Source organism: Trifolium pratense, linkage group LG1 (genome assembly GCF_020283565.1).
Source record: "Trifolium pratense cultivar HEN17-A07 linkage group LG1, ARS_RC_1.1, whole genome shotgun sequence".
NCBI classification, from domain to species: domain Eukaryota; kingdom Viridiplantae; phylum Streptophyta; class Magnoliopsida; order Fabales; family Fabaceae; genus Trifolium; species Trifolium pratense.
Window position 1 is genome coordinate 29410100 of NC_060059.1, and position 121896 is coordinate 29531995.

At 32.7% G+C, this 121896-nt stretch overlaps 13 protein-coding genes and 1 long non-coding RNA gene across 23 annotated transcripts in view; 9 read left to right on the forward strand and 5 right to left on the reverse strand.

The window, feature by feature from the left end:
• Positions 1-4826, forward strand: part of LOC123898662 (protein PAM71-homolog, chloroplastic) — a 7622-nt gene extending 2796 nt beyond the window's left edge. Inside the window, exons 4-10 of the mRNA XM_045949710.1 lie at positions 1112-1159; positions 2047-2143; positions 3050-3213; positions 3380-3445; positions 3918-3968; positions 4200-4304; positions 4382-4826. Of these exons, the coding sequence (XP_045805666.1) occupies positions 1112-1159; positions 2047-2143; positions 3050-3213; positions 3380-3445; positions 3918-3968; positions 4200-4304; positions 4382-4447 (597 nt within the window). The 3' untranslated portion in view covers positions 4448-4826. The remainder of the gene's footprint in view (positions 1-1111; positions 1160-2046; positions 2144-3049; positions 3214-3379; positions 3446-3917; positions 3969-4199; positions 4305-4381) is intronic.
• Positions 4827-21224: 16398 nt separating this feature from the next.
• On the reverse strand, positions 21225-25910 carry LOC123898763 (beta-glucuronosyltransferase GlcAT14A). Its single transcript, XM_045949808.1, has 4 exons — positions 25149-25910; positions 24965-25040; positions 24374-24489; positions 21225-22138 (listed from the first exon to the last, which is right to left on the reverse strand). The coding sequence occupies exons 1-4, from the start codon at positions 25759-25761 to the stop codon at positions 21633-21635; spliced, it is 1311 nt and encodes a 436-aa protein (XP_045805764.1). The 5' UTR covers positions 25762-25910; the 3' UTR covers positions 21225-21632.
• Positions 25911-30395: 4485 nt separating this feature from the next.
• On the forward strand, positions 30396-33277 carry LOC123898854 (E3 ubiquitin-protein ligase CIP8-like). The gene is made up of 2 exons (XM_045949913.1): positions 30396-31638; positions 31693-33277. The coding sequence occupies exon 1, from the start codon at positions 30491-30493 to the stop codon at positions 31574-31576; it is 1086 nt and encodes a 361-aa protein (XP_045805869.1). The 5' UTR covers positions 30396-30490; the 3' UTR covers positions 31577-31638; positions 31693-33277.
• Positions 33278-49240: 15963 nt separating this feature from the next.
• LOC123898943 (hydroxyethylthiazole kinase) lies at positions 49241-51615 on the forward strand. The gene is made up of 2 exons (XM_045950027.1): positions 49241-49801; positions 51031-51615. Exons 1-2 carry the CDS (start codon positions 49358-49360, stop codon positions 51418-51420), a joined length of 834 nt encoding a protein of 277 aa, XP_045805983.1. The 5' UTR covers positions 49241-49357; the 3' UTR covers positions 51421-51615.
• Positions 51616-52108: 493 nt separating this feature from the next.
• On the reverse strand, positions 52109-53052 carry LOC123899037 (dirigent protein 16-like). The gene has a single exon (XM_045950123.1). It carries the CDS (start codon positions 53035-53037, stop codon positions 52285-52287), a length of 753 nt encoding a protein of 250 aa, XP_045806079.1. The 5' UTR covers positions 53038-53052; the 3' UTR covers positions 52109-52284.
• Positions 53053-55128: 2076 nt separating this feature from the next.
• LOC123899126 (dirigent protein 16-like) lies at positions 55129-56104 on the reverse strand. The gene has a single exon (XM_045950225.1). The coding sequence runs from the start codon at positions 56045-56047 to the stop codon at positions 55280-55282; it is 768 nt and encodes a 255-aa protein (XP_045806181.1). The 5' UTR covers positions 56048-56104; the 3' UTR covers positions 55129-55279.
• Positions 56105-65521: 9417 nt separating this feature from the next.
• LOC123899223 lies at positions 65522-70152 on the forward strand. 6 transcript variants are annotated; one of them, XR_006805578.1, is made up of 6 exons: positions 66265-66293; positions 67867-67971; positions 68106-68205; positions 68459-68500; positions 68632-68822; positions 69358-70152. XR_006805578.1 is itself a non-coding variant. In XM_045950335.1 (3 exons), exons 1-3 carry the CDS (start codon positions 65579-65581, stop codon positions 68164-68166), a joined length of 375 nt encoding a protein of 124 aa, XP_045806291.1. In that variant the 5' UTR covers positions 65522-65578; the 3' UTR covers positions 68167-68506. The 6 variants fall into 6 exon arrangements, 1 of the variants encoding a protein (XP_045806291.1); XR_006805567.1 differs by having other exon boundaries at positions 66266-66293; positions 67867-68205; positions 69353-70152; XR_006805560.1 differs by having other exon boundaries at positions 66266-66293; positions 67867-68205.
• A 5070-nt stretch (positions 70153-75222) lies between these two features.
• LOC123899453 lies at positions 75223-77559 on the forward strand. Its single transcript, XR_006805640.1, has 2 exons — positions 75223-75506; positions 76873-77559. It is a non-coding gene; the product is annotated as an uncharacterized LOC123899453 (long non-coding RNA).
• Positions 77560-78212: 653 nt separating this feature from the next.
• LOC123891942 (MDIS1-interacting receptor like kinase 2-like) lies at positions 78213-78830 on the reverse strand. The gene is made up of 2 exons (XM_045941806.1): positions 78548-78830; positions 78213-78457 (listed from the first exon to the last, which is right to left on the reverse strand). The coding sequence occupies exons 1-2, from the start codon at positions 78828-78830 to the stop codon at positions 78213-78215; spliced, it is 528 nt and encodes a 175-aa protein (XP_045797762.1).
• A 399-nt stretch (positions 78831-79229) lies between these two features.
• LOC123899496 (probable serine incorporator) lies at positions 79230-85655 on the reverse strand. 4 transcript variants are annotated; one of them, XM_045950820.1, is made up of 14 exons: positions 85429-85504; positions 85119-85170; positions 84662-84955; positions 84010-84086; positions 83453-83612; positions 83278-83302; positions 82476-82565; positions 82049-82220; positions 81521-81594; positions 81353-81422; positions 81033-81104; positions 80827-80960; positions 80667-80740; positions 79230-80579 (listed from the first exon to the last, which is right to left on the reverse strand). In XM_045950820.1, exons 3-14 carry the CDS (start codon positions 84897-84899, stop codon positions 80482-80484), a joined length of 1284 nt encoding a protein of 427 aa, XP_045806776.1. In that variant the 5' UTR covers positions 84900-84955; positions 85119-85170; positions 85429-85504; the 3' UTR covers positions 79230-80481. The 4 variants fall into 4 exon arrangements, with proteins under 4 accessions (XP_045806776.1, XP_045806704.1, XP_045806634.1 ...); XM_045950748.1 differs by lacking the exons at positions 85119-85170; positions 85429-85504 and adding an exon at positions 85585-85655; XM_045950678.1 differs by lacking the exon at positions 85119-85170 and having other exon boundaries at positions 85429-85542.
• A 4869-nt stretch (positions 85656-90524) lies between these two features.
• LOC123899748 (PHD finger protein ING1) lies at positions 90525-95412 on the forward strand. The gene is made up of 7 exons (XM_045950996.1): positions 90525-90861; positions 90990-91061; positions 92556-92743; positions 93024-93087; positions 93222-93318; positions 94636-94822; positions 94919-95412. Exons 1-7 carry the CDS (start codon positions 90834-90836, stop codon positions 95027-95029), a joined length of 747 nt encoding a protein of 248 aa, XP_045806952.1. The 5' UTR covers positions 90525-90833; the 3' UTR covers positions 95030-95412.
• A 1779-nt stretch (positions 95413-97191) lies between these two features.
• LOC123899838 (NADH dehydrogenase [ubiquinone] 1 alpha subcomplex subunit 13-B) lies at positions 97192-100511 on the forward strand. Its single transcript, XM_045951111.1, has 3 exons — positions 97192-97520; positions 99934-100005; positions 100095-100511. The coding sequence occupies exons 1-3, from the start codon at positions 97306-97308 to the stop codon at positions 100237-100239; spliced, it is 432 nt and encodes a 143-aa protein (XP_045807067.1). The 5' UTR covers positions 97192-97305; the 3' UTR covers positions 100240-100511.
• A 1849-nt stretch (positions 100512-102360) lies between these two features.
• LOC123899919 (protein BLISTER) lies at positions 102361-113949 on the forward strand. Its single transcript, XM_045951222.1, has 13 exons — positions 102361-103018; positions 103716-104433; positions 104546-105030; positions 105929-106048; positions 107020-107085; positions 107755-107865; positions 108774-108850; positions 110039-110106; positions 111220-111324; positions 111984-112171; positions 112381-112449; positions 112888-113052; positions 113359-113949. Exons 1-13 carry the CDS (start codon positions 102941-102943, stop codon positions 113437-113439), a joined length of 2331 nt encoding a protein of 776 aa, XP_045807178.1. The 5' UTR covers positions 102361-102940; the 3' UTR covers positions 113440-113949.
• Positions 113950-115520: 1571 nt separating this feature from the next.
• On the forward strand, positions 115521-121328 carry LOC123900004 (kinesin-like protein KIN-12B). Of its 2 annotated transcripts, XM_045951395.1 has the most exons (10): positions 115521-115746; positions 115988-116042; positions 116876-117018; positions 117145-117237; positions 117660-117809; positions 117900-117996; positions 118127-118552; positions 118835-119349; positions 119441-119563; positions 119765-119974. In XM_045951395.1, the coding sequence occupies exons 5-8, from the start codon at positions 117745-117747 to the stop codon at positions 118847-118849; spliced, it is 603 nt and encodes a 200-aa protein (XP_045807351.1). In that variant the 5' UTR covers positions 115521-115746; positions 115988-116042; positions 116876-117018; positions 117145-117237; positions 117660-117744; the 3' UTR covers positions 118850-119349; positions 119441-119563; positions 119765-119974. The 2 variants fall into 2 exon arrangements, with proteins under 2 accessions (XP_045807351.1, XP_045807277.1); XM_045951321.1 differs by lacking the exons at positions 115521-115746; positions 115988-116042; positions 116876-117018; ... (1 more) ...; positions 117660-117809; positions 117900-117996 and having other exon boundaries at positions 118410-119349; positions 119765-121328.
• Positions 121329-121896: the final 568 nt, after the last annotated feature.

Consider the following 121896-nt stretch of genomic DNA (forward strand, 5'->3'; position numbering starts at 1 on the left):
TCCTTCTTTTCCACCAGTTTCTCACTGCTCTCGGTCTCCTTGCTCCGCGTGATCAGCAAAATCAATTGCTATTGTTTTTTGGCTACTTTCATTTGCATATCATTTTGAGATTCTCCATTTTATTTTCCAGAGCTCCTACTTTGGCCACCATCTTCTTTGGTTGCATTTGCTTCTGCTGAAACATTGATCCTTGGAAATCAAAAAGAGATTTTCTCTTTGTGAGATCTGACAAGTTGGACCAATTATTGCAAACCAAATGAAGGTCTAGCTGCGAAAAGTAATAAAATGGATAGTCAGGGAACGATAGCGTTATTGATGATGAAAAGGAAAATGCAGAAGCGAGAACTACACGTAGAGCTCAGAGAATAGACAATCTCTGCCCATAAGAGAAATGATTATCTCATTATGATCCCCTCTCGCCTTACTCGATTCCCTATATAACCAAATTCTCCTCACACACTATTTCCCATTCTCTCTCTATGATAGATCATTCTTATGTATACTCTCCACACTTTGGGCCTATTTGAATGGTGTGCTACCTGATCATCGTAGCCCATGGCCTCATCTATGGTCCTACAAATTAGCTTGTGGTTATTCAACATTTATAATAAATTAACTTGTTAATAAAAATCCGTATCAAGGGAAAAAATATTCTTCCCATGCATTGGTGAGGGACACGAACTTGTGCTCTCCGCCATATTATATGGGTATGATATGTTCCTTGGTGCATCGGAAGCCATTTAAATCCCTTTTCCTCCAATAAAGGGGGTTGCAGATTCTGCAGCAACAAAAGAAATTTAACTAGCAAGTAAGCAACTAAAAAGAATAGTCGCATTCACATTTTCAGTTATCTGGATCAGCAGAACTTTTCATGCTCAAAAAGAATGTTAACTTAGTCATGAAAATCCTACATGGATTATAATTATAATATATTTCTTTTGTTTTTAGCCCTTCTTGGCAAGTATGTTTTGAAATTTGAGTGTTTTTTCATGCAACAAACTTGTACCAAAAGAATCAAATAGGGTTAGAATCGGTAAGGTTTAATTTTCCAATGAACATTGATTATATTATGTATTCATGGAACTAAAATTAGTTTTTATCTTTTAACCAGACATTCTTTATTGCGGCACTCTTGGCAATGCAATATGAGAAGGGATTGGTAAGTTTTCTGACTTATTTTCTCAACAATTATTTTCCTTTGGTCTTCCAGCTATTGCTGCAGTACAATCCCATCATTGATGTGATGATATTTTATTTGTTTGTTTTATTTTGTTGCTTATATACTTCTGCTTTTCATGCTTGAAATCACTCTTCGCTATGGTTCATTCCCTCGTATTAATAAAGGCTTAATGCAAAAAATGACAACAATGCAGCCTCGTAAGTTACCGGGGTGTCACAATTACTAAAACATTTATAGATAGGATATTAATTAGATGTGCTATGTACTAGTGATTACTGATTAGCTCCCTGATTGATTGTAGCTATACTATTAGTTAGAGATTCATATGTAAACCTAGAAAACAACTTCAGTTAAACACTGTCTCTGACTTTCTCTGTATAAACTATGCATGCCCGACTCTACATGTAGGACCTGTTAAGATAGACAGTTAATTAAGTGATTATAGCACTTATAGAATAAACACTCACCATATAAGTGCATATGTATGAATAAGCTATTTCTGTAACAAAAGATAAAGTAAATTCAAACTGTTTTCATATAAGCTATAGCATGCTTTCATAAGCTATACCTTATGGACATATCATACACATTACCAAACTCTCCCAAATAGTCTCACAAGTGTTTATGCTCTCTGGAATAACTTGTGTAGAAATCACCACTTCTCTTTCCTGCATTACCTAACTTGTTAGTGAGTTACAAAGTTCTTATCATGAAATTTTTAGTCAGTTATTTTGCACCATACTCATTAGGGATGTCTTACCTATCAATGGTCATAGTTTTAACCAACTGATTATCATAATTCAGCGTGATTTATATTTTGGAACATAATTTGATATATTTTAAATTATATTTTCAATATTGACCAGGTTTTGTTAGGATCAATGGGTGCTCTTGCTCTCATGTCAATCCTATCGGTTGTAATAGGCCGTATCTTTCAGTCAGTGCCTGCTCAGTTCCAGACAAGTAAGTTGTAATAGGCCGTATCTTTCATTCTAAAAATTTCCTTTATTTTAGTATGTCTTTAAAGTACAGGAATTCAATTCACAATATTATAGATTATGCACAATTCTTAAGTTCTCATTTATTGCAATCTGTTTAATAAACACAAACAAAACATGCTAATGACTTGATATCTTGAGCTTGAGAAACCCTAGCTCTTGGACATCAATGTTACTCCTCTTCTCCTCCACCCATTTCACCTATGCCTAGAACTACGCATCTGAATTCACGGTTGCTACCCAAAGGTCGTTTTTTCTGTTGCAACAGCAGTGGTTAGATGTCTCTTCTCCAGTGAATACTTCATCGTCTAATATTGTGATTCGAATATCAACTCCTATTACCTTCTCATCCACCCTTACTGGTTTGCTCTGCAAAGTACAAGTGTGTTTTCACAAATCAAGAATATGTTTTCATTGTGATAGAAAAGTTCCTTCCTGGAAGTATGCTATCCTATTCCTTTCAACGACACACATAAATCGCTCTTTTGAAATTTATTTTCAATTAATGTAAACGCCGACACAGATCAGTGTACACATTTTCCCTCTATTTGGAAGTTGACTTTAGCATCTCAGAGTGGAATACAAGTTACAGTTTCCCTGTTGAACATTTTTATAAACTAAACTCCTATTTTGGCCCTTCCGAGTTTCACATCAAGAGAGCTTAAAATCGATTCATCTTTAATAAGCAGCTTTGGTTTACAGACAACCAATTTGTCTTCACTATTCACTGTGCTTTTCACATTAGACGGAAATATCTGCAGTTTGTATGCCATAATTTTTGTTCTGTGACTGTGTTTTGTTCGAATTTCATTTAATACATTTTTGTCATGACAATAGCTGATGTTATCTGCTTTGTCTTGTCTACCTACAGCCTTGCCAATTGGAGAATATGCCGCAGTAACTCTTCTTTTGTTTTTTGGCCTAAAATCAATAAAAGACGCATGGGATCTTCCTTCATCTGTGGTTAAAAATGGTGATAACAGCACTCCTGAACTTGATGAACTTGCTTCAGCAGAAGAACTCGTGAAAGAAAAGGTTTGAATCCCATCATATATATCAATGTCTGTAGTCATGAATTTTTTCGGTAAAGTTATATAAGACGCAACAATTCAGTGGTGATATATGGTTGAATTATTACTTTGATATTGGCACTTCAACCGTCATTTATACCTTTAACCAGGCCTTTCCAAAATATATACAGGTATCGCAACGGCTTTCAAATCCACTTGAGATTGTATGGAAATCGTTCAGCCTTGTATTTTTTGCTGTAAGGCTCCTTTTCTCTGATCTTTTGTATTGGTAAACAGCTTAGTATATCCTTCTAAATCTGGTTAAAAATCATCACTATAACAACACGACAAAGCACTCATCGTAGTTATGCACTGAGAATCTCACAATTTGTTGCATTTGCTCAAAGTGTTCAAATCAACACTTCAAATGTTGTTCCCAGCTGAACTCAATGTTGTTAAATAGCGGCTATAGCATAACGGAGTTTGAACAAATACTATTGTTCTGCGATATGCTATTTCGTACAAAATATTGTGAAATATGCGTAGCGAAATTTGAACAAACTGCTGTTTTCCACTATCTGCTATTGACAACACTGGCTGAACTTCAAATATCAAGTTCAAGTTGTTAGTTATTTATGATTAATGTACACATCATATATAGAATCAAGCATTTGTATTGGTTTATGTTATCAGGCATAAATTTTTAATTTGCTGACTGGATTTACCTAGGAATGGGGAGATCGTTCAATGCTTGCAACCATCGCGCTCGCGGCTGCTCAGGTGCACTTTTAAATTATAACATACTCCCTATGTAACACTATATAAGCAAAAATCACATTTTTAGGTTCATTGCATAATTAATGTATTTAGTCTATATTATAGACCAAATACATTAATTATGCACTTAATCTAGAAAGGTGAGTTTTGCTTATATAGTGTTACGGAGGGAGTAGCACATTAACATCTTATGCTTAGTATGTTAACTTGGTAATGATATCTTATTCTTTACAGTCTCCTTGGGGTGTGGCAAGTGGAGCCATTGCTGGACACTTACTAGCAACCTGTATTGCCATTGTTGGAGGATCACTCCTTGCTAACTACATTTCTGAAAAACTGGTATAAGTCATTACCTCTCTGATTAATGCTTTGTATTTTAATCGATATCTAATTTAAGTCACTTTATCTTTCCCCAGGTTGGTTACTTGGGTGGAGGGTTGTTTCTAATATTTGCTATAGCCACCTTTTTTGGAGTTTTCTGATTTCTGCCAAGCTCTACTATTTTTTTGTGTGCAATATATCACTAATGGAAATAAGGATACATAGTCAAATGTGGAACCAATGATGAGTGAACAAAGAAAAAATAAATCATAATTCAAGTTTGTTGATTTCCTTGAGTAGACATTTGGAGCAGATTATTGACATGGATAGATAATAAGAAGCTTGATATCTACCATTAGAGTTAGGCTATGTGGAGAAAGGTGTGTAATTGTTTTCTCTTGAGAATGTGTAATGTGTTTGCTGTATTAATAAAACTATACATTGAAGAATACATTCATTTTGTTAGAAATTAAAACTTGTTTATTGCACATTTATGTGATGTCACTGGTTAGAAAATCAAGGATGTTGGTTTCAATCCTAGTGTTTTGTGATTAGTTGCATTTAGAGGTATCAAAAAAGCCCTATTAGAACAGTGTTCTTTACGCGCCCCAAAAAAAAAAACCAAAATACCCCCTCGCTACCTAGGTAGGGAACTTTGTTCGCTGGTTAGATAGCGAGTGTTGTGAAAATGTGATCATTTTGTCACTCCTTAAAATGCAAACTCCCGTGTTAAGTAGTGAACTATGTATATATAGTTGAATTCAAAGGTAATGTATGTTGCTCTAAAACCTTTCTCATTCGTTTTCTTAAGCTTTTCGTTTCAATCACGTCAACAACTTTTACTGGTGCAGTTCGCTATATAGCCAGCGAACAATTATTGGTAGTCTGCTATGTATCTAGCTTAATGTCCTTACGACTCAACTGTGATACTAGAGTCTGGTCCAACTTGGTGGAAGAGCAAATTAAGAGAGTGGTGAAGGATATCGGACGATGAGAGAGACTCACATTTGATGGGATATGTTGAGATATCAAGTGTGAGCTAAAATCTTCACATTTGTTGAAAGAGTTGATGTTGAGCAACATATAGGTGAGATGATTCATAAATCTAATGTGTTAAGGTTTGAGTGAACTAAACAACAACTTATTAAATGTCCATTAACATTTATTGTGTAGAGTAGATGACAATCATGGTTTTAAATTGCGGTTGCTGCGATGTAATTGCTGCTGTTGCGGCATGAAATCACTTTTAATTTTCACAAAATATATCAAATGACACCACTATTCCACTAAAAAATTTATCCACTATAGCCTAGTCTTAGTTTATTCTCTAAAATCTGATTCAAAGCTACTTCAAATATACTGTTAAGATACTATTAAGGGTAAGATTTTTCATTGGATTTCGTGCAAATTGAGATTTGAGAGTCATAAATTCCAAGTTTTGGTGAAAAGATTTGAACGACTTGAAATCGTCTCATGCGATTCTTGATGTGGTTACGATGCAGCCGTACAAATGATTGAAAATGACACCACAATTGTGGCTCGATGCGGTTGCGGAGGCTACCTCATTAGCAATATTGCAGCTACAATTACGAATGCGCACCGCAATTTAAAACCATGTTCGCAATAAAGGGTATTTAGTGTGAGTGAATGATTAAGGAGAACTGAATCCAAGCATTATATATGAAATGAAAAAGAATACTATAACTAGAAAACATCAACAATTCATGCAACTCCCAACATCCTTCATTTGTTTTGTTTCAGGAGAGAAAGCAGACCAAATAACTCATTTCACTCAGTTTGAGTCACAAAATAATGTTCTCTAATTTCAGAAACATAGTGTGGCTCTGGCTCCGTCCCTGGCCGAGACACAATGCATCTTTGGTGTTTTTGGCAAAACCGTAAGGACAAAGTGTGGAATGATCATACTCTCATGCACTTCATATCGGACAACAATTTTTTAGTGTGTGGCAAGCTTGCTAAGAAGCTCGACAAGTGCACCCTGACAGTAATAATTCCCCATTAGTTCAGCATGGTTCGAGGTGGAAGAGGCCTATTGAAGCATGGATCAAATGTAACGTTGATGCCAATTTTTATCATGATTTCAACACTACGACAATGGTATGTTGCTTTCATGACAGTGAAGAAACTTTATTTTGATCAAACCTCTTGGCAGCAATATATGTTCTCTGTTATTGCATGAGAAGGTGTGGTTCTCCTTGAAGTAAAAACATTAGTAGCACAACGAGGATATGATCAAGTGTTATTTTAGACTTTAGAGTAACTCCCAAACCTTCGTGAATACTATCTATGCAAAGAGAATTGGGACTTTCGAGCTTAGCTCAATTATTTCTAGATTTAGAGCTTTGTTTTTTCTGTTTTTCCTAACTTTGAGGTCAAGTTTATTTATTATGAGACAAAAAAATGTGTTTGCTCAAACTCTTGTCAGGAGGGGTTTGGCTGAGGATATCAAGGAGTTCTGAGAGGAGAATAAGTTTGTTCCACATTTACAACAATTTCCTTGTGATGGAAATTTTGGGGCAAATTACAAGCAACACATTTTGAAGAATTGACAGTTTGTTCAACTTCAGCAAGTAAAACTAACAATCATCAAGTGAATAGCCTCCAATCCTGGAAGCTTGATGTTTTCGACACTCTTTGAATATTTCCTTGAAGTTATTGCTTAAAAAATTAGTAAGGGTTTCTTCTGTACATGTTGCAAATCCCATCAATGGGTGCCAGGGGGGGGGAAGAGTTGTTAAACCTGAAGAAAAGGTTCAGGACTAAGTTCACTCATGAATAAAAGGAGAAGATGGTTGATTTTGCTGTGAAATTGGGTTGAAAGATTCGCTTATGAATCTTCCAACCCAATTTCACAGCAAAACCAAACTTCATCTCCTATTGTTCATGAGTGAGCATAGTCGTGAACCTCTTCTTCAGGTTTAAAAACCCTTCACCCCCACCATTGATGCATTTTGCAAAATGAACAGAAGAAAATATTTCGAATTTTCGAAGTAATAAATTCAAGGAAACATTTAAAGAGTGTCGAAAAAATCACGCTTCCAGGATTGGAGGCTATGTTAGCTCTTGATGGTTTGTAGTTTTACTTGCTGGAACTGTTGATTCTTCAACATGTGCTGCTTATTATTTGCCGCAGAATTTCCATCACAAAGGAAGTCCCCCCCTAGAGAGGCGGGCCGAGTATGAGCGAGTCGAGATAATGGATACAACCTTCTCAGTAGATCACCAAGGTGAGGAGCAAGCGATGAGAGACGAGGTTGCCTTGGTCAACGGATCGAAGTAAGAATTTAACGTTCCCACCAGCAACTACGAACTAGGCTAGCTGACCTAGCAGTGAAAGACGAGAGAGCTGCACACTCCAGGAACTTCCATAACATTGGTGTGATTCAGTTTGAGCAACGGCTCCTGACGTGATACATCTTCGTAATGAAAATAAAATAGGTGACCTAACGGCCGTGGCTCGACTAAACATACCAATAGTCATCAAATTCAGTAAAAAAAAGAGGTTCTTCGAAGCTGTGTTATTGGTTGTCAAGGATAAGGTACTAGCTTCAATGGGATAATAGTACCGTAAAATTTATTTCTCACATAAAAGCTAAATTTTATCGTGTAAGCGAAGACTCTTTCTGTGCCTTCGACTTGCTTGTGAAGAGGGCTTTAGCTGAGGACATCAAGGAGTTCTAAGAGGAAAATAAGTTTGTTCCGCATTAACAACAATTTCTTTGTGATGAAAATTATATGCAAATTACAATTATCAACACACTTTAAAAACTCGACAGGCCCTTCAATTATAGCGAGTAAAAACTCACAACAATCAATAGCATAGCCTCCAATTCTAGAAGCATGATTCTTTCGACACTCTTTGAATGTGTCCTTGAAGTTATTGTTTCAAAAATTCGTAAGAGTTTTCTTCTGTTCATATTGCAAAACCCATCAACGGAGAAGGGTTGTTAAACTCGCAGAAGAGGTTCATGACTAAATTCCCTCATGAACAAAAGGAGAAATGATTGGTTTTGCTACGAAATTGGGTTGGAAGATTCATAAACAAGATGTCAATCTCGTTATGAAAATCATCAACAACATTCTCATGTTGCTTATGAATCTTCCAACCCAATTTCACAGCAAAATCAAGCATTTTCTTCTTTTGTGCATGAGTTAACTTAGTCATGAGTCTCTTCTTTGGGTTTACCAACCCTTCTCCCCCACAATTTATGGGTTTAGCAAGATTAACAAAAGAAAATCTTATAAATTTTGGAAGCAATAGCTTCAAGGAAACATTCAAAGAATGTTGAAAGAACCATGCTTCTAAAATTGGATGCTATGCTCTTGATGGTTGTAAGTGTTTACTCGTAGGAACCGAAAGAACTCATGCCTTTTTTAAATGTATATTACTTGTAATTCCCACAAAAATTTTCATTACAAATAAACTGTTTTTGTTAATGAGAAACAAACTAACATGCAATTACCAAAAAATTGGTAGTTGCTTCTACTAGATTTAGATATATATAGATCCAAAAAAAATTTGCACGAAATTTTGTGTACACTCAAAATATGTATTGGAGGGGAAAATATATTAAGCATAAACATTTGATTTTCATTCACTTTAAAAATAGTAAAATTGTGTAATTGTAATCTAAGTAAAATTGTCAAGACAACCACGATCATTTGATTTTAACCAAATAACTTAAATTTCAAGGGCAATATAAAATATCTGATCTTAATTGGATTATCTAGAAGACTAGATCCACAACACTATAATTGTGTAAATTAAATACACACAATTGTTTTTACAAAATCTATGAAACAATAATTATTTTCATTTGCTCTACCAAAAGAAAGATCGGACACTGATTATCTATTGTCAAGATAACCACTAATTCCCGCATTTATATGATCATAATTATTCAATCTTATTCAAAGATTTGGTATTTTTTATTCAAAAGTGGATCTAAAATACAATGCAGCAATATTACACAATACTATATGATTTTAATCAAAAGATCTAGATACACAACTGTGTAATTGTGTAAGTGCAGACAATTCATTTTCGATAAAACCTACGAAACAATAAAGATTTTTATTTATTATATCTAAAGAAAAATAGAAAAATGGTTTTCTATGATCAAGGTAACCACAAATTCACCCAAATTTCACAATTATTCGATCTTATGAAAACATGTTGTCTTTCGTTTTAAAAAATAGATCTAAATCGCTGAGTAGTAATATACACACATCAGATCTTCATTGAGTGGTCCAGATCCAAAATATAATAATACACATAAACAAAGAGATGATAGTATAAAGCTAAAATGTAAACTTACTTACATAGCAACATACCTCTTTTCTTCATATCCTAATGAAAGTTGAAGTTGGATAGACCTAGAAATGTCACAATTTCTTAGATCTTAATGAATTGATTCAGATCTAGATACATAATAGTATTGTTAAATGTTTTTTTTCTTTTTCGTGGTGGTTTGTTTGATTATTCAAAAACATCATATGTTTGAAAAAGGATGAGATAACTGGAACTGTGTAGAAGAAGGAGAGAAAGCAAAGTATTGAAGTTTGACGGCGTTGTATTGTTGATGGAGGGTTACATTCTTACATATATATATATACCAACAAAAACCCTAATGGGCTTATATTTTTGTTTGAGACTTTGACCGAAGTGGGCCTAAGTTTTAATTGAACAGTGCAATACACATAATAATAACAAAAATAATAGGAGGCTGATAAAATTAAACAAATAGCATAATTAAATAATTGTAAAATAATATATTATTTTAGTAATTATTAAATAAAAATAACTACAAATATATAGTATAAAATTTAAAATATTCAGTTAACCAAAAAAATTTCAGATATATATATATATAGTATTAATTATTATATAGTTATATATTAACTAATTCAAATGGCTGGCTGCTATCCCCTATACGTTATCTTGCTATCCCAATTTTGGTGTTGGCTAGCTCCTCCGCGTTGTTATCCGAGATTGACTACTATGGGTTGTGATTGTAGTATGACAAGTTGATCAGTCTATCGTCGAGTAATAATTTACACTCTAGGTGTCTAGAATGAGTTCGTATCAACAGGGATCGCGCCAAGTCGATCGATCTCTTTTAGGAATTTAGATAGTTTTGCATTCACTTTGGTTTTAAAAAGGGTTTTGAGATAGATTCAGATAATAAAAGATAAAAAGAGTTAGGTTTAAGAGAATAGGTTAGGTACTTTGGATTGACTAGTAGAAAAAAGCTTTTTTACATCTGGCGAAAAACACTTTTTACATCTAAAAAATTTCAGATGTAGGCGCACGAGACTTAGTAAGTATACACGTTTTACATCTGGCGTAGTCAGATGTAAAAAAACACTTTTTACCTCTGACCAAGGCGAAAATCAAATATTATTTTTTTAAATTTAAATTGGACCTTTTACATCTGACTAAGTCCACCAGATGTGAAATCTTAATTTTTTTTTTTGAAAAACCTGCGGCTTTTTTATATATTTTAAATCTTTTTTTTTTATTAAAAAAATCTAACCCACAATGCTAACAATATAACATAACTTGCATCAAGAACATAATACTAAAATTCAACATTCAACATCAATAGCCAAATTCAACATTCAAGATATATATAGTAATAATGTCATTAAAGTACAACCACATTGTAATCCAAAATACAAAACATCATAATAATTAATACTAATCCATCCAAAATACAAATTAAAACATATTCTGATATGCATATCAAAACAGCATTACAATATTCTTGGCAAAGAGGAAGATAAATCAAAACAGTATTACAATATGTTTGGAAAAACAATATAAAGTAGCTCTAGACAGCAATAATGATTCAAGCCTAACCTATAGTGTTGCAACCTTGACTGCAGTGGCATGCCCATCTTACCTTTCTAATCGAGGATTCAAATTGAGCTGGCTTATCTCCCTTCAATGAGTCATATGATACTTGATTGTCTTCTTTCCCCTCGTCAACCTGTGAAGTTTGTGAAAGTTCAGGGCAATATTGCGCAAGTGCAAGCAAACAAGTACATAATTTTCAATCTACATACTTAAATATCATGACACTTAACTCCAAATTAATCATGTTGGCCAGTAACAATAAAAATTCTAAATAAGATGTTCAACTTACATCAAAATAATGTGTGCACACAAGATACTCATGGAGCTTGCCTTTCTCCAGCCAAAACTAGACAAATCATGCTTGTCCTTTGCATAAATTTTTTTTTCCACCTATTATAACAAAACAAATTCCAACACTTATTACTAGATTGTCAAAAGGCTAGCACCAAAATTTATAATGTCAAAATAACTTTGTAAATTGTGTCAAAACTCATGAGAATATCTCAATATTCAATATCCCAAAGGAACTTTATTCATTGTTGTAACATTGGATAACTCCAAGCCTACTGTAAAACACTATGCAATAACATTCTAACTCAAGAGTTTTAGCTTGGTTACTAAATAAAAAGTTTCTAGTTTCATCTCCAAACAAAGCAAATTTAATTGAGTTACTAAATAATTGTTTTCTTCTAAACCATGATCATTCTCTTTTTAAAATAGCATGAAAATTTTGAAAAGAAGCATAATAGATATACTATACATGCCTCGGCCTCTCAATAAAACATGGCTAGTTCAAACATTTCATTCCCAAAACCAATAATCTACTTGTATAAAACAATCATCAAAAGCTTATCTTAACTTAAAAATTTCTTTTCCAAAGTAACTCAAAATTTTAAGCTAAGTAGATTTAAACCCTCACTGTTTTTATTCTTCAAAATTAGACCACATCAATACATGTTTTCAAAAGCTGCAGAGGGTCTAATTTCAAAGCAGCAGAGGGTCTTAATTTCAAAGCAGCAGAGGCAACTCTCATGTTTTTGATAAATTGTAAATTTTCTTTTAAAGAAGACATGACTTACACAAATAAATTAGGGCTTTTCTCTTTAAGTTAAACACAAGAAAAGTGCAAGTACCACAAGTCATAGAATAGTTTTAATTTTAATAAAACCATGACAAACTTCAAGTTCTTGATCAATTGGAATTTTCTCAAATCCCTAGCTACTGACTATTGTGAAAGCCATGGTTTCAACCATGAAAATCCATCTAACTACCCTTAACACACTAGTTTCATAATAGCTACTACAAGACTTCCATTAGGAGTTAACTAAATCATAAATATGAAAAAGACATAAAACCATTCTTCAAGCTCTAAGAGCTTGACCTGCTATGGAGAAGAAAAGAAATTCTAGTTACCTTAGAAGAGGAAGCTCACAACTCCTAGCTTTCAAACAAGCTTCCAAAGGATGAAAATGGTTGACTGTGTGGTTCGGCCAAGGAAGAAAGATGAGTGAGTTTCCAATTTATCCTAAACCTTCTACTTAATAGCTAAGCTAAGGATCATGGCCATTGTTCATAATTCAGAACAAATTAAATTCTAATAATCATAATAAAGGCATAAAAATCAACCATAAAGAGGAACCTTGTTAAGTGTTAACCATCAAACACAAAGATAAATTATGTTTCAAATACATAAAAATTGAGATGAAATCAAGTCACCCTTTTCAAAGTAGTCTTCTTACTAAGCAGTTCTGGCACAACAGAGGCCTCGGCTGTATGAACCAGCAAATCAGTAGGTTCTTGACCATCCACTGTCTTCTCCCGGAACTTCAATGTATAAAGTCAAGCAAACAAACGCGTTAGCATCAAAATGAACATTATTAAAACTGTAAATCAGTCATACACAGTTTCATAAACCTCAAAATATCTATGTTGTGAAATTAAGTTAAAACATTGTAACACCAATTAAAGTATTGGTTTCGTACCCGATGGGAAACCAATCACTTAAATGAATCACTTAAACTTTACCACTAAACTTTAAATGAAATAAATCACTATATACCAACATTATGAATTCACTGAAACTTTAAATGAATCATATTTCAAATTAATCACTTAAACTTTACCACTATATACCAGACAAAAAACTTCAAATTAAAATCAGATAAATCACTGAAACTTATTTCAAATGAAATCATATTTCAAATGAATCATATTTCAAATTAAAATCACTGAAACTTCAAATGAAATAAACATTATACCAGATAAATTATAAACAACAACAGATTTCCACCATATATACCAGACAAAAAATCATTGAAACTTTAAATGAAATTTAAAAAATGTGAAAATAACAGTAACAAAAAATAATACAAGCAGAAAAGGAAATCACGAAACACAAAGAGCTAAAACCAAGTAGAACACAAAGAAATCAGGGAAAGGAATCACGAAAAGGAAAAAATTTAAAAACGATTAAAAAAGAAAGAAGAGTACCTGAATCGATGTGAGAGGGAAAGACAAGGTTCCGTTCGTGAGAGTAGAGGCCGGAGAAAGCTTCGATTTGGAGTTCGATTTGGGGTTCGATTTGGAGAAAGCTTCGATTTGGAGTTCGATTTGACGAGTGAGAGAGAGGACGACGGCGCTTAGGACGACTGCGAGCGAGTGAGAGAGAGAAGACGAATGAGATAAAGGTCGACGGCGCCGGTAGAGGTCGACGGCGCTAGGGTTGCATCGCGAGAGAGATGGGTCGTTCTTAGCGTTTTGGTTCTTTTAGTCTTGTGAGAGAGATACTCCATCAGCTGATTGGTTCCAAAAAATATTATTATTTTTTTTTATTCAACTTGACTTGTTACATCTGAGCCTAAATATGGCCAGATATATATATATTTTAGATAATTGTCGCCATAATTACAAGATTGCCACCGCGTTTAGTTATGCTTCTGGTATATTGAAGGCAGATGTAAAAAGTTTTGTCTATATATTTTTTACATCTGTGGATATTGAGACCAGATGAAAAGACTACTCCATATAGCATTTTACATCTGACATATGTTGGTCAGATGTAAAATTCTTAAGTAATATGTCATATTTGTACTAGTGACTCCTACTTCTGCTTAGTAACTTGGTGTTATAACTCTTACTATCATCCCTTTTGTTAGCCGGCGAATTAATTTCTATTAGATAATGTGTGCTCTCACATTCTAGTATTATCCTATTGCAAGTGAAGACGCTATTGTTAATCCTAGTAAGAAAACCCTTGCTAATGTCACATTTTACCCGTTTTAACAAGTTCTCAACGTTTGTCTTACTCCAATTAAATAACTGTAAACATGCAGAATTTAACTAAGTGCAACTCTTAATCCTAATAACCCCTAGCCTTGAGTACTTGTACCACAGTTCCTAGTTCCAACTATAGTTATATATTACTTTTGCATGTGTCGGGATTAGTCATGCTGTCACGTTATCAGCTAGCCCGCTAAGTTCATTCAACAATATGGCCATTATTATGAATAAAGTGTGTAAAACAAGATAATAATGATTAACAAAGTGAATAGTAATTGAAATAAACTTTGAGTGAACCAACTTACATAGTCTCAAGCATACATAGAGGAATTCATCTACTTGACATAACCTAAAGGTACTTAGCTACTAAAAGACATATTGAACAATAAAGAAAATATGCATAAAGAATAACCTCGTAGCCTTGCAGAGGAAGTTTCCTCTCCCTCGGATGAGGGAGACTTGCCTTCCCTTGAGAGTCGTTAGCTCTCCCTGCTTCCCCTCCTTGTTGCTCCTTAGAGTCTTTTACTTTTGTAAATTTTTGAATGAATAATTGTGAAGGAGGAGAGCTCTATTTATAGTTTTTTTAGACTAAACGGGTTTTTCCATCATGAACCATCGCAGGCCATCGCGCCACGATAGCTTCAGAAAAAGCCATCGTGATATGATGTGCACTTCGTGGCGTGATATAGTTGTTGCTTGCCTAACAAGTACGCAGAGTTGATCCGTTTTTATCCTCGTGTCCATCGTGTTGCGATAGCTCATTGTGGCGCGATGATTCACTTGTTTTCTTCATTTTTCGCTCATTTTTATGTAATTTTTTCTTTTCTTGCTTCTTGGCCAAGTAACTTCGTAACTTTAGGTATTTTGCTTGATTTTGGTCTTCAAAAGCTAATTAACTACTAAAAACTATCCTAAATAATAGCTAAAAAATCATATAATTGATTGTCATCAGGTTGAACTTGGATGGACTTAAAAATGTCGCTATCTGAAATTGTTCGATCTTATCAAGATAACCACAAATTCACCCAAATCACATTTGTTTGATCATATATATCAAAACACCTTGTATATCTATTTCAGAAATGAATCCAAAACACAAAGAAGCTACTTCTATTTTAATTTATATACACTATCAATATAAAATTATGGTTATACTTAGTTCTACTATTTTTGTATTTATAAAAAAATTGAACCTATTTAATTTTTTTACTACTATTATACTACTTATTTCCCCTTTTTTTTTTTTTGTATGATTATACTTATTTTCCTTTACCTCATTTTTTATTTGAAAACCATCACACCACAACCTACCTCACTCTCTCTTCTTGTTTTCTTTGACACTGCAACTTAAAAACTGCAATCTCTCTTGCTCCTAATTCAAACTTTACTATGCTTAATCAAATTTTTCATAATTTTTCTACTTTATTTCTCTTCTTCTTTATGTTCTTCTCGAATCTTAAGAAAAATGATGTTTTTATTTAAAGTTTTTGTTTTTTGTGGTTCACTCAATCCAAAGATACTATTAATCACTTAATTCAATTCCTCTAAAACAAATATTGAATTTTTATTTTGATTATGGTTCTGATTTTTATTCAATGTTTTTGCATAGACCCAATTATATGATGACCTAGAAACCTTACTTGATGAAGGCACGCTTTCTTTCAATCTAGGGATTGAAGATGGCAGTGTTGAAGAGGCGCGCTTTATGTTATTTTGGGTCATGTTAAACAGTGTCCTCGGGGTACTTGTTAAGCATATCAAAAGAGGAAATAAAAAATAAAATTAATATTAAAAAAATAACTTTTTATACTTTTGAGGTATTGAATGCACGTATTTCGAAACATGATTTTTATTTTACCTGCACCACCAGTTTAATCTGGTTCGGATGTCAGTTCTAGAATCAAGTGGTTTTAATCCCCTCCCGATTGCGGTTGTGGGGTTCGAACCATGATCATCCCTACCAAGTTTAGCGTCAATCACCAGTGAAACAACTAATGATCGATAATTCGAACCAATATTTTTACTTATTAAAAGTTCCAACTAATACTTCAAATGTAATTAACTGCACTTTTTTAATGCACATTTGATACCAATAGGTGGAGCATTGATGCTGGCTGTATAAGTACATGGGTGAAGGTTGGTTTGGTGCAACAATTAACCTTGATTTCCCTTGGTTTCATAAATTTAGTTGTGTTTCCCTTGATTTCAATAGCTTTGACCTGGATCTTGTTGGAAATAATAAGAAATTCTTTATGCTTGAGGTGCAACAAATTATTGTCAATTAGGGACAATATAATTACGCCACTTGGTCTAATAAGGTGGTGTTATATATGGACTAAAAACATTCATTTTTTAATTTACATGAACTGAACTCAAACAAAAAATTAACATGGAATAACACCAAAAAATTAAATGTTATATTTGTAGAGACTAATATCATGTTTAAGGGACTGATAGAGTAATTAAATTAAAATTATACAGTTTATAATTTTAATTATTATGGTTCACCCACTTCTAACTCATTTTCATTGCTTTGTTTATATGCTTAATTTAAACAGTTTGGATGTTGGAGATACTTATATGTTTAAATAATTAATTTTTTAGCACACTTATAATAAGTAAAAAAAATAAAAAATAAAAAAATAAAAATGATGGATAATACTACAACTGTGCAGGACACAACTCACTCTCACTCAGTTGATGCATGATTGACGGTGGAAGAGTCATCAATATTTTACTTCTTTTAATTTTTTGCTTTTCTTTTTACGGGTAATTAATTTTTTGCTATTCATTAAAATTAATTTATGTTTCAAATACGCTTTATTTTGGTGGTTTGATGAAAAGAAAAACTCATTATTGGTAAGTGTAGTGCCTTTGTCGCTGAGCTTTGAGGTGTTGTTCTTGAATGGTTGCAACTTGCAATTGGTTGAGCTACATATTGACTTATTAACAGTAGTGCAAGTTATTAGAGCAAGAACCAGGAAGATCAAGGAGTTGCATATGTGTTAGAAATAATATAAAACAATTTATATGACTCTATCCTGACAGCTTAAGCTTTTGAGATAATCGATTATTTGACAATATGAGTTATACTTTGGTGAAGAGTATTAATAGGCTTTTGAATATGGATTGGGAGTTGGACATCTCTAAGTTAATCAATGTGCGGATATTTTGGCTAACATGGGCTGTAAATTGAATTGCATTATTGTTTATTTTGATGTTTGTCTGAGTAAAATTAAGCATTTATTTGTTTTTTATGGTTTGGGGCATAGTACCCCTTTTGATTGATTCCATTGTAATTTTTTTTAGCGTTAAGCCGTCTTTGATATAAAAAAAATGATGATTATTTTTTGTTAATTTGGATAACAGATTTACTGAAATATATTTTTAACACTAGCATTGATTAGTTGCATACGTGACATGAAGTCATTGTCCAGTGTAAATTGATTTTGTCAAAATTAGTGGGGGACAACCTTTTGCAAAAGATGATAAAGTTAGGGATCAAAATTGCTATTATAAAAGTTAGTAGGCAAAATTGCAATTTAAACCTATATTTTATTCATTACTAGTATTTATGTAGCATAAATATCTAAATAAACTAAATATATTATTTTTTTATTTTCTTTTTTTGTTATAACTTATCATTAGAACCAAATTTTAAAAATTGTTTAAATTATTTGTTACTTCCTTATTTTTTAGCGTCATATTCTAAAAAAATAACAAAACAACTCAAGTATATTGACCAAAAAAAAAATTCAAGTGTTGTTCAAATTAGAGATCAAACTTAAATATTCTTGATTGAGACTTCTACTTTTTAATTTAAAAATTGCAAATTTTAATTTAAAAAATGATGAAAATACAAATAATATACCATAGCGTTTTTTTTTGTTTTTTTAATATTAGATAAATAATACATAATTTTTTCCCGTCATGTGTTAAATATTATTCTTGAAGTCACACACGCGCGCGCATACACACACGCACACATATCAAGAACACCATCAACCAATTACATGCATGACACCACAAATCAATTATGAAATTTAAATTTAAAATTTTAATATTAATAAATCATACATAATTCCTTCATTCTCGTATATTAAATATGACTCTTTGAGTCATGCATATCGATCACCAAAAATACCCACAACCCATTATTACATATATAAGAGTATCAATATATTAAAATTCATTCTCCCTAATTCTTTTATGTAATACTACATGCACAATTATTTATGATCTCTTATTTCTTTTCATATTTTATTTTGTATTTTTCACTTTTCTTACCTTTCATCTATTTTGCATACATTCGTAAAAATAAATTACAATTATGCAAAACTTACAGAATACATTGCTACTACAAATATAAAAATATATATCCTCTAACTATTTATAATATTATTCGAATAATTTTATGTTCATCCAATATTTATACATGTTATATGTATTACTAAAAAATATTTTCTGCCTCTTTAATTTTATGCATATATTAATTATGGGTATTCAAATCCAAACCAATCAAAATTAAAATCGCAATCCGATAAAAAAACCGATTGAAAAAACCTCATAAATTTTGTATGTGTTTGAATGTCATTTTGTAAAACCGCTATATTTGATTGAATTTTGGAATAATTTTTCGAATGAGAACAAAACCGCATACATATATTTTAGGCTTAATTGAATATTTAGTTCCTTATGTTTATTTTAGGTTTCAATTTGTCCATTTACGTTTAAAAAGTTCATGTTGGTCTCTTATGTTATTATTAATTAAAAATAAAAATAAATATAAGAGACCAAATATACAATTAAGCCTGTATTTTAATAGCTATTTATCTCTTTTTATTAGCATAATATATCACATAACCTAAGATTTGTTTTTATTAGTACACTTATTACAATATTAACAAACTTTTCTTTTTCTTGTATAGCCGATGTTTGTCTCAATTGTCCTTCTTATCCTCTTGTACGACACAAATGGCAAATAACACAAATAGTGGGCAACCAGAATATATAAACGATGTTGTTGGAAATTAAGATTGCTCAACAAGTGATGATCGAAGTAAGTTGCTCCAAAAGACTAATCTTGGTAACAACATCGTTCATATATTCTTGTCCTATCCAAATTGTTAAAGCCAGTTGAAAAAAAATCTCGATCAATGAAAATTTATTAAGGAGGCTAAAAAAGATATATTATGTTTCCGGAAGGATATAAGGAAGACCAATGCTAGCCGGAAGAATATAAGGAAAATCAATGCTAGAGACAAAAAATACATTAATCATCGGTTGAAAATTTTACTAAATGGAAACTTTGTCAAGGTGAAAAGGGTTACATTTGATGTCAAGATAATTTAAAGAGATGAGATATAACTTTTCAGTTTTCAAAATTAAGATTTTAAGATGATTAAATGATTATGTTGATACATTAATTTAAGTAATTAATCGTGTAAACTATATTTATTGTCATTCGAGTATTTATTGTTTTGATGTTGTTCATTTCACGTCCCGTTCATTGTTTTTGTTAGTAGAAAACTTTTTTTTTTTTTTTATGCATTGGAGTATTCTTAACTAGCCATATAAAATCTATATATTGCTTAAAAAAAAAAAGAATAACATATCAACCAAGGAGGATTCTAGGGTGGGAGAACTTAATACATGTCTCTCACCGTGCACCATATATATGTTTTATGCATTGTATTAAATGAGTACATGATATTATGGTGTATTATTGGTATTATATTACTCCCTCCGATCCTTTTTATAAGAAACACTTTGAAAAAATTACACATACCAAGGAAACACATTTAACATAGTTATTTTCATTTAATACTCTTATAAATTTAAATTTATTCCATGTATACCATTATTTAATTACATTTTATTCAACTAACTTACTTATTTTTAAATTCTCACTCATAATAAATAAGGGCATAAGTGAAATTGAACATTTAAACCATTTGAAAATTGGTCAAAGTTTCTTATAAAAAAGACCAAATTTTTTTTTCAAAGTGTTCCTTATAAAAAGGACCGGAGGGAGTATTTCTTTTTCTTTTTTATTTTTCACTCTTTTTTATTAGATATACTATATATTTATTTAATCTTTTAATTTTCAGGGGAAGGGTCTTTAATAATTTAGAGTTCGGCCAACAAGAAATAAAATTTGGCCAATAATTACTTTTTTTTTTTGTTGTGAAAGGCCAATAATTACTTTTATTCTTACTTTTTTTTAATATGAATTTTTATTTTGTTAAAGATTTACTGTTATCCTACTTTTTTACATCATTAGAGTAAAATTAATTCTTGACCAAACCTTAATTCCTCGTGGTTGAAAATTATAAGGAACTCCCCCCTTGAGAACTAAAAGGTTAAAAAAAATAGATGTATTGCTGATTTAAAAGAGTGAAAAAATAAATAATATAATGCTAACAGTACATTATAATATCATATACTGCATTTGATCCATTGTATAAAATATGTGGTGCACAGTGAGAGACCTATTAAGGTCTCCCACCCTAGAATCCGCCACCAACCAAACATAAATTTGAGTATGAAATTTAGACCGTTTGATCTTGATTAAACGACTTAAAGGTGGCCGACTGCAGTGTTGTCAGAGAGAATCAACTGCACTCAACTAGCTCTTAGTCGGCATGTTCAACTATCCACGATTTTCTGCTATAATTGTTTTATATTCTCTGAACTTGTGAGGCTACTAGCTCTTAGTCAGCATGTTCAACTATAAATATACAAAATAAAGCAGAATAAGATCTACAGTGCTATAAATATGAAAAGTAAAAGCTTCATTCAGACCAGAAAACATCATACTATAGGCAAACACTTACTAGTTTTCTTTTGTTTTCAATGTTAAGAAAGAATAATACATCAACATATTTGCACATTAAGATAAACACATATTTGCATGATGATTAAGAAAGAATAATACATCAACCAAATCTTAACATACATGCTATATATGGATGGCCATCCACATTAAATTATAAAATAAAAACATCAGAATTACAAAATTTTAATTGGGCTAACACAAATAAATAATACTCATACCTAACTTGATAGATTCCTCGCTAGATAAACTAAACACAACGTAGTTGATTCCTATAGTTCTTACCAATCCTTTTGAGTTTCTTTTTCTATTCTGTTACATTGTGTGACATGAGGCTGGAGAAAGATCATTCTTATATACACTGTCGAGATCGAAAAGTTCCATTCGACAGCAATTCAACAATCGCCTTCTCAAGCCGTTGAGAGCCTGTACCAGGTCTTAAGATACTGGCATCACCCCATGTTAAACAGGTGCTGTTCCCGGGCTCACCTAAACACCATCCACCAGGAACAACTGATCCAGGACTTCGGCCCAAAATTTTTTGGTCGATGAGATCAAGCACAGGATCATCTTGCTGGAATTTTTTAGCGAAGGCGACTCCACTATGAATCATGTCATCATAATCCGTCGAATTCAGTGGTCGAAGATCGTTTCTATGGCTATCATAAATAGCATATAACAAGTCTTTATTTATGACTGTTTTGTTGAATTGTCGAGAATTGCAGAGAACTGTAGGGAAATAATTGGACAGCGATGACGGTGTGTTTGAGAAATACATCAGTAGAATCCGAGGGAGGTTGTCTACTCCTAAAAGGCAAAACTCCATAAAATTACGACTTAAAATCGAGAAAGATGAACCTGCACAATAAAAGAATAAGTCAGTTAAAATAAACTTGAATTCCCCTCTTGTCATGTTCACTACTTATACCTATGTTTCCTCTTCTAAAAAACTGTCCACATCAGAAATTGTAACCAATTCTCTTATGCAACACATTTGCTAGTATGGCTCGAACTCGATGCCTAACAGACTAAATAAGTAACAGGATGGATAAGCTCAGGACCAGACCAACCACGAGCTTTATGAAGAAAGTTGGAGTGGTTCTCATAGAGTAAAATGATGAAAGTTTACATAAGTTTGTTTTGGATAATTAAACAACCAGTATACATTACAACAATGCCCCTTCAAAGATAGTAGAATTCCAGTCAACATGATACAGTGGAAGACTATTAATAAGAGTTAAGGGCATGCGGCTCTATGAATCTATGATAAGTATAATTATTATAATGGCCAACTAGAACCCAGGTAACCAACTCCACTTAATATGAATAACCCTTTGTTTTGTTGTAGTAGTCGTATTATATCGCTTGGATTTCAACGAGTGTGATACTAAACTTGGGAGCATTACACCATTTGTGCCATGTGTTCAAAAATCATTTCAAACTATAATTGTATGTGAAAAGTAGAAACTTTTCTATCATACAATTATACACCACTTTCTTGTTTACTGATAAGTGTAAAATTTTGGTTGTCCATTTGCGGTGGAAACAACAGAATATTTATACTAATTGTTGCTGTTGATAGAATTATTAAATTCCAAAATTTTCTTTGTTGTGCAATCAACAAGAAAACTCAGGGAATCGGTCACTATACTAGGGGGAGAAGACATGACCACACCATATAATTTCCAGTCTGCTGCTGTTGATATTAAAAGAGTCTATTGAGTTTACGTCCTGTTGATAAATAAACCTCTCCATACCTGCATTTATTTTACACCTACTACGTTTCTACTAGTAATTTTTTTCTTTCATCTACCCTCCAAAAGAATAAAATAAAATTTAAGCTACAACAATCTGATAGCATTGTTGTCAACGTTCAAGGCCTAACATAGATTTCACCTTGATCAACTAACAGTTTTGATAACAGCAAGGAACCTCTTATACTTCTAAAAGGGAATAACAGGAAGAGGCAATCAACAGCATACTTAGTCGAGATCTCAACCATTCACCTAAAAGTATTGAGTACACTTTTTGGACAACTGTATAACTAAGCCAGCAACTAGAGTGCAAAAAAGATTTGTTTCTAACTAATCCATGACACATTTTTGGCATTAATATGAACATATGAATGAAGTCCTAGACTCCGAGCATTTACAGGCCTAGCAAACTATTGCGAACCAAAAGAGGTACCATAAACCAGTCTTTCAACATGAGAAAGTTGAAAACCCCAGGGAAAATGATAATGAGTTTCACGCAGCGAAGGTTACCTCACTTACAATATTATCTTCACAACTAAATGATGGTTCAAATTAAAAATAATCACCAATGCCAGTTCTGGTATTCAGAATAGGTCATTCCACTACTACCTATTAGTGTGACGGCACCAACAACATGCCTGGGATCCTAAAGGGCATGTAGTGATCCACCGATTGCATCTAGGTTACTCACTTAAAAGACTTTCAATACACAGGCTGCTCGCTAATAGCCCTTGGACACCACAGGATGACCACTAAGTGGCATTATTGACCAAAATGGAATTTCGATACATGGATTTGAAGGGGAGGTACAGTCAAATCGGATACTCTTGAACAAGTTGAGACAATATAGTTACAATGTAAAATGATTTGGATGGTGTCATTTTCATTAAGACATGGTTTCCTATTCACCGAGAGGGAGGGAGAGATTATATCCGATTCTCCGGTACAGAGCTCTATGATCGTTCAGAGATACTAATAGTTCTAATAGTGATGCCTAGGTTTCATTTATTGTTATGTTCCTTAACCATGTTTCTATTTGTTGAATTTATACCTAGATTTCTTATTTAAGTAGCTAAACCCATTTCCTTCACAAAATCTCGTCAAAGTCAAGACTCTATTTTCATGATCTCAAAATTGTTATATATATCTGATATTTGGATATCACTTGATTTTAATTTTTTCACTTAAGTATCGATTACAAAGTTTTGAATCATGCATACTGAGTTTAATTATGTGTACTGCAATGAAACTATCTATAATCCGATGGCAGTGTCTATAATCAAATAAAAGTGAGAAACAAAAAGTCTGCTAGATGCATTATAAGGAGTGCCAAACACACCTGTAAACAAACGGTAAGCGCTAGGAAGATCCCTTTTCTGAGTAGCATAAAACATTTCAGTCCCTTCAGAAAGATACAGACCGGGATCAACGATAATGGGTTTCAACTTCCTCGACCTAGAGCATCAAAACAAAATGCTTATCATCATCATAGTCAATAAACACTTCACTATTCATATTCCCTATGCAAAACCTTGGAATTAGCTCCTCTAAGTGAGTAGATAATAACGAGAAAATCAAAACTTAATATCCTACCACACCCATAAATAGTTATGCATGTACATGACTACACGTTACATTAACCACTGATACAATGATTGATATATTACTCACTATAGCTAACTATGAAACACCGACACAAACACGTAGACACCGGTAATAATTTGAGAAAATGAAAGTGATCGAAAGTAAACACATCATATGAGGTGTCAGTGTTGGATATCATGCCAGACACCAGACACGCCTTCGATATGAAGTGTCACTACTACACAGTTAGCTAAATTTAGTATCATCATTCATCACCATATGAATGATTGATATTAGACAAATGAAGAAAAATATACACTTGCAGACATGAGAACATTGAACTTACTCTTTCCACCCAATATAGCTTGAATGATTTACAAAGTTCATATCTTTAGGCAGAAACGACATGATGTGGAGAAGATCTAACAAACCCAGAAAAAAAATTCAACATCAAATCACAAAAACACATACTTTTACAAAAAAAGTAAATAAACAAAACAAAACCAAAAAATAAAAGCACCATACCATACCATCTTGAGTAACAAGAGGATAAGAATCAGCACTGAGACTAACAAACCAATCCCATTGAAGAGACAAACGAATCAAAATAGAAGCAGCATGAAGAGTAAAAGAAACAGGAGAAGATCCTTTTGAATAAACAAAATCAGGTTTTCCCATAACATGAACATTCTTTGCAGCTTTAAAAATGGGGTTAGATTGAACAACAAGAGCCAAATTAGCACGATCTGAATGAGGAGCTGAAGGGTCAAGATGAAGAAGATAGTGATTTAGTGGATGATAGGTTGCAGAAAGTAATCTTAGGATCCGAGAAGAATCACCCTTTGAACCGGAAATGAGGTATGCTATTGAAGGAGGTGGAGGGGTGGTTTTGTCTTGGTCGTAGATGATGCGGTGGGTTTGATGGGCCGGGTAGAGAAATGGATCGGGTCGGGTATGGGTTGAAGAAAGTGAAGAAGAAGTGAGAGAGAGGATTAGGATGATTGAGAAGAGAGAGATGAGTAGGAAAGTGTATAAGATTGGTTTTGGGTCTCTGAATAAGGTTGTTGTAAGAAATGATGAAAGTGAAGAACATTGTGATTGTGTTGTTGTTGATGATGTTGTTGTTGTTCCTGGGTTTTGCATTTTGAGGATGTTTTGTGTTTCTTGTTTTGTTTTCTTCTATGACGATTAAGATTACTTTCTATAGCTGGTTTCTGCTGTGATCTCCTCGTTGGTACGGACTACGGAGTACCTGTGGAGTGCTGTCTTGCGTTGCTGTTTGGTTTTGTTGTGACTCTGTCTGTCATTTTCTTTTTCTTTTTAGTTGGTTTAGTGGTGATCGACATTATTTGATTTTTCGCAACTATAATCGGAAAGGAATTCAAATCATTGGTGAAAGTAAAAAACAAAATGTTTTGTAAATGTTTTTTAAAGAGCTTATAACTTATTTTATTAGTTTATAGTTTATTTTCAAACGCGCTTATATTCTTTCTTTTAATTTTACCCTATCGTCTTACTTGAAAAAATTAAATATTAATTAAATATGTTTTTTATGTCATTTCATATTTATAAATTAATTCAACTGCTAATTTTATCAAACACTACAAATTCAATCAGTTAGTTTATTCGCTATAAGTTCATCTACTATAATCTAGTTTATCAGTTATTAGTTATTTTTTATCAAACAGAACCGTAAAAAATTGAGTTAACTTTCAAATTCTCAGACGAACGGATCCCATAATCTATAATTCAGTCGCGAGGTAAGCAAATTCCCATGAAGAATTATTTTTACAAAGAACTAAAATCGAGTTCTCTATAACGATTCATACTAGGAGAGTTCATTAACCAAATGAACTCTTAATATATTAATATATATCCAACTATGCTAAGTCATTAGTTTTAGTCCAATGATTTAAGAGATTTATGTAGTATATATGAGATTCTGAGTTCAATCCTCAACTACATTATTAAAAAAAAATATATCCAACTATGCTCCGTAGAGAGATAATTGCATTTACATATAAATATTTTGACTATATTTAAATTTAAATTTGATTTAAATAATAATAAGTAGTAGATAATTAGATAAATCATTTGGCCAATTTTTGTGTGGGTCATATTAGGACATATTTTTTGTGTGGATCATATTAGGACATATTTAATGAGATAAAAAACTAGCCGATCGCAATTAAAAAAAAAAAAGTTAAGAAAAGAAGATAAAAATGTACCATAGATTTTGTACCGCTTAGTAAGATACTATGTTTGAGAAATTAATAAGATTTGATTTGATTTTTTTTTTAAGCAAAGATTTGATTTGTTAATTGAGAAATCGATAAGATTTTATTTGTTTTAGAAATTTAAACAAACAAGAAGATTCACTCAGCCAATAAAAAAAATCTAATCTTCATGAAACCTATATATAAGTTGAGTAGGAGACATTATATTTTTAATATAGTTATTGCAATTAACAAACTTACAAACTTCCGAAACGACCTCTCACTCTGTTTGCATTGTTTGTAATCACATCATATCCAATCATTCATGGCAACTCACACCAACAACACCTATGTTTCTTCTCCTACTTATTCATCAACCATGAAGACAGTTGGATTCAACTCCAATGCTAGAGATAGAAGGGACTACATTAATCCAGTGTTAAAGCCGATTGAAAATCTCGATCAATGGAGAATCGCTAAGGAGGATAAAAAAGATGATACTATGTTAGCGGGAAGGGATGTGAAGAAGTCCAATGCTAGAGACAGAAAACATCATCTTAATCCCGTATTGAATCCGGTTGAAAATATCGCTCAGTGGAAACTTGTTAAAGTTAAAAGGGTTACTTTTGCCGAACAAGTTTGAAGAATTGAATGAGTGACACATGGTCTTCTCTAGTTTTGAGTTTAGATTTTAAGGGGTTTCAAACTGTTTTTTATTATTTTTTTATTTTTTATGTAATGTGATTGACATATTCTTAACATAGCCAATGTATAATCTCCTATGTTTCAGTATGTATTTATAGTGCATGAATTAATTTCACAGTATTATTAATAATGCATAGTTCGTAGGTACTAATTTATTGCAATCTAATCTGTTTAATAAACACAAAACATGCTAATGAATTGATATATTTTGTGGATGAGTTGAAATTGGGAAGTTATTATATTATATTTTCTGTTGTTCTGAAAAATATTTACAAGTTATTAACGAGGAAATTGCAAGCTCAATATGTAGTAAGTAGGATTTGGAAATTTAAGAGTTAAAATTAAATCCTTAACTTGTTAAATCTCAATAAGTAGTAAGTAGTATTTGGACATTGCAGGCAATTCTCATAACTAACATATAGGGAAGGTAACTAATTGAGCTCAAGTGGTTAAATTAGCTCTCTTTAAAATAAATCGTTCGAAAGATTTTTCTTAACCCGCAGCCACACGCTAGTTTAAATTACTAAACCTCTTTCCCTCAGAACTAAAGAGTTAATATAAAAAAATAACAAGTATGTTGTATGTAACAAACAATCCATTTAAAAAACAGTGTTAAATTATCCAACAAGTAGTACTTACAATGGGATACTTATTTTCCAAATGCATGTTATGTTTTGCCTCCATAGTAAACCAGGTGGGCTATTGGAACACAAATTCTTACACCTAAGCAGATAAACTCTCCAATCTTCTCCAACAAGGCACTATTGATCCTCTTTGAAATCGAACGTGTACTCAACAAGCCCCTTTCGTTGAAATCGAATATTGTGGGTGAGACGAAAAATAGTCAATCTATTTTTATATGTTACAATTTTGGTATCAACAATCTATATTTTTACTCTAAAAATTGCGATTTTTTGTCATAAAGGTGATTTATTGTCTCTAACATTGAATTTAAAGATGAAATATCAAATTTGAAACTAAAATTCACATTTTTTTTGCATTAAAATTTGCTATTTTTACGGCAAAAAAGAAAGAAAAAAACATTGAGATAGGATTAAAATTGCAACAAATGTGAAAATATGGGACTTAAAAAATTAAATATTAATTAAACATATTTTTGTTGTCATTTCATATTTATATATGCTAGTTCAATTGCTAATTTTATCTAGAGTTTAATTGTTGCGCACTGTCGGTGTAAAGATTTTTTACACATACATCCAATGATGTGTTGCAACATCATTTAATGAATGTGACACATCATGTGCTTTTAAATATCATACATGATGTGTCGGTATATTATTGGATGCATGCGTAAAATAATTTTACACTGACGGTGCATATAAATTGAATTCTATACGAGAATTAATATGTGTACCAAGTTACTTATAATTATCAATAATAAACTCTAAATTAATATTTACATTAATATTTGTACAAATATGTATATTGAGTGACTTAAAATCATTAAGAATACATTTAAATTAATACTATAAATATAAAAATAAAAATAAAAATTTGGGATGAGGGTGGGCCATGGGCCACCTCAGCCCATGTCTAGGTCCGGTAATTGAGGCAAAAACTCAAATGTCACAACAACTTCAATATAAGGGAGAGTTTCCTCAATCTAGGCTAAAAAATATCTTTAAAGGACCAAAGAGAAACATTTAATCATTAAAAGATCAATATAAAACCAATTTTTTTAAGGGACCAAAATACTAATTAAGCCTAAATAAAACCTGGTTAAAAATGGTCACAAATCCTAGTTCAACTGATATAAATGCTGAAATCATTAGTGTTGGACGTCGGTACTGGAGTTCGAACCCCCGGTCACTTCACTTTGTGTGTGTGAGTTTTCAATAGCTTTGTCATTTCGTCTATCAACAAAAAAATGGTTATAAATTATTTCTCCCATAAATCGAACTACCGGTTTAATCTATAAATATACCAACTTTTATTTTAGTTCTAACAAAAATTATCTTAATTTTTTTTTTGTTTCACCACCAGTTTAATTTGACATCAAGTGGTTTCGTCCCCGTCCTGATCGCAGTTGCGAGGGATCGAACTGTGGTCCTTCCTACTAAGTTAAGCGCCAATCACCACTGAACCAACTAACGATTGGTAATATTAATAAAATATAAGTAAAACTATTGTGTTATTTCTTGTAAAATTTATTAAATCAATAAATTATCAATGACAAATCTAATAATATTAGAAAATTTAGTTGGTTAAATCTAATAAGCATTTATTAGTAAATTTGATAGTTATCAGTTTTATTATATTAATAATATTAGAAGTAGATTAAGCAAATGAGTATATTAATTGATTAAAAAAAAGAGTTTATAAATGAGTTAATTAAGAAACAACTAGCAATTTTTTTTTGGGTTAAATATATTTTTGATCCCTATAGTTTTACAAAATTTTCGTTTTAGTCCCTAAAATTTGTTTTCACAGATTTTAGTCCCGAAGTTTCTTCAGTCAAGGTTTTTAATCCCTGCCATCAAATGAATTTAAGGGAGGATGACGTGACAATGATATGGCGTGAAATTTATTTTTTAAATTTTTGTTGTTGTTAGGACTAGCAACCCCTGTTTAGTTAAATAAAATAAAAATATATACTCCTCAATATTTGGGATTTATTTAATCTAACAAAATCATCCAACTAGATTGCCCACCTAGAATTTTCCGGAAATTATTCAACAACAGCAATAATAATAATAAAATAATAATAATAATAAAATTATTACTTGATAGTCACGTTTTACCGTTGTACAGAGTAATAATTAAAAACGCTACATTTGTTTTTTTTTTTGACGGAAAAAAAACGCTACATTTGTTATTTGTTGATAGTCACGGAAAACAATACCCTAATTTCTCTCGTTTTTAGTTTTTACATACGCGCCGCAGCGCAGGAATATTCAGTCTCTTTGTTCTACTCAAACAATTATTCATCCATGGAAGAATATTGTTGCAGGGCACGCCCTCATTTCTCTTTGTCACCGTCTTTTCCTTCGGTTGATTCTTCCACCTATGTTAACATACAACCTATTTCGTCCGATATATATTTCAACATCCTAGTTGAATACACACATATGTTTGTTCCAACCGATGGAACTCGATCTTTTGGAAGTACTTGTCGTCACGTTCTTCGTAATGTCTCAATGGAACAACTGATGCAAGAAACTACTTTTGTACCATGGTTTTCAAAAATAAATTTTCCAAACGATGCTTTTAGGTTGGTGTTTGAAGAAATATTGCAATGTGCTAATCATATGGTTTTTGAAGATGAAGAGGACCTAAATGTTTTTAGTATTCGAGTTGATTTAGATGTTACGACGCCTCTTGAAGATGACAGTTGTGATGAAGGTGATTATTATAAAGATGAAGAGAACAACGGTTTGGATGAGGATGAAGAGGAAATAGAGATTGAAGAACAACAAGAAGAAGATAGTGATTTGGTTCCCGCTATTACGAGGGGTACGAAGGGTGAAAGTTATGAAGATTATTATACAGATGAAGAGGAAATGGAAGTTGAAGAAGAAGAAGATAATAGGTTGGTTGCTGCTAGGTCTATTGAAGGTGAAAGCTATGAACTTGATTATGCAGACAATTACGGCTATGATGGCAATGTTGATTTGGAGGAGGATGAAGAGGAAATGGAGGTTGAAGAAGAAGAGGAGGATAATGAGGTTGTTACAAGGGCTAGTGAGGTTGAAGGTTATGAAGTTGATTATGAAGACAGTTACAGCTATGAAGGCTATGATGGTTTGGAAGAGGATGAAGAGGAAATGATCTTTGAAGAAGAACATATTAGGTTTAATCCTGCGGCTAAGTCTTGTATCGAGGAATTGGAGATGGTAGAAGTTGAAGAAGTGGCAAAATGTGTTATTTGTTTTGAAGATCTTAATGCCGGTGTCCGATTGCCGTGTTCACACATCTTTCATGCAAACTGTATCCAAGATTGGTTGGAGGTCGCCAACTCCTGCCCCTTGTGTAGGTTCCAATTTCGAATTGCAGACACTTGTGTAGATTATTTGTAATATCATTTTTATATTAATGAATTTAATTTCCCAGAATTGATTTTCCGCTGCATTTTCTCGAGATTTTTTTTTTTTTTTTTTTTATGTCAAAGCTGCGGGTCTAGTATTTTCTCGAAAAAATTTATTTTTCTCAACTTTCATTTTCTATCGCTCTATCTTTTCTATTTTTCCTGAGAAATTCAATTCTCTAGTACTGTTAATTTTCCATATGAGAAAATCACTTTTCTCATCTTCCGTTTGCGAATTCCGTTTTCTTGATTTCAATTTTGAAACCGTTTTGCGAATTTCATGATTCCAATTCATGTTCTAGATCCGATTTCTTGATTTCTTTTCGATTTGATTCTTGTTCCGTGTTCGATTGCGATTTTGTTTTAATCGCAACTTTAATCTCTTCCTTTTTCCCCAAATTCTAGGGTTTGCGATTCCATTTGCAATCGCATTTCAGTTCACTGAATCATTTATTTCCGCTTTCGATCTGTTTTTGGTAAGTTTAACGAGAACATCTAGATATCGATTTGGAATTTCTCGTTGGGAAAATTTCTGTTTATATTTGATAGTGCTCCCAAGGTGTTTGTGAAAAGTTTTAGATTGGAGACAGAGAAGGATTGCTTTGGTGTTTGATTCAAGTCAAGATTCACTGATTCACGACTTCCCCGCAATGACGTGTATGTTTATAGATTGTGCTTGTTTTACACTAAGGTTTGGCATATTCAGTTTATTTTTAGACTCAATTTTCTGCTACTATGAAGCTTGTGCTTGTTTTATGCACCCGATCAGATTTGTTGTGGCTATCTCCTTTGGTGCATTGGTTATTCAGTTTGGTTGTTTGGCATGCAATATCGTTTCAATATGGTGCTCTGTTATTAGCTTATCACTGAGAACATATTTTTTGAAGATAAATTTGGATCTCATGCCTTGGTTACATTGTTACTGGTTGAACTTTATTTGGATGTTCATAAGAAGCTTGGTAAAGGTCACTGTTGGTGAAAAGTGTTAATTGGTATTACTTGTAGTAAATTGGTCATGCTTGGTTTCATTGAAGACTGATAAACTGATGAGTTGTCATTGCATTGTGCTGTCACTAGTTCTTTTATTTCTTTGGACTCATTCCTTGTGTTAAGATTGAAGAAACACATTTGGTTCATGCTTTATTTGCTGCCATCGTAGAAGGTATTAGTCAACTCAAAGAAGCTCATTTTGGGAGTCTTATCCCACTGATACTCTATGCTTTCAGCAGAATGTAGTTTGGCTGGAGTTTATTGGATGTTTGTGTTGTTCCCCATGAAGACATGATGGCTTAACATTTGTTCTGAGAGCCTCTGTTTGAGGATTTACTTGTTGCTGGTTTATCTCTTCATTGTGAAGATTGAAGACTGGTTTGAGTTCTTTAATCTACTCTTTGTTGCCCTGTTTTAGACAGGTGATTAGCCATATTGGCTTTGTTGCATTTATGCTATATCTTGAGCAGGTTGTATTTGCTTGCTTTCTCGATTGATTAGTTGGTTTTTTTGATGTACTTTTGTATAGCTTATCCCAAGCTAGAAGTGTTGTGAACACCTTCTAGCTTGCGGGAGGGTGTTAAAGATATAGTTAGTTAGTAATTAGGAGGATTAGTTAGTAGTTTCTTGATGCCTATATATAGGCTTTGATGTAATCTTTTACACTCACTTTTCTCATTTTGTAATATTTTTCCTTGATCAATATTATACACTTTTGAGCTATTTTCTCTCTTCTCCCATGGATGCCATGTTTCTTAACAATAAGTAACTACAAAACAACTAAGCGTCTAAATTTTGCAGTGAGATAATCGTCGTATTCATTAAAATGAGGGGTTTTGATTATTACAATGGTTGAATGTTGTTGAGTCTAGTATCGTAGCAGAAGATAAGGAATTAGGAAGTAGCCATTGGTGTTGAAATCGGTTTACCCTTTGAGGAGAATTTGGCAGCAAGTGATTTCTTGAACTGTTGCAAAAATTTCAAGTATTCAACATGAGCAGCAAGTCATCCACATATATTAGAAAATATGCAGTGATGAAACCTAATGTGTCGATGAAGAGCAAAGTGTATACCAGATATCTCTTATGTTGTAGGTATTTCCTTACCTCTATAGTCAATGACTGATCATCTTTTTTTGCGTAACATCTTTGGAAGCGGGCCTTCGGTTTCCTTACGTAATTTCTCCATCATATTTATCAGTAACCCTCTCACAGTGTATGATTGAGAAACTGCGATGCAAGCCTGGCAATCAAACTGTGATGTTACCATTTGGCTGTCAAAAACTTGCTTGGCAAGAGTGGTTTTTCCTAGGGCCCCCATTCCTACACTGAAATCACTGTGCGCTCAGATGCACCCTCCAATAACCAACCAAATAGTTATTCTCTGCAGCTTTCAAATCGTACAATTTCTGTTTCATCAACGAAAAGGGAAGACAGACGACGCCATCTTGCATTTTCTGTCTTATATAATAACTAGTGGATGTTATGTAGGCTTCTTATCTATAAATTTGGGCTTTTTATATATGGGATTGTAGAAGACAAGTTGCAAAACCATGGCAAGGATGGATCACATTGTATGGTAAAAATAGAGTCCTTATATGCTCTCTTTATATCATACTTAGAGTGAATGTGATCTTATTGTAAATTGAGTGAGCCCCCTAGTTTGCATCCATGAGCAAATGTGCTCATTTCATTGACAGTTTTTGTACAAATAACTTCTCTTAGATATATATAAGTCCTACTCAAGTCTTACTATGTCAGTGCTAGTTACAAAACTTTTATATGCAGTATCTGATTGCTGTAAAAAAAGTTTACTATCTGATTCGAATTTTGGTACTTGAATAACTTGAAAATTTATCTTATCAAATGGCTTAAATCTTTATAATGTTGTGGTTAAAATTTCAGGGTATTTATTTGAAGAATGAAGTGATTTAACTTTGATCTTATAAATAAATAGCCGACGAGGAAGTCACATAGAGCTGAAACTAGGTCCAGGGGCCAGTTTAGACCATATCTCTTATATTATAAGTTTGTATACACAAGCAAACCCTACATGATCCGGGTATCGCCACTCCACAGAGTAAAATAAAATGTCCCACCATTGGACACAATACCCCACCGTTGGGTATTAAAGATTCGGTACTCCACCATTGAGTATTATTCCGAAAAGTTTTAGGTTCGATACCCCACCGTTGGGTAATATTTCGAACCATGCCAATGAATGAATGAATGAATACACCCTCTCCGTTAGTCACACCAGGAATTTCCATAATTGAAACCTCTCTAAATCCACCCGATTAAGAGACTAATTTAACACCTTTGGTAACCACCGGTACCAATCGTAAATACTACCTTAATCTATTTACTTAAGATATCACCCTTAATAAATAGCAGTCACATAATCACTCGCAATAAAGATGACCACCGCACCATAACAGCATAAAAGAAATTATATATTGCAAGTAAGAAAAGTGCGTGGAGTCCCTTACCTTCGCAGCAGCAGCTCTTAATTCTTAACACGGCGGTCTTCACTCCACTACCTCTCGATTAACCTTCATAATTAAATATTAACTCACTTAGTTTCAGATCTCAATAACTCTAGATTTTGACTCAAAACTTGGGCTTTACTAGGTTATAGTCTGCTATTAGTCTACTACTTAATATTCCAAATATCCAACCTTGTTAAAATGTCTCTAAACAATATAAGAATACTACTTCTAAAACAGGGCCATATACCTAATCATTTTCCCTCTCTTTTTATTGCAGTTTTATATTCAAAAAAATTAATTTCTCTACAGTGGAAATCGAACCCGCATCATTTGCTTACAAATTACAATAAAGTTTTTTTTTAAAATACCTTTTTAATATTACAAATTTTTTTATTACATATTAGGCTAATTAGACCCGTACACCGCACGGGTCGAAGTTCTACTTAATATAAGGCCTTTCTCAGCTTTCAAAAATTATGAGGAAATGATTGATTGATGAAACTGGCTGGCTGAGACACATACATATTCATTCAAATGAACTTGAAGTGATTTTCATTATTATTACAAGGATTGAAGAAAAGCTCCCAACAATCTTAAACACACTGCAAATTGCAAATGTAGGAAATAAATGCCAAAATGACGCTGAATGGAATCCAGATATATAGGTCTTGATTAACAGGTTTTGAATCAGATTTGTAGATGAAGAGAAAAGCACCTGACATTAAATTTATAAATCCATAGTTGGTGAGGAAATGTTACAAAGATCAGGCACAAATATATGCACTGAGATTTCAACTGGTTTGAGAACCTTACAATCTTTTTTACACTTTGATGTGAAAAGCATATATAGTTAGTTTTAGTGCTTTTTGGATAGCATAGTTACACAAGTATAGTAGTTATATGCTGAAGGGAGAATAAATGTTGAGAAAGAACAAGACAATCCTAATGTGATATGAAGTTTCAACTGAAGCTATCATACGAATTTTTTTATTGTTGATATCAAAATGGAGTCACTGTTAGACATTTCATGCAGCACAAACAACCATGCATCAAATTGGCTCCTTGAATATATATAATATAGTCCACTGTTGCACTCTCCCTGAAGCACTAGATCGATGAATAATCGGTACACACCGAGTCTAGTTGCAGCATTGCTTATGGTTTTTGAATCAACATGCCTCAAATGGTGCCATTGATATGTCAAATAGTACTTAAAATGGGATACTTATGTAGTAAAATTATCAGTTTGTGTATATTTAGCCAATATTGCTTTTGAGTATGAAGGGTGTGCAAAACCAGAGGTGAAATCCAAAGGATGTTCTAACTCTTAAAGCATGTAATTTTAAACTAACGGTTTAGTTGAATTCATTGCACCAACTATAATTTGGACAATTTCCGAGGTATTTGAATTCATCAGTGGATTTTAAGCCACATGGATAGTGATTCTGGAACATATATGCTTTGGCTTGTGGCTATGGTTTCTTTTTCTTAATTGAGCACCAATGACAATCTCAATTGAGACTTTCTGGAGTTGTTCGCTTTGACCTCATTACTGCTCGCTCAACGAGCAACCTAACTCTGAAACTTTGAGACATTCTGATGTGCCTCCCTTTCAGCTCGATGTTACTTCGTTCAGAGGCTAACCTTGTCCAACATTTCATGGACTTTCTGATCTTGGTTGCTTTGCTCTCGCTCAATGACCATCCTGATATGCAAAATTGTGCTTTTGAATTCAACAATCCCTTAAGCTCCACTTTTCTTACAAAATAGTTGCGAATTAGGTATGCGTATTTGTTATCTACACATGCCTATACTGTCATTCATACTTAGAAATCAAGAATAGTCCTATGATGTCAATCAGGAAGTGTCAAAAGGCAGAACAATAGTAAGAATAATGAATGCCATGCCATGCCTATGATTTGAGAATGTAGAGACATCCTTTTTATTCTTTAAGGTGATGCTATCCTGTATATGGCATTTACCACAGTCGAAAAATATCTTTCATTGTCTTGGCCTTTCTTGACACTGAGATCAAATTGAATTAAAAACTTGGTTGGATAAAAATATAACAAACAGATAGGTTTTTTAAAATAAATAAATTGATAAGATTGAAACTAAAAAAATCAAACCGGTACACCTACACACTCGTGCAAGGTGGAGGCAGAACCAATGAATCAAATATTGGTTTTACGGAAGTTATGGAGCTGAGAAGAATGTGGTTTAGACAGGTGACCTGCCGTGAGTTCATCTAATAAGTTTCTTTATGTAGTGTTACTGATGAATAATTTTACCACCTAATAAGTGAGTATATTATGGACTTTGACCCTTTGAGGAGAATTTGTCAGCAAGTGATTTCTTGAATTGTTGCGAAAATTTTGAGTATTCAGCATGAGCAGCAAGTCATCCACATATATTAGAAAATATGCAGTGATTAAACCTAATGTGTCGATGAAAAGCGCAGTGTGTATGACTTCTAAGTTATAAATAAACAGTCAGCGAGGAAGTCACAGAGAGCTGAAACTAGGCACGGGGGCCAGTTTAGACCATATAAGGCCTTTTTCAGCTGAAACTAGGCGAGGAAATGATGTATCCAAGTTTGGATTACTTTGAGGTTATCCAAGTGCTTGATGCCAGAGGGAAGCTCCTTCAGTTGGGGGATTCTGCCCATTGTAAGATATTCAAGAGAGGGAAAAGTTCCTTTGTCTTTAAGGACAAGATTTACTCTAGTCAAGTGACTGAGGTCCAGTCTAAAAACCCTCCATTTTGAAAATGCAAAAATTCACCATCATATAGGCATTGTCCCACAGATCAAACTTCTGCAGATTTGGCAAGTTTTTCACTGATCGTAGCGGATCATCTTTCAATTTAGATAAATCCAGAACCCACTTGGGGTTGGTCTAGTGGTGTTGGCTTGGGTACTTGGAGTATGATGCTCTCAAGGTCTCAGGTTCGCTTCCCCCTGGTGGCAATTTCGGTGAGCTAAGTCCATACAGAGCAAAAAAATCTCTCGCTTTAAATGGGGCCCCCCGCAAGTGGGCGGTGGGATTGGTCCCTTGAATTAGTCGGTCCTAGGGAGGGATACCAAGTTTTCAAAAAAAACTTAGATAAATCCAGCTTTATATCTCAACATGATACTCAAACTTTGGAATCCAATCAGGCAATATATCTAGTCGAGATTTCAAATGAAGCCTCTGAAGTTAGAGTTGCGATGAGACAAAATTCAAGTTAATGGTTTCATCCTCAACTATTGTAGTGATATTAAGATTTTGAAGGTGTTTCATTTCTACTAATGCAGCACGTAAGGCATTCCCATGTTCTCTTCTTAATTACATGCCTTAAACCTATCCTCCTTAACATTTTCATCTCTTTGAATAAGATCGACTCCTCCATGATCTACCTCCACATAATATAGATTTTGTAGGGAAGTCAAGTTCTAAATTTCTTTTTCCATCAAAACACCAGTTGTAAAACTCAAGCTCAAATCTAAATACTTTCTCGCCGAAGAGTTCCCATGTTTTCTCTGGAGACAAAAGTTGCAAGTTGTGAACATGAGCTAGAAAGGTTTTCTTAAAAAAAAAAAATCTGAAACTTGCATCATTCTAGAGGTGATTATGATTCTACTACCATTGTTGTTATAAGGCATAGCAAATTCAACCTGGTCGGAAAAATCTTCTTGCCACACCTATGCTGTCATACTTAGAAGCATTGAAAATTTGAAAAATAGTGACCAATTTGAAATAATTTAGGGTCAATTTGTAATTTTAAAAAGTTTATCCGAGCCAATTTGAAAATTTTGAAACATATGAGAGGAAAAAATTTCAAATTTTTAGTTTTTAAGTGTCATTTAAAATTTCTTAAATTTAACTTGCTCCTTTTATAGCTACTCTTTTATGATTTGGTGGGATAATTTCATTTAATTTGATACAAATTTATGAGCATGAGAATTAATTATGGTGATTTTGTATTTTTTTGTCTTATAATTGGATTAAAATTTAGAATTATTTATACATTTATATTATTATATAAGTATATATATATCATGAATATACTAATATAAATATTGTTAAGAGTCCCACATCGGTTGAGAGATGGCCTGACTAAGTGTTTATATACTAGAAGCAATCCTCACCTTACAAGCCGGTTTTGTAAGGATGAGTTAGGTCCAATACTCATTTCTAAGATTTTTTTTATTTTTTTTTTAGTAAAAATCATAAGGATTTATATTTGATAAAAGATAGTGAAAATGATACAATGGTAGCTCTTATATAGAGCAATTTAGGGGTTAACTAACTAACCACCTAATAACAAACTCTAACAAACTAATATAAACTCTAACTAACTAATGGAAGATACTAGCTAATCACCATTATTCTTAACATCCTCCCTCAAACTCAACATTGGAAAATTTTCCAATTTGAGTTTGAATCACAATGAAAATACAAATGATTAACTATACTATAGTAACTAATGGAGAAATGAGGGTAAACTAGCAACAAAAAAACATAGAATTGGTAGGAAAGTATGAGAGGCCCAGACTGCAGTTCAACAAGGTTTTAGACCCAGGCCCAATAGAACAAAACAATTCTCCATCAGCTACTGGAAGCAAAAAACTTCTAAAATTCAAACGCAGTGTTTTTGCTCAAAACGCAGCTTCTGACGTCGTTTCAAGCTCTTCCAGCAGACCTGTGCATAACGCAATGCTTCGATGTTATTTTCGAATAATCAGATTTGCAGTTGCGACTCAACATCAATTTTCTGCTCACATCCCTTTTGTAACAATGAACGACGCTAGTGAATTCACGGTGAGCGGCGGCGGCGATTTCCACCGGAATCAATACTCTGACACACTCTTCACTGCCACAAGCATCCACCATCAGAATTTGCTTAGACTGGAGAGAAAACGATCCAGGGACAAAACAACTAAGGAATTCAAGCCTTCCCTCTCTTGAAGCATTCTGTTGTTTCTGGAGGGATTGTGACAGTAACAAACTAATTGAACGCATCAAACTGATCAGACGATTTCCACCAGGATCAAAAACAGTGACGGCGAATTCACCGAAAAATTCAACAGCTAAGACGATAATCAAACGAAAAATTAACAGCAGAGAAGATATCAAGGTTATCGTACCACCAAACGTTGCGACAATGAGAATTGTGTTGTTGACGCGGTGAAGCAAGGAGCACATGTATAACGAAACGAGATTGAGATTAAAACGAACCGTATCTTCAAGAGCATGACTAACACATGAGGTGATGGAGCGAATTTTGTTGCAAAAGGAATCAACCTCATGGATGATCTCCATCGATTTCTAGTCCCACATCGGTTGAGAGATGGCCTGACTAAGTGTTTATATACTAGAGGCAATCCTCACCTTACAAGCCGGTTTTGTAAGGATGAGTTAGGCCCAATACTCATTTCTAAGATGGTATCAGAGCCTCTCCACGATCCGTTGGGCCACCTGTTATCAGGTTTCCGTTATCGGGCCACCTACCGTTTATATCCACGCACCAAGCCCAATAGTGTTGGGCGTGAGGGGGTGTGTTAAGAGTCCCACATCGGTTGAGAGATGGCTTGACTAAGTGTTTATATACTAGAGGCAATCATCACCTTACAAGCCGATTTTGTAAGGATGAGTTAAGCCCAATACTCATTTCTAAGAAATATTATTTAAATTTGAGGTAAGCTCCTACTAGTACAAGTTTGCCGGTCAATTCTATCTAGGCAAAATGAGCCGTGTTAAAAACTCTAGGTGGACAACAATGGTTATCTCGATTAGTTCAAACAATTTCAGAGAGCGAACATTGCTATGTCGGTCCAATCCAAGTTGAGATCCTCTCCATTTCTTATTATTTTCATTTCTTTCATTATCAAAGTTTTTAAATATTTTAGGGAGTATAAAAGATATTTGGACTTTTGAAAAGTTTATATTGGAAAATACAACACTTTGACTTTTGAAAAGTGAAATACACAAGTAACACAACTTGAAATACACAACTTTTAAGAAGAATCTTTTTAAATTAAGTTGCTTATCATGTGCCCTTAGGGCACATTTTAGCTTTTGCCTAATAATAATAATAATAACAAAAATGATACGAGACTGATAAAATTAAACAAATAGTGTAAAGTGTAATAAAAATAATTAAAAATTTAATTAAATAATAGGAAAATAATATTTTATTTTAAGTAATTATTAAATAAAAATCATTACTTTTGTCAAAAAAAAAAATCACTACATATATATAGTATAAAAATAAAAATATTCAGATGTATATAATATTAATTATTACATAATTATATATATATATATATATATATATATATATATATATATATATATATATATATATATATATATATATATATATATATATAATCTAATAATTTTATATTAGATAATTCAAATAGCAGCTATCCCATCATGTTATGTCGGTCGAGAGTTAGAATTCTCTCCATTTCCGATTTCTTCCATTATTATATAGGGTTGGGAATATAAATACAAAAGTGTGACATTAAGTGAGTCCAAATATCTTTTATACACCCCAAAATATTTAAAAACTTTGGTAATAGAAAAAATGGAAAAAATAGGAAATGAAGAAAATATCAATTCTCCTTAATATGTGCCCGTACGGCACACATTAGCAAGACCCTTATTATTATTTGTATTGTACTGTTTTGTTAAAATTTAGAGGCCCACATTGGTCAAAGTCTCAAACAAAAATATTAGCCCATTAGGTTATAAGTCCATTAGGTTTTTCTTTTAATATATAAGTATGTAACCCTACATCAATAATACAACGCCGTCAAACTTCAATACTTTGGTTTCTCCCCTTCTTCTACACACTATGCCAATTATCTCCATCCTTTTCAAACAATGATATTTTTGAATAATTAAACAACCCATCACGAATGACCATGTAACAACACTATTATGGATCTAGATCTGGACTACTCCATCCATTAAGATCTAATAATGTGTATTGTTTCTTCGTGTTTTAGATCCACTTTTGAAAAATATAAAATAGAACAATTGTGATATGGGTCAATTCATGGTAATCAAACAATTTTAGTCTTCCTTCGATTCAAATCCACATATCTAAAAGATTGTGACATTGTCAAAAAAAAAAAAAGATTGTGACATTTCTTGGTCCTCCAACTTCAACCTTCATTAGGATCTGAGAAAAAGAGGTATGTTTTAAATCATTCTATTTGTATTTTCTATGTAATTTTATGTTTTGGCTGTATACTATCTTTTTGTTTATATGTGTATTTTGCATCTTCGTATTTGATAGTGTATATTGCTACTTCGTATTTTAGATCTCGTATTTTAGATCTTGACCACTCAACCAAGATTTGATAGTGTATATTGCTACTTCGTATTTTAGATCTATTTTTGAAAATGAAATACAACAGTTTTTCATAAGATTGAATAATTTAAATTTGGCTGAATTTGTTGTTAACTTGACTGTAGAAAATCAGTGTTATATTATTCTTTAAGTAGAATAAATAAAAATGTTAATTGTTTCATAGGTTTTATAAAAAATAAATCGTCTGTACTTACACAATTACACTGTTGTATATCTAGATCTTTCAATTAAGATCATATATTTTACCAATTATTACATTGTATTTTAGATCCACTTTTAAAAAGAAAACAAAAAATGAGATGTTTCAATAACGTTTAATATATAGATAATTAGTGTCTGATTTTTTTTGGTAAAGCAAATAAAAATCTTTATTTTATTTTTTTGGTTTACAATGAAATAAAAATCTTTATTGTTTCATAGGTTTTATAAATAAAAAAATTGATTTTATTTAATTTACGCAATTATATATTTATTGAAATTTAAGATTTTTGGTTAGATCAAATGATTATGGTTGTCTTGACAACAATTTTACTTAGATATTGCAGTTACACTATTTACTATTTTTAAATTGGAATATCCCATTAAGATCGGATTGTGCATATTGTAAGTTCATGTTTAGATACTCTATAGAAATTGAAATAAAATTAGATATGTTTGGCTAAATATTGAAAAATTGCGATGATATTACCCACAGTTATTGATGATTATCTTGGTTCCGAAGAATTTATGTTTGCATATTATTCTTTACATTGCATATTATTCTTTATATTGTTTCAAAGATTTTTTTGTTATTGTCAAAAACCAATTATATTTTTGTTCTTTCTCATATTTTGTTTAAGATACTTACCAAAAAAAAATTTTGTTTAAGATTCTTGGGGAAAGAGATCCAACATCTAGTAAATATGTTTGACTCGAAATGATTATTTAAGGTCTAGACAGAATGTGTTTTTAGATTAGGTTAATTTATGGTTTAAATTAGTTATGAGAAGGGTGACATCCAAGGAGGGGTTAGGGCATAGAGAGGAAAAGAGAAAGAAAAAAAAACTTCACCTTATTAAAGAAAATGAAGATGAAATGCTTATTCTTAATATATTTTTAACTTTTGTGAGTATTATGAAATGATAAAAAGATTTTGAATTTTTTTTCTATATACCCTCCACCCTTTCAAAAAAAAATCCTCCAATATATATTTTGAGTGCCAAATTTATTTAGGAGGATTATTCTTTGATTCATACACTACCGATAATTTTTTTCCATACCCTCCACCCTTTCTTTATTAAAATTTTTCCGGTAATTGCATACACTACCGATTGTTTTTCGGTAATTGCATGTAAGTTTGTTCCTTTTTAACAAAAATAAATTTTTTTGTAATGGAAATTTTTATGACAATCACATGCCGCACATTTTAAAAATTCAAAGGTTTCATTAGTTCCAGCGAATAAAAATTTACAATACCATCAAGAGCATAGCCTCTCATTCTTGAAGCGTGATTTTACCTGCACTCTTTAAAGGTTTCTTTGAGGCTATTGCTTACGAAAGCAATAGCTTCAAAAAAACCTTTAAAGGGTACAGGAAAAATAATGCTTCAAGAATTAGAGACTATGCTTTTGATGTATCGAGTTTTTACTCGCAGGAACTGAAAGAATCATCGAGTTTTTAAAATGTGTTGCTTGTAATTGTCATAAAAATTTCCATCACAAAAGAAATTGTTGTCAATGTGGCACAAACTTATTTTCCTCTCATAAGTCCTTCATATCCTGAGCTGACTCCCTCCTCATAAGTAGGGATGGCAACGGGCGCCCATGGGTGCGGGTTTGACACTTACCAAACCCACACCCGAAATCATCACCCAAGCCCAAAGGCTGTTCGGGTGGCAAAACAACACCCACGCCCACACTCATTGGGTTCGGGTTTTTCCCACCCAAACCCAAACCTGCAACACATTTGAAAATAATTTGCAAATTTAAGAAATTAAATTGCAACATAGACTTTGAATTAAATTACAACTAAAATTAAGGTCTTTCAAGGAAATTCAAACATAGACTTTCAAGAAATTAAATTACAACTAAAATTTAAGGTCTTCCAAGGAAATTGAGGGAGACTATGAGGGTAATTAGGTAATTATAAAAATATTTCGGGTTGATGTATGGGTTTCGGGTGTGGGTTTGACTGATACCAAACTCCCACCCATATTATCGGGTGTCACCCGAACCCAAACCCAAACCTAGTCAAATCGGGTTTCGCCCGTTGACTTGGGTTTGAGTTCGGGTGGGTCTCTCGAGTTTGAGTTTTTTTGTCATCCCTACTCATAAGAGTTTGAACAAACAAATTTGTTTGTCTCGTATAAGTTTGACCTCGAAATTAGGAAACAATATTTTTTTTTTTGTAATGGAAATTTCTATGACAATTGCAAGCCGCACATTATAAAAATTTAAAAGTTTCTTTAGTTCTTGCGAATAAAAATTCGCAATACCATAAAAAGCACAACCTCCCATTCTTGAAGCATGATTTTTCCTGCACTCTTTAAAGGTTTCTTTGAATCTATTGCTTTCCCTTTAAAGAGTGTAGGAAAATCATGCTTCAAGAATTAGAGGCTATGTTTTTTATGGTATCGAGTTTTTAATCGCAGGAACTGAAGGAACTGTCGAGTTTTTAAAATGTGTTGCTTGTAATTGACATAGAAATTTAATTTCCATCACAAAAAAATTGTTGTTAATGTGGCACAAACTTATTTTCCTTTCATAACTCCTTCATGTCCTCAACCGACTCATTCCTCACAAGAATTTGAGCAAACAAATTTGCTTGTCACCTAATAAATTTGAACTCAAATTAGGAAAAACCGAAATAACTCGCTCTCTCTCTCTCTCTCTCTCTCTCTCTCTATATATATATATATATATATATATATATATATATATATATATATATATATATACACCAATTGTTTTTCCAATAATTGTATGTAAGTTTGTTCCTCTTTAACAAAAACATTTTTTTTTGTAATAGAAATTTCTATGACAATTAGAAGCCGCACATTTTAAAAATTCAAAGGTTTCTTTAGTTCATGCGAATAAAAATTTGCAATACCATCAAGAGCATAGCCTCCCATTCTTGAAGTGTGATTTTTCCTACACTTTTTAAAAGGTTTATTTGAAGTTATTGCTTACGAAAGCAATAGCTTAAAAAAAAACTTTAAAGAATACAGGAAAAATTATGCTTCAAGAATTAGAGACTATGCTTTTGATGGTCTTGAGTTTTTACTCGCAGGAACTGAAGGAACTGTCAAGTTTTAAAAATGTGTTGCTTTGCCATATAAATTCCCATCACAGAGAAATTGTTGTTAATGTGGCACAAACAATTTTCCTCTCATAACTGCTTCATGTTCTCAGCCGACTCCTCCCTCACAAGAGTTTGAGCAAACAAATTTCCTTGTCACCTAATAAATTTGAACTCAAATTAGGAAAAAAAAACTCTCTCTCTGTGTATATATATATATTAGAAGAACCTACCAATTGTTTTTCGGTAATTGCATGTAAGTTTGTTCCTCTTTAACAATTTTTTTTTTGTAATGGAAATTTCTATGACAATTGCAAGCCGCACATTTTAAAAATTCAAAAGTTTCTTTATTTCCTACGAATAAAAATTCGCAATACCATTAAGAGCATATGCTCCCATTCTTGAACCGTGATTTTTCTTGCACTCTTTAAAGGTTTTTTTGAAGCTATTGCAGGAAAAATCATGCTTCCTGAATTATAGGGTATTCTTTTGATGGTATCGAGTTTTTACTCACAGGAACCGAAAGAACTGTCGAGTTTTTAAAATTCGTTGCTTGTAATTGTCATAGAAATTTCCATCACAAAGAAATTATTGTTAATGTGGCACAAACTTATTTTCCTCTCATAACTCCTTCATGTCCTAGCCGACTCCATCCTCACAAGAGTCGAACAAACAAATTTGTTTGTCTCCTAATAAGTTTGACCTCGAAATTAGGAAAAACAATATTTTTTTTTGTAATGGAAATTTCTATGACAATTGCAAGCCGCACATTTTCAAAATTCAAAGTTTCCATTAGTTCCTGCGAATAACCTTCAATTCTTGAAGCATGATTTTTTCTACGCTCTTTGAATGTTTCTTTGAAGCTATTGCTTACAAATTTGGGAAGCAATAAATTCAAAGAGTGTGGAAAGAATCATGCTTCCAGTCCCAGAGTTAGAGGACATGGTTCCAGAGTTAGAGGATATGCTTGGCAAGTGAAATGAGTCTCCCACCATGGGAGATCAATATTTTTGAAAGTCCATCGTACTCCTCCCAACATTATATCATTTACTCTTTTTCATTGAAACTCAACTCACTGCTCCCCAGTCCTCTGCGACCATCAAATTCACCCTCTTTTGTGCTCTCAAAATTGTCAAAAAAAAAAATCCTATCCTTCTCCTCTCTCACTCTCACCTTCATCGCTTCTCCGACCTTAAAGTCGCCAACGGTGGCTTCAACAAAGTTATCTTGATTGGTGAGATTGACTTGGCTTCGATTCTGTTTAGAGAGTCACCCTTATGCATCATTATTAATTTGTTATTGCTCCCAAATTGATGTATTTTTTAAGACAACCCAATTGGCTCCAAATTGATGTTATCAAACAACCTAATTGATAAAAATAAAAATTGTTTGTACCAAAAAAAAAATTGGATCATTGAAAATTACTCAATTTTTAGTAGCAACATGATTTGTTGTTGTTGCAACTGGCCATATTATTCTAGGTGGTTCAAATTGGGTGAAGGAGGTGAAATTTCTCTTCTTGATTGATGCAACTCAAATGGTTGTTGTGACAATCTCATTATGAAGTGTATGTTGAACCAATGTTGAACCCAATTGGCTCCAAATTGATGTTGTCAAACAACAGTGAGATAGGACAAATTTTGTTCTATTTACATTTTCTAAAATTTTAGCGATGATAAATCTTTCTTCTCCTTTTCTTCATAGCCGCCGCCCCCTCCTTAACCTAGTTTTTTTTTTTATCTATCAAGGAGGGGTGGTTTTAGGGACAATTTTTGACCCAAAATCACCCCTCATAATTGTTTTTCCTTTTCTTTTTTATTTAAATAAGTGATATTTACATTGATCAATTTTTTTTTTTTTGTGTTTTTTTTTGTGATTTCACCGTCTGAGTGCGACGTTGTGTTGTTCGTCGTCTTGTGAGACGTTTTTGTTGTCCCGTATTGTTGCGGTGTTCATTTGATTTCTATTGAAAAGATCGGCTTCAGTCAATTACAAATTCAACCAATGATTTGGGCTTCAACGCTGCAAATCCGGAGGCATGAATACTTTAGTGACTTTAACTTTATCATATTATTTGTTGTAGGCATTTTGCCGTTGTATGTTATTAACTCGGATGCTGTGAGTTTTGTTCGCAGATTTATCCTTTACGTTTTCAGCGATATTGATTATGTGGTTGTATTTAATGTAATCTATTAATTTGAATGAATGAATATCATTTTGTTATTGTCAACTAAATAAACAAAAAACAGTGAGATAGAGAAGTAACACAGCTTCTTTTTTTTTTTTTTACAAAAGAAACAGTGTTTGAAAATATATGGTGTGAAAATTTAATGATGGCCCAGTGTGAACCTTAATGATCTAATGATAAAAATAAGTCTTTCACAGTAGGAGACCCATTTCAATTGCCTATCCTTGAATGAGCCATGATTGTGTCTCATACGGACCTCTGTGACTGCACGCAGTCAAGAACTTTACAGCCGTATGATTGAAAATGAACGATACTGATTTGATAATTAAAATTTAAAAGTAAATAAAAATTTAAAAATGTTTTTAAACAGAAACCGTCCGATTAAGATCGGACAGTCCTGATGAGTGACTGCAGCTGAATGCACGAGGCAGTGACTGCTCCTAATCCAAATCCGTCTCATGCATATGAAAGGATATAATGTGTTGTTATTAAAAAATACTAACCTTCCACAACTTTTTTTTAAAAAAAATATTAAAAGACATTAATATATGAAATAAGCATTTAAGTAAAATAGGAAGTTACCCCGAAATTTTTTTTATACAACGTCAAACTTTTAAAAATGTCATATTTGAACCTTGAGATATTTACATTTAATAGGCGATATTCAAATTTTAAGAGGCCGAGATCAAATAATTAAAGGGCAAATATCTATGTGTCATACTATTTTTGGTTGAATAAAAATTTATTTAACCGTGAAACAATTCTTGGCCAGATTTTATTTATCTCGCAGCCAAATTTTGGACTACTAGGATCTCTTTCCCCTAGGAACTAGAGGATTATAAACTAAAAAGAATAATTATTTTACCTAAGAAAAATTAACACACAACTCTGAATGTGAACTAGGGATGGAAATGGACGCCCATAGGTGCGGGTTTGACACTTACCAAACTCACACCCGAAATCATCACAAAACTCAAACCCAAAGGCTGTTCGGATGACAAAACAACACCCACGCCCACATCCATTGGGTTCGGGTGTTTTCCACCCAAACCCAAACTCGCAGCAAATTTGAAAATAATTTGAAAATTTAAGAAATTAAATTCCATCATAGACTTTGAATTAAATTACAACTAAAATTAAGGCATTCCAATAAAATTCAAACATAGACTTTCAAAAAATTAAATTACAACATAGACTTTCAAAAAATTAAATTACAACTAAGGGAAACCAAAGATTAATTAGATAATTATAAAATATTTTGGATGAGTATATTATCGGGTGTCACACGAACCCAAACCAAAACTCAGTCATATCGAGTTTCGCCAGTTGACTTGAGTTTGAGTTGGGAGCGAGTGAGAATTGAGAAGAATTTGCGGAGGCAAACAAATTTGTCTGGAGGGACATACAGACACCAATATCTATCTATCTATCTATCAATTCAGTTCCGTCACTCAGTTTGAAATTCAATGGAATCCAACACAGAGCAGTTGAAATGGGGAAAAACAGTATGGAATTTTTTTTCACAAGTTCGACTTCAATCACCGCTAATTCAATGCATAACTAACTTCGTTTCAATGGATCTAATGGCCAATACTCTCTTATCCGCCGGTGCATCACCAGCAATGGTTCATTCCATCCAAGAAATTCCTGACTTCACGCCACGTGTCAGTGCTCTCTGCATCAACGTTGGTACGCTTTCTCCTTCTTCTCTTCCAGCTATGATTACTGCTGCGAAGATTTGCTCTCAGTTGAATATCCCTTGGGTTCTTGATCCTGTTGCTGTTTCTGCTTCTTCTTTTCGGTTTGATGCTTGTGTTCAACTTGTTGGATTGAAACCTACTGTTGTTAGAGGAAATGCTTCTGAAATTATCGCGCTTTCTTCTTCTTCCCTTGAAGCCTCTACTGCCAAGGTGATTCTAAAATCTAGCTTTTTTTTTTAGTCAATTAAGTCAATTTCATAGAATTGAATTAGGACTAACTTAAATTTTAAGAATTTTAGGGTTAAAGTTATGAACAACCCAAATTTTATGATTTTCAATTTATTTATTTTTTAAAATTACTTCAAGTTTAGGGAGTAGAGTTTCAAATAAGTTCTGATCACTACTGATTATGCGTGTCCTGGTGTCCGTGTCGGACACGCGCAGGTGTCAGACACCGACACAACATGATACATATGATTGCATTGAATAATGTCATTTTTTTCAAATTATTGTGTGTCAGTGGTGTCCTGTGTCCGTGCTTCAAGAGTTGATCAGTTTAGGGTATTTTATATTTTTATATGATAAAATGGTACCACTCAAGGTAAAGGGAAAATTTTATTGTATACTTATCGGGATTTAAAAAGGTGATAGGATAGTAAATTCAATATCGTTGAGATGAAAATGGTAGCATTATAGGTGTTTGGATCTTTTGCAAGGCAATTGCAATTGGTTCAAAGACTGAAATTTTTAACTTTGATCTAGTGAAATGTTGAAATGGGTCCAAATTCGATTTTAGATAGTTGAGGTTGTACTAGTTGTAGGGAAGATGATTAAATATCGACTTAGGTTGTTTGGATATGTATGAAACATTTTTGGATTCCTTAAATTTGAATTCCTTGTATTTCAGTGCACCTAGGCCAATTGTGATACAATTTGAAGTGCCTGCTGCTTATACAGGAAAAAGACACTGTAAAGATACACTACCATGAATGCATCACAATTAGCCTAAATTCTGGAAAATTCAGGGACTTCAAATTTAGAGAATCTAAATTTGTATGACGGAGATATGTAGATTCTGCAGTAAAAAAATTATATCATAGGTGGGGCAGCTTAATCACTAGCAGAATAGAAGAACCAAAAAAGATTATAGTTTATAGACAAAAACTGTTGAGAAAAATTTAGAGGCCAATGGTTTTTCTATAGACACGATATATGATAGAATATTATGATGTCGTTTCATTTGTGTAGCTGATCTCACATACTAAGATAAGGTTTGGTGGTTGTGTTTGTTGATTGTTTTCCCTAGGAAAGATAGATGGAAAAAATAGATTTCAGGGTCTCATCCAAAATAAAAACTAAAACCTCTGTTCATTCCCATTCATCGTTGTTCCGAGAAATTTTGGATTTTCACACTGTAATTTAGCTCTATTGTTGTAAAGGGCACAGACAGTACTCACGATTCAATGGACGCAGTTGAAGCAGCAAAGTTGTTGGCTCAAAAAAGTGGTGCCATAGTTGCAGTGTCAGGAGCCACTGACATTGTCACAGACGGAAATCAAGTTGTTGGCGCTCACAATGGGGTGGCACTGATGCAAAAAATAACAGCAACTGGGTGTTCAGTCACGGCACTCATTGCTGCCTTTGTTGCAGTTGACAAAACCAATGCTTTAGATGCGGCAGTATCGGCATTAGCTGTATTCGGCGTTGCTGGTGAGTTGGGAATGAAGATGGCTAAAGGTCCTGCATCACTACGAATGCACTTGATAGATGCGCTCTATGGGCTTGATGAAGCTACCTTGCAATCTCATGTTAATATCACTCGTTTGTGATGAAATCTGAAGATCCGCATGTACGACTTGCAAATTGGTAATTATTACATTTTTATATCTATCATACCTCATAGTTGTCTATCTTTGGTATCCATTAGTTGAAAATGGATAATCAGTGGCTGTGGAGATCCTCTACAATTTTTGTCAATAATCACTAGCTAGTAATAACAAATGGTTACCAATTTAGTTTCACTAGTATTGCCTTGGCTTGAAATAATGTATGGCGTTTTTTTGTCCTACTAATTTAGTTTGGTCAACGTTTCCCATATGGGTTTGATTTTGAAAGTTAATTTCTCATAATAACTCTTTCATGTATAGAAATTGTTTTGGTGAAAGTTGTTCATTAACTGCTGAGGCATTGCTAATTATGTGGATGATCTGTAGAGATGAGTATATGTGGGGGAATATATAACATTTTCTTACATGCCATGCTTCAAATATGCAGTAAACTTTTTATTTGTTTGGATTTTGGTTTCATAGGTTTTTGTGATTTTGTTCCATCATGCTTTTACCTCTTTTTCATTCTGGTTTAAGTGTTATATATTAGGTATTGTTTCACCACTTATGATGGCTTGTTACCTATTTTGATTTTTCATTTTTTGACGTGTAGTCTGCCGCATTTCTAGCTTCTGCTTGCATTCAAAATTCCTATTAAGATTGATCAGATGGCAATAAGTAAGCAGTAGAATACCATTAATACCCGTTTTTTAACAAAAAATAAACACCACCATATGATTTCATAGGCTTACAAATAAGATTTCAAATACAATTTTGCAATCAAACTTGACAACATAAAAGACCAATCTCATTGTCATCTATGATTAAAAATCACTCGGTCGCTTTTTCCATTTCTACAGCATAGTTCTAGTAGTTCAAATGAATACTGATCCTCAGCAATGTCTCAGCACCATCAGTGGCAATCTGTCCTGGTGGGATAAGAGGTCTCAGTTCTGCAAACCCCCTTGCATTCTTAAACTTTCCTGTACCCCCTATTACGGATAATCGCGACATAGTACTTCCAATCTTGTACAAACCATAAAAGTTCAAACTATCTCCATATTCCCCTCCTTCAAACAAGGCTGTGAATACCATCATCTGTCTACTCCCATCAGCTGAACTTGCCACATAAACACCTTGCGCTTTCCCAACCATTTGAGAACCTAATTCAGGTTGAGAGGTTAATATATCATCAATTACAGTAATTGTACCAAATCCTAGTCCAAGTCCATCAGGTCCTAACTGCACCTGAGCATTGTTTTGATTGTTGTTATTTGGTGCAAAGGAAGTACCAGCTAAGCCAGTTCCTAATGGGATACCGGTAACGCCATTGACAGTGGGAATAGCACCGTTGGCATTAGGGATGGGAATCGCACCTTGCGGAGTGTTGAATCCTATCGGTGTTGCAAACGGCACTTGACCACTGTATATGTTGCCCAGTAAACCAGTTACCGGTCGAGCCGTTGGGTTACTGCCACCAAGAATGTCGTGCATGAACAACTCAATGATTGGTTCTTTCCCTGTGGCTGCAATAGGGTCAACTGCTGTTATAGACATTGTCAAATGTGAAAAGACCACCAACATTGCCAAAGGAACTATAGTTAGTAACCCCATAGCCATATTGTTTCAAAGTTTTTTAGATATAGATAGATATTTGTTTTTCTCTGTGGTAATGAATCTTTGTTTAGATGAGTGCAATGTAATGCAAGTTTTGATGTTATATAGGAGGGAATGAAGAGTGTGTTGGAGTGGTTGTGATACATGGATCATACTGAAGTTGTTGAAGTTAACATAAAAGAAAAGTAGATCACTTTTTTTCCAAAATTGTAGTCAATATTTCTGATTAGTGGCGTTGTTGAGATTTAATGGAAGAAACACTTAAATTCATAAGACTTATGCTAAGTCTATTTTTAAAAATATAACTCAAGTATAGCTATGTATATTATTTTTAAAGGAAAAATATATACTCCCTCCGTTCCAAAATATAAGCAAAAATTGGTCAATGAAAATTGATGTATTTGGTTTAAAATTTAGTCCAGATACATTCACTTTTGTTGACCTCCTTTTGCTTATATTTGGAGTAGTATTATATAACTCAATGAGGTTCTTTTGTTTATAAATTCATTGAAAAACAAATTGTTGGCTGTCACAATTACTTTTTTTTTTTCCTTTTTTAAATGCTTTTGTTATGACAAGTCAGAGATTGAGAGGTGTTGCAAGTACAACTAAACCAAAATCTCTAGTCAATATCTAGTTGACCCTAATGAGGGGAGAAAGTGGATGAAATAAGTAGTATTTTCAAACATCATTTAATGTTATTCCAGGTTATCGTTATCTTTGTGTTAAACCATTTGAATTTTGAAGATTTTCAATTCAAGTTTCACTTGTTAAGGCAAATTGTAAAAGAAATCTTAGAATTTTATTAATCTAAAATACTTATCTTATTATTTCAGGTAGACAAAATGTTTATGAAAAGCTATTAAACTATAAAAAACAAACAACAACAATAAAATTCATTCTTAAAACATTATGTGAAGTTGGTTACACAAACAAATTCACGTTAGTGGATCCAATAACCATATTTTTAGAGTAGGCAAAATATATTAACCAGAAACTCATCTGTAGCACAAGAAATTCTATGTGTAGTCACAACCAAATTCTCTGTAAAATTACTTAGAGCTAGTCATTTTTAAATGATTATTCTTTATGTTTTCTTTCTTATTGTTCTATTTCTTTTAAATGGATCATTTCTATTATATTTTTAAATTGTATTTTGCTTAATTTCTTTGTGGTTTTGACAGTAACAAATCAACTTATTCCTCCCCCCCTTTGTAAACCAAACATATATATAATATAATTGAAGTTTCTTGCTCTCCTCAACTTCAATACTTGCCAGTAACATCAAACAAACATTTTAAAATTAATTTGTATTAATTTAAGTATATAAAAATTCTGTACTGTTTAACTTAGATGAAAATAATCTAGGGTATACACTAGTTATCCAAATATGTATTTTAGAGTCTCATACATCAGAGCTTTCAACCTTAGTCCTGTGCCTTAGCTGAGTTGTCCCAAAGCTGTATAATGTAAACATTGACAAATTAAGCATGTAATTTAGTTATTGTCTCCATAAATTACCTGTGCAATATGTAGTATGTACCATAAAAACAAAAAAATTACCTGTGCAATTTCTAAAACTTGATTTGAATGATTTTGTTTTTTCTGTTACACTGGGCTGCATGGTACAAGGTGCTAATTTTTTAGAGGACATGGTGAGTCAAATGAAGATCAATGCTACTAGCATTAAAAAGAGGGGGGGATTCAAACATCTTTCATCCAAAGCAAAACTTTTATATCTGTATATCATTCATATTTTTCCCTTTCTTGCACCGAAACATTACCCGAATTAAAGAACAAATTTTTAAAAATAATATAAAAAATTTAACAGCAGTCGAAGAGATAAAGGGTTGTGACCATTAACTTGTTTGGTGTTCGATGCATGTCAATATCCGACATTCACACCGAATATATGATCACTTTCAATTACTTCCATTTTAAATTAACTTATTACCGAAATCGCTATATGATCTCAGTGTCAGTATTGTATTTGTTTTCCTTGTCTTTGTGAGTGTCTTCCTACATCATTTGTCAATTATCAATCATGCTATCACAATTCATCATTAACCAAGGCCAGATTACCATATAGAAAAATGAAAAACTCAATTTTACATAAGATTACAACTAAGATTTCAAATACATTCTGCAATAAAAATTAAAAAAAAAAAGACCAAACTGAAAAAATCATATCAGTAATCAAACAGTTTCCCACATGCTTTCACACACAATATAACAACAATGTTCATCAGTAATTCAAATGGACAGTAATCCTCAACAAAGTCTCAGCACCATCAGTAGCAACCTGTCCAGGTGGAATAAGAGGTCTCAATTCACCAAACCCTTTTGCATACTTAAACTTCCCTGTCCCTCCTATAACCGACAATCGCGACATAGTACTTCCAATCTTAAACAAACCATAAAAATTCAAACTATCACCATACTCCCCTCCTTCAAAAAGTGCTGTAAACACCATCATTTGTCTACTCCCATCAGCTGAACTTGCTACATACACCCCCTGAGCTTTTCCAACAATTTGTGAACCTAATTCAGGTTGAGATGTTAATACATCATCAATAACAGTAATTGTACCAAATCCTAATCCAAGTCCATCAGGTCCTAATGTTAACTGAGCATTGTTTTGATTGTTATTGTTGTTGTTTGGTGCAAAGGAAGTACCAGATAAACCAGTTCCTAAAGGGATACCACTAAAACCATTGACAGTAGGATTAGCACCATTTGCATTAGGGATTGGGATACTATTACTTGGTATGTTGAAACCTATTGGCATTGCAAAAGGAACTTGACCACTGTATATGTTTCCGAGCAAACCGGTTACTGGTCGCGCTGTAGGGTTACTTCCACCAAGAATGTCATGCATGAATAACTCAATGATTGGTTCTTTTCCTGTGGCTGCAATAGGATCAATAGCTGATATGTTTGTTGCTATTGCCATTATAGCAATGGTAACAAACAATATTGGTTTGGAAAGTTTAGTTTGTGATGGTAAATACATCTTGTTGAGGCTAATTAAGTTCCTTTGTTTGGTAAAGTGAAGAGAATTGTTGTTTAGATAAGTGAAATTAATGAGTGCTTATTTTGGTGTTTTATAGTAGTGATTAGTGCATGCTGCAGTGTGTGTTGGAGTTGTTGATGTTGAGATACATGAGTGGTGTTAATGAAGTTGTTAAAATTGACATAAAATTATTTAGTTGATTAGTTGTGACTTGAGCAATATAGGTGACCCTTTCTTATGCAAAAATAAAAATAAAAATAGATGACCCTTTTTATGAGATAAACTATTGAATGTTATGAATGAGGTTTTTTTTTTATTTTATTGTAGCATTTTTTTCATAAAATTATTATTTATTATTAACGAATGCACTAAAGAAATTTTACAGCTTTACATGTGAGATTTGAATCATATCTCTTAAAAGTTATAAGTAAACAAAAATTGTTGTTTCAAAATATAAGTAAAAAAAGACTAATTTTTTATGACTTTCAAGATTTGTTTTTACTTTTTTCTACGCAGATTTATTTTTACTTATTCTACATTTAATTTACTCTTTTTATTCTTTTTTCCATAATCAATAACCAATAAAAATTATATTGACATTTTTTCATGAAAACTTATTTCAAGAAAAACTTATTGAGAACTAACGGTTTATGTTTTTTTATTGAACACTGCTTATCTTGATGACTCTCAATAACATATCAAATAATTTTAGATTTCTATAAAAATTTACATCAATGATCTATATGATATATACTTTCAATAAAATAGTGAATTTTATAAAATTTGTATTCATTCACATGTTTTTAAACGATGTAACATTACTCAAATATTGCATTGACATAATTTGATCGTTCCCCATATATATCCATCATAAACCCTACGATTCGTGATGTACCTAAAGGTTAAACACCCAAAGCTTTGATCATAACACATTGCTATTGAAGCTCATATAAAAAAAAATACTTAGTAAAAACAATTGACGCCTACCATGAAACCGCGATAAAGAAAATTCTCAATGACACTTTGAACCAAATTGAGAAAGATTGTACGAGCCCCACTTTGAACTGTAAAATTGTATAAGGAACTCTGAAGGACGTTGCACTCCGAGTGGTTCATGAATTTACCCTTGAATTTCATCTAAGGATTTGCAAATTTTTCTCGATAGGTTGATTCACTAGCTAGTTTTATGGAAGCAAACACCAGAGACTAATTGCAATGAGTCTTTTCGACGTTCGTCAAGGTCACTTTTAGACCTTGAAGGAATATCTTGTTTGTTTCAACGAAGACACTATACATGTAGTTAACCCAAATTAGGAGATGTTCATGGGAGAGTTTCAATGAATCCTTGGCGCAAAAGTCGGCCACTAGCATGCAAGAGATCATGAAGCATGAAGAAGAGTGATATCAAAGGGGAAAGTAGTAACATGAAAGGAAGAGCCAAACCATTATTGAAATGAGGAATTTTATTACTCGTCACCCCGCGGATCAAATGGTTACCGACTTGAACTAGCACTTACTGCTATTCACTCAACAGACGATCGAGCGAGATGCTAATTGGAGAGAAGGGGGAAATGATCACATGAACCTAATTAAATTGCACGCAACCTTTCAAAATATGAAGATTGTCTTGTCCTTCTGATCCTAACTTAGATCTCTTGGGATCGAAGCCGTTGAAGGAGATGCTAGAAGTGTGATGACCGAGTTCGAATCTCGTCCTCTGCATATATAATGCAATGTTCCTGCCAACTTAGCTAAGCTCACTGGACTATTCTTTTCATCATCTATTATAATTAATTAAATATAATTATTCTAAAAGAATATTTAATTGGATCTTTATATTTAATATAAGAAATAAAAAATAAAAAAAAAGGAGGATTATACATATAAAGGAAAAATGTGAAAAACAAGACAAACATTATTTACCAATAACACTAGTAATATGACCTTTTTTTTCCTTTTGTCAAGTAGCATAGTGACTAGAAATTCCACCTTTAAGGTAGATAAGTGGGATGATCAGAGTTTGAACATCAACCCTCTGCATATATACTGCAATGTCCCTGACAACTGAGTTAAGCTCACGGGATAATATACCCTTTTTAATATATAAACTTTTTGTCAAATAAAAATACCATGTTAGCAGGGGCGATTTTACCGCCCGGCTTGCCTGGCACGTGCCCAGGCTCGACATATAATTTTTTTTTTAGGGTTCTTACTTTGAAATGAAAGTTCGAATGTTTGAGTAAGAATTAATAAAATTTAAGTGTATATTCATAATCCTCATGAAATTCTGAGCAAAATTATATATTTACATGTCCAATTTGGTGCAAGAATGAAAAAACGATTTTTGAGGTTTTGGTGATGGTGAGCATGGGGTTGAAGACGATGAACAGTAACAAAAGGTAGTTTAATATATTTAATAGTTAAGCTGTACTTGAAACATTAAGTGCGCGTTGGCTTGGTGATCCTGCATATGGTTGAGTATTTAAGAGGGCCTGGGTTCAACTCTCAGATACCCCGTTTTGTTTTTTTTTATTTCATTTTATTTTATTTGTTTATAAACATTATTAAAAATTCTAAAAATATATTTATTTCTTTGTTTTCTTTATCAAAAATACTAAAAAAATCAATTTGGTTTCCTTTTTATATATAGTAAAACTAGTAAAAAAATGTATTATTATTGTTTTTCTTTGATTTTAATTTTTTACTAATGCTTATATATAACACAAAATACTAAAAAAATATGTTTGATTGCTTTTGTATTAATCTCAAATATGTTGTAATTCTACTTTCTTTCATATGTAGGATTGTGGGAAATTTATGACTTTTACTTGTATAGTTATTATGAATCAAATATTTAGATTAAATCTTAAAATTAATTACTTTGATTATAATTTCAGTATATATATATATATATATATATATATATATATATATATATATATATATATATATATATATATATATAGTTAAAAACGGTCTGATCTGCTTGAACTCCGATCCGAAAACCTTAAACCAATAAATATTTGTGTTTTGCGGTTAACATTGTGCTCAAGCTTAATATTATTCCTGGAGTCGCCACTGCATGTTAGTATTAGTTTAATCAAAGTTTGGTCAAAATTTGTGTGGGAGTTATGAAATCAGAAAAAGGGTCGATCAAGAGCCAAAATTTCTCAACGCAATTAGGGATTTAATAGTGCCAATTAAGCCTAGTATTAACTAACTACATTTGAACTATTGGTTGAGTTTTTATTAAGAATAAAATTTTGGTTTGAATTATACAATTGGTTACTCGAACACCGTCAAGTAGAGACTTTGGATCCTAATGTGTTGGCAGCTATTAATAAGCTTTGGAGGAATGATGTTCCATCTAAGGTAATCATTTTTGGATGGAGGTTGTTAATAGAAAGATTACCATCACGGATAGCGCTTCATCGTAGAAGTATTTTGATTAATACGCATGATTTGTCTTGTGCTTTTTGTTTTCTTAACAACGAGGATTGCGCCCATCTTTTCTTCCATTGTCCCTTCAGCTACAGAATATGGGAGGTGGTTTATAGGTGGTTAGGTAAGACTATTCCATCAGACAATGAAGGTTGGAAATATTTTGATGATTTGTTTGGCGATATTGTACAATCGAAGAAGTGTGGGGGTGTTAAAAATTTGTTTTGGTTGGCTACTATGTAGAATATTTGGAGGCTTCGAAACAATGTGATTTTCAACGGCGCTATTCCGAATGCTTCTTCTCTTATGGATGATATTAAATTTAGTTCTTGGGTGTGGTTTAGTAGTAGGTATGGTCGAAATTCTAGTTTTTTTTTTCGGATTGGAGCCATGATCCCTTGGGTTGTATTCACAACTTTTAATATCTTGTTTTGTGTTGTAAGGGATTGAGTACTCCTTATACTCCCTTATAATATATATTTACTTATAAAAAAAATACAATTATAATCCTCTTCTTTTTAGATTTTTTTTTTTGAGCTATTATTAAAATTTGGTTGAGATGAAAAAATTTGATTTTCTTTTATTGAAATTCAATTATTTATGGAGTTTTTTTTAAAGAAATTATTTATGGAGTTTGGCCCCGTTTGGATTAGCTTATTTTTAAGCAGTTAATGCAATTTTTATGTATTATTATGTTATAAATTTGTCAAGATAGTTTATGATAAAATAGCTTATAAAAATACAATTTTCACTAGCGTGAACTTATAAAATAACATAAAACTTAATTTATATTGCATAAGCTCAAAAATAAGTTAATCGAAACGGCACATTTGTCTATCAACAAATTACAATCACTCATATGTGTAACTTTAAATATATTTATGATTTAATTAAGTAAATTATTTTCAAATCGATAATGCAACGCTATGATTGATGACAATATAGAAAATTTTAATACCAATGGTGCATATGATTTATTTTTTATAAAGTAATTTTGGTCAAAAAATATAATGGTCATAAAGTAATTTCCATTTTAACTTTTATATGAACCATCCATATTTATTTCCCACGTAATTTTACTTTTAGAATAATACCCATCAATTTGGTACTAATTAAAATTATTTCATCCGGTACAATAAAATATTGTTTCAAATGGCAATTTAACCTTTTTCGTCAATTCTATAGATCGTAGGGTGCTGCTAAATTTTACGAAGCAGTGACATAAGAAAGTTGAACAAATAAAATTAGAAGTGTTAAGTAAATATATATATTTATTGAAAATCATAGGGAGGTGGTTGTTTAAATCAGCGGCTCATATTTGTTCTTGCATTTCGTCTCCAAAATGATTCGTAGAGACCATCATTTCCCATTCTAATAATTAAGATAGAAAATAAATGTATAGGGGGATAGCTACTATTTGACTTATTTAATATATAACTATATCATAATTAATAGTACTAAATAAATATGAATATTTTTATTTTTATACTATACATATAGTTAGTTTATTTAATAATTACTAGAATAATATATTATTTTACTATTATTTAATTATGTTATTTGTTTAATTTTATCATCCTCGTGTCATTTTTGTTAGTATTGTACTGTTAAATTAAGACTTTGAGGCCCACATTGGTCAAAGTCTCAAACAAAAATATAAGCCCATAAGCTCATTAGGTTTTCTTTTTATATTATATATATATATATATATATATATATATATATATATATATATATATATATATATATATATATATGTACCTATGTATCCCTACATCAACAATACAACGCCGTCAAACTTCAATACTTTGCTTTCTCCCATTCTTCTTGCATAGAGCCAATTATGTCCTTCATTTTCGAACATATATTTTTGAATAATCAAACAGACGATCACGAAAGACTGTGTAACAACACTATTATGGATCTAGATCTGAATCACACATCATTAAGATCTGAAGAAAAGAGGTATGATTAAATTATTCTATTTGTTAATTTTACTATTTGGATTTATACTCTTTGTTTATATTTGTATTTTGGATCTGGACCACTTAATCAAGATCCGATAGTGAATATTGTTGCCATCAGCGGACCTAGGGGGGGGGCTGGGGAGGGCCATGGCCCACCCCCAAAAAATGTGAAATTACTTAAATATCCTTGGGAGCTTTAGAAAATTATACCTATCTACTATATATATATTGGTTGCAGTGCAAATATATTAAATTGGGAGTTTGGCCTAGTGGTCTGTAGCATGGTTTTATGACAAGAGGTTGTGTGTTCAACTCCCTCTTCCCTTATTTTTTGCATTTTTTTCTTTTCTTTTCTTTTAAAAAATTCATGTTTAACACCCATAATTTGAACCCATGGAGAGTTGGAGAACAAAACAATTCCTCAAACCACTTAACCAAACACATTTTTTTCATAAAATGTTAATTTTCATGTATATATATTAATACAAAAAATAGACAATTTTGTTTTTCTTTTATAAAAAAAGCACAACTATTTTCAATTAAAAATAATTATTATCTTTTAAGCAATAAAATATATAATTTTTTTATGATCCAACTTATATAAATATTAATTGAAAATAAATCATGGATAATTTTTCAAGTCAGTTGGAACACGTAGAATATTATTTAGAGCATAAAATTTAATTTTATGGTAAAATTTATATTTATTCTAAATTAAATTTTTTATGAAATATAATTTTTATATTTAATTTAAATATTATAATTTTTTTGCGGCCCACCCAAAAATTATTTTCCAGTTCCGCCACTTTGTTGCTCCGTGTTTTAGATCTATTTTTGAAAATGAAATACACTATGTTTTTATAAGATCAAATAAATGTCATTTTTAGTTGAATTTGTGGTTACCTTGACTATAGAAAATCAATGTTCTATTTTTCTGGTGGTAGAATAAATAAAAATGTTTATTGTTTCATAGGTTTTATCGAAAATGAATTAACTGCACCTACACAATAACATTTATCTGGATCTTCTGATTAGTATTGTGTATTGGTACTTTGTATTTTAGATCTACTTTTAACAAATAAATATGAGATGTTTGAATAAAATTGAATTGAATAATTGTGATCATATATAAATGTATTTGTGGTTAACTTGACTATAGATAATAAGTGTCCGGTTTTTCTTTAGGTAAAGCAAATAAAAATCTTTATTGTTTCATATTTAAAAAAATAAATGAGTGTATTTAATTTACACAATTATAGTGTTGTGGATCTATATGATTCAATTAAAATTAGATAGTGTATATTGTCATTGAACTTTAAGATTTTTGCTTAAAATCAAAAGATTGCGGTAGTCATGACAATTTTACTTAGATTGCAGTTACACAGTTATATTATTTTTAAAGTAGATTTTCCAATTAAGATATGATTTTGTATACATTTTTTATTCATGTTTTGGATACTAAATAAAAACTAGACATGCTTGGCTAAGATTGAAAATATGTGATGGTATCCGCATGCATTCATGGTATCTTTTTTTCTTCATTCTTCACACGTAATTAAAAGTATCTGTTATTTAAGTGAGACCAAGCATCTTTTGCTAAATCTTTTTAAGAATATATATACTATTGAGTTCGGAATTAGAGAAAATTGACCAAAGGCTGATCTTTAAAAATTGTTACTTCTTGAATAGAATATTTTTTGAAACATACTTTTATAGGGTTTTAAAAAGTTAATAAACATTGGTTTAACTAGATAGAACATTCATTTGCATAAGTTTTGAAATAGTATTCTAGATAACATGTTATGTTGTTGATTGATCTATTTGATTTAGGAGAATCAAGATGTAAATTTGGTATGATAAATCTTATTAAATCAAGATGTAGATTTCGTATGATAAATCTTATTAATCTTATTATTTACGCTTGGAAATCTAAATTCTTCTCACTTCTATTGGATTATTGTAACATATTTAAATCTAATAATAATAATAATAATAATAATAATAATAATAATAATAATAATAATATTTACTTGTATATTGTTTGGAGGAATGTAACATCTTTTCCCATGAATTTTCTTCAATGCGACATTGAGTTGGTGATTTGAAATTTCCTCTTCAAGAAGCTTTGAGTTACCTTCCTCAGATTGTTGTGATCATATAGAAAGAGTTGGTAATATGATGAACGGTCTAGCTCGTCATCATTACCAAAGGATGACAAGCTAGACCTTTCATCATATTACCAACTCTTTCTGTATGATCACTACAATTTGAGGAAGGTACCTCAAAGTCTATTGAGGAGAAAACTTCCAAATCCCGAAGAATATTTCCCTGTATAGAAATTTTGTTAATTTTCAATATTTTGTGGGGATCTGTGGGCATGGGAATGGCGAAGAATATTCCCATGTGACGAGGAAGAAGTCTGTAAAAACTATCGGAAATGAAGTTGGTTGGGGAAATCATGGAGTTTTGAGAAGAAACTAAGTTTGTGTTGTCTTAATAACAACAATTTATTTTATGATGGAAATTTCTATGACGGCAACAAATTTTTAAAAACTTGATAGTACCTTCAACTCCAGTGGGTAAAAGCTGACAATATCCTCTTGATGATTATTGTAATTTTTTGCCCACTAGAGCTGAAGGTACTATCTAGTTTTAAAAATGTGTTGTCTGCAATTGTAACAGAAATTTCCATCATAAACAAATTGATTGTTAATGCAGAATAAACTTCTTTTCCTCTTAGGGACTCTGTTGACTGTAATATTTCTATATTATATTTAATTAAGCAGAGCTTTGTAAGAATTTAATGTATTAATGCATTTTGTTAGGCTAAATGTTTATATACTGCGTTAGTGACCGATTTGTTTAAAATTAAATAACTTTGGTCACTAAAATCAGTCAAAAAATGGTCTCGAAAAAATTAGTCACTAATTCAGTCATTAGGATTGATCTCTAATTCGGTCGCTAAAATTTGATCTCTAATTTAGTCGATATGTATTTGCGACTATTTGTTTAACAACTGATTTTATTTCATCTCTAATTTGGTCACTGAATAATTTTTTTTGGTAGATAAAGGGATTAAAGTCCAAAGAAAAAAGAAACTACAATAATTTAATTATTCAAAATCGATATCTAATTCGGTCACTGAAAAATTTAAAATTTAATTCTTCTAAATCGGTGTCTAATTCAGTCACTAATTACAAATTTTCTAATAGTGAAAGTGAATGAGTAATTCCAATTCCTGGTACACCAACTCAACTAAACTATATCGAATTTATGCATATCCGCGAACAAAATAAATGGATATTTCAATTATCCGTATTTAATAGATACAAATGTTGGTTTAATATTATCCGCGCCCGCAGATATCCATACCTGCTAATAATTAGTAAAATTACTTAAATATCCCTACTTAAATATAAATTCTAGTATTTTTCTTGTATAAAGAAAATAGTATTTTTATATTTTATATTTTCTTTTCATATAGAGAGAACTTTTCATATTCCTTTTTCATTTTTAAGAGAAAACTTTTCAGCTTCTTACATATCCCTCCTCTTCTTTTCAATAAAATTTCCTTTTGAAGTTTAAAAAAAGAGAGAGCAAAATATGTGCTAATATTTTGTCTTTAAAAAAATCTAACTTCTTTTTTTCAATGATTAGATTTTTTCTATAAAAAAATGTCATCCATGGATATATGTTAATACCTACGGATACTTCAATATACGTGGATTATCCGCTTAGCGGATATCCGCACAGATATGGAGTAGACACGAATAAAATATTTGTCCAACGAGGCAGACACGAATATCACACTATCCGCGTCCATGAATATCCATTGACATCCCTAAGTATAGGAGAGGATCCAATTTCATAGTTAAAGAAAAAATATGGACTAAAAACCTTGATGGAAAAAACTTCGAGACTAAAAAATGTGAAAAAAAATTTCAAGGACTAAAACGAAAATTCTGAAAAACTATAGGGACAAAAAAAGATATTTAACATTTCTAAAATATACATAAAAGATATTTATCAAATTTTTTTTTATTAAAAAAAAGCTTCGAATATTTTAGTCAATTCATTTCACTCTACACTCTGGCAGCAATGGAAAAACAAAAAACTCTCAAAAATGAAGAAAGCCCTAAACATACAGCAGAACCACGGCCAACGACGGAACCGCAACTCACAATTAGAGGTGGGAATAGGCTAGGCCGAGCTAGGCTTTGCCAAGCCTGAGCCTGGCCTGTCAAAAAATCGAAGGTCTGAGCCTGGCCTGCTGTGGCCTATCATAGGCTTAAATTCTAGGCCTGAGCCTGGCCTTTTGAAAGTCTGATGTGGCCTGTTAGCCTGTTTAAAAGCCTATTTCATATGAACATATTTAAATAAATAATTATATTTATTTTGAAATATACTTATGAACTAATAAAATAATGTTCCATTTGATATTTTAGAGAATTTGACTATATATGTCATCATATTTCAATTCTAGTTTATAATAATACATTTATATATGTTAAAAACTAATGTAGATTAATAAACTTAAATTACTTAAAAAGTTAATAGATTTATAATTTAATCAAAGTATAAATTTTAATATATAAATAATAATCGTAATAAAAATATTATTCATGTTAACTTAAATAGGCCGGCCTAGTAGGCCTCAAAGGCTTTTTTAATGGCCTGCGGCCTGGCCTTTTTAGCTAAATGGGCTTATAAAAAAGCATTGCCCTGCTCTATTTAAAGAAATAGGTTGGCCTGGCCTGAGCCTATGTAGGCTAGGCCTTAAGGCCATGTAGGCCGGCCTGGCCTGTTCCCACCTCTACTCACAATCGCTGCATCATTCGGTAAGTTACTTTTTTGCAATTTCTTACTTACTAATTTGAGCTAAGTGTTAAAGGAGTAAAAGTGATTAAAAAATCTAGAGAATTTTTTTTGTAGAGATTTTGAAGAAAATCTAAAACTACTTTCCATTTGTTTACAATCATATAAATCTATTAACCTCCGTTGACTTCACTTTGCACATGGTTTGTGATTTAAAAAAAAATAGATTTTGAAAAAAAGCTATTGTTGAAAACAGCTTTTCATTTTGAAGGGAAAAAAAATGATATTTTACTGAAATGATTTAAAAAAAAAATCCGAAACAAACACAACTAAAATAAAAAAAGTGAAAAATATATTTTGTTTTTGGTAAAAAATCTGAAACAAACTTGACCTATATCATTATAACTTTTTTAAAATTCAGTATCTAACCGACTAATGTGAGAGACACCAATCCCAATGTCTCTCCTACTAACCCAACACATGAAGTGGCCCGGAAAGATTCAAATGTGGAAATTTGAGAGGAGCATACTTAAAGGTCTCGAGTTTTCACCACGAGCCAATCCATGTGAGTTTATGGGATATATACTTGAATAGTAGGGGGATTGGGTGGCTCAACTGATTTGAGCTAAGTGTTAAAAGAAGTAAAAGGACCATAGTTTAAGTATCGTGAAGAGAAATATTAACAACTAATTACTAATTTGAGCTAAGTTGTTTGTTTGAATTTGGGTTTATTTAGCTTGGTTATGGAGTGAAAATTAGGTGTTTTGAAATTGTTAAGATGACCCACATCGGTTGCGAGATGGTCCGAATATGTGTTTATAAAGTAGAGGCAATCCTCACCTTATAAGTCACTTTTTGTAGGGTTGAGTTAGGCCCAACTCCCAATTCTAAGAGAAATAGTTTTATTTTTGGCGGCCTTTGTTACTGCCTAATGCGAAATATTCAAACGGTTAAGGATTATATCAAGCAATCTTTTGTTTATGATGCATAGTTTGTTCTTGGTCATGTATAAAAAAGTTTATTTCATATATTTCCGTACCTATGTGCCATGGATTTTTATTCAAACAGATTATTATGCATGTCTGGGATTTTGTTTGTGCTCCATATGCGATTGTACTTAGCACCTCCTTGTAAGATTGTATTGTTGGTCAATCATAGGACAAATAAAGCATGTTTTTTGAATCCCTGGCTGTTTGATCTATCATGATATAAAGTTTGGTTTTTCCGTGTGATAAAATTGATCATGGTTATTGAGTCCTCTTTGCTAATTCTTTGTTTGATTTCCTTTTGAAAATTTATATCTATATCTATATGTGTGAACACAAATTGCCTTTGATATAGACCATAAATTTGTATCTTCATTTGTAGGTTTCATTCATTCCTAATGCTATACTTCTTACTTTTTAGTTTTAGGTTCTGGTTCTGGCATATTCAAATAATCATTGAATCTGATACGGTTCAGATTTGATGGTTATAATGGAACTTTTTATTTACTTATTTTGAAATTCAGATACTTATATAAATAATCACTGAAATACCCCTCTTGAACAGAAGCTATTCTTTGATTCTACTTATGATTATTATGATGTTAAATAGGTGAAAACAATACCTTGGATTATGGAATGTGATCCAAAAGCAGAGAGGATGAAACCCGCAGTTGTGGTTATGGGGAACAGATGCAAAAGCTTGTTTCAAACAAAGGTAGATAAGTGCTCTATGGGTTTATCACCAAGTGGTAGTTTTTGTTACGAACTGCATTGCCTATATTTAATTTTGGCGACGAGGAACTATTGGGTTTATCACCTAGTGCCTGTTCTTTTCAATGACACTATCAGAGCCAATATTGCATACGGAAAACGAGATGTATCAGAGGCGGAGATTATAGCTGCAGCATAATCGGCAAATTCTCACAAGTTTTTTAGTAGTTTGCAGAAGGTATATTCCAGTTCCTTTGAACCTTCTATAGTACCATTACAGACAAGCGCTTCACATCTTAGCCCACCCCAATTTTTTTTTTACCTTTTTAATGCTTTTATCTAGTCTAATTATATGCATGAGATTTTGTCATTCGCCTCAAGTTTCACATTTTCTTGATGCGTAAGTGATATATTTTCTTCATATATGAGCTCTATCTAACCTGCACCGTTGCCTGGAAACTTGATATAATTGATTATGTTCAATCATGTAGAACTGATGTATCCATGGGACACACATTGATGAATCTTTACAGGTAATGTTTAATGTAGTAAAGATTGTATAAGCTTGCAATAAAATCTTCTAACAGTGGTTTTACTTTTCTGATATAAGGGTTATAAAAACTTGTATAAATATGTAATGTCAGTGATGTCTTTGAAATTGCAGGAAATGCAAAAAAAGTCTGCCAAAAAATCGTGTCAAACACCTGTACCCAACTTTGGTGAATTTCTGATTCTTGGTGCCATTCTATTCATAGCTAGAAATTGCATGACTTGCAAATTTTGAATATATAAACTCGGTTTCATCAGTGCTTCTTTCCATTGTTTCTGTTGAATGCTGCTTTTGATGCATGACAGGTAATATTTCTAAGTGCTCATTTTCTTGTAGGTTGTTTTGTTAATGATGTGCATGATTATATACTTACTAACTTGTGTTTGGGTCCTCAAAGTTCTAGTTTAACCAATTTTCTCTCCAGCATTTCCCTATGATTCAAATGGTTCTTATAGCCATTTGAAATAGTATACTTTTTCAGTACTTCCAATTAAAGTGCTATTATAAAAGTTTGTAAAAATTAGGAGGCCAAAAATATAATTTAGCCAAAAACTTTTATAATATAAGAACTGAACACAAAATAAGAGGACAAAAAAAAAAATAGTACAAGAAATATTTAAAAATCAGAAGTCAGATGTAAACATGAATACAAAAATAAAAAAATATTTATTTTGTTATGAAGTTTTTAAAATCTATGTTTATGTTATACATGTTATCTCTAAGACATCAATCTGTAGTCTTCTTTGACAAACATTATGTAACAAAATAAAAATTATGTAACAACCACTAAAAATAAGGATCCAATACTAAAAGTTACAATCATTCTTTGTTGAAGCACAGATAGATTATAGCTCCTGCACCAATATCAGCAGCAGCAAAAAAAGGCTAAAGACCGCACGAAGATATCAATTTTCTAAGATCATTGGAAGAGGTTAAATCATTGGAAGGAATTTGGTGAGGGATGATGCCAGGCTAAGAAAACATTCTGAACTTGCGCGTTTGGAAAATGTGCATCAAGAGTATCTATAAAGGCTGGATTGATAATAGAATTTGTCCCAAATCCATTGCAATTCTGCTGCTGGTTTATAGAAGCTGGTGAACTTGTTTCTTCCTCAGAATCAGTTTGATAAAACTTAACTGGAACTGCATTAGGCTGGTGAGGAAAATTGTTGGGCTGATGAGTAAAATTTGTTGGCATGAAATTATTGGGAACAACATGAAGAGTAGAAGCATCATAAGCTTCAAAATCAAACTCTGAAGATTCATTTGAAATTTGCTGATGAGTAAAATTTGTTGGCATGGGAACAACATGAAGAGTAGAAGCATCATAAGCTTCAAAATCAAACTCTGAAGATTCATTTGAAATTTGCTGGTGAGTAAAATTTGTTGGCATGAAATTATTGGGAACAACATGAAGAGTAGAAGCATCATAAGCTTCAAAATCAAACTCTGAAGATTCATTTGAAATTTTTGATTCTGTAGTAGCTTCTGCAGTTTTGTTCTGTTTTCTTTGTTTCTTTGTCTCTCCTCCTCTCTTCAATTTGTTTCTATATTTCTGCAAATCAAACATATGTAACAATATAAATTATAGATCAAAGACACAAATTAAATGCAACTGTATTAAATAGTGTCCAATTTATTGTTTTGGTTTTATAATTAATGGAAACAAGATTGTAATCTATGTTTCAGAATATGTTTCAGAATAAGAGTTGAAGACACTAGTCCATAAATTTAAAGGGTTAGTGTTTGTGAACTATGTAACATGAAAGTGAAAAAAAAAAAATACCTGTAATTTACTAGCTACATGATCTCTTGTCATTCCACGTTCATTCATCATTGCAAGAATTTTTTTGGGTGTTGCCTCTGAAAAAATTAACAAAGAAAGAAATTAATAATTGTCAAAAAAGGGTTAAAAAGAACATATATATCAAAGAAAAAAAAATTGGAAAAGAATCATACTATCAACGTTGAGTTCCACCACAGCACTAACAAACTTTCTTTTCAACTCGGGTGACCATTTAAGACGTTTGTTCTTTGTTGATGATTTAGGTTTGTCATTATTCTTTTCAATACTCCCTTTTTTCACACTAGTGTTGATCACTCCTTCAATCTTTTGATCAATTAACGGCAATTTTTCGCTCATTAATTCTAAGTTTTTATTTTCCTTCCAAAGTTTTCTTGCAACATGTTGTCACATGTTCATAATTAGACTATCGGTCAAAGGTTTGATCCAGTAATCACAAGCTCCATCATCAATAGCCATCAACGCACATCACTAAATAAAAATAACAATATGACATTAATTATTAATTAATCAAGTGATATAATTATTAAAAAAATAAAATAATAAAGTACAATTAATTATAAATATGTACTTACTAATAACAGGAATGTTGATTTGTTGTGTAACATGTCGCAAAAATCCATACGAATCCATGTCGGGCATTTTAGCTTCAATTAGCACCAAATCAAAAATATCTTTTTTTCCCAACAAAAGATTAAAAGCATCCGAAACATTGGAGCATGTTTTGACTGAAAAAGAAATAAAAAATAAAAAATGAGAAGATTGATATACGTACTAATTTAGAAAGAAACAATGTAATATTTTAATAAATAGTAATTGTTTACAAACCTGAATAATTGAATTGATAGCATAGTTTCTCAATAGCATTGAGAAGATTGATATCATGATCAATCACAAGAACCCTAATATTTGTTGGAAGTGCCATTGCAATTGCGGCCGTTAGTGAACTGTGTAAGAATGAATGTTTGTATCTCAAGAAAGTAAATCTTGAGAGCACAATCACAGTAGCGGCGCCCGTTAGTGAACTATCTCAAGAATGTAATTGTAAGTAAGATTGAGAGAGCACAATCACATATATATGTATTGTTTGTGTCTCACGCAAGTAATTAAGTAAATCTTGAAAGATTAGATCACAATCATATATATAGATAGATAGATAGTATTAATTACGCCAGCTATTTCAAGAAAATAAATAAACCCTAATCATTTATTACTTACGCCAGCTGTTTATTAATGTATGTATTAACGGTATTTTTTTTGTTAGGATAAAATATTTTGTAAGAGATATTTTTAAAGAAAATAATAATCACATCTAAAATAATAAAAATCAAATCTTTTTTTTTCATTCAAAATAAAAATCAATCTTTTTTTTCATTCAACATAAAAATTAAATCTTGTAAGAATAATTACTGTAGTTTTATTTTAACATAGATTTTGGATTAACTCAGTTGACGGGGACATCGTACGTCGGGGTTCGAATCTCGGACACTTCACTTATTCATCTTTAAGATGGATTTCTAAGTAATTTGACAAAAAAAAAATTGTCTAAATTAATTACTTTGTATGTAATTAGGATTAACTCAGTTGACCGTTAACATTTTTTTCTTTTTGTTAACATTTTTTTCTTTTTACTCGGTTGTTTATCTAGCCATGATAAGCAATCTTCGCTGTCCCTTGCTTCATCTGATTTTTATTCAAACAATTAATGCTTAATTTTTATAGGCAAAATAACTTCATTGTAAATTACAAACAAACAAATAGATTGCACGGCTTAAAGAGTATTTAACAGATTCCATTGTAAGCTCCTTTAGGAACTTATATCAAACACAAGATATGCATACTGCAAAAGATTAGATTACTCACAATTCCTAAATTGCATGAATCTAAGCCATCATTTAGAAATTAATGAACTGAAATCAATGAGAGAGAGAGAGAGAGAGATTCCCGCGGTGGCGCGCTAAATTGAGGGAGGAGACAGAGAGAGAAGATTTATTAATACCTTACATTAATTAATTTTGTAAACACAATCAATCAATTACAGTAATTACTCAATTTAGTGACTTTGATAAAAATATTAGTGACTTTTTTTTTTTACAGTAAAATTAAAAATGCTTAAATATTTTTTTTATAAAGGTTAAATATGTTTTAAATTCTTCTAAAATTGGCAAATTTAAATTTTGGTTCTTATAAAAAAAAATTGTCATGTTTTGATCTATACCAAGTTATTATGTACGTAATTTTAGTCTTGTTTGTTGGTATATCGATGTGTACTTTTGAATGATTATTTTGTATATATATGATTAGAACATTATAAAAAGTTTGTCGGAAAAAACTCAAAATTTAATTTTTAAGTCGAAATTTTTGTTACGTTATATTTATCTTTTGAAATTTAAAAAATTCATATAAAAATGTCCTTAATGCTAGTTAAACATATTAATAAGAAAGTTTGTGTCTTGAAACTTGTACATATCAAATACTTAAAAGTATAGAGCTGTCAAAACGGATCTTCGAATCAATTTCGGGTCGGCCTGAGCGGGCTTAGAGCTAAAAAGCCTGGATGGAAAAAGGGCCCGAAAAAGATTTTTGTTACTACTAAAAAAAACAAGGATATTGTTGGTATTATGAGAAACTTACTTAGTGACAAAGGTAGTTACTTGAGAAAACAAAGAAAGAGATAGAGAGGTAGTTAGAGGAAGTTAAGGACAATTATGGTAAGATAAAAATTCAGCTCAAACTCACATCCTTTTTACATATTGTCATAGATATTTATTTTTAAATTTTTTATTATTATAATAATTTATTTGTACTCGGGTGATGACAACCAATTATATGTTGTTTTTAGTAGTAGATTAGAGTAGTTTTTATAGTAATTGAAGATAAAAAGCAAGCAAATATCGAGAAAAGTAAAGACACGAGGACCAGAAGCAAGAAAAGTGGAAAAAGTAGCAAAAAAGGGGAAAAAATGGAATTAAGCAGCGCACCATCGTACCCACGATGAGTCTGGGCGTGGCGCGATAAGAAACAGATAAAATTGAAGAAAATATGCTGAAAATCTTTACCATCGTGGCAGGATGGCTTGTCATCGTGGCACGATGATGACTTGAAAAATAAGCAGAAAATCCTGAGTAAATCTTTCATCCCACAACGATAGGATCCGTCGTTGCCATGATGAGGCAAAATTACACGCCATCATGGCCATGATGAGTGCGATGGATGCGCAGAAAAAGCCCAAATCCAGCTGTAAAACTATAAATAGAGCCCTCCTCCTTCACAATTATTCATTCAGAAATATTGAGACTTGTTCAATATTGGCTTAATTAGTTCTTTGGTCCCTTAAAGACATTTAATGTTTCACAATGGTCCCTTAAAGAAAAAAAAAAGTCTGGAAAGGTCCCTTAAAGATATTTCCGTTAATCATTTTGGTCTCTTCCGTTAATTTATCAACCACAAATGTATTAGGTGGACCAACATTGAAAGTGGTCCACCATAAACCTCATTAAAATTCTAATTATCACCATTTGATCTTTTACTTAAATCTATACCTTTAGATCTTGCAAATCTATGATATCTAATAATGAAGCACAAACACTTCATTCCCTCCTCCTTCTTCATCTTCATCACCATATTCATTCAATTCATAAAAAATCCAGAAAAATCATCATCAACAAAATCTAGAAATTTCACGCCTTTTTCTCAGCTTTCTTTCTAGCTCTCCATCCTCTCTATTTCCATTTCATCTTCCCTCCCCCCAACAACAGTAGCGATGAAAGTCTGGCGTATAGAGATTGCGTGTGGTTTGCGGTGGTGCACGGCAAATTCGCGACGAACGAGGTGGTTGCGGCGGTGTGTGGCGGAAACCTCTCCTTCTTTTCTTTCCTCTGCTTCTTGCTTGTTCTGATTTATGTTCCTTGATTTTGATTTTGTTTGATGGTTTTTTATGTGAGTGAATGCAGTGGCGTCTCCAGGAACCTGGAGCAGGGGGTTCAGACTATTTTACTAAGTAATATTTTGTTTAAACTTGTCTTTTATATTCTAGTTAGGGATTGTTTTTTGAAAACCTCTTAAAATTAACACATTTTAAAAAAATAAAAATAGAAAATATTTTCAAAACAGATATCCTAAGGTTAAATTCATAAAGCAAAATGTTATATAAAATTAATAGTTAGGTTAGTAACTTGCATAAAAGTTAGTTAACTATATAATTTTTTACGGGATTAATTAACTATATATTTGTCTATGAATGAGTCAAGTCTACGATATATAAATGAGAAAAATTACCATGCATACACTTGTTTTCACTTTTTTTTTTCCTTTTTTTTTTTCACTGAAATGTATATCTATTATATATTTAGCCAAGATAATTACACACGGATGAAAAGGTAAGCGGCAAACAAGTTGCGTCGTTAACCTTTTTTCACTATTAGATCAACAAGTCTCATTATTTTTAAATAAATAAACGAATATAATAATTTATAATTTGTTAAAAATAATTTAGGACACTAGAGCCAAAAATAAAAATAAATAGGGTTTTACCCCCTGCAAAATATTTTTTTAGGATTACCCCTTGTAATTTCTATCTAAATACCCCCTGACCACACAAGTGGGCATATGACTGCGACGAATCTTGACGTGGCATGACACGTGGAAATTATTTTATTTTTTATTTGATTAAATTGCCACATCATTAATGTTTGTGTAAATATATTCTTTATTATTAAATTTTAAAATAAAAAATCTGAAAATTTAAAAGAAGAACAAATGGCGTGTTTTGTTTACCCCCATTGTTACCTTCTTTTTCTTTGCAAAATATAAAAAAGATTTTTTTTTTTTTGACAAAATATAAAAAAGATTAGTAATATTAAAATCTTTGAAAAATGTTAGAGATTTTGTGAAAAAAAAAAATAAAAAATGTTAGAGATATTTTGTTAGATGGAATATTTTAGATGCTTTTAGGTATAGAAGATATAGTACGTATATATCCTCAATTTCACACACTCAATCAAACACACGCGAAGAAGAACAACAAAGGAAGAATGAAGAACATGAAAACGATGAAGGAGTCGAACAACACGATGAAGAATCCGGCGAAAACGAGGAACAACACACGACGAAATCGAAGAACAGCACGAAGAATAATCTGGCGAAAACGAAGTATGAAGAAGCGAACAAGAAGAACGAATCTGAGGTAAGTTTGTATTTCGAAATCCACTGTGAATGGTTTGTTCTGTTTGTTCTGTTTTGTATGAATAGTACCGTTGGAAAATAATAAAAATCAAATCTTTTTTCATTCAAAATAAAAATTAAATCTTGTAAGAAACCCTAATCATTTATTACTTACGCCAGCTATTAATGTATGTATTAACGGTAATTTTTTGTTAGGATAGAAATTAAAGGTTTTTTTATGTGAGTGAGAATTTGAATGGTTTGTTCTGTTTTGTATGAATATTTCCGTTGGAAGATATTTCCCGCTGGCTGGCGCGTGGGAATCAAGACTCAATCTTTTCTCAATCTAAAATAATAAAAATCAAATCTTTGTTCTTAACCGTTATATTGTATCTCACTCTTTGTTCTTAACTTCATTCAATTTTTCACTCACTCACTTACTCTCATCTCACTCACTTCACTTACTCTGCTGCGTTTTATTACTCTCACTTTCTCTCCGGGTTTCGCTTACTCTTCCTGCGCTGCGCCGCTCACTTTCTCTCCTTGCTCCGGGGGGTTTTGCTGCGCCACTCACTTTCTCTCGGTGAGTTTTCTCTTACTCTGCCTGCGCTGCGCCACTCACTTTCTTCCCAACCCATCAAAATGGAATTCTCGCACAAAAAATGTGGATTATTCAAAACAAAGTCTCTTCTTGCCAAAAGAAATTGTGGCAACAAGAGAAAAAGGGTGTCTGTTACTGTTGCTGCAAAGAGAGTTAAAATCGATCAGTCCATGGAAAAAGAACAAAGTTTTAATGCAAGTGATCATCATGACACTATTTCATTGGTGCAAATTCCTTCCAACAAAAGGTTAATGGATACTTTCACCGATCCTCAAGTGAAGAAAACTTTGGCTAATTGGAGGGAAATGAAGAAGGGTGGTCAAACTCCGAGAGAAATCGCACGACTCAAAATTGAACAAATTCAAAATACGGCTCGTTTCGAGGAAAGTTTTGAGTCAATGTCTGATTTTAACAAAATAATTGGAAAAGGATTTTGGTGTTACAAGTGTTATTGTGACAGTTCTCTATGTCATCTTAAATAGGTTTGTTAGCTTATGCTATAAAACATTATTTTTCCATGTTTTAGTGGATATCTTTTCTTCTGCATTGTGTCATAAACCCATTTAATAAGTCTCATTATTATGTTAGTAATTTTAAACTTTCTTGTTAACTTTAGAAAAAATTATCAAGTTTCAATTTTTTCATTTGCAATGCTTCGATGAAACTCCAACAGTTTTTCTAAGTGACTTTCACACAATGTTTCCTAAATCTTCATTTGAGGGCAGCCTCGAACGCACTTCAAATGTTTTAAGAGGGCACCTGTAATCTAACTAACTTTTTTTAGCAGGGGTCTGTGTTCGAACCAATAATTTCTCGTTTTCGCAGTTCCGGTATAGGTGAAGAGAATTATGAGATATGTGCAAGGTACAATGGATTATGGAGTGCTGTTTCCAAACAATGTCAACAATGCAGTGAATAGATTGGGAGGATTTTCAGAATCTGACTGGTATGGAGATCATGTGGACAAAAGAAGCACTACAGGTTACATATTCAAATTCTTAAATGCTCCAATTCCATGGTGTTCCAAGAAGCAGCCAGTGATTTCCCTCTCATCTTGTGAGGCAGAGTACATTTCTTGTGCTTTTGCTGCTTGTCAAGGCAGCAAAACTGAACTTAGTGAACCAATTCAACTCCTTGTTGACAACAAGTCTGCTAAGAAAAGGGAGAATTGTGCTATCTCACTGCCCTAATGTAGAACAAGAAGCTGACATATTGACAAAAGGACTGAGGAGCAAGATTGGAGTCATGTCCTTAGAGCATTTGAATTAAGGGGGCATGTTATGAATGTAATTCAAATGCCTTGTGCTAGTTAGTTAGTTAGATTACAGTTAGTTACTATAGTTAGTTAGCTTGTTATAACTGCTTACTATAGTTAGTTTTAGTCTACTGTAGTTACTTGTGATTCAAGTAATCACACTATATAAGCTTGTACAAACAGAATTTTTATTAATGCAATTACTTTACCTTTCTCTTATTATTCTTTTCTCATTCTATAATCCCAAATTCATAGTGTATCTCCAACATGCCCTTCATTCTATTGATTCCAACAATATTTTTATGTTAGTACCTTACATACAAAGAATTCTTCATGCAAAACTGACTTCAAAAATTTGTAATAACAATGACTCTGTATTGCATTGTTATATTAAGACTATATTAACACTCATGTTCCCCACATATTCTTCAACGAAGATTAGCCAAATAACATGATAACAAAAAAAAACCTTACAATACAAAAAAGAAGTAGTGGTATTATTTTTAAAAAAGAAAAATAATATGACTTAAAATATACAATAAGTTCAAGACAAATTTACCAACACAAAACAGAGAAGTAATGGTATTATTTTTAAAGAAGCCAAAACGAGTACAATACTAACTCATACAACAAAGTTACACCAAGAAGAGAACAATACATTATCTATCTGACTGAAAGCAAGAAGAACATTAACTCTTAGCTATAATTTATCCAGAAGATAAAACACTTTTATCCTGTATTAAAAACAAGGATGGAAAATATTGTCTAATAAATCATTAAGATCAAATCACCCTATTGCTATATTTGAAGATGACTTTGACAATACAATCTCCTTGCAAACTTGCTCCATTGATCGGCGACTATGCGGGCTTTCAATTAAGACATGCAATTCTCATAATTGATACCACTTCTTTTCCAATATCATTCGTAGGACGAGGAAGGCGTTGATCCAACTTATCATTCAATGACATAGCATCAATTGTTTGGTATATACGACTTGATTGCAACAAAGCAGATACAACATCTCCGGGATGCTTTCCAAACAGTATTTCCATGGTTAACACACCAAAACTATACACATCACACTTTTCATTTACTTCCATTGTGTATGCAAGTTCTGTAACAAACAATAATAGTTATCAATTTGAAAAATAGGGTTCCAAAACCAAACACTAAATGTAGACAATTAATATAAGTAATAAATTACGAAAGAGGAAATTAACCCGTTGCAGCATATCCAAATGTGCCCACAAAAGAGGTCCAGTTGGAAGAATCGGGATTAAGAAACTTAGCTGTCCGAAGTCTGATACATGAGCCACATATTCCAAATCCAAAATAACATTCTTGCTGGATATATCACGATGAATGATCGGAGGTGAACAATGATGATGCATATAGCATAGAGCATTTGCAACATCTTTAATGACATTCACCCTCTTATTCCAATCAAATGCAGTTGCTAGTTCATCATCTTTCAAAATTTTGTCCATACTACCCTTCTCCAAGAACTCATAAACCAATAAGATAGTATTACGCCATCACAATAGGTATTCTCATCAGAAGTCACAGTGGAACCATATCTGACAGAAATTGAAGTGGAAGAAGAAAATAGGTGGTGGGAAGGTGATCTCAACACAACTATTGAACAATTATTCAAAGAAAAGGTACACAATGTCAATGTTAATTATGAAAACTGTTTACTTATTAATTTGGTACATGTTTGGACCATTAATTAGTTTTTTATTTGTTCTAATTAATTGTCACAACATTTTCAGATTTATGCAAAATCAGTTGTCAGCAATTCACTGTAATAAAATTATATAATGCTGCTGCTATAAGCTCCTTCTCTATTAAAAAAATAATTATCTAATGAAAGATACTATGAAATTACAGTCCCGAACACAGTGAAGGAAAGTCTCTTCTTGGAGGCCACAACAAGCACAAATGGAGGAGGTACTCATCTTACGATGGTTGAGTAAGGAGAGAGTAGGAACCGAGTTGTGACAGGCCAACCAAAAGAAAAACATGATCTTAGCAGGCAGCTTAGCTTCCAAATCCAAGACCAAAAATGGGAAGGATTAAGAGATGTTACCTGGTCATTATGAGAAAGTAACTAGATGTATTAAATTTAATGTGCATATTGTTGAGAAGTTCAGAAACCGAGGAAGGGAGATTGGTGTAAAGAATCTGGGTATGAGGGCTATTAGAGGTAAGTACATCCTTGACGGAGAGTTGCAAATCGTGAATATCAACATAAGGAACAAGGGTACCTAAATAGCCAAGAGGGCTCCAATGGCTGAACCAGAAAGAGGTTGATCCTGACCCCGCGCGCCAAGAGAAACCGTCCTTTAGGACATTTTTAGCATGAATAATAGAAGACCAGGTAGGCGAACCACTAGGGTGAGAGCTGGAGTGAAGAATTGCCAGACCAGCAACATTTATTAGAGAGAAGGTCCACCCAAAGCTTATTAGAAGATTGGAACATATCCCAAACAAGTTTACCAAGAAGACAAGTATTAGCCTCCCTTGCCAGACGAATGTCCAAACCGCCGAGATTCTTAGGACGGGCAATTTTGTTCCAACCCACCAAATGGATTTCTTTGTTATTAGAATCTTTCCAAATAAAGTTTCTAGTAGTCTGATCAATGCTGTCACATATGCTTTGTCACATATACTTTCAGGTTATTTGATATTTATAAATTATAGTTTGTGCATTAAAGTTATAAATTTGACTAGCTTTTTCATTCGATTGCTCTATGAATAATAATTTTAATTTACATAACTTTGGTTGCGAGAAGTGTCGCCGTGTCTATTTGAAGTGTTGCAATTGTGGGAGTAGTGACAATGTTTCTCGACTAAATATTTTTGACAATTTAGTTGGGGCATTATCATTGGCCTAACCTAGTTCCACATTCAAGTACAAGTAAAAAAAGAGAATTGAAAATCAGTGCTTGGTTTTGAAAATATATTTCAGTCAATATATCTCTCATCCAAAACAAGAAATAATCATCATTTTATTTCATTAATAATGAGTTTTTCCTTTTAACCACAGAAGATTAAGTGTATTTGAAACATAAATTAATTTTAAGGAATAGCAAAAAATTAAAAGGAGTAAAATATTGATGGCTCTTCCATTGTCAATCATGCATCAACTGAGTGAGAGTGATTTGTGTCCTGCACATTTGTATCATTATCCATAACTTTGTTCTGTCTCACAACTGGAGAAATCAACATCCATACTGTTTAAATCAAATATAAAAAAAAAGCAATGAAAATCAAGGAGGAAAAACTAAATTTATGTAATAAATAACTTTATATTTTCTTACTGTAAATTGTTGCAGCAAACCACTCATTGATAACCTTCACCCATGTACTTATCCAGCCAACATCAATGCTCCACCTATTGGTATCAAATGTGCATTATACAAGATATGTGTGTGCGCGCGCGCACTGAATAATAATCATATGATGAATTAGGTTCCTTACTTTCTGGCTGAGTTATTTAGATCCCAACTGATGAATAACATTGCAAAGTACATTGCCCCCAAGGAGAATACCATGTGAAAAAATCCATAGTTGTAAGGAATATCATCTTCATTTTCAATTTTAGTTTTCGAAAACTGTCAAGGACAAAAAACTAATTATTTCAACTTATAGGGGACAGACTTATTGGAGAAGACTCGGAATTTTACCTGAAAGCATTTTGAATCAATTCCTGTGGAAAAGGCGGCCAAAACAATCGCAAAAATTGCAATAAGGAAGCCCTGTGAGGAGGAAAACATGTACATGATAAAACATTACATGATGATCTTTAAGGACCCGTGTGAAGAAACATCGATATATAGTATGAGATTAATTAAGAAAACCATACATCCGAAGACAATGTTTAACACAACCCGAGTTCTTTTTATTAGATTCGACATACTACTCATAATAAGAAATATTTCACAGTTTGAGTAGTATGTCGAATCCTCAAGAGAAAGTAAATGTAAAAAGAGATTGAAAAACTTACAACTATAGTTATCCAACCACCATTTCCATTTTCTTGGTTCTTTGTCTCACATCTTATGGAGGCAGTTTCACTGAAATTCCATGATGATTTCAAGTTCACAGTGAATCAAATTAGCACATAAAAAAACTAATAATATTATAAATTTGCAAAAGAATGAAGGAACTTTACCTTCTGATTGCACACCAACATAGGAAAACAATGTAAGAAGCCATAATTCCTGAGGATAAAAGACCTCTATTAACCTGCAATAAGTAAATATTCAAATGACATAGTATACATTTTAATGGTCATACTCGAAATTAAAATCTACACAGAATGCAATCTAGTTAGCATATTTTGTTAGCATTTCCAACAAAATTTAGTTTCTGTTCGGCACAAAAATGAAATTAAATATAGCTATATGGTGAAAATGAAACTTATTAGCATGAAGTTAAGAGACCAAAAGTGTATCTTCCCTGTTAGATATGGTCAGCTCAGCTATACGGATCAATCACGTCATAATGTGCATTTAGTTCCCTGTTAGATATTTTACCGTCTTTTCTGCTAATAGGGTTATCCCAATTTTATCGCTAATAATTGTGTTTCTAATTCTATCATTTTTCCGCGAATGATATTGTACATAACTATATTACCTTAATGATAAAGAAAGAGGAAGTAGCAGGCATGAAAAATCAGATGTTTTTCCTGTCAGCGTACCTTTGAATTTAAGGATATGACCAACATTACAGCAAGAAGAATTGCTGTCCATGTGATGAAAAATATATTGAGAGAACATGAAGATCTTGAAGCATATGTAGTGTACATATACACAATTCCACATATAGCAACAACATAAAACAGTGTTGACATAAAAAGTCCAATGGAACACCTGTGCCAAGTCAAATAAGATGATAATATATCAAAATGCAGATATTTTTATGAAGTTAAAGGGATAACAAAATGGTCTTAATTAATGTTAAAAAAATGTCATAAACTATTATGTCCTAGATTTCATTTTCATGTTTTTTCAGAAGCTTTATGTTTATATTGCAAAATCTACTTATTGAGCACTAAAATAACCTTTACATGACAACATAGAGTTTAAGCTGATATATGAAATTATTGCAGCAATAATATTATGTACCGCTTTTTTGTTTCTTCATCTGGAGTCCAATACTTATTCCACCATATGATAAAATGGATGACACTCACAAGTTGTAAAAGAAGAAAAATCCTGTGCAACCACGAACCAAATTATAATCTGTAAGCAACAATCTATGAAGAAATAACCAGATAGCCAGATACAAAATACTGATGGGATCTCTCAATCCCAACTTATCAAATGGAACGCCCATTGGCGTATCCGTTTTGTGGCGTCTTCACTACTAAAGTTTATTGTTCGTCGTAGGATATGGGTCTTTGTGCAGATCATACCAAGGTTCTTGCTCCAAGTGAAGCTACAGGCCGCGGTTTTCCAAAGCATTATGGCAGGAAGTTGACAACAGGCTCTCGTTGGCATTAAATAAAGGTCACATTACAACTCCTGATTTCATTCAGGCGATCTCTTTGTTATTTTCTTATCAACGTCATGTGATGCGGCCACAATATGGCAGGAAGTTGCAGCAGTGTCCGCAACTGTATCAGGTTACAATTGCAGTGTGATTGTAAATCACAGTTAAAACTGCATTTGCCACGCTGCAACGGCTGCAATGTAGTAGGCGCAATGGACGCATTACACCGTATCAGTATGTATTTCTCATATAAATTATTTTTCTATCTTCCTTATTCTTTATGCTAATAAAATATAAATTCAAGCAGCAACGACTGCAATACGCATCACAACAGCCACAATGGCCGCAATCCCAGTAGCCACATCCATGACTGGATCCGCAATTTAAAACCATTACTTGAATTGAATGAAAGTTGAACAAGAAGAAGAAACTCACCCTGCACCAATACGAGCTATCTCACCTACAAAAACATAGTTGTGTTATGCTTCTTTCTTATCCAATGATATTTGAAAAACAGAAGGAAAAGAAAGAAAAGTTCTTATCCATTGTGCCACACACTCTTTTTACTACATTGTAACTGTCAAATTAAGAGAGAAAAATAGATACCAACCATATATTTGAACAAATTGTGAAGGGATGAAGAATGATAGTGTCATTGATATAAGCAATAAAACAGCCTTCAATTCCCACCATCTAGAATGCCATGAATTTCTAGCTTCACATAATTTCCTTGTTTTTACTGTGCTGAGAAACATGACTAAGAAAAATATCTGACTTCATTGTTAAGGAACATCATTCTCAAGATAAAATTGTCAGAATACACATTTTATGAATAAGAATTACTTCAGTCAAAAAACATGAATAAGAATTACTTTTGTTAAAAGGCCTGCATCTAAAGATCCCGTGGCTGTGGCATGGCAATATATGACTATATAGCACCGGTACTTCAGATTGAAGGTAAGTTTAGTGTCCAACACAGACACGACACTAACACTTACATGTGATCGATTCCATTTTTCATATTATTATTGATGTCTATGTATCATGTTTAGTGTCGTGCTCAGTGTTCATGTGTGAGTCAGTGTCGAAACTTCATAGAATATAGAATATAGAATATAATATGATGATTCCTCATGAAGCAGAAACAGCAACATAACAGAAAGATACAAAGCATCCTAAACTGACTCGGAGAACCCCTAATGAATGAAAGCAATCTTCTCCTTCATTCCCACAAACTTTGATATCTGTACAAAGTAGGATCAATAACAATAATTGGTAACAAGTAGTGATAATATCATTTAATTGCAAAGTTATCTATCACTAATCTAACCATTTTTTAAGGCAGAAAAAAAGAACCCAGATTATATGTGTTAAAACAAATATATAAATGCACACAACAGCATAACAATTGATCACGGAGTACGGCCAATTGAGCTTACATCTTTCACATTAGAGTGACTATTGTAACTTTTATGGTCAAGTAACCCATAAAGTGAATAAGTGGAGAATCTCAGGTTCGAATTTCGGCCCCTACATCTTGAAATGTCCCTACCAGCTCACGGGGAACTATTGCAATTTTTCTATCATGCATTTTTATAGAGCAGAAACTGTTGTTTAAATACTACGGACCATATTACAAGTTTTCCCTGATCTATATTGCGGGGATTCACACTCCGTCAGTAATTAATATGTGTATTTGGTTTTACAAAGAAGAGTATCACAATTGATTTTACCTCGTGCCAAACGTGATGTTAATAATTGTGATGGAAACACAAGTACTGGTGACTCGAAATTCGCAAAAGATTGAAAATTGACTTACAACGAATCCAAGGTCGAATGCTTTGTCCATAGTCGCGAAAAAACCATGCAACAAGATTCATTATCAAGAATATAACGCCAAAATAATAACGCGAATGCAGTGATTTCTTTCTTTCTATTGCATAATCAACCTTGTTTAATTCCAAAGGAATATTCTGCCTATCACTAACATGAATTATATGTACTGCTCCTGCTGCTGCTGCTGCTGCTGCTTCAGCTGATCCCTCAGATGCACTCATTCTTCATTCAAAATCAAATCACACGATTGATCGAACAGTGCTAGTGTCACACACACCTGCAGTGATTTAAAGATAACAAGTGCATTACAATTTACAACATTAATCATCGCAGTTTTGGATTTCTAGTGAATAGACTATATACAATTAAATTAAGCTATATACATCAAATGAAATCTAATTGCAATCAAATGCTGTTGAAGGTGAAAAAAAAATACTAACATTAACAATTAATTAGTAACTTTGGCCGTTTCATAAAAAATCACCATCAAATCTAACTAAGTATAAAATGTTAGTAATACAGCATTGGCTAAATGTTGCAACAAAACCTCATATTTAAGTTCAAAGATAGTTGACTAAATGTTGCAATCTGGCGGCGGTAGTAGTCCTGTCGCAATTCTTGATATTGTGGAGAATCGAGATTCTCCACAATATCAAGAATTGCGATTCTCCACAATATCAAGAATTGCGACAGGACTACTACCGTCGCCATGATTTAAAACTTTGAAAAAGGGAACCAAATTCCACTTACAGATGATGCACATACAAGAAGTAATGAATAAAAGTCCTATTAGAAGTATATGAAGTATATGAATGATGAATGTGATTATAATAAGTAGATTATAGTGCAGAAAAGGCTTAGCTAATAATGCATGAAAGAAAGGAACCAAATGTTCTTACTTCTCACCTTGTTTTGTTCAAGAGTGCACTCTTTGAAAACAGGATATTCACACTACTATCTAAAGAAGCAGAATGTATAATGTATGATAATATATTGCAACTTGTGTTTAATCATATTAGATTCATATAAACCATTATGTGTATGTCCATATGTATGATGCCATGATGCTCCCTCATGCTATGCCATGCCATGCGCACCATATAATGTGTTGCTCACACTTATCATACATACTTTTTTACATATCAAATATATATATTTTTTGTCTTGTCTTTTTGACTATATGTAAATCTAATTCACATTTTCGGTGCAAGAAGCTCATTTCTCTTGAAGTTTCCTCAGCTTCTTGTTGTTAATATTATATTGTTAATTAATTTAAATTTTCAAACTATATTGGTAATGCAGAAAACCTGCCAAGAAGTATGGTAAACAAAACTGATCATCTTTTCCAAATAGAAAAAGACAGCTGTTTGATAAATTTGTCACGAGATGAATTCATTTAACAATAATATTTTTATCCTTCTTATGAGTCACTCAACCGTACTGTAAACCAAATTTTATAAGTACAATAATTATCATGGCTCCTCTAATATTGAATTCAGAAAAGTTCAAAGCTGAATACTACAAACTTTAGTAAAATATTGCATTCTTCCCTTTTGTTTTTACAAAATTTACTTCTTTTCTTTACCATATATTGGTATGAAATTTCACTGCCGTTAGCGACGACCAATCTCTGTTGGGGAACTTGTGGGGAGCATAATCCTCACAACCAAGTTTTTTCCATACATATGAGCCAAAAATCAAATCTCTAATCACATGCTTAAGAAAACCAACATTCTCAGAACTTGGACGAAAAAATCGGTGCATTTTTCGACATTATTTTAGTTTAATATTAGGTGGGCCCCAATAATATATTTTAAAACATAATTTCGATAAGTATTTGTAGTTGCGAAGAGATATCTTTTGATTCGTCCCCGTCAACATAGATCAGCTAGTAGAGATGTTGTATGTAATATGCAAGTTCGAACACTAATACAACCACTTATTCACCCCAAAATGTCAAATTTTAGTCACTAAACTACTTATTTATGTTAGATAATAATATTATTAGGGCTTTAAGTATTGGGCTTTATATGTTAGTAGTTTAGTAGTCCATTAGGAATTATTATAAATTATTTTGTAATCCTTATTTTGTTAAGAAAGGCTATTATAATATTATTGAAACCCTAGCCGTCACTTTGTGTTTCTCTCTGAACTTTAACATGGTATCAGAGCATGGTTTGATCCTCCATGAACGTCTCGTCGCTTCCGTTGTCGAGTTCCCAAAAGTTTGGGAATGTAATGTTTTCTATTTTGTTGGTGCGATTCTTCTGGATTTTGAGTTATGGTTAGTATTTTAAGTTGGTTTGATTTGATTTATGTTATTAGATTTCTTCTTTGATTGTGAGTCCTCTGCAAAAGAAAAAAAATTGGGTCTTGTGTTTCACCTTCTTGTATCTGTGTTCGTAGCCTTATTGTCGGTAAAGTTTTGAGGAAGGTATTACCTTTGTGGCATTTGTGAATTGTGTTGCGTCTCTCTGTACTGTAGCATATGTGTGTCTTCATTATTGGATTAATCCTTGTTAAACTGGTTGTTTAATTAATGATCATTAGTCAATTGATAAAGTGGGTTGTGGTCACCGCCACATATGATTTGTCTCGTCCAAGTTGTTTTAGACAATTGTCACAATGGTATGAATCTTTGTTCTTAGAATGGTCAACGATTTTTGGAATTTCAATTCTTAAATCGGATCGATGGTTGTTTTCCAGTGTTGTTTTTCGGTACCAATGTGGCAGGGTTGTGATTTTTCCATGTTATTTTTGACATAGTTTTCGATCGGTCTGGTTCTGTTTGATATGGTTCTCTATGTTAGTTTGGCTCTTTTACTGGTTGGTTTGGTTTGTCAGGACTGTTTTTTGTTTGGTTCTTTCTGGTGAGTTAAGATAAAGCTCACAATCTGAAATTTGAATCCGGTGAGGGAATACTCACATTGAATCCGGTGAGGGAATACTCACATTGAATCCGGTGAGGGAATACTCACAATTTGAAATTTGAATCCGGTGAGGGAATACTCACATTGAATCCGGTGAGGGAATACTCACAATTTGAAATTTGAATCCGGTGAGGGAATACTCACATTGAATCCGGTGAGGGAATACTCACAATTTGAAATTTGAATCCGGTGAGGGAATACTCACATTGAATCCGGTGAGGGAATACTCACAATTTGAAATTTGAATCCGGTGAGGGAATACTCACATAGGGATGGCAGAAAAACCCAAACCCGTGAGACCCACCCGAACCCAAACCCAAGTCAACGGGCGAAACCCGAATTGACTGGTTTTGGGTTTGGGTTTGGGTGACACCCGAAAATATGGGTGTGGGTTTGGTATCACTCAAACCCACACCCGAAACCCATACACCCACCCGAAACATGTTAAAATTACCTAAATACCCCCACATATATATATATATATATATATATATATATATATATATATATAAGTGTAAAAGTAAAATTAGGTTTTTCACAAACCACAAACCAAAATTGTGTTTGAATTTTGCTTGAAAGTTGGAAGAACTTAATTTTGGTTTAGTTGTAATTTAATTTTTTGAAAGACTATTTTGTAATTTTAAATTCCCTTGTAATTTTAAACCTATGTTTTTGCTAAGTGATTGACAATATGTTTAAATTCCATTGTTTTTGCTTAAATTTACCTTGTTTTGCTTAAATTTGCAAAGTAGTACAAAATGCGTTGTGGGTTTGGGTTTGAGTGTAAAAAACCCGAACCCAATGGGTGTGGGCGTGGGTGTGGTTTTGCCACCCGAACAGATTTGGGTTTGGGTTTGGGTTTGGGTGTTGATTTCGGGTGTGGGTTTGGTATCACTCAAACCCGCACCCGTGGGCGCCCGTTGCCATCTCTATACTCACATTGAATCCGGTGAGGGAATACTCACATTGAATCCGGTGAGGGAATACTCACAATTCGAAGTCTGAAATCTGAAGAAGTTGAATTTGAAGCTATTAGTTAATTTAGTTTATTTTCGGGTTGATTTGTAACAAGCTCAAAGCTTAGTACGCTTTAGCTTGAGGGGTAGTATTAGAAATAAAATATTTAGTTAGAGTAGTTTGGTTTTCGTTTTTTGTTTGACAAACTCTCGATGATTATCTGATAATGCATCATAAGTTTGAGGGGAAGTGTTAGATAATAATATTATTAGGGCTTTAAGTATTGGGCTTTATATGTTAGTAGTTTAGTAGTCCATTAGGAATTATTATAAATTATTTTGTAATCCTTATTTTGTTAAGAAAGGCTATTATAATATTATTGAAACCCTAGCCGTCACTTTGTGTTTCTCTCTGAACTTTAACAATTTATATATTTGTGTATTTCTACTAACAATAATTTGGTTCAAGTGTCAAAGAGATTGAACTCTTAAGCAGGTGGTTAGAGATTCGATTTCTAGCTCCTACGTATGAAAAGAATTCGATCAAGAGAAGTGAATTCACCTTGAGTAGCCTACAGGTTCTTCAAAGGAGATTAATCATAGTTGGCGGTTCTTCAAGGGAGATTAATCATCATTGGTGGTGGAAAACTTCGTACTTATTTATTATAGTAATTAAAAAAATATAACATTGGTATAAGTAGAAGTAAGTTCAATTTTACTAAGAAAGGTTGAGCATCGTGGATGGAACAAAGTAGTTGGGAGAAAAGGAAAAGTATTGGAGAACAATGAGATGGGGAAAGGTCTAAGAGGTAGAGGAAATAGTTTGAATTAAAAGAAAAACGTGTAATGTGGACAAACAAGGTCAAGACAATTGATTTACACTTTTCCAGCTTTGCATTGCTTGATGAAACCTACCCTAATTCAAACACCTCCCCACGCACGCGTCTTCAATACGGATTAGCAACCGTTAATATGTCTCCTTATATCACTAATCATTGCATTTTTAAATTTTTATATTTTTACGCAAACAAATTTACTTCATTTCTTTCATGATAATTGGTTCAATACAAGGTGGACAATAATTAAAAACTTTGCGACTAGCAATAAATCGAGAAGTTTGAGCTAAATCGTGAGCTACTTGATTGGCTTGAGATAATTAGTTTATTTTTTTAAACTGTGATTAAAGAGTTGATACTAGTGGTAAAGAGTTGGGATAATATGCTACACTAGACATCCATTGTTAACAAAAAGTAATTGATACTTTTTTTTTTGTTCGGAGTTGAACCCAGAACTTCAAACATTTTTTAACTCTTAACGTGATCGAACAGATCTACAAGAACGACAATGATATCATTAATGAACTCAAGTTTCATCTTCCCGCCAAGAGCAGGACGTGTAGATGGCGCCCAAGAGTGGTAGTTCAAATTGGTGAGCACGAGAGTAACGGTGACGGAAGAAGGTCCATCACTTGAATGCACGAAAAATGGACTAGACTGATCAACAATTGGATCAATGAGAGCCATACATGGAGGCATGATGGAGAAGGTGGAGAATGATGTTCAATATGCAACAGAATTGAATCGGAAGATGATTGATACCATGTTAAGAGTCAAAAAAAAGTCAATGCATCTAATCTATTTCCCCAAACAACAAGATGAGTCTAGTAGTCTAGTACTATGAACGACTGGGATTGTGTGCAGTCGGTCCAATAATCACTGTCAGATTAAAATTGGATGATTCAAAATTTAAGTTCGAACTTTTTATTTATAAACAATTAAAATTCAATTATAAAATTTAGATCGTTTGATCTTAATCGGACGACTCAGATGAACTGACAGCATAGTGAATCCAAATCCGTGAACTGAACAACACCATCTAAACAATTTAGTTTTTGCTATTAAATCTTCCAAATCTTAAATTTTGCAAATTTAACCCCACAAATTCGACACCTTTTTTTTGTAATTCCTTTCACCGCAAGCTTTCTTCTCCGGTTCACCTCCACGTAGAGAATGCCGCACTCGGTGGTTGTCGGTAACAGGAGCAGCAACGCCGGTGAAACAAATCCTCAAACTATTCACCTTCAGAACTTAAGACAAAAAATAGATATTCAAAAAGTCCAAGGGTCAAAATGCAATTAACAAATTAATGGATTATGATGCACCTTTAGCATCGGTCCATAGTAACACTTTCCTTTTATATCGTATTTTTGTTTTTTATATCACCGCCTTCAACAAAAAGCTATCATCGTTCTTCTTCTCCGGAAACCCTAATGTCATTTCTTGAAGAATTTCAAGCCAGTAATCTCTTCCTCCATCTCCTTCTTTTGTCAATTTTAATTTAACTTATTTTCCTTCATAAATTTGGAATTTTTTTAGGGTTCAATTATGTATAATTAACAAACAATTTGCGTTTTATTTTCCTGCAGATTTGGAATCACTGCCCAATATTCTTCATAAGAAGTATGCCTTGTTGCGTGACCTAGATAAGAGTTTACAAGGTAGTTGTAATTTTACAATTTTATTTATTTATTTATTGCTCCTTATATGACTGAAAGTCTGAAACCATGATTATTTAAGAGAATGTATTTTTTTTTATTTTTGGTTCTTGATCATATTCATACATAATAAGAGACTAATTTATTCACAAAAAAAAAAAAAAGAGACTAATTTTTTTCTATAATAAAAAATAAGAGAATAATTTTGGTGCACTATCAGTGTAAATTCTCTTACTGTCAACCAATTAGAGCACATTATTTTTATGACTTTTAAGGTAGTTATGAGCGAAGTTTAATATTTGTAATAATCAAATGGTTATGATTGACTGACAGAGTAAAAATCTTTATAGTGTGAGTGCATACGAATTCAATCTATCGTAATAATGCGCGTTTAATGAATTTTAGTCATTCAGTGATTTTGTGTGTCATTCTTTGTGGTGGTTAACTTAGTGCAATTTTCGATTAGACTATGGATGTATTGTGTGTGTTATTGGGCTTCCTATAGAATTGTATGTCTTTTGCTTAGGTGTTTCGGCCAAGGCTTCTCTTGGTGTCTTAGAAGCCATCAGGATTCAAAGACATGTTTTAAGCTCAAATTTGTATGTTCCGAGATTTACTCTTGTGAAAGTAAGCAAGATGCCATGTTAGCATTAGTTCTCGTGGTTATCAATATGTTACGATACATGTGAGTTGTATCTTGCTTTAATGCTAAATTGAATTCAATATATATGAATTTCTAGTATGCATATATTTGGACATTTAGATGTGAATCTCATCTTGAATCCCGATTCACTATAATGAATCCCGATTCACTCTAATGAATCACTAACTAAACTTACTGTAGCCAACTATATTTTTGTCTACTTTGTATAACCATTACAAACCATTTTTCTTATGTCATTTGATACATGACTTGTATCTGAAATTATTTTGAGGTTCATATATGATATATATCAGCTTACAATTTTGTGGTGTCACTTGTTTTTTACTTAAAAATGGCATTTTTATTGGCAATGTATCTTACGATTCGAAAAAGTCCTCCGATTCCCGATTTGATAACCATATTAGTCCTTTGATGTAAAAGCATAATACAAATCCTTTGTATACACAAAATCAGAAGCGTGTCCTATCCTCTATGCCACATAATAGACTGGTATTTATTTACATTTATAATTTATGCCATTTTGAATTTTTCAGTTGTTAAGTGTATTTGTTAGATTGGATTTGTTATGTCTAATGGTAATTTGGGTACGTTATGTCAAGTTTGTGATTGAATTTACCACTTCAGTTTATTGTGGCTTTGTTTGATAATATCACATGAACATTAATTTTAGGCTTCAGCTGTATGTTGCTTACTTTGCTATATATTAAATTCAAGGCATGCTGAACTCTTCATCATTTTTGCGGTTGTCATCCTTTCCCCCTAGTTTATCGTATCTTGAGTCTTGTTTCTTATTCAAATCTACATAAGCATTGTGATATGATATGTATGAGCAGATAATCAAAGGCAAAATGAACAGCGTTGTGAGCAAGAAATTGAAGATATTAGGCGAGGAGTAAGGTCTGGAAACATCACACCCGATACTTCAGTTATTAGATTCTCTGATGAAGCGCTTGATGAACAAAAGCATAGCATCAGGATTGCTGATGAAAAAGTTGGCTTGGCTGTCCAGGCATATGATTTGGTAATCTTCATATCTTGTTACGTGTATTTAGTAGTCGCATCACATGTTTATATCCTTTCCTGTACAAAATCAGTGATTAGGAGTAGACTAAGCAATCACAACAATTTACATATTGTGTTGATTGTAGTTACATTATAAATTATTAATACAGGTGAGGTGTGTTCTGTTTTAGACACACAGAAATACAGAAATCACAAATTTTACTAACAGAATATACTTACAAACAGTTTGATGGCTTGATTCTGGATTTTTTTAATTATATTTCATGTTTTTGTTGTAGGTAGATACACATATACAACAACTTGATCAATATCTGAAAAAGTTTGATGAGGAGCTTCGGCGTGGTATTTCACTTTCTTCCTTTTTGTTTCAGTCAATCTGTAAAAATCGATTAAAGGTTGAATCATATTGTAATCAGAGATAACTGAATCGCCTCACGTGTTTGAACAAAGCCTGGTATTTTTGTTATTTATGACAGAAAGAGAAAATGCTGCAATAACTGGAGTGCATACTTCAAGTCCGGATGGCAATACAAAATCTGGAAAGAACGAAGGCGGTAGAGGAGGCAGAAAAAAGTACGTAACACTTTTCGGAGTATCTGTGATTCATTTTCTGATAGATTATCATTTATGTGATTATTATCCTTGTGCTTTTCACCTCTATATATTCTGCTATGTAAGATATTGATTGACATAAGGAGAATTATGTAGAAGTAGACACTAGTTATCTGAGAATATGGAAACAAAGTTTAACTAGACATTGCATGAAATAAAAAAATTGAGAAGTTCCAGAAAAGGCATTTTACTATGTCAGATTGGCATATATAACAGCTGCCAATAGGTTGCGAAAAGAAGTGAAAAACATTATTCAACGTGTATTGAAATAGATGACCGGAAACTGTATTGAAATTCACTCTAAACAGGGGATGAATTCCCTTGCAATCTGACATATGTATGAGTTAGGAAGAAACCAACTACAATGCTATGGAATGAAGACAAATTTACTTGCAAGATTACCAGTGAAATAAAGAAAACAGCTAATAACCGAGAGAGAATAGTTTTTCGTCTCATTCCCAGCCTTCCATCAAGCACTTCGAATTTCTTCACACCCTTGCGGTTACGCTCCTCCTGAAATCATTCTCCTTTCCTCCACCCTCCTTGGGCCACGTGTCCATAATGTTACGTATGTTCCATCTCTTCTGTTTTCCTAACTCGGCAGCCCCTGTGTGATGCTTGGGCCCATTTGGTTTGTTCTTGTCCCCATCTCTGATTCTTTTTCCTTTCTTTCCAAGTTGGTGCTATCAATGGGCATATCATCAGTTAATGCTTCTTCAGGTTACTGTGGCTCTAAGGAAAAATGTGCATAATTTGAAGTTGTTGTGTCTGAGTTGACAATGCAATCACAATACGACCTACATTGTGTGATATTTGACAAAACCTCGTGGTGCTTTGTCATATGAATATCTTACAGTCATATCAATCCTAGTGATCTGTATCCGTATGTAAAGTGCATCATCAAGTACTACTCATTATGGTATTAAATCCTGGGTATGGGAATTTTAAGCTAAATCTTATCCTCCAAAATATTTACCACAGTGATAAAACTTATAATTTTTACATCTAATCTTCATCAGATATCAGAAATTCCAATCGTATAGTTTCATGTGATTCTCATGATAATGGTCGCAGATTGCACATTAAGATACTCATCATGTACTAACAAACACTATCATTCCTAGATTAAATAATAAGCTTATAAGATGTGGTATTTATTTATAAAGTTACCTTCTCACTATACTTCATTTCATGTCTGCTACTTATCATACATTACAAAGAAATAAATTAAAAATGTTACAATCTAATGCATATTGTCTGAATTTTAAACTGCTTCAGAACACGCCAAACAGCATCTACCCAAACTGCAACAGCAGCGGCATTGGCAGCAGCAACAGAAGCACTAGCCACATCTGTAAACCCTACTGGCATGGATTTAGATATACCAGTTGATCCAAATGAACCAACATACTGCTTTTGCAACCAAGTTAGCTATGGAGAAATGGTTGCCTGCGATAACCCTGATGTACGTTTTTACTTTTACGTCTTTTCTTATACTTGTATGATTATATCCATTTTACCTATATTCCATACACATTCTGATGCTATCTATAAATTACAGTGCAAAATAGAGTGGTTTCATTTTGGTTGTGTTGGCCTGAAAGAACAACCAAAAGGAAAATGGTACTGTTCAACTTGTGCAGCAACAAGAAATCGCCGGAGAGGCAAATGAGACTGGCAGAATAATAAGATCAATGTTAAATTTGTTGAGTGTATATTCATAATATTTTTATATAGAGTAGTTATTTTGTTTGATTTATTAGGGCCTTGAAACTTTGCTTATGTAGTTCTTCTTATTGCTGGGAAAGTTTGAAATGATAAATTTCCAAAGACTTGCCTTGTCATTTTAGTCTCTGGTGCTTTGTGAATGGCTCTTACCTTTCATTGGCTTGAAAAAGTGAGAATAGTCTCGTGTATGTGTAGTGTACAATTGCAGATGGAAATAGACTGGATGAGCCAGGCTTTGTATGAAAAAGTCTGAGCTGTTTAAAACATTCAAGGTTTAAGTCTGATACTATTATATACTATTTGGGGTCTGGTATGGCCTATTTGAAAGTTTGATAATACATGTTAGTCGAGTTAACCATCTGTTTTTGTTTTGTGTTAACTTTTTTAAATAATTCAGCTTACATTTAAATAGACAACAAGTTAATTGGTCATTGAGATTAAGTTTTTTTTCTTCTCTTTTTTATCAAATGAATGAGATTAAGTTTTTATTTATAATAAGTATAAAATATTAAAATTACAAACACACACTGTTACCAAAACATGCGTTTCTTATTTACGCAAGTCAATTTATTAATAATAATTGTAGCAATACAACTGAGAATTACATCAAAAGTAGTGCTACGAGGAGCATGGGATGAAATTGTTTGTGCAAGAGCATGAGCGTTACTCTGTTTGCTTGATGTCTAGTAAACACGGCTTCATAATTATGATTGTGACGTACTCCCTCTGTTTTCCATTATAAGCCAATAATACACTTAACAGAAGGAGTAGTGTTTTGCATTCTTGAATAATCAAACCATATATCTGAGTGGTTTGGCTTGTGGTATCCTAGATATTCAATCCATTTGAGGCCTTGAAGGGGACTCCCTTGCTCCACATTCGGCTATGGTCATGCTATGTTTATAAACATCCGACGTTGCTCCGAAAAATTGGCCGTTTAAATCTTTCAAACACATTCACATGCTCATCGTTTGTTTAGTGGTAGACATTACAGCATCAATATTTTATTTAACATAGCCACAGGGAGGCAGTTGCCACTGTGTATCCTCATCTTGTTGCGCCGGTTCTACAGATTACCAGGTTGCTAACATCTCATGTACGCGGTTTAGAATCTGTTCCAGTGTTTCATGTTTATTCTCCCACGTCTGTAGGTTCCTTTATTTTTATTTTTTTTTGTGAATCTATAGGTTTCTTTTCTTCCATATACTCCAAGTTGTCATGACAAAATTAATTAATTGTGATTGGTTCAACTGTTGCCATATGCGAGTAAAAACGTCAATAAATGAGTTTTTCAAGCTACAATTTTCTCCGGCAATTTATACAATCAGCATAACATAAAATCATATGGCAACTCACATTCAGATTAAGAATTAATTCCTTTGCTTGTTAACCGTTGTTTATTCGGTAAACAAACAATTTTTGAGCTGTAATGTAACTTTCTTTAGAGAATTTAATTTTATATCTATGTTCATTCATTTATTATTTTATTTTATTTTATCTATATTTATTCATTTATTATTTTAGACATTTATTTTCAAATGTAAAATATATTGCTAAAAATTGGTGCTAAAGATTACTATCTCAATTCTAATAACTCATGTAAACTAAACAATTTATAAAGCTAGCACAATATATCTCAAAACTCACCCTTTCATGGAAATGATCAAGTCATGATAGGCAATGGCCATGATCTTTCCATAATAATAGTCCACGAGTCCTAAACTCAATTGAAAAATATCAACATTGTTAAGTTGGACACTTTTATTAGTGTTTAAACTCGAGACATTGTAGTTGTGTGTGTGAATTTCAAGTGATATTTACTACTTTGTCTAAGATTAAAAAAAAAGATCCATGAACAAGATAAAATAAATACTTCATACAAAAATGATATACAAAAGGAAATGGTGAGACATGAATGGAAAAGATATGTATTTTTTTGTTGGGGAATAAAAGTTAATAATATAGTTAAAAGTAAAACAAAGGAAGAGTGTGTGTGTGTGTGTGTGTAAAATAAAAGGAGGTGTATTTAAAAATTCCCGAAGTAATTTGACCCAACCCACTCCAAAATTCGAAACCCAAACCAAGCTCAACCACATTCAGTTCCTCACACACAGCACAAATCACAAAAACAGAGAGATTCAAAATCTAGAAGAGAGAGCATAATCAGCATCGTTTCAGAAAGTGAAAAAGAAGAAGAAACAATAATCGAAGAAGTTGAAAATGACGGAAGCGTGGATAAGGAAGAAGCCAGGAATGGCCAGCGTTAAGGACATGCCTCTTCTCCAAGACGGTCCACCTCCCGGCGGTTTCGCTCCAGTCCGGTTCGCTCGTCGTATCCCTAACACCGGTCCAAGTGCTCTTGCGATCTTTCTCACTACCTTTGGTGCTTTCTCTTGGGGCATGTATCAGGTTGGACAGGGTAACAAGATCCGAAGGTGCTTTCGTTTTCTCATTTTCGATTTTTTTATTTTCATTTTATAAATTTGATTAATTAGGGTTCAAATTGAGCTATTGATTTGATTTTAAGGTTTAATTGAAGGATTTTGTGATTGATTAGAGGGAATAATATATGATATGAAAGTATAGGAGAGAAATTATTTGCAAATGGAAACATTTTTCGTTTTTTGAATTTTAATTCATTTGCTAGGCTAGAGATCATGTTTGTTTTGTTTTAGCAATTTTTATTAATTGCATCAATGTTTGGATGAAAAATGATTTAGATGAGTTTTGACTATTGGGAGAGAAATGATTTCCAAATCACTTTTCGTTTTTGAATTTTAATTCATTTGTCAGGAGATTTTTGTGTTTTGTTTTATCAATTTTTAGTTAATTAGTTAGTTATTGGAAATGAGCTTGTTGGAGAGGAAGGATGATATATGCAAACTAGTAAAGATTGATCTCGTGCAACATGGATATGAGAAAACGGGGTGAGAAATAGAGGTGTAAAATTTTGCGACGCATTGTTAGAGAAAATCTTTTTTAAGGATTAATGATAGACAATGGAAAGGATTGAGTGGAAGTTAGGGTCAGAGGGTAAGGTGGTACCGACAAAAAATGTTATTGGGGGGACTTGTCCCTTTTTTTAATGATTAATGATAGTTTAGGGTGATACTAAACTAATGAGTAATGACTTGTTTGTCACATGTAAGATGGCCTCATATTACTCTCTTGTGAAACGTGTGTCGTGATATTTGTGATACGCATGACGTGAGTATGAAAATGTGCCTCATTTATTTCTCATGGCTCAGTTGTGCAATACCTTATACATAAGACATATTAGTTGTTGAATGGGCTTCATAGGCATTGGGTGTGTGTGTTGTAGTTTGTTGGATCAGCTTCTACACATTTGTTTTTGATTGGTTGATAAGAAGGAAAACAAAATCTTGTGGCAATGTGATGTTTGCGGACCTGATATTTGAACCAAATGCTTCCATCATCAAGTGTGTTTCCTCACCTCTGAATTTTTAATGGGATATGTTTTTGCTTTAGTGTTAATGGCATGTTTCTTTAAGGGTATGTATTGATGATAGGACATGCCATGTGACTGAACAGCTCTCTTTAACTGACTAGAATTTAGAAGTTTTTTTGTTTATATTTATTTTAGCTAGGGAGTTGTGAGGAAGGGTTTACATTAGAGGTTGGTTGTTAATATGACTTTAGCCATGAATGTGATTCTTTGGGTTTGCCTTCAATATGAAGTTTATGCCTACAAAAGTAAATTAAGTAATCTATATCTGTAAATGAATTGCATTTTGCGTTAGAAAGTTGTTGAATTTGTTAGAATATATGCTTAGATTATGTTATAATGTATTTAGCATAAATTATGAAATCAATTAGTCATCGAATTGAGGAAGCAATCTTAGGGTCCCTGATTTTGTTATCTCTTGATTTGTTTCTTTATTACGGATTGAAGTCCTATTGTTACTTGTTAGTGGACTTGGGCTTGTACTAATACTTTATCTAATTATTAATATACGCTGTCTTGTCAAAAAAAGAAATTATTAATATACGCTGTAGTATTAGTTTACAGTGTTTTGTATCATTTACTGCAATGTTTTATACTATTATTGTAATGTACCTTTCTCCAATTTGCTTGTTAATTTGGATCACTCTATACCCATAATTCTTTAACAACATTGATTATTTAACATGTGCATTTTTAGATCTTATATTTGAAGTGTTATTAACTTTTGGAATAGCTAATGTTCATCTCATAACAACTTGGTTAGTCATCTCTTGTAAAAAGGCTTTATTTAATCTATGAAGATAATAGAAAACAGTGAAGGGCCGATTATAATTAGAGAAAATAATTTGATAGTAGATAATTTGTTCAGCAGAAAATAGCTTCTTGATTAATATTATCTGATGATATACTTCCCCTGCAAACATGTTCAGGTGAAAAATATTATTCAGGAAAAATGAGTTGTTTTCTGTTCCTTTGATATGGGTTGTATGAGTTGACTTGGAAAATAGGGTGTATTCTTACTAATCCTATTTCTATAAGAAACTAGGCTGGATCAATTTTGGATGTACAGGAATTAGAAAGAAGCCTGTACTTTCTTGCCAATTAATTTGAAAATATGGAAAATTGTTTATCTCTTCTGTGCTTGTGGGAAAAAGATGCAGAAACAATTAGATATTGTTGTGTATTCTTGATAAACTACTTCCCAATATGAAATTCTCAGATTTCACTGTTCGCCCTTCTTGCCTTGTGATTGGTTTTTTGGGATTGGTGTGTGTTGTGTCACATTGGGTAAAAAAATAGTTCAAAGAAGAAACAGATCCCTTGCGTTTCTTTACAGTTTCTACACAGTAACTAATGTATCAAAACGTTTCATTTCGTTATAGGGCACTGAAGGAAGAGAAATATGCTGCCCGGCGAGCAATACTGCCTGTGCTACAGGCTGAAGAAGATGAGAGGTATATGAAATTTTTGCACTAAATCCATATCATCGCACAGCTTGGAAAACTCATTGTAATCTCCATTTTTTGTGTGTTCCTTTCTGTAGATTTGTTAAAGAGTGGCATAAATATCTTGAGTATGAGGCAGACGTCATGAAGGACGTCCCTGGTTGGAAGGTTGGTGAAAGTGTCTATAACTCTGGGAGATGGGTTCCCCCATCAAGCGGTGAGTTGCGTCCTGATGTCTGGTGATGCTATTTAAGTCATCACTATCAAGAATTGGTCTGCTTCCTGCATGATGTTACATTGTGATACTTTCATCCAGTATCTCTGAAATAAAGTTGTATGCGAACATTTGTAATTGTGTTGCCGAATTCTTAAACAGGAATGTTTTTTCAAATTTGTATTTCATGTTGGCTATTACTCCTCTAATGTAAATCAAAAGATGTATGCACATCCTTGGCATAATACATTGAATTTCTAGCGGTTTTTCACTCCCTGTTGATGATGAGTGATTTGGAAAATAATTCCAACAATTAGTTAATTGTCAATTGTGTTAACCAAATTTCACAAGTCACCTAAACAAAGTGAACTTGAAATGCCAGAAGATTATTGGTTAATTCATTGCTTGTAGTTTGATTTAATGGTTACTTTGACACGCATGTGCCTTTTTCTTTCGTCCATTTGAATCCAATCATGGCGGTGTCTGTAATTCTGAACAACCCTTTCGTGTAACGAAAACTTTCAAGTTTAGTTTTCCTTCAAAACTAGATTTTGTTTGTTTGCCACCTCATTACCTTTGGGTTTCCGTGTCCCTTTTTAAATATTTGAATTTGAAAGCTACTTTTACCCCACTCATTTGTTGAAAATTACACCCCTTTAGTTTTACCTTTTTGAACGAAAAAATATCATTTAAATTTAGATTTCTTGAATTTTAAGGCTCGTTTGATGTGCAAGTGTTTTCTATTTTCAGTTTATGTTGTCATATTTTTATACATTTAAATTTTCAAGGTTGAAAAAATGTTTGTTTTGGGGTTCGTTTGATCTGCAAAATATTAATACCGGACAGAACAGTACAAGACAGAATAGACCAAACGTTTGAGATATTGAACAAACATTGTGTCGTGCGATGTTTGGTGGACAAAATGTTATTTTGGTATTTTAGACAAGTTGTGCTGAGGACAAAAAGTTGTCCCGTGGTTCTGTGGGGGACAAGAATTTCAGTTTTTGTCTTGTCCCTTGGCTCCCAGTTTGTCCAGTACCACGAACAAATTTAAAATCAAACACAGTACAACAGAAGTTGTCCTGTCCAGTCCCTTATTTTTTAGCAGATCAAACGCATCCTTGTGGTCTCATTTTCTATTCAGATATAATAACTAGAATTGTATTTTATAAAATAAAGCAAATCAAAAAATAATTGTGAACTATTGCCTTAATCATATGCTACAATATTTGTTGAGTTTAATGGATATGTTACGTAGTGTAAAATAATTGTACACACGTTCAATGAGAATTAACTATTTCTTTACATCATACCATGAAAATTGAGTGTAGTGGAGTGATTTGGCGGAATACATGGTTGTTATTGACGACATTGTAAAAATATTTTATACGGTTGGTGCATGTTCCATTTTCTCATCTTTGTTAATGTTTATCCATTTTCGTTTTTAATTAAGTTAGCACTTAGCGGCTAAATTCACATAAATGGAAAATTTTGTTTTTAAGTAAGTTAATTCACATAAGTGGAAAATTTCATCTTTAAATTTGGGTCCTAGCAGTATCCATTTGTCTTCCAAGTACCAACTGAGTTGTATTTACGGGATGCAAAAGTATCTATTCTATTTAGCTACCTATACGTGATAAATAAAATTTGTTTGGTTGGTAGTATATTTGTTTCGAACAAGTTCAAAGTATGAAAAGGAATTCACAGAGTTATAGTGGATCGGTGAAATGAATGCTTTGAAGTGAAGGTGGAGGTTAAAATCCGAAGCGTATACCAAAAACTACTTTGACGTCCAATTTATATGATACATTTGGTATAAAGGGTTCAAAGTGCGATGAATCTTTTAATTTAATAACTTCTATAAATAGGTCATTAATTGCCTAGACTATTTTTTGATATCGATAAAAATTTATCACCGCTAAACAACGATAACTGAAATTGACATTAAAATGAACTCAAAACTTAATATTAAAGATTATTACCTAAGAATGTATAAATGAGATTATGAGATGAGGCGAGTCTTGTTTATGTTAATCAAGATCTTGAGTTTAATTTTTTATCTTGAGCAGGTAATAATGTTAAAATTTTTATGAAGATCTTTCCATCAACTTGAATTCCACAAGATATTAGTCTATGCAACTAATGCAAGAATACTTAAATTTTATTTATTTATTTATAGGGTTGGAAATAGATGACACTACCACATGCCTTTGTTGGTGCTTCCACATGTCCTCTTTGGTCATTTTCAACCCCCCATCCAATTTAGAACACCAACACAACACCTGAATGCATCGTCACAAACAAACCAAACTAAAAACGTTTAAAACCAAAAGAGCCAAATCATTCATTTTTTATTAAAAAAAAAAAACCAAAATAAAATAAAACCCCAAATCCAGAAAACCAATAAAGAGAGAGAATTTTCTCTACAATTCTCTCTCTCCCGATCAGATCGGGCACTTATATGTCTAAAATCCAACAATTTCAATTCCTTTCTTACTTTTAACGTCTCAATTTTCAATTTTAATTTTTTTTGTTATTTCAAAAAATTATCAATTTTGGTTCAGAAATCGTTTTCGTTCCCAAATTTTCTGCGATCTGGGAAATTCGATTCAAATTTTGGGTTTGGGGTTATTTGATTTGAATTCTTTGTAATTCTGATGGTGATTAATGCATTGAAATTTTGAAATTTTAGATTTTGAAATTCTGTTTTAGATCGTTTGTTTTTCTCAAATGGCGTCGGCTCAGGTGCTGCCGAACAACTCCGCTTCGTCGCGGAAGCAAGAGCATCTGGAAGCTGGCAAGCGTCGGGTATGTATTTCATTTTGAATTTTATTTATCCTCAATTCTGATTATTAGCTTGGTTAAGGTGTAGAATTAGGGGTATTAATTTTGTTTTGGGATTTTTTATGTTATGCATTGTTGTGTTATCATTTTATGTATCTGTGTATGTGAGAGTAATGTGGGTTGTTTTCTTTTCAAAATAAAGTTTATGTTTTTGTTATTATCTAGTGTCGGGTATGTTTTGGAATGAGGATGGTAAATGGAGGGAGATAGGAAGTGGTGAAAAGAATTGCGGGAAAGAGGAATTTCGGATGCACATTTTTCGATTTTGGGGCATGAACATATGGAATGAAGTCTATTCCGTTGTTCCAAGGAACTAGGCCTAGGCCATATAGTTGTTACTTGCATGAAGATCGGTTTTTTCGGTTACTGAATTTTGGAAACATTTGTTAGGCCATGTTCGGGTTTAGAGAATTATTAGGGTAAAGAAGCTAGAAAGGAGAGAAATTTAAGTTTGTCTGGATTTTGTTATTTTTTTTGTTGAGTATTTTTTTTTTAAAAAAAATCCCAAAATATAATCTTTCTCGACAGTTTATAATTTTTAGCATCATCAATTTGCTGCGTTTTATATATAAAATATTGCATGCGTGTGTGTTTTGAAATCTATTTTATTTTTATTTTGTTCCCTTTTTTCCCATCTTAAATAATTATTTGGGTCTTGCAGCTGGAGGAGTTTCGTAAAAAGAAAGCCGCTGAGCGGGCCAAGAAGGCTGCACCGTCTGGCTCTGTTCAAAATTCTGATGCCAGCCAAAATCAGAAACAGCCTTCGGAAGTTGAAAATGTCCGAGTTAATGAGTCAGATGGAGTTACCACATCTGATGGTGTTGGAGGAACTGTTATTATTGACACTGGGACAAGTAACCAGAAGAATGTGAATTTGTATAACCAAAGTAGTAATCAAGGGTCTTTAGCTGGTGCAACTAGTCTTGTGAGAAATGATATTAGTACATCTTCTACTAGTCTGGTGGAGGAACATTCAGATATTGATGAAGCTAAAAGATATAATGCTTCTACATCTATTACATCTGCAAATATTAGTCAAAACAGCGAGGCAAATAGAGCGAATGATATATATGGAATTCATACCGGCGTTGTTGGTGGATTTCCATATGGAACATCAAACAACCAAAGTAATTTTCTACGTTCGCAAGAAAGTCAAGAATTCGATAGCAGTACTAGTCAGTCTAGCCTTCATGGAATCAATGAAAGCCATTCAAACAAGAATAATAGTTCTTTGAAGGATTATGCAGTTACTGATGGCTCTTCACCTTACTTTCCATCAAAAATCATACGTGAGAACTATGTTGATTCACTACAGAAAACTAAGCAGACAAATTCTTTCACTTTGGATAGTAGCTATTCACACGGTTCGGTTTCTGGAGGTAACATTTTAACTTTCTTTTTTTGTGCTTCAATAGTTTCACATTTTCATACAACCTGACAATGACTTGGTACTCTGCTGATGAAGTTTGCACAATATATGATGTACTACAGGCTTGAGCAATTCTACCAGTTCTATATTTAGAGAGACCTTTAGATCAGATAGTGATTTGCCTAGTCTACATGGTACAACAATACCGAAATATGATTCTACTGGTTATGAGGCAAGGAATTCCTCTAACCACACACCAATACATTCAGTGTCAACGGAATCAAGTTCTAGAAAGTCACGTCCATCTTTTCTTGATTCTATAAATGTCACTAAACCTTCTATGGGGTCTCCATTTCATCAACCAGAGCAAGATGCCTCTAAGTTTAGTCATTTAGAATCAAGCGGCAATGACGCATCAGAGTCTACTTATTTCCATAAGCCACCTGAAGAGACAAAAACTGTGGGACTTTTCTCAAATCTTACAACTGCTCCAGTTTTTAATAATAATCAGGACACACTGATGATACGTGCTAAGGAAAATGGCATGGAGAAGAAACATGATTATTACTCATCTTCACAAAATGAAGATTTTTCTACTTTAGAACAGGTGGTTTCCACTATAGTTATGGTCAAAGCATTTCTTTATTTATGCCAATTGTATGATGTTGTGGTGTTTCAATATTACTATTTGTTTATAATGAATGTGCAGTTTACTAGGTACATTGATTGGTATTTGTAGCTGTTAAAGCATTTGGTCGTTGGGGATTTCTGTAGTCTATTATATTATACACTAGATATATGAGCTAAACTGTGCACCTAATTTTTCATTGGTGTCATATATATTTTATGACAGCATTATTTCCTGCATATGTTGTGAAAGGAAAGACAATAAATTAGAACTAAGATATGTGCTAACATAATTTATGCAGTGTGCCATGCCTGTCTACTTTAAACCAATAGAATGTGGATATAAGTGTTCACCAATAATTTATGCAGTTTCTAGCAGCTGAATTTTGGTATGTGTAACCTCATTATTTAGTGAGGGAAAATATGTCTAGATTTTATTCATATGTCAACTATTTTGGGGATTCTCTCTAGTTTGTGGGAGTCAAATTATTTAGAAGTATTCAAATTATTTGGATTATTATATAGTACGACAATGAGAACCTCTAAATTAGTTGTGTAACTATAAACATCAATAGAAATTGTTTTTCTTCTCGATTCTCTCATTTCTTTTCTAGAAAACTTTGGAGTCATCCATTGCACTTTAGCTATGTTGTTTGCCCAACAGTTCTTTAGTTTAAAAATCTTATGTGAAAAATGTAAGTGAAAGCTTTTGGGAGGAAGGATATTGGTGTATTTGCATGTTATAAGCATCTTATTAATTTTTTTAAGCATCTTAGCTTATACATGCCCTTGTTAAAATTTGAACACACTCACACACACAAACATATCTTATGTTGGTTTATATATTTATCTTTGTATTTCCTTTTGTCATTATGCAGCATATTGAAGATCTAACACAAGAAAAATTTTCCTTGCAACGTGCTCTTGAGGCTTCTCGAGTATTAGCCGAGTCACTAGCCACTGAAAATTCATCTCTGACTGACAATTATAATAATCAGGTTGGTTTACGAGTTATAGTATGTAATTTTGTAAAATATTCAACTGAGACCTTTTCAGTTTTTAATTATTAGTATCATATTTTTATTTGTCTTTTGCTTATTTTCATCGTCAACCACTTGCCATTGGCATTGACGATTTTCATTGTTATCATAGTAGAATGTATGTACTTTTAGATTTTATATCATAATGTGTTTATGCAAACATATTTTGATATTTCATGTTGAGGGAAACCCAGTGTTATAAAGTTTCCATCATGGTAGGGTTCAAGGAAGTACCCATTCAGATCTATTGTAAACAGCCTTTCCTTGGTTTCATAAAAGATTGATTCCATGACTCCAGCGCATGACCTCCAGTCACTCAACATCAACTCTGCCTGTTGTGCCAAGATTCCCCTGAAAATGTTGAGGAAGTTGGAATAGATCAGCCAGTCCGATCGATTCCATTATAAACTGAACCTGTGTCCTGTCCAGTTGCTGACATGATTTTTTTCCTTATTGAGGTTTGAACATGGGTTGACCTACAGTCCTGCATAGGTTGAAACCAAGTCCATCCACTATAGCGCATGAACACACATACACACACACATTTTTGAATAACATGATATGTGCAATAATCGGAGCAGTGGTTTCTGAGGCTTTCTTCAAATCAGTGCCTTTTGGTCTACTTGTACTCCTCTGATATGCGATCAAACATTTGAATATTTTGTTGTGTCTGGGGACTTAGAAAAGGAACTTAGTTGTCTATAGAAATTGTGCAAATATCTTGAAAGGCAGGTGTAATTTCTTCTTCGTCCTTTGTTAGTGGGTTAATAATTTGTCTTAGTACTTGGTTCTTTGTTACTTTGCCATTATATGCACTCTGATTTGGATTTAAATTGCTACATTGTGTTTTTGGAGTACCATAGTTGTCTGTAAGGATACAAATCAGTCTTCTGCTTTGTTTTATAATGATTTGTTTTTTGTTTTCATAGAGAAGTGTCGTCAATCAATTAAAATCAGACATGGAGAACTTACAGCAAGAGATTAAAGCACAACTGGTTTGTATAAATACTCCCTATCTATTTGCATACCATTTTGCCGTGCTGGTATTCTATTATGCAGTAATTATTAGTCTATAGCTTTACAAATATAAATTATAATACTAAATCACATAATATTATGTGATTAATCAAGCTGGGTTATGATATTTTAATCTGGATATAAAGGTTGTTATAGCTCGGCTCAGTTTATTTAGTCTCATAAGACTCCATGTAACTCGGGCATCTTTCGAGCCAAACTTACAAAGTCTGTTGAACTGAGCTTCTTATTGACATCATTTTTATTCCTATCTCAAATCTTTGGTGAATAGAAATGTGCTGGTTAGATGCATTGGATGGCTGAGTAACCTTTTGTCTGCAATGTTTGTATTCCATTTTGGCTATATAGAATAGCATTTTTTATACATTTTTAAATCCCTTCCATTTTAATTGATATCGGTGGTTTCTTGAAACTGTACATCACCATGGGGATTATTTGACTTAACACGCTTTCTACGAGAGGTGTTAAATTTGATGTCATCAAATATCTTATATACAATCATTTTTCTTTTACCTTGCCTATTTATTTAATACTTTCTGTGCATCTCTCTATAGGCTTTCCACTTTGTTCTTCCTCCATTTGCCTCTATTAACTGTTAATGGTACGTATCTGACATTTCACATCAACAGGTTGAGCTGGAGTCTATTAGGAGTGAATATACAAATGTGCAACTTGAGTGTAATGCAGCTGATGAGCGTGCCAAGTTATTGGCATCTGAAGTCATTGGCTTAGAGGAGAAGGTAGTATTCTGTTCTTGGTATGTTCTGCATTTGTATTTAAATGTGAATACCATGTAAAATTGTCATCTTCTATTTGAAATCAACTTGTCATCTGAGTTGTTTTGTAACTGCATATTTTTGTCTAGGTGAGGAATTTGTCACATCTGAAATTAACTAATCTACAATCATCTGAAATTGTTAATGTCTACAGCGATTATGATTTGATCATAGGTTTTGAGTTAACTAAGTTAAAAGCAAACTCATTATAACAATTCAGGGGCTACTTGTGGCAAGTTAAAGTTAAAGGTGCTTGCTTGGAAAAGATACGAAGTTTAATTTGGCTCTGTTCACATCACCCTTCTTTAAACAAAAAATTAGTAGGTTGACATTGATTAAATATTTCTTTAGAAGTTACTATATATTAATGACATTCAAAATATCTACTTAAATGATCAATAATTAGTAATATCACAAAAAGACATCTCAAATTTTAAATGATAACCTCTTCATCCGAAATCTAGTTAGTATATACAAACTAGGCAAACATGTAATATAAATATATAGAAACTCGGGCCATTTGTAGAACGTGCTTGCGATGTGACTAAATGTATATGTAATGGGCTCCAACTTGGATGAATCACATCTTCATCAGACCAAATGTCTATGCTTTAGCCCAAAACTTAACAGGACAGAAATGTTAATATTCGAATTTTAATGTAAAAATATCTCTGCATTGACTGGTTCAATAAAAACATCACCACATCCACCCTTGATATAAGTGATTATGTAATGTCTATCGAGCAGAAGCACAGGCATAAGCATCACTTTTTTAATGAGCACATGAAGGTTGACTATTACTAAAAGTTAGGAATAATAGATATATTAGATTCCAACTTTTAATTTATTGTTGTGTTCAATAAACTTCTTAGGCACTCAGACTAAGATCAAATGAGCTAAAGCTTCAGAAGCAGTTGGAAATTGAACAAGCAGAAATTTCTTCATACAGGTATTTTTGGATTTTTAAGTATGTAGCAAAATACTGTAGATGGAAATATTAAGATTTATTGAATATTCACCCATGATTTCTACTTGAAATGGTGGCACTTCTTTGAAGGGATCTATTTTTGAATCTCTTCTTTGAAGTATTATTACAATTTCTTTCTTGAATGATATTATGGTCGTGATTCATGAATAATGTAGCAACACCCTCTATTGAATACTTTTGCCAATACACACTATCATCAGGTGAAATACTTCGAATCACACTGAATTATGTGAGTTCTATTACTTGGTGAAATCAATTCCCCAAATGGTGGGATTCGTAGGAGTTTTTCCGGCTACTAGTGTGTTAGTTTGAATGTGTTATTGAGTGTTGTACGGACATTTTTGTTGAGATGTTAATTTGGTAGTAAATTTTATTTTCTCAACCAATGTTTGAAAAAATTGAACAGAGTATAAATCAGAACTAGGGATGACATCCATATTGAGTAGAATGAAATAAATTTGAAAATAGGTGATTGGCATAGTGCTGAAGACGCACATCAATGTTTTGACAAAAAAAATTGAAAAGGAAATAAGAATGATGCCATCCATGATTGACTATATGTTAGTCTCTTTGGAACCCCTTCTACTTTTAGTGCATGCCTGGGTAGTTGCTAGAGTTTTTGCTGTGGAATTTATTTTGGAATAACTAATTTCGTAAAGAATCACTCAATATTTCTTCCATTCTTTTGCTCCTTGTTGAAGAATTTCTTTACCTTTACTTGAAGTACTCGTTTGCTTTCTCTTGCTAAAATTTCTTGTTGTATGGGAAATACATAATCAAACCATTTTAAAGAATAAGTTTTATGTTTGGGAATGTTCACCTACATGTAATTTGCGGTGACTAGAATAGAGATACTAAACTTACATTGCACATGAATAAATTATTAATTTTGGCAGAATAATTATTGGAATCCTAATTGGGTTTGGGTATGATTACTTTTTCTATAGAGATACTAAACTTACATTCCACATTCCCTCTACACAATGTGGTTAAAAAAGTTGTATTCTTCAAATATATTACTTCTCATTCTGTTGGAATTTGATTTGATGTCATCTCTCCATTTCCTTTGATTTGATAATTCTCCTGACTGAGTTTATCTATAAAGATACCGGGGTATTTTAAAATGACAGCTCATTTCAAATATTGCAGAAAGAAAATGTCGAGCCTTGAAAAAGACCGCCACGATTTGCAGTCAACCATTGATGCTCTTCAAGAAGGTAATCAGACCTCAACTTTATTTTATCACAGCAGTTTGGATTCACATAGATTTTAATGTTGCATCTGATTTGGAAGTTGCTGTAATTTTCTATTGGCCTGTCAATGTGGATTAGCGATGGTAGTGCTAGATTTATCTGATGCTTATGAAAGAAGGAAAGGACCGGGATTAAGGTGGTAGGACCCTGAACCACGTTGTGGGGAGTTCTTAGAAAAATATATTAGAGAGAAGAAAGGGAACGCTGATGTGGCAGGGAGTGAGGAGAGAATGCTATCCTACTTAGGGGAATCAATTATACAGGGACTGAGGGGAGAGAGAAAGGGTATCTGGAAAAATCATTTGGGGTAGTTATGGACAGCGAATATTGTTCTGTGTAGGAGCTTGGCTTAGCGGGCATTAGGATATTCATCCTTTTGCAGTTATTGTTTACTTTCAGAAATAATATACATATACTCAATAGTCATCATCATTATGCTTTGATTATCTGAAATACGATAATCAGAATACTTAACGATGGTCTTACGATTGTGGTGTTCTGCCCATATGGTCTTTAGTGTTTTTTTTTACAAATGGCAACATGTTCTGCGACACAAATTCTCGTTGGTGATTGACCCTATATTTTATTAAAATACTTCTTTTTTCTGTGTTAATTGTGCTAGTGAGTCTGATATTAATATGCCTATAACTCTTTTTAGATACTCCTTTAATTTCTCTATTGTTTATTAAAAATAAGAATGGTTTCTTTTTTGCATGAAATGTTCATCTTTTTTCTGGTTGATATTTTCAGGACCTAAACCATTTGCGCTTCTGGTATATTTAGAGAGTTGAATGCATTTCTTTTTTTTTTTTTTTTATATATATTTATTTTTGGATATCTTGTAGTTTGCTTTATTCTCTTTTGATAATATTACTTCTTTTTTATGATGATACAAAATATCAGGGACATACTAATAATGCTAATTAAGCTATTCATTGGTCACTAAATTTTGACTATATAAGTTGGGTTATTAAGATGGTTACTATTGTTACAAAATTGTGAAGAAATTTCATGTCAATTGGGTCATATGTGAATTTTGAAACCATGTTCATTTTTTTTGTAATTGCACTGATGCAGAAAAAAAGATGTTGCTGTCTAAGTTGCGAAAGGCTTCAGGGTTTGGGAAGGCTGTTGAGAGTCAAACAAGTAAAAGAGATGGTTCTACATCTACCGAGGATTTAGGTTTGTTTCCTCACTATGGTTATTACTCTGTCCGTTATAGGTATTCTGTCACAGGTCATCAACTTATACTTTCCTTGCATGCTAAAGCAACTCATCTCTCACGCATGTTTCTGGGGTTAATTTATTCATAAATATGAATAAGAGAAGCAAATGTTTTTACAATGTAAACTCCTGTATATCTATTAACAAGATGCTTGAATGAAATATTCTTAAAATATTTCATGACAGGTTTATAAAGTTTTATCGTTATAAGATTCTGATGACCAAACATCCAAGTATATGCTGCGTGTATCTAGTTTAGGTTCATTTTGTTTCTTTGTAAAATATATCCGTTTAGATAACTAGTTGCCGAACTCAGACTGTCTTATACTTGGGTAGATAACCTATATCTGGTATCATATCTTTCCTGCATATATAAAATTATCTGTAAATAACTAATATCTGGTATAAGATATTTCCAAAATTTTTAAAATTTACTTCTGGATACCATATAATAATAAATAAAGAATTTTGGAAGATCACATGTTTTCTTAATCCAAGTATGTTGATATAACTTGTAAGTCATAACTGGCTAATAATATGTGATTAAAGTACTCAAAAATCATTTGGATTTTGGTGGTTTAATTTTCTATAAGTGTTCATACATCTATGAAATGCAGTGAATGAAGATTCTGCTGCAAACTTTTCCAACATAGAATTCAATGACAATGCTCCTGTTCATGATGCTGAAGCATCTAGAGATTCTGTAGTTCCTGAAACTACACACTCATCTTTTGGGGTTTCTCCTGTGAATATTCCTCATGATCAGATAAGAGTGATTGAGAACATCAATGCACTAATTTCTGAGGTAGGATTTGCTCTGTTGAAAACTCAATCATTAATATATAAACCCTTTGTATAAAAAAATCATTAATATATAACCACCAACTCACATTGCTTGTTACTGTTTAGAGAATTTCTTTTTTCACCGATCCTGCTTCTATTAGTCTTATCTAAGTATTGTGAAATTGTCGTCAAATAAGCTCAAATATTCACCTGTATAGCATTTTACTGCAGCTGGCATTGGAGAAAGAAGAATTGATGAAATCTTTGGCATTTGAATCATCTGAGAGTTCTAGAATGAAGGTAATTCAATCAGAATTCTATTTTGCATGAATTAATGAGCACTGGTTTTCTTATTAGTATATTACTTGGCATTTATTGTTTATGTAATTGCGGAGTTGCGGAATAGAGCACATTCTTGAAAATAAGATTGGATCTGGTCTGGGTTCTTAGGGATGAATCAGTTTTGAGTTTGATTAACAAATTGCAATCCTCCACTTGATCTTCCTGGTTTTATCCTTGTTTCTCTGGTCCATTGGATTGGACATGTTTCTTCAAAAACACTAGTTTTATCCCAGTTATAGGTTGACACTTTATTTTCTTAGCTGCTTTATATAGCACTGATTCTGGTTTTAGAAACTTTTTGCATAATTTTGCCTAAAATGTCCTAGTCTTTGGTTTTATTCTGGTTTTGCATTAGCCTAACCACACAATCTCTGCTGTTTCTTTTCATTATTGTAGGAGATAAACAAGGAGTTGTCCCGGAAGCTAGAGGTCCAGACACAAAGATTAGAGCTTTTGACTGCTCAAAACATGGTTAATGAAAATATTGAAAATATTTCTGCAAAACAACCAGATTCTCGCGCTACGTATGAGAACATGCCATATGCTGATGAGGGTGATGAGGTAAAATACATGTACAGTTTATGTTGGTCAAGTAAACTTGTGTGAAAGACAAGCGTATGATTTATACATCGTCATGTGTTATCAATAAATCCCATCTTATATTTTGTAACTGTAAGCTTCACTGCTCATAAGTAGTGCAAGTGTCTAGGTAAGAATGGAAAAACTTCCATTTCATTGTAAAGTGTGGACGTAGTTGGTCTATTCTAGAATACTTAAGTTGTAGTAGGAATAGTGGTTGTTCAGAATACTAGGGTTAACAACCTGAATTGGAAAAAGGAATTGACATATCTTTTTTTTCCATTTTAGGTGGTGGAAAGAGTGTTGGGATGGATTATGAAGCTATTTCCTGGTGGGCCGTCAAGAAGAAGAACTAGCAAGCTTCTCTGATTGGGTTTACATTAGATTTGTAATTGTTGACGAAACTGTATGCACAGCTATTGGGATGAATCATGAAGCTGTTTTCCAGTATGCCAACCCAGGTAAAGAACCAGCACATTTCAACCCAGATCCATGAGTAACGGGTCAACAAATTTACAGAGTTGCTTTTTGTTCGTTACCTCCCGGGGAAGTGGAGGACGTGACCTGTTGTATATTTGAGTGAATTATACAGCAAATTCTTCAAAAGAATTGAAAGCTGCTTATTGATTGGCAATTCCTATTGCAATTTTTTTTGGAAGATGGCAATAAATATGTTATGCGGTTTTATCTCTCGATTCAATCCAAATTTTGTGCGATAGTAGTTGGATATGAAAGAAGCTACCAAGAAGCCTTGTGGGAACAGGACCATTTTGTTCAATACCGATATGATAAGAAGACATATCTGACATGAATATGCAGTACATTAGTTTGTACAAACACAATTCATAAAAGTATAAAAAAGTTTGAAGTTAGCATTTGTACTGTTGCTTCCTTGGTTCATTTCTTCCTAACAACGTGCATCCTTAACATTTCGATTGTTCCATCTTCACGCAGCGCAATTCTTCCTAACAACGTGCACCTTTAGCATTTCAATTGTTCCATCTTCACGAAGCACAATTTCGCACAAGCAACCATCATTTTCTGTTATCTTGCTCTTTTTACAAAAATCTTCCCACGCTTTCACCGTCATGCGACCATCTCTCCATGTACTTATTTCACCTCTCTTTTGGATGTGTTTTTTGCTCATTTGTGGCAAGATGTGATGATAAGCTGCTATTTCATTTCTTTGAACATCCTGTGATAATATAAACAATAAATGCAACTTGAATATCAAAATTTCAACACAACATAAATACATAAAAGTGGACATCACATCACTAATTGTGAAGAAAATGTAAGATATACCTTGCAGTTGCAACATATAAGGATGATATGCTTTTTAAAGCAAAGACTAAAATCCTTAATAACTTTTGCTGGAATATGCTGCAAAAGCCAAGAATGATACCATAAGACATGAGTATGAGAGAAGTCGAAGGCGAGAATTAAGACAAATTCCTCTACCTAGGCTCAAGCAAAATGGACTAATCACACACTTAAGTATGCTTCCATGTCAAAAAAATGTGTATACATGATAAAGAACGTATAAATAATTATACCAATTCATTGGGTCTTTGACGATTATGTTTTGCAAAGAATTGTGGATTTCCTGGCTGAATATACATTTTAACATCAATTTCATCATCTACATACACATCGTCGTCGTCATCCTCCTCCTCCTCATACTCATCATCATCATCATCATCATCATCATCCTCCTCCTCTTCCTTCTGATCATTCATCATATTATTAATTTCTTTTTCATCCAATACGTAGAACCCTTCATCATCATCTTCTTCTTATACCATCATATTAACATTGCCATCATCATCATCATCATCATCATCATCATCATCATCATCATCATCATCATCATTATCTTCGTTGTTGTCATTGTGATCCAGCTCCACCACCTCCTCATCCTGAATCATATTATTCTCTTCCGCCTCATCCATTACCTTTATCTTTTCACACATTGATGAAAGTTCAAGGATTTTGAACTTAAATACATTATTTTCAATATGTGTCAAAACAAGGAAGGGAAGGTTGGTTGAGAAAAAAATGTGATATTTTAGAAAAAAAATTGAAACTTGATAATTTTTTCTAAAGTTAACTTTCTTGGCTCATTTGTTTTATGTGAAGGTTTTGATATGTCAAGATCATTTTATGTTTTTGACTGTGTGACTGCATAATAATCTGTTTCAAATGTTGGTCACAATCTAGTCACATCATTTCAATTTTGGAACTTTTTATAAATTGGTCATAATAATCTGTTTCAAATGTTGGTCAAAATCTGCTCAAATGATGCATCATACTGTTGGGTCTAGGGAAAGTGGGTTTGAAATGGAATAATCTCTCACCCGAGCTTTACAAGTTTTGGTTTTGATGTTTGTCCTAATAGTTTTAGATACACTTTCATTGTATAAAATACAAACAAGCATTACAATTTACAAGTTAGCTATATTATCATTAGTTAGTCTTCATCACATATGATGTGAAATAAACACAAGAAGTTCTTTGATACCTCTATTGTAATGCTGTATTTTATGTTTCACTTCTATAAAAATAATGATAACCAGGCCTAGAAAAGCATGCTTCATTTTGGTATTGACAGAAATATTACTTGCAAACTTTTTGGCGATTGGCAAAACATATGCAAGGTGCGCAAATTGGTTGAAGGTACAACCATTAAACTTGGTATATTTGAAACATCTAATAATAAGGTTGGTCTGCAAATAAGATTGATGGCACCGTTGCCGAATTCTAAGGCAAGGCCTTATAGATTGAACAATTTTTTATTCGATATGCAATGTTTTTTTTTTTTTTTTTGAAATCCTGGCTCAAATAATCGGGTATTTTTTTTTATCTATTTTTCATATTGGGATTTTTAACATTTCTGATTTTATATTTTTTAAATTAGGGTTTGATTTGTGTTTAAAACCAAAATAGAGGTCTATAATCAAGACATGGAAGAGGTAATAATAGAAATTCTCTATCTTTCTCTGTCTTGCAGATGTATTTTCTTTTCCAATTTTTGAGTTTTGTGACTATATAGTAGACTATAATGATATACAGTATCTTATGTGATTGTTTATAGGAAAAAGGTTTGGGAAATATGAACAGTTGAGGAGAGTTTCAGTTTCTATGATTGTAAGTGCGAGTGTTTGTCAATATTTGAGTGATTCAATCACAACATTAATGCTTCAGCTTCTACTTATCTCATTGATATATTTTATGATTGTTGGATGAAATCTATTTTATTTAACGAATGTAAAATAATCACATAATTATTTGAAGCTCAACGAGTCACTTTCTTTTACATGTTTGATTAAATGGCTCATTGGATTTCACCATGTTCTTTTTGGTTACAAATGTGTGTTTCATTAGATATAGACTTTACAAATGTGTGTTTTCTTTCATCTTCTTTAGAGACATACCATTTGGAGTTTGATGTTAACGGTGTAAGTTTCTTTTCTACTCTTTACCATTTGGTCTACACTTGAACCTAAGTCCCCTCTACAAACTCTCCAATCGGTAGACATACTCTACTTACTCTACCGAACTAATATTATTAAAAGTATGTCCGCACTTGAACCTAAGTCCCATCTACAAACCCAAAACTCTACAACAAAATATATGACCAATAGAAAATTATATGAGAAGCTTTTATGTTGGTCAAATGAACTTGTGTGAAAGATAAGCATATCATTTATACATCCTCATGTGTTGTCAATAAATCCCAGTTTTTTTTTTTTTTTGGGAACTGTTAACAACTTGAATTGAAAAAAACATATTTTTCTTGTTTTAGGTGGTGGAAAGATTGTTGGGATGGATTATGATGCTAGCAAGCTTCTCTGATCGGATTTAAATTAGATTTATAATTGTCATGAAAATGTATACACAGCTATTGGGATGAATCATGAAGCTGTTTTCTGGTATGCCAACCACAAGGTAAAGAACCAGCGCATTTCAACCCAGATCCATGAGTAACGGGTCAACAAAGTTTACTTGTAGTTTTCCCTTGATCATGTTTGACTTGTGTTTATACTGGAACTGGTTTATTTTTTGTTTATTCAGATTAGAGAAGATGTCAAATCTGGTATCTATGTTGAAAATCTTACAGAGGTGCATGTGAGAACAGTGAAGGATGTGAATCAGCTTTTGATAAAGGTACGCTTTATCATATGGATTAGCCATTGTCAAACTAGTTTTAGACTGCCATTTTGTAGCACTCTCTTTTGATGCTCTTAAACCAGAGACAATTCAATGCTGAATAAACATGTAGCCGAAACAGGGTTTTATACATGTTATACATCTTTCTATCAAACCCTGCTATTGGTATAGCCGAAACGGGGTTTTAGTACATGTTATACATCTTTCTATCATTTTATACTTGAGTGTTTGCCCACTGATTTAGTTGTTGGCATGGCACATACTTTGCTCTAACAATTGATTGGATAAAATTTCAACCTGAAACTTCTATTCTTTGCTGTGTTTATAGCTAGTTCATCATAATTATACCTTTGGTTAACAAATTCTACAATCACTTTCGCATCATTCCAAGTGCTTACTGAGGTTAAATCCGATTGCAGGAATGTGATTAATATTCTTGCTGAAGTTTCTCAGACAGGAAAGCAGCGGCATATACCATATAGAGACTCCAAATTGACATTTTTAATGCAGGAGTCTCTTGGTGGAAATGTAAAATTAACATTGCTCTGCGCTATTTCCGCTACACAAAGGTAGATATGTTAACAACTGGTGATTTAGTTTTTTATTCTCTTTATGTATTATGGAATATATATATATATTTACATGACTCGGCATTGCAGCTGTAGGTGTGAAACTTTGTGTACATTGAGATTCGCACAACGTGCCAAAGCTATCAAGAACAAAGCTGTTGTAAATGAAGTAATACGCGAACACAAGGTTTATCTCTTCCACCATAATCAACCTTCTTTTTTTTCGGGCCAGTACATGAAATTTGTTTCGGAGATAATGCAGCTCAATCACTTAGTAAGTTTATGACTATTGTGACTATTGTCAATCATATTTGTAGTTGCAACAGTACAAGCATGAGAAGGAAAGAAATCAATGGACCGAGGCAGAAAGCAGGTTAATTTCGCTTACTGAAGAACTCAGAGCTGAAGTTGAAACTAACAGGTTGTTAGCTGAAAAGAGGAAGCGTGAATTAGATGCTGAGAGGAAGTGTTCCAAGGAACTGAAGGATGCACTGCAAATAGCTAATGATGATGTCAAGAAAGCAACTTCGGTAGCTGGAGTAAGAAGTGTTGTGTCTAAACTCATACATACCCCTGCAGCAGAAACTTCAGCATTAAACGCAGAACAAGAAGAAGAAAGGAGAATTCTAATAGATGAAGATAGAGGGCTTCAGTATCAACTGAAAGATACTTCTGAAGCAATGCAAGCTGCAGGTGAACTGCCTCTACCTCTTAAAGAAGCAGAAGGTGTTGTCACTGCTAAGGTGAGAAAATAATCAATGTGCATTTTTTAATCTGTGTTATCCACTGAGCGACTTATTGTTTTTGTCATCCTCTCCCTTTTCTCCAAATTTAACTGAATATAATCGTTCATCATCATCAGTATTACCAATCCGTTGTGTACTTCTTTTGTTTCCTCTTTTATATTCCCCAGATTTGTTGCTTCCATTCATTACTCTTATTACAATATGTAGTATGTACCTAGAGGTGTAAAATGTGATTTTTGTGGCCCCTAATTGTGAGCCCTTTCATTTTTGTGGCCCTAGATAAAGCCCTGCTAGATGACTTTGGGGGTTGGTAATCCTTTCAACTAGTACTTTATGCTAAAACTAATCTCACTGCCTATGAATATACTAGAGAGGTCGCAAATGTTCTTGGTATCAAAGATACCGGGATTGATTATCCCTCTGTTGAAAGGTCAAAATTTCCCAATTTTTTGTATGACCTTAGAGAAAAACTTGTTTGTGACAAAGGGAAAATATTCAAATCATCACATCTTAGGATAATCTTGAAAGATATGTCGGTAGAGGATGAGCACAACAAGTTGTATTTTAAACAATTGATGTGTTATTTTTTGGTTGAGCAATTTCTGTTATGCGCAAGCGACGCAAAGATTCTTCGTAGTTGTTCTTGGGTGTTCGTTAAAGATCTTGAGGCTTTTGAGCAAATCATCTGGGCAAAAGCTGTATTTGATCACCTTTGTGAATCTCTCAAAGATTTGAAAGATAAGATGAGGAAGCATGGTCAACATTGTTTCAAGGGGGCTGCTCCAGTTTTTGAGGTATGTTTTTCTCTGACAACTTTTCACATTATTAATAATGTTTGTTTTACGCATTTTCCTATATACATCGTTCACATCGAGACTGTGTTAGGCACTCATATATGAAAGAATACCATCGATGCGGCCACCAGTTAAATTTTCTGATCCTCCCATCCAGAAGTACAGTGCCCAAAGGTCTGTTGTGCTGAACCTTGATAAACTAACTGCCGAACAGGTACACAAATTGCTTAATTTCTTTTTTTGGTTAATAAGAAGATTTTATTGCTCTGACTAATTCTTTTTTGGTTCATCCGCAAGTCTTAGACAAAGTGAAAACTATCTAAAACTAAGATGCCTTAGTGCATCAGAATTTTATGTATCTTAACAATGTTTATTTATTTATTTTGAGTAAATCCATTTAATAGTTTTTTTCCAGATAAATGTATGTCCATGGTGTAATCTTCAAGATTTGTCTTTGGTGGAGGGTGAAGCTTGCTCTTAGGCTCCCTTTGTAGTGTAGGATGAAGTTGAGGATGCATGCTCTCTAGCTCCCCCTTTAGTGGAAGATGATGCTTGCTATCTAATCACACAAATGCTAATTGTAACAACCGGAGGTTTTATATATTTTTTGTGGGTCTTGTTTCGATTGACATTTTTATTAATTAATTAAATAAAAACTAAATACCAAAAAAAAAAACTAGTCCATCCCATAAAAAAATAATAAAACTAGCAACTAATTGAGATATATATTAAATTAGATTAATTCTTTTTTATGAGAAGATAGGTGATATGTTGCCTGAAAAAAAGATATGTGAGATATATTAATTGGGAAGAAAGAAAGAAAAGATATGTGAGATATATTATTTGGTCAGAAAGAAAGAAAAGATATGTGAGATATATTAATTGAAAGAAAAGATATGCGAGATATATTAATTGGGAAGAAAGAAAGAAAAGATATGTGAGATATATTAATTGGGCAGAAAGAAAGAAAAGATATGGAAATCTTTCTTGTTACTATATATATATAAGTAAAGTGAGGAGGCATGTTAACTCACATTTGCAACCCTAATCGTATTATTCATAGCATTACTTGAGAAACAAGAATGGTTCACTGTAATTCTTGCTCCTGCTGCTTGACCGATGATGTTTGTCATCTACACCCAACACTTCCTTCTTGCTCCAATACAAAACAAAAACAACACTCCAATAAGAAACGAAAACAACGCCAAGAAGAAGAAACCCAACAACAAACCAAAAATGTTGTTGTTGGGACAAATTGGGATGTTTGCGATTATGATATTCCATTGAAGAAGGAAAAGAGTGATCCTGGCAACGGGATAATTTGGGGCTATTGCGAATATGATCTTCCAATGAAGAAGAGAAAGATCAATAGGGAAAAGAGTAATCTCAGCTACAACAACAACAACAACAACAACAACGTATCTTTTATCTTTTCTTCCATCGAAAACAATGTTTCTTCGTCTACCAGCCACGACGACACAAAAATCGCCAACAAACAAGAAACTAAGAAGACGTGTAATGTTGATGATGAATGGGAGATCAAGAAGGTGCTTGAAAAGAGCGATGTTTGTCGCACTTTGAGTAGGCTTATGTTGAAGAAAGAATTGACTCAAGAGTTTGTGATTCCGATGGGGTTGTGTGGTGCTAAAGCTGCCAAGCATAAAGGTGTTGAAGTAAAAGTATGGGACGTTGACACAAAGTCTCTTCATTCTCTTGTTTTCAAGATCTGGACTTCCGCACAATGCCACATTTTCAATAAGAGATGGTTCAAAGATTTTGTTCTTAGAAGGGAATTAAAGAAAGGAGATCAAATTGGCTTACATTGGGATCAAGATAACGGACGCTTTAACTTTTCCGTAATTACTTTATAATTTTTCGTTGTGTAGAACTATCGTTATTTTCTTGTGTAGTCTTTTGATGCGTGAAAAGCATATATCCTTCATTGACATATATATTAGATTTTCGTTGTTTTATTTGATGCGGAACTCATTTATCCTTCATTGATTATAGATTTATTTTATTATATGATGTCCTATATAAATATGATCTATTTAGAAAATTATAATTTAATTATAGCAAAAATCAAAACAAATAGTATTCGGAAAAAAAAACAAATAGTATTCAAATGAAAAATATGCCCATATAGATCTAGCTCCAAAATAATTATCCTCTAAATAGTAAAAACAAGGAAGTCATTCTCCTCTAAATAATTATCTTCTCCGAATCGCTGCCAACAATCATCAAAATACAGTTTTCCGCTAATAGGACATACTTTGACATGCCAATCTCTTCCTCTACGATCTCTGAGGATAAAATCCACCATTACCCTCCTTTTTAAATGCACTAGCTTCGCAAAAGCAATCGGGATAAGCTGCAATTAATTAATAAAATGATGAAGATCAATGTTACTTATGAGTTAATATACCTTATAGTTAATAACTACTGCATCACATGTTATTTTCAATAAACTTGATCATTCATACAAATATATAAATATAACAATTTTGTAAATATCACACAAATGCATATTGGAGGAAGATTATCACA

Excerpts from the sequence above, each read along its gene's own strand:
- LOC123898763 (XM_045949808.1), bottom strand. The coding sequence starts at position 25,761 with ATGCAAAACCCAGGAACAACAACAACATCATCAACAACAACACAATCA. Across the intron at positions 24,490-24,964 it reads AGCTATATTGGGTGGAAAGA|GTCGAGGAAGTTGAAACCCA; the intron begins GTAAGTTCAATG and ends TTGATGCTCTAG. Across the intron at positions 22,139-24,373 it reads CGCTTACCGTTTGTTTACAG|GTTCATCTTTCTCGATTTTA; the intron begins GTGTGTTTGGCA and ends TTTATTGTGCAG.
- LOC123898854 (XM_045949913.1), top strand. The coding sequence starts at position 30,491 with ATGGAAGAATATTGTTGCAGGGCACGCCCTCATTTCTCTTTGTCACCG.
- LOC123898943 (XM_045950027.1), top strand. The coding sequence starts at position 49,358 with ATGGAATCCAACACAGAGCAGTTGAAATGGGGAAAAACAGTATGGAAT. Across the intron at positions 49,802-51,030 it reads TTGAAGCCTCTACTGCCAAG|GGCACAGACAGTACTCACGA; the intron begins GTGATTCTAAAA and ends ATTGTTGTAAAG.
- LOC123899037 (XM_045950123.1), bottom strand. The coding sequence starts at position 53,037 with ATGGCTATGGGGTTACTAACTATAGTTCCTTTGGCAATGTTGGTGGTC.
- LOC123899126 (XM_045950225.1), bottom strand. The coding sequence starts at position 56,047 with ATGTATTTACCATCACAAACTAAACTTTCCAAACCAATATTGTTTGTT.
- LOC123899223 (XM_045950335.1), top strand. The coding sequence starts at position 65,579 with ATGAAGAAAGCCCTAAACATACAGCAGAACCACGGCCAACGACGGAAC. Across the intron at positions 65,631-66,270 it reads CGGCCAACGACGGAACCGCA|ACTCACAATCGCTGCATCAT; the intron begins ACTCACAATTAG and ends GTTCCCACCTCT. Across the intron at positions 66,294-67,866 it reads CACAATCGCTGCATCATTCG|GTGAAAACAATACCTTGGAT; the intron begins GTAAGTTACTTT and ends GATGTTAAATAG.
- LOC123891942 (XM_045941806.1), bottom strand. The coding sequence starts at position 78,830 with ATGGACAAAATTTTGAAAGATGATGAACTAGCAACTGCATTTGATTGG. Across the intron at positions 78,458-78,547 it reads ACGGGTTAATTTCCTCTTTC|AACTTGCATACACAATGGAA; the intron begins GTAATTTATTAC and ends TGTTTGTTACAG.
- LOC123899496 (XM_045950748.1), bottom strand. The coding sequence starts at position 84,899 with ATGAGTGCATCTGAGGGATCAGCTGAAGCAGCAGCAGCAGCAGCAGCA. Across the intron at positions 81,595-82,048 it reads TCATATCCTTAAATTCAAAG|GTTAATAGAGGTCTTTTATC; the intron begins GTACGCTGACAG and ends TACTTATTGCAG. Across the intron at positions 81,105-81,352 it reads GTGGTTGGATAACTATAGTT|GGCTTCCTTATTGCAATTTT; the intron begins GTAAGTTTTTCA and ends TCCTCCTCACAG.
- LOC123899748 (XM_045950996.1), top strand. The coding sequence starts at position 90,834 with ATGTCATTTCTTGAAGAATTTCAAGCCA. Across the intron at positions 90,862-90,989 it reads TCTTGAAGAATTTCAAGCCA|ATTTGGAATCACTGCCCAAT; the intron begins GTAATCTCTTCC and ends ATTTTCCTGCAG. Across the intron at positions 93,319-94,635 it reads GGTAGAGGAGGCAGAAAAAA|AACACGCCAAACAGCATCTA; the intron begins GTACGTAACACT and ends AAACTGCTTCAG.
- LOC123899838 (XM_045951111.1), top strand. The coding sequence starts at position 97,306 with ATGACGGAAGCGTGGATAAGGAAGAAGCCAGGAATGGCCAGCGTTAAG. Across the intron at positions 97,521-99,933 it reads CAGGGTAACAAGATCCGAAG|GGCACTGAAGGAAGAGAAAT; the intron begins GTGCTTTCGTTT and ends ATTTCGTTATAG. Across the intron at positions 100,006-100,094 it reads CAGGCTGAAGAAGATGAGAG|ATTTGTTAAAGAGTGGCATA; the intron begins GTATATGAAATT and ends TCCTTTCTGTAG.
- LOC123899919 (XM_045951222.1), top strand. The coding sequence starts at position 102,941 with ATGGCGTCGGCTCAGGTGCTGCCGAACAACTCCGCTTCGTCGCGGAAG. Across the intron at positions 104,434-104,545 it reads ACACGGTTCGGTTTCTGGAG|GCTTGAGCAATTCTACCAGT; the intron begins GTAACATTTTAA and ends GATGTACTACAG. Across the intron at positions 107,866-108,773 it reads TCATTGGCTTAGAGGAGAAG|GCACTCAGACTAAGATCAAA; the intron begins GTAGTATTCTGT and ends TAAACTTCTTAG.
- LOC123900004 (XM_045951321.1), top strand. The coding sequence starts at position 120,432 with ATGGTTCACTGTAATTCTTGCTCCTGCTGCTTGACCGATGATGTTTGT.